The sequence below is a fragment of the Saccopteryx bilineata genome, chromosome 2, assembly GCF_036850765.1.
Source record: "Saccopteryx bilineata isolate mSacBil1 chromosome 2, mSacBil1_pri_phased_curated, whole genome shotgun sequence".
Lineage (NCBI taxonomy): Eukaryota > Metazoa > Chordata > Mammalia > Chiroptera > Emballonuridae > Saccopteryx > Saccopteryx bilineata.
In genome coordinates, this window is record NC_089491.1 from 192,958,315 (window position 1) to 193,102,493 (window position 144,179).

General features: G+C 40.6%; 1 protein-coding gene across 3 annotated transcripts; it reads right to left on the minus strand.

The window, feature by feature from the left end:
* Positions 1–2,321: 2,321 nt before the first annotated feature.
* On the minus strand, positions 2,322–116,281 carry MICU2 (mitochondrial calcium uptake 2). 3 transcript variants are annotated; one of them, XM_066259021.1, is made up of 12 exons: positions 116,056–116,279; positions 70,968–71,112; positions 42,614–42,645; positions 42,444–42,516; positions 32,522–32,569; positions 30,155–30,237; positions 17,728–17,790; positions 16,589–16,686; positions 11,804–11,975; positions 6,562–6,670; positions 5,983–6,140; positions 2,322–2,592 (listed from the first exon to the last, which is right to left on the minus strand). In XM_066259021.1, the coding sequence occupies exons 1-12, from the start codon at positions 116,245–116,247 to the stop codon at positions 2,488–2,490; spliced, it is 1,278 nt and encodes a 425-aa protein (XP_066115118.1). In that variant the 5' UTR covers positions 116,248–116,279; the 3' UTR covers positions 2,322–2,487. The 3 variants fall into 3 exon arrangements, with proteins under 3 accessions (XP_066115118.1, XP_066115119.1, XP_066115120.1); XM_066259022.1 differs by lacking the exon at positions 17,728–17,790 and having other exon boundaries at positions 116,056–116,281; XM_066259023.1 differs by lacking the exon at positions 5,983–6,140 and having other exon boundaries at positions 116,056–116,281.
* Positions 116,282–144,179: the final 27,898 nt, after the last annotated feature.

Sequence of the window (144,179 nt, forward strand, 5' to 3'; positions counted from 1 at the left end):
AAGCCCAGGCTCAGAGCCGGTGACCTTGGGGCTTCAAACTGGTGACCTCAGGATTCTGGGTCAATGCTTTAGCCCAGGGGTCCCCAAACTACAGCCCACAGGCAGCATGTGGCCCCCTGAGGCCATTGATCCGGCCCCTGCCGCACTTCCAGAAGGGGCACCTCTTTCATTGGTGGTCAGTGAGGAGCATAGTTCCCATTGAAATACTGGTCCGTTTGTTGATTTAAATTTACTTGTTCTTTATTTTAAATATTGTATTTGTTCCCGTTTTGTTTTTTTACTTTAAAATAAGATATGTGCAGTGTGCATAGGGATTTGTTCATAGTTTTTTTTATAGTCCGGTCCTCCAACGGTTTGAGGGACAGTGAATTGGCCCCCTGTGTAAAAAGTTTGGGGACCCCTGCTTTAGCCAGTGCACCACCACTGGTCAGGCTCAATATATTTTTTGAGAATTGTTTTTCAAAAAACCCACTAAAATAACTTTTTTTGGTGTGTGTGACAGAGACAGAGAGAGGTACAGACAGGAAGGGAGAGAGATGAGAAACATCAATTCTTCATTGCAGCTCCTTAGTTGTTCATTGATTGCTTTCTCTTATGTGCCTTAATGGGAGTGGGGGTTACAGCAAAGCAAGTGACCCCTTGCTCAAGCCAGCGACCTTGGGCTCAAGTCAGCAACCTTAAGGTCATGTCTATGATCCCGCACTCAAGCTGGTAAGCCCGCACTCAAGCCGGATGAGCCTGTGCTCAAGCTGGTGACCTCAGGGTTTCGAACTTGAGTCCTGTGCGTCCCAGTCTGATGCTCTATCCACTGCACCACCGCCTGGTCAGGCTTATTGGGAATTTTTAATTGGAAGGCAGTGACGCTTACCACTGTTCTACCAATCCCTCATGGGAATTTGTATTGGGAATATTGAGTGTCTACATTAATTTGGAGAATCAACATAAATGGTGTTTTGTTTTACTTATTTTGGTCTTATTTAAAGTTCTTTGATAAAGCCTTAAAAGCAATATATATATATGTGTGTGTGTGTGTGTGTGTGTGTATATGTATGTATGTAAGTATGTGTACACACACACACAGTTAGGGGATGATAAAGTTCACGGAGAATGACAGAGTAAGAGGGTGGAGAGTGGAGCTCACAGGTGGATGGACCAGTCTGTGATGGTGTCTTTAATAAGGGTGACTGAGCAGAGAGCCTGATTACATGGCAGAGTGAATCCTATGGAAGACCCATGGTCACAATATTAAAGGCCAAGTGAATGGCAAGGAAGGGGAAACCTCTTGAGCTCATGGGGGCTCCAAGAAAAACAGGTTGGCCATGGTGGCTAAGCAAGAGGAGAGGTTTAGGAGGTTAAGGTTGGGAAATCAGGGGCAGGTGCAGACCTTGAGACCATGGTAAGGGTTCGTATATGATAGCCTTCGAAAGTAAGCTAAACTTACTAGCTTTGTACTGGTTGCCCTAGAATTTGCAGTATACATTTATATCACTAAGTGCTAGGGTCTTTGTGCATGCCCTCATGGAGATTTGTGATTGCTTCTCTGGGGACATCGATCCCAGCGCGAGATTTTTGAGTCATTGGGTGAACACGGACTTGATTTCACTAAAGATGGCCAGATCGTTAACTAACCAGCAATGCACATGGGATCACATCTCTCTGTGTCCTCTTGAACATTCAGTATTATCAGGTTTCTATTGTTTGCCAAACTAACCTAGGGAGATTGGTATCTTGTTTTAATTTGCATTTCTCCGGTTACTTCATGAGCAAATGCTTTTCCTTTGCCACTTAGACTCATCTGCTCACTCCTCGCCTTTCCTTGGTGAGTCACAAAAATCCATATTGACTGCTAATGAGGGTGGCAAGGGGTGATAGTATCCACACTGAAAAACAATGTGGTTTTCAAACAATATATATAAAAGGAAACACACCTCAGTAATTTGTGTTTGTATAAATAATTAATTTTGTTTCCAGGCCCAACACTGAAATATGCATGTTATTTTAAAGACAATGATTCACGAAAGAAAAATGTACAGGAAGTTCATGTGATACAGGACACCCACAAGAAGAGCTGAAGTAGTAACTTCATTTGCTCTGCTGGGAACATCAAGGCTGGAAGAATTGATAATGGCCTTGTATTGTCACATACTCTTTTCTAAGTTCTTGTTGACCCTTCCAGTGAGCTTACTATGTTACTGTGTCTAAGAAGTCAGTGAATAACTAAGTTTTCCATTTTATCAAAGCACAAAGCATTACTTCAATCCTGGGCCTTCTCACAGAATCCAGTTTGTTTTTGTAAAAGTAGACTTTCTTTTTATACTAAGTTCATTAATGAAATTTTATTAAGACATTACTGAATCAGAAACCAAAAACAAGGTGTCATTATGTTACAAAGGAAATCAGAGAAGACTTAAGAAGATAAGCATCTGGTACTTAAAAAAATATACCCAGCTTTTCATATTTGGGGCAAAATTCCCACAGGATCTTTTCCTAAAAAAGACCTTTTCCAGCTTGTTTCCAGACTTCTTTGACTCCTTTAATGCTTTCTTTTTTCACACATTTCCAGTATTCATGAACACTTAGTTGTTGTGGTACCTGTTAAGCAAAAATAGAAATTAAGAGGTCATTCTCTTTAAGGTTAAACATGATTTCTGTGTGATTGTTACTGTTTATTTCCCATGGTCCTCCAAAACACATAAAAGGTGATTGCAACAGAACTGTACAGTAAGGATACAAGATAAAATTGAATCTGATGTAAGACTATCTGCAGGGGAACCAAGGAGTGGAGGCTGACCATATGTGATCAGAGATTCCTCTGTCATTAAATGGAAGAGTATGGTCCTTGCCTGCTAGCTCAGCTGGTTGCATCGTCTAGAAGCACAGATGTCATGGGTTTGACCCCTGATCAGGGCACATACAGGAATAGATTGATGTTCCTGTCTCTTTTGTTTGCTAAAATCAGTAAGTTAAGAAAAAAAAAAAGAAATGGAAGAGTTTGATGTTTTATATATTGATTTTACTTTTATTTTTAATTTTTATTTTAGCGAGCAAGAGAGAGAGACAGATAGGGACAGACAGGCAAGAAGGGAGAGAGATGAGAACCATCAATTCTTTGTGGAGGCACCTTAGTTGTTCATTGATTGTGTCTCATATGTGCCTTGACGAGGGGGCTCCACCTGAGCCAGTAACCCCTTGCTTAAGCCAGTGACCTTGGGCTCAAGCAGGCAACCACGGGGTCAAGCCGGTGAGTGCGCACTCAAGCCAGCGACTTCGGGTTTTGAATCTGGATCCTCTGCATCCCAGGCTGATGCTCTATCCACTGCGCCGCTGCCTGGTCAGGCTATATATTGATTTTAGTTTAGTTTTTTTTTTTTTTTTTTTTACAGAGACAGAGAGAGAGTCAGAGAGAGGGATAGACAGGGACAGATAGACAGGAATGGAGAGATGAGAAGCATCAATTATTAGTTTTTTGTTGCGCATTGTGACACTTTAGTTGTTCATTGATTGCTTTCTCATATGTGCCTTGACTGTGGGCCTTCAGCAGATCTAGTAACCCCTTGCTCGAGTCAGCGACCTTGGATCCAAGCTGGTGAGCTTTGCTCAAACCAGATGAGCCTGCACTCAAGCAGCTACCTTGGTGTCTCGAACCTGGGTCTGCAGCATCCCAATCCGACGCTCTATCCATTGCGCCACCACCTGGTCAGGCTATATTAGAATTTTAAAATGTGATTATTTAATAATGGTTTCCTTTTATAACATTTAATTATATTTCTTCTTCCCTGTTGAACATTTATTTTAAATGTGAGGAGGGGAGATAGACAGACTCCCTCATGTGCCCCGACTGGGATCCACCCAGCGATCCCGTCTGGGGCTGATGCTCAAATCAACCGAACTATCCTCAGTGCCCAGGGACAACACTTGAACCAACAGAGCCACTAGCTGTGAAATGGGAAGAGAGAGAAAACAGAGAGAGAGGGTAAGAGAAGTAGATAGTTGCTTCTCATGTGTGCCTTGACCAGGGATTGAACTTGGGACATCAGCATGCTGGGCTGATGCTCTACTCACTGAGCAAACCTTCCAGGGCCATCCCTGGTGAATTTTATTTAGCTATATGGAATAAAAATTGTAAAATTTTTATTTAACATTGGCTCAAAAAAACCACAATATGTTTGATGAGAAGTGTTAAGAAGAAATAATATAATTCACCTAAGTGTTTTGTGAATTTGTCATGCCTTTCAAGTAAATGAGAAAGTGAGAGCTAGACAGCACTGGGACCCTGGTGAGCACAGGAGCACAGCATTGCTGGAGTCTCACCAAATGGCAGCAGAAGTCTAATAATTTAGAATATGTGTAGCTTCCTTTTCTATAGCCTAGTTATAGCTCTTCAACACTTTCTGAGAAATGGAAGCGGCTCCTGGTATATTAAATTGTTAACTGTAAAGGTTGGTTTAATCTCCAGAAACATGGTTATTAACTATGAGGTGTTAGATGGCTACAAAGCTTGTAAAACATGTTTGCTAACAGAAATCCTATTTGTTCATTTTCCATAACTAATGTTTCTGGCGGGAGATAAATGTGCTTTTCTAAGTAGTGAATAGGTGTGTGTTTGTGAATACACCACATTTTCTCTTCTGGCCTGATTGCCTACTTATCATGTGGTCCTATCTGGACCTGGACTTTCAGCCTGGACCTGGACTTCCAACCTGCACACTGTCTACCTGAGAGGACTTGTACAGGTTCTCAACTGAATTAAATTCTGGGTTTGATCGGTCTCAGTTTTAGATGAATATGTAAATTTGAATGAATAATGATAATAGTTAACAGCTACAAGTATCTCAGTCATTACTCTTAAGTATTTTATTTATTTATTTATTTTATTTTAGTGAGAGGAGGGGATGCAGAGACAGACTCTTGCATGTGTACTAACCAGGATCCACCTGGCAAGCCTGCTAGGGGGCAATGCTCTGCCCATCTGGGGTCCTTGCTCTGCTGCAACCGGAGCCATTTTTTAGCACCTGAGGCAGAGACCATGGAGCCATCCTCAGTGCCCGGGACCAACTCACTCTAATAGAGCCATAGCTGCAGGAGGGGAGAAGAAGAGAGAGAGAGAGGGGGGGGGGGGGAGCGAGTGAGGGAAGTGAGAGAAGGAGGGGTAGAGAAGCAGATGGGTGCTTCTCCTGTGTACTCTGACCGGGAATCAAACCCAGGACATCCACATGCCGGGCTGACACTCTACCACTGAGCCAACCACCCAGGGCCTCTAAATATTTTACATATAATTCTCATAATAATTCTTTCTGGTACATTCCATTAGTTTCTTCATTGTACAGATGAGGAATCTGAGGCTCAGAAAAATTATGTGGTTTTGTAAGATTTGGCAGTTCATAGGTGATAGAGCTAGGATTTGAATCAAGGTGTGTCTAACTGCAAACCCCAAAGTAAAGTCCAGGCTATGATTTCTCAATACTGGTTTCTGATCAGATTCAAACTAAAAAAAATAAAAATAAAAAAAGGCATAAACCCCCCTAAATTAGATCCCATATGTAGGAGATATCTCTTTATAAATGATGAAAACTCCACTTACGACTATGTACTTCCACGTGACCAGTGGTGGCTCAGTGGATAGAGTGTTGACCTGGAACACTGAGGTCCCAGGTTTGAGACTGAAGTTGTCAGCTTAAGTGTGAGGTTGCTGGCTTGAGTGGGATCATCAACCTGATCGTAAGGGTGCTAGCCTGAACAAGGGGTCACTGGCTTGCCTGGAGCCCCCCGGTCAAGGCAGATATGAGAAGCAATCAATGAACAACTAAAGTGCTGCAATTAGAAGTTGATATTTCTCATTTCTCTCCTCCCTTTCTCTCTTCCTTCCTGTCTCTCTCTTAAGGAAAAAAAAAAGGCCAATGCATTTCCTCAAATTCTAGGTCTAACACTATCAACTTAATTACATGTAAACATGCAGTTATTTAAAAACTCAAAATCTGTTACCCATAAACCTCGATGCATCCTGTTTTTTAACACTCCAAGGAACTCCCCATGGCTAAGACATTCATCACCATCCAAATCAAAGATCTTGAAGACGGTGTCCAAAATATTGTTTGAGAGCTCCTGTCCTGTAGCCACCTTCACAGCTCTTTTAAACTCCGCTAAAAAAAAAACCCATAAAACAACTCATCCACATGTGAGATAGTCTAAGTGGAATTAAGGTAATTTTTCATAATTTAAGAAGTAAAATGAAATCTAAATATTTATTGTACGGGAAGTAGATAAAAACAAACACATATCAGGAATGCACTCAGATCACAGCTCTGGCTGGGAAGGGCTGTGGGGCTGACAGCAGGCGCGCCGGGCTCCAGGGCAGCCTGTGTGGCCAGTTCTCCCCTCTCAGAGAATGAGAAGTCAAAGCAAACAGAGTAACTGTAAATGTGAGTGTTGGGGCTGTGAATCCAGACTGACTATGCAGAATTAAGTAAAGGGCCCATCACTTGCTTTATTTGATAACTGGCTCCTTGGTCAGTATCATCTCATTGAAGAAATGCTAAATATTAACTGACTCATAGAACTTACCTAGTCTGACAGGGCGATGAGCTAAATTGAACATCTGCATGGCAATAGCGAAGTCTTCCAGGTGGGTTGTAAAATGACAAAATGACTTGAACTCATCCAAACTAATGCTCTAATAAAAAAAAATATTTATTACAATTTAATAATTATGTTAAATAACCTAATGAAATAAGTTTGAGTCCCCTTTTCCATCATAAAGTTCATAAAGACCTCTCTTCCTAAGCAAGTCTATTAAAAAGTTTGAGATACAAAATAATGACCTTACAGATTTTAGAGATTAGGAAAGCCCCTGAGAGTAACTGGGAAGGCACTGGTGTGACTGTGCAGCCCAAAGTGGGGGTGGCCCTGTACTATGGACTGTCCTGTCTCATTAGCATTCCCGTGCTGTAGAACCCCAGTGTGTCTGTACTTGGAGAGCGGAGGTCCTGAGGATGGGGCCCTCACCCTCACTCAGCATGTGGAAAGAAGAAGCCTCACCAGACTCCATTTAATATATAATGGTATATATTAAATAGAATAAAATGCCAGACCCTTTAAAGTTCTTGATTTTTACATTTATTTCCATATTTTTGTGACAAAGACAGAGAAACAGATAGAGAGTGGGATAGTTAGGGGTAGACAGGAAGGGAGAGAGATGAGAAGCATCAATTCTTCGTTGTAGCTTCTTAGTTGTTCATTGACTGCTTTCTCATATGTGCTTTGACTGGGGAGCTACAGCATAGTGAGTAATCCCTTGCTCAAGCCAATGACCTTGAGCTCAAGTCAGCGACCATGGTCTTCAAGCCAGGTGAGCCCACGCTCATGCCCACAACCTCAGGGTTTCAAATCTGGGTCCTCTGTGTACCAGTCTGACACTCTATCCACTGTGCCACTGCCTGGTCAGGCTTAAGACCTCATTATAAATTAAAGACATTGGTGATGCCAATATTTCCCATAATTTTGTCACATTTTATTTTGACTTTGGTTATAATTTTGAGGGGAATGAAGGGAGTCAACAGACTTAATTTTAGGTAGTAATTTCATAAACTTTTCCATACAACCTTCTGGATTTTACTTAGAAAGGTAAGTATACACCACTCTGAGATGATTGTTTCCAAGTTGTCTTCTAATCTTATTCAGTTTCCTTTTAATCTTTAACATTTAATTCTTTGATTCCTCTGGAATTTATTTTAGAGTAGTGAGAGAGGGAGACTTAACCTTAATGTTCTCTCTGAGGTGGCCAGTGGACTGTCCCAATGCCCGCCCTCCCTCCCTCCCTCCCTCCCTCCCTCCCTCCCTCCCTCCCTCCTTTCTTTCTTTCATTTAATTTTTCCAAAGTTAGAAGCAGGGAGGCAGACAGACTCCTGCGTGCACCCAACAGAGATCCACCAGGCATGCCCACTAGGGAGCGATACTCTGCCTATCTGGGGCATTGCTCCGCTGCAACTGGAGCCATTCTAGTGACTGAGGCGGAGGCTATGGAGCCGTCCTCAGCGCCCAGGCCAACTCTGGTCCAATGGAGACTTGGCTATGGGAGGGGAAGAGAGATAGAAAGGAGAGTGGGAAGGGTAGAGAAGCAGATGGGTATTTCTCCTGTGTGTCCTGACTGGGAATCGAACCTGGGACTTCCACATGCCAGCCGACGCTCTACTGCTGAGCCAACCAGCCAGGGCCCCAATGCCATTTATTAATAATTCTTCTTTTACCCAATTAATTGGTAATATGAGTTTACATATATTAAATATCCATATGTATTTGGGTCTGTCTACCTCTAGACTTTATATTCTGTTCAATTGATAGATCTGTCAAGCTCATTATAACTGTTTTAGTTACCAATGGTTGATCCATTTTAGTACCTTGGCTTTCTTTTTTTTTTAAAGACCCATTTTTTTTTAAAGAGCAGTTGTAGGTTGACAGCAAAATCGAGAGGAAGGTACAAAGACTTCCTACATCCTCCCTGTCTCCTCAGCATTCTTTCTATATAAACTTTATGATATTTTCCAGAAACCCACAGTGTTCACTAGTGGCTGGTTCTCTGATTCCTGAATACAAGAGTCTCACTTCTGAGCTTCTATGCAGGTAGGTCAGATCATGTGGTCAGTCTGGCCAGTAGCCAGGGGTCGTTGTGCTTCTAGGACAAAACGTTTGATTGCCAGAACATGACTCACTCCTCTCTTTTCCTACTCCAGCCTCTGAGAATGGTGTTTTTCCAGATCGTGGAAATCCAAGATGGCAAGAGACTCAGAAAGTGTGAATCCCTGAGTGCCATGTGGGCAGTCTCCTACCTCCCACAACAGAGATGTGGCATGCTGAGAATGAAGCATTTCTTGTGTCATTTGGGGGTTAGTTTGCAACTGCAGCCAACAGGGTGTTTTGACTGGGACTGCTGTCCTATTTATACACTAATTTAAGGGAGAATTACTGTATTTATAATGCTGTGGCTTGCTTTCCTATCCATAACTTTAAAGTTTTTTATCACATATTTCTAGTTAATGTATAATTGTTACATATTTCTATTGCAATTATAAATGGGTCCTTCATTATATTTTATCCTTTTTTTTTTTAAAGAGAGAGAGAGAGAAAGAGAGGGATAGACAGGGACAGATAGACAGGAACGGAGAGATGAGAAGCATCAATCATTAGTTTTCGTTGCACATTGTGACACCTTAGTTGTTCATTGATTGCTTTCTCATATGTGCCTTGACTGTGGGCCTTCAGCAGATCGAGTAACCCCTTGCTCGAGCCAGTGACCTTGGGCTCAAGCTGGAGCTTTTGCTCAAACCACATGAGTCTGCGCTCAAGCTGGTGACCTCGGGGTCTCGAACCTGGGTCTTCTGCATCCCAGTCCAGTGCTCTATCCACTGTGCCACTGCCTGGTCAGGCTATCCTTTTTTTTTTTTGACAGAGACAGAGTCAGAGAAAGGGACAGATAGGAACAGATAGACAGGAAGGGAGAGAGATGAGAAGCATCAATTCTTCATTGTGGCTCCTTAGTTGTTCACTGATTGCTTTCTCATATGTGCCTTGACCGGGGGGCTACAGCAGACCAAGTGACCCCTTGCTCAAGCCAGTGATCTTGAGCTTAATCCAGCGACCTTGGGCTTCAAGCCAGCGACCTTTGGGCTCAAGCCTGAGACCATGGGGTCATGTTTATGATCCCATGCTCAAGCCAGTGACCTTGTGCTCAAGCTGGTGAGCCTGCGCTCAAGCCAGGTGAGCCCACATTCAAGTCGGCAACCTCGGGGTTTTGAACCTGGGTCTTCCACGTCCCAGTCCAACATCCTATCCATTGCACCATTGCCTGGTCAGGCCATTATATTTTATCTTTTTCCTCACTTTAAAAATAGCTTTATAATGATGTAAAAGTATACGCCCATTTCAAAAAAACTTTTGGAACAATATAGTAAAAACAATACATAAAGTAGGCCTGGCCCGTGGTGGCGCAGTGAATAAAGCGTTGACCTGGAATGCTGAGGTCGCTGGTTCAAAACCCTGGGCTTGCCTGGTCAAGGCACATATGGGAGTTGATGCTTCCTGTTTTCTCCCTGCCTTCTCCTTCTCCTTCTCTCTCTCCTCTCTAAAATGAATAAAGTCTTAAAACAACAACAAAACATACATAAAGTAAAAATCCATTGAAATCTCACCACTGTACATTAATTTTTTACTTTATTTTATTTATTCATTTGGGGGGGTAAGATAGAAAGAGGGAAGGAACAGGAAGCGTCAACTCCCATATGTGCCTTGAACAGGCAAGCCCAGGGTTTCGAACTAGCGACCTCAGCATTCCAGGTCGATGCTTTATCCACTGTGCCACCACAGGCCAGGCTCACCACTGTACATTAATCTTTTTTTTTTTTTCTTTTTCTGAAGCTGGAAACGGGGAGAGACAGTCAGACAGACTCCCGCATGTGCCCGACCGGGATCCACCCGGCATGCCCACCAGGGGCGACGCTCTGCCGCAACCAGAGCCACTCTAGCGCCTGGGGCAGAGGCCAAGGAGCCATCCTCAGCGCCCAGGTCATCTTTGCTCCAATGGAGCCTTGGCTGCGGGAGGGGAAGAGAGAGACAGAGAGGAAGGAGGGGGGGAGTGGAGAAGCAAATGGGCGCTTCTCCTATGTGCCCTGGCCGGGAATCGAACCCGGGTCCCCCGCACGCCAGGCCGACGCTCTACCGCTGAGCCAACTGGCCAGGGCCTGTACATTAATCTTTAGTAGTAGTTTGGCAATCATCATTTCATGCATTTCATACACATACACACATACATGCTATTACCTTTTCTGACCTGGAATTCTTAGGATGGCTACTTCTGATACACAGGGTGGGGCCAAAGTAGGTTTACAGTTGCTTGTGTGGAAAATAATACAGTAACTAATAACACAATAAACTGGGTTCACAACTGTAAACCTATTTTTGCTATACCCTGTACTTGTACTGTAACAGACATTTTATTTAATATTTATTGTTTCTAATGGTTTTTAAACTATTTCATTCTCTGTGGTTCTCAAAGCATATAATCACATCACCTGCAAACAAAGACAACTGTTGCCTCCTTTCACATTTTTACTCTCTTTTGTCTTGTTAATTTGCACTGCTAAGATTTCAGCACACCAGAGAGTGACAATAGTGACAGTAGACATTCCTGTTTTGTTTTTTTTTTGTATTTTTTGAAGCTGGAAACGGGAAGAGACAGTCAGACAGACTCCCGCATGCGCCCGACCGGGATCCACCCGGCACGCCCACCAGGGGGCGATGCTCTGCCCCTCCGGGGTGTCGCTCTGCCGCGACCAGAGCCACTCTAGCGCCTGGGGCAGAGGCCAAGGAGCCATCCCCAGTGCCCGGGCCATCTTTGCTCCAATGGAGCCTTGGTTGCGGGAGGGGAAAAGAGAAACAGAGAGGAAGGAGGGGGGGAGTGGAGAAGCAAATGGGCGCTTCTCCTATGTGCCCTGGCCGGGAATCGAACCCGGGTCCCCCGCACGCCAGGCCGACGCTCTACCGCTGAGCCAACCGGCCAGGGCCGACATTCCTGTTTTATTCCCGACTTTACTGGGAATGCCAGACTCAGGGCTGCTACCTGGATTCCAGCTTAGTTGACAGCTCATTAGTAAGAAAGTCGTATGTGAAAAAAAAATCCTCACTTTGATTTTATATTGAAATGTCAGAGAGCAGCTGAGGCTTGGTTAATTTGAAAGTCACTTATTTAATTGCATATCTATGTCTAACTGATTATTTCATGTTCATCACAAACATAACAAAAAGGCATACCAACCTCACCCGCTGACAGCTTCTCTCTCACATTTTTCCAATAAAGGTCTTTATTTTCAGTGTTAGTGAAATAAAGGAGCCACTCTGCAAAGTCTTCTTTTCTCATGAAACTCAAGCCTTTAGAGAACTGAAGGAACTCCATTTCTTGTACCTCTGTCTGTAGATTCTCCATAAACCTAAATGTTAAAGCAGAGTTGACAGAACAGCCAGTGGCCTCCAACTGCAACATCACAGATGGGACTGCAGGACCACCACAAGCAGTGTGGAGCATGGCGCTGTGCAGAGGACCATGGGAGCAGGGGGGAGGGGCACCGAGGGAAGTCCAGCACCTGCTCCAGTCTCAGTCCCTACGCTCAGTTTGTTTGTAAACATTCCAGTTGGCAACATATATTCTGACAAATCTAGACTTAAAAAATTAGCCCTGGCTAGGTGGCTCAGCAGATAAAGTGTCATCCTGGTACACTGAGGTTGCAAGTTTGATTCCCAGGGAATCAGTCAGGGAAGCAATCAATGCATGTATAACTAAATGTAACAACTAAATGGGACAGCAAGTTGATGTGTCTCTCTCAAATCAATGGAAATATTAAAAAAAATAGTAAAACATTAAAAAAAAGATTTATTGACTTGAGAGAGAGACGAGAAAGAGAAGTGGGGGAAGGAGCAGAAAGCATCAAGTCATAGTTGCTTCTATTATGTGCCTTGAGAGAGCAATTTCAGAGTTTTGAACCAGCTACCTCAGTGTTCCAGGTTGAAGCTTTATCCACTGTGCTACCACAGGTCAGGCTGGAATACTCTTTTTATTTTTATTTTATTTTATTTTTTACAGAGACACAGAGAGAAAGTCAGAGAGAGGGATAGACAGGGACAGACAGACAGGAACGGAGAGATGAGAAGCATCAATCATTAGTTTTTCGTTGCGCATTGCAACAGCTTAATTGTTCACTGATTGCCTTATCATACGTGCCTTGACCGAGTAACCCCTTGCTCGAGACAGTGACCTTGGGCTCAAGCTGGTTGCTCAAACCAGATGAGCCCTCGCTCAAGCTGGCGATCTCGGGGTCTCGAACCTGGGTCTTCCGCATCCCAGTCTGACGCTCTATCCACTGCGCCACCGCCCGGTCAGGCTGGAATACTCTTTTTAGAATGTTAACCATAGTTAATGGTTCCTCATATTTATCAAATACCAAAGTTCATCAATGTAATTAATGCCTTTGCACCAAAATCCCAGATTTACCAGAAAGTGCTTATAATCTTTTGGACAGTAACACATGCTTATGTGAGTTAATGTTCTCTTTTTATAAAAAGCACTTTGATCAAACTGTCATCTATAGCTTCCTGAGAAATGTGCACCTGGTTTATTTATAACCTAAATCATGTAGAAACGTTACTATCTACATGAGCTTTAACGTGCTGTAGATTTTTTATTCTCTCTTTTTTTTATTGATTTTAAAGAGAGGAGTCAGAAAGAGACAGAGATAGAAGAAGGGGGAGAGGAGCATGAAACATCTCATAGTAGTTGCTTCTTGTATGTGCCTTGACTGGACAAGCCCAGGGTTTCAAACTGGCGACCTCAGCATTCCAGTTTGACACTTTATCCACTGCGCCAACACAGGTCAGGTCTTACTTACTTTATGTTAAACGACCTGCACTCCCTGTCATGTCACAGTTTAGTGGGGATACACACAGGGTGAAAACAAGGTATCGTACAAATTCAACAGGAAAAAAGCTGCCACTTACTCCCACAAGACCTTAGGAGCATGAGGGAGAGTCTGAGTTTAGTTCTTCTCTGTGGGGGGTGAGAATATGAATGTATTTGATATATATATATATAAGAAAAAAAATATATTTTCTTCAAATGCTATGTGTCTTTTTAAGTTAAAGCAGAATTTTATCTAAAACTTGAAGCATTTCACATTGGGACAGATCAACAAAATCTACTGATATGCTTCCATCCTTTGTTTCACTGAGTTTTATTGTACTGTGTACTGTGATAATGTTGGGCAAACCAGTATGTTTCATATGTTAGGTTTGCTCGCTTATATTTTGCCTAAATGGTGCATTGGCGAGGGGCAGCGACATGTGTATGTAGTGAAAGGCTGCAGCGGCTTGTTCTCAGGGTGGCAGATTGCAAATTGTGGATTGCCTTTCTGCTTGGAAGGGGCCACTGTTTGCTGGAGAAGGGTTTTTTCCTCCAGCCTGTTTTGCTGGAAAGTGCAGAGAAAAAGAGAGAGAGAGAGAGCTGAGCTTGGGAGCCCAGAGATTTTGGCAGGGTCTGTTGGCTGAGCCCTGCTGAGGTTGGTGGAGGTATGAGTCCAGAGGGAGAGTCCGGATAATGAGTCGGGACTTTCGGAGCCCTGAGTGACAGGGAAGCAGTCTTCCCTGCCTGTTTGCTCCTCCGCCATTACGAGACTTTAATAAAGGGAATGGCCAGAGGCAGATTTAATGGCCGTGCCCACCCTGGGCCCAGACTTCTGAAGGGCCCCACAAACTCCAACTTTACACTTTTTTCTAACAACACCAAGTTTGGTTTCATATGTGCAATTTTAACATTATTAGTACATAATGATTTTTATTTATTTAAAAATATGGTTAAAATGTATTTTTATTTTCCCTATCTCTCTCTTTTTTTAAGGGCCCAATATTTTCTTCTGCGCCTGGGGCCTCAATCAACTTCAATCCGCCTCTGAGAATGGCTCATCATTTTCCAGCTCTACAGTTCCTTTACCGTCTGCCCGAATCCAGTAAGAACCTGCATGGCCATGGGGCGGCCACTGTCCTTACAGATGACATTCAATTTCTTCTTATTAGGATTGTTAAAAGAATGCGTTAATTATAAATGAGTGCACAGGGAATAGGAAGGTAGAAAATACTGTGTCAGAACACAAATATCTGGTTTCTTTCCTTTTTCTTTTTCTTCAGGCTCCATCTGAGGCTGACCTGTCATAAACTTAACTGCTGCTACAGTGTACACTGTCTGATTTAAGCTACTTTTTTTTTTTTTTTGTATTTTTTCTGAAGCTGGAAACCGGTAGAGACAGTCAGACTCCCGCATGCGCCCGACTGGGATCCACCCGGCATGCCCACCAGGGGGCGATGCTCTGCCCCTCAGGGGCGTCGCTCTGTCGTGACCAGAGCCACTTCAGCGCCTGGGGCAGAGGCCAAGGAGCCATCCCCAGAGCCCGGGCCATCTCTGCTCCAATGGAGCCTTGGCTGCAGGAGGGGAAGAGAGAGACAGAGAGGAAGGAGAGGGGGAGGGGTGGAGAAGCAGATGGGCGCTTCTCCTATGTGCCCTGGCCGGGAATCGAACCTGGGACTTCCGCACGCCAGGCCGACGTTCTACCACTGAGCCAACTGGCCAGGGCCTAAGCTACTTTCATTTTAACTAAATATACTACTTTTGAAGAACATTAATATGCTTTGTGATAATAATCTAAGTCTAAAATTATATCTTGTTATGACACAAAAATCTGGAACATGATACTGTACATAGATATATAAATTGAAGACTTTATAAGACATAAGGCTACCAGATGCATTCTGAAAATATTTAAATAGGGTATAAATTAGTGGACTAACTGGAAACCCTGGGAGGACTCTGATTTTCCTTAACTGGGTGTTAGGCCCAGGTGTACTGGAGCTGTGAAATGTATTGTGTATGTGTCGACCACCTCGACTTCATATCTGGCCACTGGACTATTCATACCACTACCTTTAAGTGTTACCAATCCAGGCTGTTCTTCCTAAGACCTGAGGATCAGATGTACTTACCAGCATACTACCTTGGAATTTATAAAAATTCTTTGTGAATTTAGAACATCATTAACTAATAAGTGGTATTATAGAAGTTAAAAATATCCCAGTCCAGGCTCTGGCCAGTTGGCTCAGTGGACAGAGTGTCAGCCCGATGTATGGATGTCTGAGGTTCAGTCTCAGGTTTGATTCCTGGTCACGGCACACATGAGAAACGACCATCTGCTTCTCTTCCCCTCCCTGTCCCCCTTCTCTCTTTCTTCCCCACTGGCAGCCAGTGGCTCAATTGGTTTGAACATTGGCTCTGGGCACTGAGGATAGCTCAGTTGGTCCAAGCACTGGCCTTAGGCACTGAGGATAGCTCTGTTGCACTGGCCCAAGACAGGGTTGCTGGGTAGATTCTGGTTGGGGTGCATGCAATAGTCTCTTTATCTCCCCTCTTCTCATTAGAAAGAAAAAAAAAATCCCAGTCCTAAAAAAGGACATTAGTATCAATATCCTCCTAAATTTTTTTGATAAGAAAACTTGAGAGTTTTTTCCTTATTTCCCTACTTTTATAATTTTACAATTTACTTGTACATTTACACACAACTCTGTAAAGTAGGCAGGACAGGACAAGTACAACCATGTAAATTTTTTAAAGACTAAAAGAAGGCAACACTGACCCCTGAACAACGTTGAGTCCACTTATACTTGGACTTTTAAAAATATACATATCTGTGCCCTGGCAGGGAAACTCAGCTGGCTAGAGTGTCTTCCTGACATGCCAGGGTTGCAGGTTTGATCCCTGGTCAGGGCATATTCAAGAATCAATCAACGAATGCATAAATAAGTGGAACAAGTCAATGTTTTTCGCTCTCTCTACCTCTGTTTCTAAAATCAATATTAATAATAATAATAAATATATACATATGAATTAAAAAATCATGTATAAGGGAACCCATGCAGTTCAAACTTGTGTTGTTAACGGTCAACCATATTGTTTTCTCCACTTCTTACCTATAAATTTTCCCAAATAAATATAAATATTTGCATTTACCTTCGAAATTCTCTATAGTGAAGTTTTCTTTCTCCTTTTTTTCCAAAGAAATATATCTGAAGGGTTGTGTTAATTTCACGTTCTTTCACTTTTGGCTCCTGTAAAAAATGTTATAGTAATTTCAAGTTGTAACTATAACCAAGAACAAAAATAGATCCTGTAAGGTGGGACTCTCACCACAATATCCACAAAAGACTTGTAACAATAACAAAGGTGGAAAACAGAGGCAGTCATTTTGTCTGTTACTTTGCATAACAATATTTTATAATCACCTTTGCTCAAGCAGGAAAAAAAATTAGGGCCATAATATTCAAAATACTTCAGGTGAACTGCAGCAGTAAAACAAAATTTTAGAAATGTTCATTCCTTTGGACTCAACAACTAAACTTTTGAGAAGTTATCCCTCAGATATATTTACATATGTATAAAATGATATAATTAACAGAATTTATTAACTGTAGCATTATTTGTAACCTCAAAAGACTGTATATATTTAGACATTTTTCAAAAGGAGATAATTTGGCTACATAAATGAGTCATTAAAAATAATGAGATTGCTTGACCTGTGGTGGCGCAGTGGATAAAGCATCAACCTGGAAATGCTGAGGTTGCCGGTTCAAAACCCTAGGCTTGCCTGGTCAAGGCACATATGGGAGTTGATGCTTCCTGCTCCTCCCCCCTTCTCTCTTTCTCTCTCTTCCCTCTCTATAATGAATAAATAAAATCTTTAAAAAAAAAGGAAAAAATAATGAGATACTCAAATCTACTAAGAAAAAATGGGAGTGTGAAACAATATACACATGCTAGTGCTTGTATAAAAATGGAGAAAAGATATAAAGATATGGTTAGTTATTTATACATATGCTTACACATGCATAAAAACTCCTGGAAGAATACACAGGAAAACTAGCAGCACATGTCTCTCAGGGAGAAATTTGCCTGAGGGTAAGTTCTACTCTATACACATACTCTTGTGAACAGTTTGAAGTCTATGCCATGTGAATAGAGCACATCTACATAAAATTTTTAGAAAAAATGTTACTGATGATTTTCCAAAATATTTGGAAATACTTGAAAAAATAAACAGTGAAGTAATATGATGTCATCTGTTTGGAAATGTTTACATTATCTGCACATACCTGACATTCTGTTTCATCAGTTACTGTCCTCAAGTCATCCTGTTTACTGATGATTTTCTGCAGCTAAAAAGACAGCAAACATGAATTTAGATGTATTTACTGTATTTTTCAAAACAATCTAAAAAAATGCTGTTTTTGTTATAAAACATACACTAGGTATTTGTTAAATATTAGCTGAAATTCTGTAACTGCCAATGTTATGTTTTTTTCTCAGATCATGTAAGCAGAGGAGAAATAGAAATGTCAGTATTAACATTATCATTACAATTTGGATAATTTTTCTCCTAACAAAGCCAGCTTACTTAATATACATGTATTCTTAGGGCATAACTTTATATAAGAAACTTCATGATTACTCACTCTCATTCTTCAAGAGAATTTTTATTTATAATTTTTTTTAAAGATTTCATTTATTCATTATAGAGAGGGGAGAGAGAGAGAGAGAGAAGGGGGGAGGAGCAGGAAGCATCAACTCCCATATGTGCCTTGACCAGGCAAGCCTAGGGTTTTGAACCGGCAACCTCAGTGTTTCCAGGTTGACGCTTTATCCACTGCACCACCACAGGTCAGGCATATTCATAATTTTTTGTATTACTGATACTTTATGGTCACATTTTCAAATACATTAATCTTATTTTTTTAAAGTTGATTTTAGAGAAGAAAGAGGAGGGAGAGAGGATAGGGACAAGGAGAGAGAAAGAAACACCAAGCCCTGGCTGGTTAGCATAGAGCAGCAGTTCTCAACCTGTGGGTCGCGACCCACAGGTTGAGAACCGCTGGCATAGAGTGTTGGCCTGGTGTATGGACATCCTGGGTTAGATTCCCGGTCAGGGCACACAGAAGTGACCATCTGTTTCTCTCATCTTTCCTCACCTCTTCTCTCTCTCTTCCCCTCTCACAGCCAGTGGCTCTATTGGTTTGAGCATGGCCCTGGGCACTGAGGATGGCTTGGTTGAATCAAAGCATGGCCTCAGACGGGGGTTGCCAGGTAGATCCTGGTTGGGCACATGTGGGAGTCTGTCTTACTATTTCCCTTTCTCTCACTTAAAATAAAAAGCCTAACCTGGTGGTGGCGCAATGGTTAGAACATCGAACTGGGATCCAGAGGACCCATGTGTGAAACCCCGAGGTCGCCGGCTTGGGCGTAGGATTATAGACATGATCTCATGGTCACTGTCTTGAGCCCAAAGGTCGCTGGCTTGAAGTGCAAAGTTGCTGGCTTGAGCCCAAGGTCACTGACTTAAACAAGGGGTCACTCACTTTGCTGTAGTCCCTCACCCTCATCAAGGCACATTTGAGAAAGCAATCAATGAACAACTAAGGAACTGCAACAAAGACTTGATGCTTCTCATCTCTTTCCCTTCCTGTCTGTCTGTCCTATCTGTCCCTCTCTGTCTCTGTCTCAACCCCCCCCCCCCCCAAATAAAAATACCCGCATTGATTTCTTGTTCCACTTGTTCATGAATTCATTGGTTGATTTTTTTTTTTTTTTTTGTATTTTTCTGAAGTTGGAAACGGGGAGGCAGTCAGACAGACTCCCGCATGCGCCCAACCGGGATCCACCGGGCATGCCCACCAGGAGGCAATGCTCTGCCCATCTGGGGTGTTGCTCTGTTGTAACCAGAGCCATTCTAGCGCCTGAGGCAGAGGCCATGGAACCATCCTCAGTGCCCGGGCCAACTTTGCTCCAATGGAGCCCTGGCTGCGGGAGGGGAAGAGAGAGACAGAGAGGAAGGGGGGGGTGGTGGAGAAGCAGCTGGGCGCTTCTCCTGTGTGCCCTGGCTGGGAATCAAACCCCGGACTCCTGAACGCCAGGCCGACGCTCTACCACTGAGCCAACCGGCCAGGGCCATTGGTTGATTCTTGTATGTGCCCTGACCAGAGATTGAACCTGCAACCTTGGTGTATATGGATGGAGATCTAACCAACTGAGCTATCCAGCCAGGGCCAAGTACATAACTTACAAAAGCTACTCATATAAATGTTCCTTTTCCTTTAATGAGCTAATAAGGCATTAAAATAATTTAAAGACCCACATTTCTAAGAATTATTAATTGGTAATAGTGTCCTGAGACTGAGTACATTAAAAAGCCTCCCTTTTAGAGCCATCTGTACCAATCCTCATGTGGAAGGCAAGCAAAAAAAAGTTTTTAAAAAATTAAATGTAGGCAAAATCTCAAACTATGAATTTAAATCAATTAGGAAGTAAACCTTCACCCATTTTTTCTATGCTATTTCTTTGTTAACAATTTAAAAACTGTTGCAGCTAAATTCCAAATGATCTCAAATTTAGCTGTTTGTGCTACATTTTAGGAAAGTGGTTTATCTCCAGTTCTCTAAATCCCTCCCACTTTTCAACATACCTCATACTTATTTTAGGAAAGAGAATTGAAAGGCTTTATATTTGTTTTATCCTTTATTTTTGAAGGTGACAATCAAATAGTAGAATGCCAAGTTCAATACCCAACATTTCTCCCTAATGGTGATATCTCCTTTTCATTCCTGTTATTGATAGTGTGGATCCTCTGTTTATTTATTTATTTATTACTAAAGCAAAACTGACTTACAATATTATAGGCATTAGTTTCAGGTGTACAAGACAGTGCTTCAATATTTATACATATTACAAAGTGGCAGCATAAGCCTAGTTACCTTTTGTCACCACATAAAGTTCTGACAATGTTACTATATTCTCTATGCTGTAACTTACTTATTCTGTAACAGGAAGTTTGTATCCCTCAATTCTCTTTGCCTATTCACCCATATCCCCACCACCTTCCTCTGGCAAACCAGTTTGTTCTCTGTATTTATGAGTCAGCTCTGTTTTGTTTGTTTATTTGTTTTATTTATTAGATTCCACTTATAAGTGAGATCATACAGTATTTGTCTTTCTCTGTCTGACTTACTTAATTTAGCATAATACCCTTCGGGTCCATCCATGTTGTTGTAAATGGCAAGATATCATTCTTTTCCTTGGCTGACTAACTTTTAATATTCCACTCCGTGTGTGTGTGTGTGTGTGTGTGTGTGTGTGTGTATACCATATATTCTTTATTCAAAAATTTTTTAAGTTATTGATTTTAGAGAAGAAGGAGAGAGAGAGAGAGGGAGAGAGAGGAACATCGATCTGTTCCTAAATGTGCCCTGACTAGGAATCAAATTGGCGACCTCTCTGCTTGTCAGGACAATGCTCTAACTCAGGAGTCCCCAAACTTTTTTCACAGGGGGTTAGTTCACTGTCCCTCAGACCGTTCGAGGGCCAGACTATAAAAAAAACTATGAACAAATCCCTATGCACACTGCACATATCTTATTTTAAAGTAAAAAAACAAAACGGGAACAAATACAATATTTAAAATAAAGAACAAGTAAATTTAAATCAACAAACTGATCAGTATTTCAATGGGAACCATGCTCCTCTCGCTGACCACCAATGAAAGAGGTGCCCCTTCTGGAAGTGTGGTGGGGGCCGGTTAAATGGCCTCAGGGGGCCGCATGCGGCCCGCGGGCCATAGTTTGGGGACCCCTGCTCTAACTAATCGAACTATCCGGCCAGGGCTCATAGCTTTTATTAACAATCGTCTATCAGTGGACACTTAGGTTGTTTCCATATCTTAGCAATTGTAAATAATGTAGTGAACACAGAGACACATGTACCTTTCTGAATTAGTGTTTTGAATTTCTTCAGATAAATACCAGAAGTGTAATTGCTGGGTCATTTGGTAGTTTTATTTTTAATTTTTGGAGGTACTTCCATACTATTTTCCATAGTAGCTGCACCAATTTACAATCCCACAAACAGTTTATAACTTTTTTCTGGATCCTTTTTTTCTTTTCTTTTTTTTAGCTATATAAAGTCTTGAAAGTAAGTCAAAATTTATCATATATAACAATTGAAAAAATAAAAATAGATGTTATTCATAAAATGATTATAAATTTTTTTTAAGTGAGAGACAGAAGGGAGAGAGATGAGAAGCATCAGCTTGTAGTTGCAGCACTTTAGTTGTTTACTGACTACTTTCTCATATGTGCCTTGAGCAGGGGGGCTCTATTTGAGCCAGTGACCCTTTGCTCAAGCCAATGACTTTGGGGTTTTGAGGTCATCATATATGCATCCTCAGTGTCCCAGGCTGAGCTTCTATCTACTTCACCACTGCCTGGTCAGGCACCAGGCATTCCTTTTAAAGGACCCAAGCACAGACTTATACAAACTCACTCTCTGAGCTCCAGTGCTTTAGCAGCAGCTCGAGGTGCCATATGAGGACACAGAGGGACTGAATTCTCTGGCTTCAAGGTGAGAGCTTGAGGGCAGCAATCTCCCAGACAAAAGTGCTGGCAGAAGCCATTGTTCCTTTGCTAAGCCCTCTGCCCACAGAGCACCCATATGGGAGCCATATCTGAGTCTTCACCAACCTGGCTAAAATTGGTCACTGCCCTGGTAATTCTGAGACCCTGGCCACCAAAACTGTGGGCCTACCCAAGCCATTCCCAGTGGCTTTCCCATACAAACAGCCTGTCCTGGCTCATACTGTGGACTTCCCTAAAATCTCTTAAACAGGCATAATTTGAACTTTGTGTACACCATACCTCTTGCTAAGTGGCTCAGGCCCGGCACTAGTGGCAGCTGGCTTTGGTTCACAGCTTGGCTTGTTCTGAGGCACTTTTAAGCCAGCACAAGTAGCACTGCACAATTTTCATAACACTTTGTAGTTCATGCCAGGAGGTCCTGGGCAGGGTATATATAGGTGGTGGCTGATCTTGGCCTGCACCTTCTTGGAGGCTCTAGAGCTAGCGCACTCAGTGGACAGCTTTGGACCATGCCAAAGCATCACTGAACTAACTCTAAGATCTACACAATCAAGGAGTGGACTCAGTGGGCATCAGAGTCTGGCTGAAGCAAGTCTCACCCTGTGGGGTTGGCTCACGCACAGCAATTCCTTCACAGTGGTTGTAGGCAGTCCTTGTAGAAGATGGGCCATGGGATGATCCCTCCTACTGATGTGCCAACAGCAATCAAGGCTCAACTACAACAGGAAGGTGAGCCTACATGGGGGCTTACCTGAGCACCCAGCTCTGGTGACCTGGATGGCTGTGCACTGGGCCCTACAGGACACCTACTATATAAAGCTACCCTACCAAGACCAGGAGACACAGCAGCTCTGCCTAATACATTACAAATAAATAAATAAAGACAGGAGGCCAAAATGAGGAGACAAAAAAAAAAAAAGTCCCAACTAAAAATAAAACAAAAGTCTAGAAAAGAACTAAACAAAATGAAAACAAGCAGTTCTGGCCAGGTGGCTCAGTTGGTTAGAGTATCATCAAATACAGCAAGGTTGCGGGTTCTATCCTTTGTTGGGGCACATATAAGAATCAATGAAGGAAAGCAAAAATGAGTGGAACAATAAATAGATGTTTCTCTCTCTCCTAAATCAAGAGATAGCCTGACTGGTGGTGGTGCAATTAATAGATTGTTGACCTGGGACACTGAGGTCCCAGGTTCAAAACCCCAACGTTGCCACTTAAGAGGGTCGGTTCATCTAGCTTGAGCATGGGCTCACCGGCTTGAGTGTAGGATCATTGATATGATCCCATGGTCACTGGGTTGAGCCTAGAGGTCGCTGGCCTGAGCCCAATGTTGCTGGTTTGAGCAAGGGGTCCCTGGCTTGGCTGGAGCCCCCTGGGTCAAGGCACATATGAGAAAGCAATCAATGAACAACTAAAGTGCTACAACTATGAGTTCATGTGTCTTATCTCTCTCCCTTCCTCCCTCTCTCTCTCTCTTTAAAAAAAACAAATCAATACAGTGTGTCCGTAAAGTCATGGTGCACTTTTGACCAGTCACAGGAAAGCAACAAAAGACGATAGAAATGTGAAATCTGCACCAAATAAAAGGAAAACTCTCCCAGTTTCATACCTATTCAGTACAGTTCAATGCGGGCTCATGCACAGATATTTTAGGGCTCCTTAGGTAGCTATCCCGTATAGCCTCTACAGACTCATCACTGACTGATGGCCTACCAGAATGGGGTTTCTCCACCAAACTGCTGGTTTCCTTCAACTGCTTATCCCACCAAGTAATGTTATTCCTATGGGGTGGTGCTTTGTTATAAATGCGTCGATATTCACGTTGCACTTTGGTCACGGATTCGAATTTAGCGAGCCACAGAACACACTGAACTTTCCTCTGTACCGTCCACATCTTGACTGGCATGGCCGTGGGCTGCTCCGCTGTATACATGGTGTTACGTCATCATCTGCGCATGCGTACATGCTGCCACATCAGCCTACAGAAATGAGGAGGGTTTTCCTTTTATTTGGTGCAGATTTCACATTTTTATCGTCTTTTGTTGCTTTCCTGTGACCGGTCAAAAGTGCACCATGACTTTACGGACACACTGTATAGAAAAATACCATATTTCCCCATGTATAAGATGCACCTTTTTTTGGAAAAATTTGGGGTCTAAAAACTAGGTGCGTCTTATACAATGGTTGTAGATTTCTTTTCTTGCATTTCCTGCTTTTTGGTGCTTGTCTTTGTGCTCACTGTTCCACACTTGTTATAGGTATATTACTGGTTACCGGTATATTACGGTAGGTTATGTTTTGCCACGTTCTGCCCAGAAATGGCTCAGAAAAGATTTTTGTACAGCGCTGAATTCAAGTTAAAAGTGATCTAGTTTGCAGAAGTGAATGGAAATCGTGATGCTGAACTTAAGTTTGCTCCTCGTCCAACTGAGAAATCAATCCGAGACTGGTTACAGGGAGAAATCTTACTGAAAATGCCAATGCAGAGGAAGGCCATGAGAAGCAAGTCAGCTAAATGGCCTGATTTAGAGAGGGAATTGAAGATATGGATTGAAGAGCAAAGGGCAATTGGAATTCCTGTGTCCACAAAGATGGTTCAAGCATGAGGCAAGAAGAATTGCTGATGAAAAAGAAGTTGCTGCCCTGGCCGGTTGGCTCAGTGGTAGCGCGTCGGCCTGGCGTGCAGGAATCCCGGGTTTGATTCCTGGCCAGGGCACACAGGAGAAGCGCCCATCTGCATCTCCACCCCTCCCCCTCTCCTTCCTCTCTGTCTCTCTCTTCCCCTACCACAGCCAGGGCTCCATTGGAGCAAAGTTGACCCGAGTGCTGAGGATGGCTCTGTGGCCTCTGCCTCAGGCGCTAGAGTGGCTTTGGTTGCAGCAGAGCGACGCCCCAGATGGGCAGAGCATGGCCCCCTGGTGGGTGTGCCGGGTGGATCCCGGTTGGGTGTATGTGGGAGTCTGTCTAACTGCCTCCCTGTTTCCAACTTCAGAAAAATACAAAAAAAAAAAAAAGAAAAAGAAAAAGAAAAAGAAAAAGAAGTTACTGATTTCTAAGGAGGACACAATTGGTGCTTCAGGTTTATGAAACAGAATGAACTAAGCATGCGTACATGCACCAGACTTGCTTAAAAGATGCCTGAAAGCTATGAGCAGAAGGTCCTTGAATTTCATCATTTTGCCATTCAATTTTGGAAGACACATTAGTCTGAGTTGGGACAGATTGCAAATACGAACAAAGTCCCCCTTCAATCTGATGTCCCAAGTAACAGAACTGTTGATAAGAAGGGGGTGAAAACTGTAACTGTGAAGATAAGTGGACATGAGAAGAGCCATTATACAGTTGTTCTAGCTTGTTGTGCTGACAGAAGCAAGTTGCCCCCTAGGCTGATTTTCAAGTGCAAAACAATGCCAAAAGAAGACATTCCTTGAGGAGCGATTGTCCACATTCATGACAAGGGTTGGATGGATTAGGATGGGCTGAAGATCTGGTTTGAGAAAGTTTGGAGGAGACAGACCATGTGGGCTCTTACACAAATCTGCCCTATTGGTGTTTGATCAGTTCAGGGCGCACATAATAAAATACACAAAGAAGATTGCCGCAGAGAAAAAAATAAAACTTGCCATCATACCTGGAGGCTTGACATCCCAGCTCCAACCATTTGATGTCAGCATTAACAAACCCTTCAAAACTGCCATGAAAGACAAAAGGAACCAATGGATGAAGTCTTCTAGGGACAATTTGACACCAGTAGGAAGAGTGAAGAAACCAACTATAGGAAAAGTTTTTACCTGGATCAAAAGATCCTGGGATAATATCAAGATTGAGATTGTTGTCAAGTCATTTAAGAAGTGTGGCATTTCAAATGAGATAGATGGAACTGAGGTCAAGGCAATATATGAGGACAGTGATTCATCATCCGACACAGATGAGGACAAGCTAATGGATGGGAGTTTTGACAGTGATGAGGAGTTGTATGAATTTTATGATGAATAAAACTTGAGTTCAATAACTTTATGTAATACATTTCTTTTCAAATTTCAGACCCCAAAATTAAGGTGTGTCTTATACATGGGAATGTCTTATACATGGGGAAATATGATAAACTAAATAAAAAATGGACACAAGTCATCTACCAGATGTAGAGTTTAAAACAGATTATAAAGATGCTCAATGAACTTTGGGAAAGAGTAGAGGAACTTAGTGAGAACTTCAACAGAGAGGTAAGAAACATAAAAATAAAACTAGAAAAGATAAAAAAGAATTATAAAGAATAACTGAAATGAAAAATATAGTACAGAGTATCAATAATAGAGTAGATGAAGCAAAGGATTAAATCAGAGATTTGGAAGACAAGCAAGCATTAAAATACCCAATTAAAAAAAGTAAAAAGAGGCCCTGGCCGGTTGGCTCAGTGGTAGAGCATCGGCCTGGCGTGCAGAAGTCCCGGGTTCGATCCCCGGCCAGGGCACACAGGAGAAGCGCCCATCTGCTTCTCCACCCCTCCCCCTCTTCTTCCTCTCTGTCTCTTTCTTCCCCTCCTGCAGTGAGGCTCCATTGGAGCAAAGATGGCCTGGGCGCTGGGGATGGCTCCTTGGCCTCTGCCCCAGGCGCTGGAGTGGCTCTGGTCGCAACAGAGCGACTCCCCGGAGAGGCAGAGCATCGCCCCCTGGTGGGCAGAGTGTCGCCCCCTGGTGGGCAGAGCGTCGCCCCCTGGTGGGCGTGCCGGGTGGATCCCAGTCGGGTGCATGTGGGAGTCTGTCTTGACTCTCTCCCCGTTTCCAGCTTCAGAAAAATACAAAAAAAAAAAAAAAAAAAAAAAAAAAGTAAAAAGAAAAAGAATCCAAAAAAATGCGACTAGTATGCAGAGCCTTTGGGACAACTTTAGGCATAACAACATTTGCATTATGAGGGTGCAGGAAGAGTAAGAGAAACAGCAAGGAACTGATAACCTATTTGAAAAAATAATGACAGAAAACTTCCTTAACCTGGAGCAAGAAACAGGCACACAAGTTCAGGAAGCACAGAATCTCAAACAAAATGAACCCAAAGAGGCCCACACCAAGACACATCGTAATTAAAATGCAAAAGGTTAAAGACAGAGAGAATCTTAAAGTAGTTAGTTACCTACAAGGAAGCTCCCACAAGACTGTCAGCTGATTTCTCAATAGAAACTTTGCAGGTCAGAAGGCATTGGCAAGAAATATTCAAAGTGATAAAAAGCAAGGAAGTACAAACCAAGATTACCTGACCCAGCAAGACTATCACTGAGAATTGAAGGATGGATAAGTTTCCCAGACTAGAAGCAGTCAAAGGAATCTATCACCACCAAACCAGAATTACATGACAAGTTAAAAGGTTTTCTTTAAGAAGAAGAAAAAAAGAGATAAAATATATAAATAATAAAATGGCAATAAATACATATCTATCAACAATTTCTTTATTTGAAAACGGATCAAATGCTCCAATCAAAAGACATATGGTAGGTAAATGAATAACAAAACAACACCTCTACAAATGCTGTATAAAAGAGCCTCACTTCAGATCAAAAGGCACACAGATTGGAAGTAAATAGATGGAAAAACATATTTTATGAAAATGGAAACAGGAAAAAAGGCAGGGCAGCAGTATTTATACCAGACAAAATAGACTTTAGGAAAACAAAGGCTAGGCCCTGGCTGAGTAGCCCAGTAGATAAAGTGTCAACCCAACATACTGAGGTAATGGGTTCAACCCCTGGTCAGGCACGTACACAAAAAGCAATTAATGAGTACACAATTAAGTGAGATGAGTTGATGCTTCTCTCTCTGTCTCCCTTCCCTCAGCCCCTATTTCTTAGTTCCTCTCTCTCTCAAATCAATGGAAAAAACAAAACAAAAAACAAAGGCTGTAACACCAGACAAAGAAGGTCTCAGAAATTCTGCTTCTGAGTATTTGTCTGAAGAAACCCAAAACAGTAAATTGAAAAGACACACACATTCATATGTTCATTGCAGCATTGTTTACAATAGCCAAGATATAGAAACACCTAAATGCCCATCAATATATGAATGGATAAAGAAGATGTGGTGCACAAATATGATGAAATATGACTTAGCCATAAAAAAGAATGAAATCTTGTACCTGCAACAACATGGATGAACCTAGAGTGTGTTATGCTGAGTGAACTAAGTCAGAGAAAGACAAATGCTATATGAGTTCATTCATATGTGGAATCTGAAAAAGAAACAGGTAGAACAGAATACGACCCTAAGATACAGAGAACATTTTGATGGGTGCTAGATTGGATGAGTGGGTTGGTGGTGAAAAAGGTGGAGGGACTAAAAAGTACAAAAATGTAGTTACAGAATAGTCAAGGGATGTACACTACAGCATAGGAATTATGTCAATAATATTGTGCCTTATAGATGGTACACAGCTGATCTTAGAGCATCCACTTGGAATGCTGAGATTTGCTGGTTCAAATCTCTGAGGTCTCCAGCTTGAGTGTGGGCTCACCAGCTTGAGCACAGAAGTTGCTGGCTTGAGTGCGAGGTCACCGGCTTGAGCCCCAAGGTGGCTGGCTTGAGCAAGGGGTTGCTGGCTTGGCTTGAGCCTGAGGTCTGATCCCTGGTCAACGCACAACTAAAGTGAAGCAACTACAAGTTGATGCTTCTTATTCTCCCTCCCTCTCTCTTTCTCCCTTCCTGTCTCTTTCTCTCTCTCAAAAAAAAAAATTGTAATAACTATGTATAGTATTTTATAGATTTATTGGGGTAATCACTTCATAAATTATATAACTGTCTAATCACTATGTTGTACACCTGAAATTAATATATTGTGTGTCAACTGTAATTTAAAAATAAAATATTATTATTATTATTATTTTTCATTTTTCTGAAGCTGGAAACAGGGAGAGACAGTCAGACAGACTCCTGCATGCGCCGGACCGGGATCTACCCGGCACGCCCACCAGGGGCGACGCTCTGCCCATCCTGGGCGTCGCCAAGTTGCGACCAGAGCCACTCTAGCGCCTGAGGCAGAGGCCACAGAGCCATCCCCAGCGCCCGGGCCATCTTTGCTCCAATGGAGCCTTGGCTGCGGGAGGGGAAGAGAGAGACAGAGAGGAAAGCGCAGCGGAGGGGTGGAGAAGCAAATGGGCGCTTCTCCTGTGTGCCCTGGCCAGGAATTGAACCCGGGTCCTCCGCACGCTAGGCCGACGCTTTACCGCTGAGCCAACCGGCCAGGGCCTAAAAATAAAATATTATTAAAAAATTTCCCAATACTTGAAGTTCATACCAGTTTCTAAAATTTGATTAATTAAAATATAAAAAACTCATGAGTCCTACTGAGAGCTGAATTTCAATGACTCAACAGTCACATGTGGCTGCTGGCCACTTAACTGAATCGGGGGAAGACAGACTGTCTATTTTATTCATAATTGTAACAGGCTTTGTTGTCTGTTTTCCCAGCACATGGGAGACTGGAAGAAACAACAGGTAACTAGAACTGACATACTTTTTCTCCATGAAGTACTCTAGAAGATTAAAAAACCAGACCCTTAACTGGCACATAACCAACAGTTTATATGCAGGAGTATATTTAATATCACCATCAAGTTTCCTGAAATGAAGTGAAATTTGCTGGTTGAATGTCCTGGAGTTATGTCTTGGGTGATTTCATTTAAACATATTTTCAGCTTCTGAAACACTGGCTGTAGCAAATTCCTGGAAAATAGGCACTGATTTATACCTATTATGGCTTTGCCATTTTCCCCAGGATATAAGAAGGCCTAAGTTTTTGTTTTTTTTCAGCCTCTTCTTTGGGGGAAAGATAAAATAATTTTTAACGGGTCTATGAAGCCCTTTCTACTGTGTTATCATTTGTTGAAATCATAAAAAGAAACTCTAAAAAAGGCAGATGCTTCAGCTCATTCCTTTTTGGAATCTTATACTCTGTTCCTTAACTGTTTCCTCAAGGTGTAATATAAAGAAAATTGAGCATTTTTAATGTATAAATAATTTCTTGACATTTGATATATAAGTAGTAAATATAATTTTGATTTTTATGAAAATGTAAAATTATCACACAAATATCCAGATGCTTTATGATAAATTAAAAATAACTAGAATTTACTTACCTTAAAAAATTCCTTTTTCTCAACCATCTCATTACCATCTGCATCCAACATTTTAAAAGCAACATGAAACCCAGTATGGGGTTCTGTAATCAAGAAAAAAATGAGTATTAAACACTGGTGAAAGGTAGATTATGTGCAGATCTCACAGAGCTCTGAATCTGACATCAGCCACAAGAAACTAAATGATTAAATACCTGAACAGAGAAAGAAGTAATCTCTTTCAAAGTAAAGATTTTTTTCAAAGGCTGATACATTTCCATGGGTATGCTGTTCTGTTATTAAGTATGCTGCCCTTCAAAGAAAAAATAATTTGAGAACTTTATTTCTTTACGTTTCCCATACTCTTATCAGACCATGGCTATTTTCATATTGATTTTTATCCTCTCTCTCTTTGTTTAAGTGAGAGAAAGGGAGAGACAGGAAGGAAGAGAGATGAGAAACATCAACTCACAGTTGCAGCACTTTAGTTGCTCACTGATTGATTTTTCTCATACGTGCCTTGACCAGGGGTGGGTGGGGTGGGGCTCCAGCTGAGCCAGTGACCTTTGCTCAAGCCAGCAAGCTTGGGCTCAAGCAAGGGACCTTTGGGCTCAAGCCAGCAACCATGGGGTCATGTCTATGATCCCACACTCAAGCCAGTAACCCCATGCTAAAGCTGGTGAGCCCATGCTCAGCCCAGCGACCCTGGGGTTTTGACCTGGATCCTCATTATCCCAGGCTGATGCTCTATCCACTAGACTACTACCGGGTCAGGCTTGATTTCTTACTCTCTCTTTTCCTTTTTCAGAGTACGGTTTCTAAAAAACTTATTTGTGAGTTCCCATATACCTTTCATCCAACTTCCTCTAATGTTAACATCTTATATAAACATAGTACCTTTATCAAAACTAAGAAATTAATACTGGTATAACATTTTTTAAAATTTTTATTTTTTATAGCAAGAGAGAGACAGAGAAGAAGGGAGAAAGGTAAGAAGCATCAATTTGCAGTTGTGGTACTTTCATTGATCGCTTCTCATATGTGCCTTGACTAGGGTTTTTTAGCTGAGCCAGTGACCCCTTGCTCAAGCCAGCATTTTGAGTACAAGCCAGTGACCCTGGGCTTCAAGCTAGCAACCTGTGGGCTCAAGTAAGCAACCATGGGATGTTGATGATCTGATGCTCAAGCCAGTGACCCTGAGCTTAAGCCAGTGAAATTGGAGGCCCTGGCCAGTTGGCTCAGTGGTAGAGCATCGGCCTGGCGTGCAGAAGTCCCAGGTTCGATTCCCGGCCAGGGCACACAGGAGAAGCGCCCATCTGCTTCTCCACCCCTCCCCCTCTCCTTCCTCTCTGTCTCTCTCTTCCCCTCCTGCAGCGAGGCTCCATTGGAGCAAAGATGGCCCGGGCGTTGGGGATGGCTCCTTGGCCTCTGCCCCAGCCGCTAAAGTGGCTCTGGTTGCAACAGAGCAACGCCCTGGAGGGGCAGAGCATCGTCCCCCGGTGGTGGGTAGAGCGTCGCCCCCTGGTGGGTGCGCCGGGTGGATCCCGGTCTGGCGCATGCGGGAGTCTGTCTGATTGTCTCTCCCCGTTTCCAGCTTCAGAAAAATACAAAAAAAAAAAAAGAAAGCAATCAATGAACAACTAAGGTGTTGCAACGCGCAATGAAAAACTGATTGATGCTTCTCCTCTCTCTCCGGTCCTGTCTATCTGTCCCTGTCTATCCTTCTCTCTGACTCTCTAAAAAAAAAAAAAAAAAAGCCAGTGAAATTGGGTTTTGAACCTGGGTCCTCAGAGACCCGGGTCAATGCTCTAGTCATTGTGCCACCACTGGTCAGGCTGATAAAGCATTTTTAAACTAACTACAGACTTTATTTTGGTTTCAAGTGTTTCTACTAATGTTGTTTCCCCTATTCTAGGGTCAAATACAACCAACCATGTTGTACTTCATTGTTTCCTAGTCCCTTCCAAGCTATGAAAGTTTCTCTCTCTCCTTGATTTTTATGACCTTGACAGTGTGAAGACTGCTGATTAGGAATTTTATAGAATGAATGTTGATAAAGTTTTTTAATATAGAAACTAGGGTACAAATATATATATATTTAAGAATTTTATTTATATATTTATTTTCAAGAGAGGAGGGGAAGAGGTTAAGGAGAGAGAGAGTGAGAAGAGAGAGAGATAGAGTGACAGGAACATCCATCTGTTCCTGTATGTTCCCTGACTGGGGATCGAACCGGCAACCTCTGTACTCCTGGACGATGAAGCTATCTGTGCAGGGTGGTATGAATAATTTTAATGATAAAGACAAATACTAAGCTTCCAAACTCTGTTTGTTAGGAATAGAGAATTCCATGTAAGAATTGAGAAAAAATGTGGGTACAGTACTTACTTGTGAGGATTGTAAGCAAGAAAAGATACTCAGTATATGAAATTAATCCTGGAAGAGATAAAATAAAAACATTGGAAAGTAAGTTTTAGATAGTTTAGAAGCAATCATATACATACTATATGGAAACTTTACATAATTAATAAGAACACATTTTCACTTTAAATTATCTCTCTGTGGTATACTGGAAAACTTCTATAACAGAGTTAAGTACAGTACTAATACTTCAGAAAGATCCTAGGTCTTACACCACACTATTATTACTAGTATAGAAGGGGATGGATACTGGCTAGGAAATAACAGGTGTGCACCAGAAGTTTTATTTTCATGGCACTCTATGTAATTTCCACTCAGTTTTATTGTTCATAACATCTCAAGTAAAGCAAATTTATCTTTGAGTAGTGAGTTTTCATGGTTGTTGACCCCTGGGAATGAATTTTTCAAAAAATGAATTTAGTTCTACTTACAGTTTTATTAACTTAAAATCATGTTTGTTTGATAACCAATTTATGGAAACAAGAACAAACATTTGCCTTTTTTAATGTTGCCTTACACATGTATAATCGTACTCCGGATGGTCAGGAGTCACGAGGATGTACATGAACTTTCGTACGACTCAAAGGGTTATAAATTCACTAGAATAACAGAGGCTTGGATATATGAGGGTCAAACTGAACTACTTAAAATAAAACAAATCCTGTGATGGACGATTTTCCTCTAGTCAACCATTCCTTCCCCATTCTCCTACATGCAGTGTGGGTGGGATGGCCAATGATGTCCTCTCTGGAGGAAGAGGCCGAGGAGTCTTGTATATACTCTGACCTTTAGTGCATTGAGTCAATGTCTCATCCACTGATGCTCTATCCATTGAGCCACCAGACCAGTGCCATTGTAGTCTGATTTGCATTTTCTTAATGATTAGTCATGCTAAGCATCTTTTCATGTGCAAATCAGCCATTTGTCTATCTTCTTTTGTGTGTGTGTGTGTGACAGAGACAGAAAGAGAGAGAGGGGGACAGTTAGGGACAGACAGACAGGAAGGGAGAGAGATGAGAAGCATCAATTCTTTGTTGCAGCACTTTAGTTATTCACTGATTGCTTTCTCATATGTGCCTGCCAGGGGCTACAGCAGACCAAGTGACCCCTTGCTCAAGCCAGCGACCTTGGGTTCAAGCTGGTGAGCTGTGCTCAAACCAGATGAGCCCGTGTTCAAGCTGGCGACCTCAGGGTTTCGAACCTGGGTCCTCTGCGTCCCAGTCTGATGCTCTATCCACTGCATCACCGCCAGGTCAGGTGCACTTTAAACGTTTTTAATGATTTTTTTTGCATCACCAACTTTTCTATTGTTTTTATTTTGGAGCAGATGTACTACTCTTTATTGTCAGATACCTTAAAAAAAAGTTCAGTGGTTATGCCTGACCAGGTGATGCAGTGGATAGTGTTGACTTGGGATGCTGAGGACCCAGGTTCAAAACCCCGAGGTCACCAACTTGAGCGTTGGGGCCACTGGCTGGAGTGTGGGATACAGACACGATCCCATGGTTGCTGGCTTGAGTCCAAGGTTACTGGCTTGAGCAAGGGGTCACTTGGTCTGCTGTAGCCCCCAGGTCAAGGCACATACGAGAAAGCAATCAATGAACAACTAAGGTGCTGCGACTAAGAGTTGATGCTTCTCATCTCTCTCCCTTCCTGTCTATCTCTCTCTCACTTAAAAAAACATGTTTGGTGTTTATATGAAGGTACTCTAAATATTAGTTGACAGGAAAAGGTATTTCATCTCCTGCAGCCTCACAAAATAATGAATAACACTTTTTTAATTTTCAAAGGAATATAGCATTGTGAAGAAATGGCCAAACTGCTAGACTGAACTGGGCTTGGTGCCAAAAGGAGACCTTACGTTTCTTTTCTCCAGACAAAGTCCACATCTTTTACATAGGGGAGCTGTTTGAAAAAGAAAATTCCAGTCTTTCTTTGAAATACTAAGCTTTTTGTAAATAAAAAGCTTCAATAAATGTGGAGAATGTAAAAATAGCACCCTACACTTTCAATAGAGATTATAGACAAGATATTTGTACAACATTCTAGGGATCTGCCTTATGAAATGCTTTTTTAAAAGAAATTGACACTTTAGAATATTTATAGGAGAGACAATTTAATACATATTTGTTATACATAATTGTAAAATAAATGTTAAGTGGCAATATTATAGGACTGCATGTCAAATAGGAAGTATTTAAAATAATTTATATTAAAAATTTGTTTTAAAAAACCTTAGGAGCCACTAGAAGGGGTGGTTAAATTCTTTTACTATGCTTTTTTGAAAATATTTAAAAATTAGAATCATTATAAAATATGACTTGCCACTGAATGCAATTTTTTTTTTTTTGTATTTTTCTGAAGCTAGAAACGGGGAGAGACAGACTCCCGCACGTGCCCGACCGGGATCCACCCGGCACGCCCACCAGGGAGTAACGCTCTACCCACCAGGGGGCAATGCTCTGCCCCTCCGGGGCGTCGCTCTGTTGCGACCAGAGCCACTCTAGCGCCTGGGGCAGAGGCCAAGGAGCCATCCCCAGTGCCCGGGCCATCTTTGCTCCAATGGAGCCTCGGCTGCGGGAGGGGAAGAGAGAGACAGAGAGGAAGGAGAGGGGGAGGGTGGAGAAGCAGATGGCGCTTCTCCTGTGTGCCCTGGCCGGGAATCGAACCCGGGACCCCTGCACGCCAGGCCAATGCTCTACCACTGAGCCAACCGGCCAGGGCTGAATGCAATTTTAAGAACCATGTTCTCCAACGAGAAATTACATCTGTCACAGAATACTTATATCTCATAGCATGTTTTATAATTTATATTCAGAACATCATTTAAAAATAAAATTGAGAAGTGGGGAGGCAGAGAGACAGACTTCTGCATGTGCCCAGATCAAGATCCACTGGGCAAGCCCACTAGGGGGTGATGCTCTACCCATCTGGGGTCATAGCTCCTTTGCTCGTCCTGGGCCAACTTGCTCAAATGAGCCATGGCTGCAGGAAGGGGAGAGAAAGGGAGAGAGAGAAAAGGAAGGGGAGGGGGCAGGGTGCAGAAGCAGCTGGTCACTTCTCCTGTGTGACTTGACTGGGAATTGAACCTGGGACTTCCATACACTGGCCAACACTCTACTGCTGAGCCAACTGGCCAGGGCCTAGTACATCTTTGAGGATGGTATTATATTGAGAATTCTGTCTGGGCTTAAAAAATACATAACTATGACTTACAATTTCCTTTTTTATTTTATTTTCTTATTAAAAAGATTTATATTTTATTTTTTAGTGAGAGGAGAGGAGGCAAAGACAGATTACTGCATGCACCCTGACAAGGATCCACCTGGCAAACCTACTAGGGGGTGATGCTCTACCCATTTGGGGCATCCATGCAAACAGAGCCATTTTTTAGCATCTGAGGCAGAGGCCATGGAGCCATCCTCAGCACCCGGGGCCAACTTTCTCCAGTTGAGCCATGGCTGCAGGAGGGGAGAAAAGAGAGATAGAGAAGTTAGAGGGGGAGGGGTGGAGAAACAGATGGTCGCTTCTCCTGTGTGCCTTGATTGGAAATCAAATCTGGGACTTCCATGCACCAGGCTGACACTCTACCACTGGGCCAACTGGCTAGTGTCTTTTATTTTATTTTTTAAAATTTATTTACTGATTTTAGAGAGAGATAGGAAGAGAGAGAAGAAGAGAGAGAAAAAGAGAGAAAAAGAAAGAGAAAGAAACATGGATTTGTTGTTCTGCTTATTTACACATTCATTGGTTGATTTTCGTATGTGCTCTGACTGGAGAACAATCCCACAACTTTGGTGTAGCAGGACAACGCTCTAACCAACTGAACCACCAGGCCAGGGCTACAATTTCCTTTTTTATAATGCATGGAGGGTAAAATTATTTGCTTTATTTCAAGAATATACCACTTTTTGTTAAGTTATGAGATAGTGGAAACTTTTTAAAATTAATTTTAATATATTGTGTTAACATGGATTCAAGTGTCCCATAGAATATAATACCCTCACCCTCCATCTCTGTGTCCCTATTTACACCCCTTTTGCCCCCCTCCCCCTAACTCTTTCCCCCCCTCCCCTCTGGGATTTGCTGTCCTGTTATCTGTATCTGTGTTATGTATATATAATTTCACCAATATCTTTCCCTTCTCTGATGCCATCCTATCATCCCCTTTCCCTCTGTCTGCTTTTCCTCTGGTCCCTTTGATCCCACCTCTGCCTCTATTCCGTTCCTCAGTTCACATTGTTCATTGGATTCCTCAAATGAGTGAGGTCATATGATATTTTTCTTTCTCTGCCTGGCTTATATCACTTAATATAATAGTTTCCAGGTGCATCCATGTTGTCCCAAAAGGTAAGATTTCCTTCTTTTTCATGGCCCCATAGTATTCCATTGTATATATGTACTGTAAGGTCAGTTGGCGATGGGGGAAGGTCAGTTGGAATGTGAGAAACCAGGCCCGGGAACTGTGGCTGGAAACGCCCACACCCATTCCCTTCTTTCTTCCTTGGTGGGGAAAATACCTTACATTTCTGTGCCAAAACTCTGTAGGAGCTTGAAGCCCACTGGGGCCGCTCCTCTCCCCTTCCCTTCTGAGGAAGAACCAGGATCTCCGACCTCCCACCCTCTTCGGCACACGGTGCGGTAAGTCCCCTGCCTCCAGCTTCCCCTCAGTTCTTTCTGCCGAGACTCCCTGTCCATAATCGCAGCTGCGTCAGGGACCTCTTATCCATTCCAAATGTGTGTGTGCCCGTGAAGACGTCCCGGACACACACACACTACCTAACCATCTGGTGACCAGAGCTTGAGTTGCGGGACGCCAATTCTCATCTCTGATCACTCCGAGGACTGAGGGTGGTCATAGAGGCACAGGAATCTGAACCAGATCCAAAAACACTCCTGGAGTACCTTATCCGAAATTTCTCCTTCCCTAAAGAAGAAACTGATCTTCTCCAATGTGGCCAGGCCACAGAATCCACTGGATAATTGAACCAGATGGCCTCCTGAAGGGACTTTCGATTTTTACACCCTCACCAATTTAACTATCGCCAAAAAAGCTGGGAAATGGTTGGAGATCCCTTACATTCAGGGCTTCTAGTATTTGCACTCCTGTCCTAATCTCTGTGCCGCCTGCTCCACAGCGCAGGCCCTTTTGGCCAGAAAAACCTCAGCTAAACCCTCCACTCCTGATCTTTCCTCCTTCACCAACTCCCAACTCTCTCCCCCTCATGCCCGACCCCCGAGGGCGCCCGTCTCTTGGGACCCCTCTCTGGTCCCTCTGTGGACCTCTTCTGCTCGGGTCTCTTCCCTCCAGTAAGCCCCCTCCCCTGCCCGCGAGGAGTCCCTCCCTTCTCCGCTATGTTCTTAAGCCACTCCCCGTCAGGCCCTCATCCGCTGGCCACTGGCCCTCACGCAGGTTTGCAGGGCTCCTGACCCCATGGCCCAGCCCTGGTCTTCTTGCAGGAAAGCCTGGCCCTGTCCTGCTTTTGGCTCCAGCGTTTCTGGCTGGATCTGGGTGCCGGGCTCCCCAGGAGCCCCCCCCCATCTTATTCTCAACCCCTAACCCCTATCCGAGACCTGGTGAACATGGCATTTTAAGTTTTTAATGGTCACGGCTAGTAGAAAAAGGCTGAGGCTGCTCACTAGACTGCATGCAGCAAAAGGTAACACTCCAAACTCAGGCTCTTGTGACAGCCCTGAGGCTGGCAGAGCAAGGGGGCAAGGCATAGGAGGTGCTAGACCCAAGTCTGGACCACAAAGAGAAACCCCACCAGGAGCTTGCTTTAAATGTGGCAAAGAGGGTCGCTGGTCCCAGCAGTGCCCCTGCCCACGGTTGCCCCCTAAACCCTGCCCTAACTGCAAGCAGCTCGGTCAATGGCAGAGTGATTGCAACAGGCTCTTCCTCAGCGCCTCTACGTGGAGGACAAGCCACCCAAATGGGAAGCCAAGTCAGCCAGGCAGGCCTATCACTCGAACTTCTTGGTCTCATGGACAATTGACGTGGCCTGGACTTGAAGACCCCATCACTCTCACCGAGCCCAGGGTAATGCTGCAAGTAGTGAGTAAGTCCATCTCATTTCTTGTGGACACAAGGGCTACATTCTCTGTTTTGCCATCACACTCTGGACCTCTAGTTCCTTCACAGGTCTCGGTTATAGGAGTGGGTGGGACCCCTTCCTTTCCTCTTCACAGGCCACTCCTGACATGCAGTTTGGACGGAATCCCCTTTTTGCACTCCTTCAGATTCTTTCCTCAATCTAATAGGCTTCTTTTGACACTGAATTCCCAATTTTGCTCTCTTAGCCAAACCCCCCTCCTCTTGCCACCTACCTCCCCTTTCTGCCTTTACTCCACCATCTTCTCAGGGAACATGCGGACTGGACCCTTCCTCCCACAGGGAGTCCAGATGAAGCACACCCAGTGGTCCCCCTCCAGCCAGGAGACAGGGTTCTTCTGAAGGAGCTCCAGGCTGGCTCCCTACAGCCCAGGTGGACGGGACCCCATATGGTAATATTGACCACTCCTACTGCAGCCAAGCTCCTAGGGCAAACACCTTGGTACCATGTCTTTCACCACAAGCTTGCCTCCATGCAGGACTGCTGGCAGTGGAAACCACTGGGCCCCACCCGTCTCCGGCTCACCGAAAGGTTGGGCCCTGCAGAACCTCCTGTTGCTCCTGTCCCTCCCACTGGGAACCTGCAACCAGAGTGAGTTAAAGCAGGGAGCAGTGCTGTTCAATAAGACTGGCCTGATGAAAGAAAACATCAAGGTCCTCAACCGTCTGCAAGAAACTGTGCAGGAATCTCTCTTACACCCACTTAACTCCTGATGGCAGCCACCCATCCTCACCTGGGCTGCCCCTATCCTAGATCCTCTTCTAGTTATCAGCATATTACTCATATTTGCTCCTCTTTTTAAAATCCTACAGGACCGCATCCATGAGGTTTCTCAAGTCATGGCCAAACAGATGCTCCTACACCCATATACACGACTTCTCTCAAAGCCACGACCTTCTGACCTCCCCTTCCCACAACACCCCTAACCAGCAGGAAGTAGCCAGATGAATAGCGGTGCCCCTATCTAACATAAAAGGTCAAAATGTGAGGTCGGTTGGCAATGGGGGAAGGTCATGTGAGGAACCAGGCCTGGGAACTTTGGCTGGAACTGCCCACACCCATGCCCTTCTTTCTTCCTTGGCGGGGAAAATACCTTATATGTACCACCACTTTTTTATCCACTCATCAACTGATGGACACTTGGGCTGTTTCCAGATCTTGGCTATTGTAAACAATGCTGCCATAAACATGGGGGTGCATTCTTCTTTTGAATCAGCGATATGGTGTTCTTAGGATATATTCCTAAAAGTGAAATGGCCTGGTCAAAAGGCAGTTTCACAACCAAAAAGCCCATCAATAGATGACTGGATAAAGAAGATGTGGCACATATACACTATGGAATACTACTCAGCCATAAGAAATGATGACATCGGAACATTTACAGCAAAATGGTGGGATCTTGATAACATGATACGAAGCGAAATAAGTAAATCAGAAAAAAACAGGAACTGTATTATTCCATACGTAGGTGGGACATAATACTGAAACTAAGAGACATTGACAAGAGTGTGGTGGTTACGGGGGGGAGGGGGGAATGGGAGAGGGATAGGGGGTGGGGAGGGGCACAAAGAAAACAAGATAGAAGGTGACAGAGGACAATCTGACTTTGGGTGGTGGGTATGCAACATAATTGAACGACAAGATAACCTGGAATTGTTATCTTTGAATATATGTATCCTGATTTATTGATGTCACCCCATTAAAAAAATAAAATTATAAAAAAAAAAAAAAAAAAAAAAAAGGCAGTTTCATTTTTAATTTTTTGGGGAATCTCCATACTGTTTTCCATAGTGGCTGCACCAGTCTGCATTCCCACCAGCAGTGCAAGAGGGTTCCTTTCTCTCCACATCCTGACCAGTGCTTCCTATGTGTTGTTTTGTTAATGAACGCCATTTTGACTTGTGTGAGGTGATATCTCATTGTGATTTTAATTTGCATTTCTCTGATGATTAGTGATGTTGAACATTTTTTCATCTGCCTATTGGCCATCTGTATGTCCTCCTTGGAGAAGTTTCTGTTCATTTCTTTTGCCCATTTTATGATTGAATTGTTTATCTTCCTGGTGTTGAGTTTTACAAATTCTTTATAAATTTTGGTTATTAACCCCTTATCAAGACGTATTGTCAAATATGTTCTCCCATTGTGTGGTTTGTCTTTTTATTTTGTTCATATTGACTTTAGCTGTGCAAAAGCTTTTTAGTTTGATATAGTCCCATTTGTTCATCCTGTCCTTTATTTCACTTGCCCGTGGAGATAAATCGGCAAATATATTGCTGTGAGAGATGTCAGAGAGCTTACTGCCTGTTTTCTTCTAAGACGCTTATGGTTTCAAAACTTACATTTAAGTCTTTTATCCATTTTGAGTTTATTTTTGTGAATGGTGTAAGTTGATGGTCTAGTTTCGTTTTTTTGCAGGTTGCTGTCCAATTTTCCTAACACCATTTGTTAAAGAGACTGTCTTTACTCCATTGTATGCTCTTACCTCCTTTGTCAAATATCAATTGTCCATAAAGGTGTGGGTTTATTTCTGGGTTCTCATTTCTGTTCCATTGATCTATATGCCTGTTCTTATGCCAGTACCAAGCTGTTTTGAGTATAATGGCCTTGTAGTATAGCTTGATATCCGGAAGTGTGATACCTCCCACTTTATTCTTTTTCAAGATTGCTGAGGCTATTTGTGTTCTTTTTTGGTTCCATATAAATTTCTGGAATATGTGTTGTATATCTTTGAAGTATATCATTGGTATTTTAATAGGAATTGCATTGAATTTATAAATTGCTTTGGGTAATATAGACATTTTAATGATGTTTATTATTCTTAACCATGAACACGGTATATGCTTCCACTTGTTTGTATCTTCCTTAATTTCTTTTATCAATGTTTTATAATTTTCCAAGTATAAGTCTTTAACTTGGTAAATTTACTTCTAGGTACTTTATTTATTTTTTATTTTTGCAATAGTGAAGGGGATTGTTTCCTTAATTTCTCTTTCTGACAGTTCATTGTTGGTGTATAAAATTGCTTCTGATTTCTGAAAATTGATTTTATATCCTGCCACCTTGCCAAATTCATTATTAGGTCCAGTAGTTTTCTGACTGAGATTTTAGGGTTTTCTGTACATTATCATGTCAACAGTAAATAATGATAGTTTTACTTCTTCTTTTTCAATTTTGATGCCTTTTATTTTTTCTTCTTGTCTGTGGCTAGGACTTCCAGAACTATGTTGAATAAGAGTGGTGAAAGGGGGCACCCCTGCCTTATTCCTGTTCTTAAGGAGATTGCTTTTAACTTTTGCCCACTGATATGATGTTGGCTGTGGGTTTGTCATAGATGGCCTTTATCATGTTGAGGTATGTTCCTTGTATTCCCACTTTTTATGCTGAGAGTTTTGATCATAAATGGGTGCTGGATTTTGTCAAATGCTTTTTCTGCACCTATAGAGATGGTGGAAACTTTGACAGTATTTTTATGTGAACTCTGAAGATTCTCTTGTCACCTAAGATACTCTGCCTTACTCCTCCTTTCCAGGCCTTAATGAAAACTTGAATAATTTATCTGTAATTGCTCAGGGTATGACAAAGTTACTTCCTAAGTAATGCATATTTTATCATGGCTTAAAACATCTACTAAATAACATGAGTTATAACACTCTCCATGTAGACTCTCTACTGTACATTCTCTAACATACAGCTGCAAACCTCACGCCATAATTCCTTAATAATACTTTGGTTAATTAAAACACTTAAGTAGAAACTTAACAACAAATCAAAATTACCTTTATCACCAAGGTCTCTAAAAAAGGTTGATCCACGAGTTTTTTGGATTGCTGCCAGTACATCCTCGATATCCTTTGAATATACACATATTAAAATATTTTAATTTAACTTATAAATGCTCATTTTCCATATTAAGAAAAGAATCCCTCCTTACACACACATGGCTCACCTTTTTTGTCAGCCTCTTGACTGAAGTTTTACCTGCAGCAAAGAAGAAACACTTTTTAGTACAGTTACCTGTATTTCTTGGTAAAACTCAACTTCCATTAAGAAAAAGATCACTTAGAAGACAAAACAAACACTAAATATTCATTAAAAAAATAAAAGTTTGGTAATTCTAGCTAGAACCTTTAAATGAAAGTTACAAGCCAGAGAATTCTAAATCTAAACATAAAGAAGCTTTAAGTTCTTTGTTAAAACATGTTTTGAAAGTCACTCACCCCATCTCAGACATGAATTATAATTGGCATATATATTATATTCTATTAGTTTCAGGTGTACATCATAGTGATTTCATATTTACATGCAAAAATGATTACCACAATGTCTAGTTACCATCTGTCACCATATAAAACTGTAACAATATTGACTATATTCCTTATGCTCTATTTTATATTCCTGTTATTTCTTAGTCCCCTTCACCTATTTTGGTGGCTCCCCAACCTCTCCCCCCTCTGGAAATTACCAGTTTGTTTCTTCTATGAATCTGTTCGTTTTGTTTTTTAGATTCCATATATGATTCCATTCACTTAGCATGATGCCTTTCAGATCCATCCACTAACATATAAAAGCTTATAAATATCTTTGACTTATCTCAGTTGTCTGCATCATAAATTCTTGCCAAACATAATTTTGTTCATATGATTATTAAAATATTTTTGCTTTCACTGATTAAAAAAATACACCTGTTTTAGAAAGAAAGCTATCTTTTTGAACCCTAAAATGTTCTCTTAAGCTTAGAGTTCTGCAGTTCAATTAAAAGGCTAGCCAACATGACTGTCCATTATTAGGTGATGTTACTTTTAATAACTTCCAATTGGGCCCTGGCCGGTTTCTCAGTGAATAAAGCATTGGCCCTGTATGCGGATGTCCAGGATTTGATTATCCTGGTCAGAGCACACAAGAGACATGACCATCTGCTTCTTTCCCCCTCCCAATCCCCCCCCCTCACAGCCAATGGCTTGACTGGTTCGAATGTGGGCCTCAGGCGCTGAGGATACAAAGTTGAGGACAGCTTGGGTGATTTGAGCATCAGCTCTAGACAGAGGTTGCTGGGTGGATCCTGGTCAGAATGCATGCAGAAGTCTATCCCCTCTCCTCTCACTTAAAAATAAAATTTCTGATTGAGTAACAGAGATTTAGTATTTCAGGATTTTAGCCATTTTTTCTATGCTTACATCACTTTCCTTTACCCACTATATTTCTAAAGCAATTACACAGCTTCTTTGTTGGAACTTATTCTCATTGCCTTAGCCATTTTACAGCTAAAACAATGCTGGAAAAGTCTTGTTTTGTTTCTTTATTTTTTTACAGAGACAGAGACAGAGAGAGAGAGTCATAGAGAGGGATAGTGACAGACAGGAATGGAGAGAGATGAGAAGCATCAATCATCAGTTTTTCGTTGTGACACCTTAGTTGTTCATTGATTGCTTTCTCATATGTGCCTTGACCGGGGGGCTACAGAACACTGAGTGACCCCTTGCGCAAGCCATTGACCTTGGGTCCAAGCTGGTGAGCTTTGCTCAAACCAGACGAGCCCACGCTCAAGCTGGCGACCTCGGAGTCTTGAACCTGGGTCCTCCACATCCTAGTCCGACACTCTATTCACTGCGCCACCGCCTGGACAGGCTTGTTTCCTTACATAAGCCATGTTCAGCACAAACTTCCCTTTAGCTTTCAAAATACCTATGAGTTCCTTCTGTGCACTGAAAATTCAGGTGACAAGTAAAAAAAAAAGAATACCTTCACATATACTTTTTCTATAGATGCTTAAATGGGATTATAAATCTAGTGAGGATAAATTCTATTACTTGAAGTTAGTAAGTTGTCAAGACTTTATTTTTGCATTATTATTTTTTATAAATTTTTATTAATTTTAATGGGGTGACATAAATAAATCAGGGTACATATGTTCAAAGAAAACATGTCCAGGTTATGTTGTCATTCAATTATGTTGCATACCCATCACCCAAAGTCAGATTGTCCTCTGTCACCTTCTATCTAGTTTTCTTTGTGCCCAACCCCTTCCCCCTCCCTCTCCCCCCCCATAACCACCACTCTCTTGTCCATGTCTCTTAGTCTCATTTTTATGTCCCACCTATGTATGGAATCATGCAGTTCTTGGTTTTTCCTGATTTACTTATTTCACTCCGTATAATGTTATCAAGATCCCACCATTTTGTTGTAAATGATCCGATGTCATCATTTCTTATGGCTGAGTAGTATTCCATAGTGTATATGTGCCACATCTTCCTTGTCCAGTCTTCTATTGAAGGGCTTTATCGTTGTTTCCATGTCTTGGCCACTGTGAACAATGCTGCAATGAACATGGGGCTGCATGTGTCTTTACCTATCAATGTTTCTGAGTTTTTGGGGTATATACCCAGTAGAGGGATTGCTGGGTCATAAGGTAGTTCTATTTTCAGTTTTTTGAGGAACCACCATACTTTCTTCCATAATGGTTGTAGTAATTTACATTCCCACCAACAGTAGTGAATGAGGGTTCCTTTTTCTCCACAACCTCTCCAACATTTTATTTTTGCATTATTAATCAAAACTAATTGTGAATATGGTTAGGTAACTTTTAGGAACATCTATGACCATGTTTGTAAACTTAGGTATTCTAGTTTGGGATAATTTTTATTTATTGACACATAATATGTCACCAGGTGACAAAGAACTCTAGACTCTAATGCTAGGTAGGTGGTATCCCATGAGATCATCACATAGATAAGCATTATCATTTAATTTGCAAATATAAGGGTCTGTGTGAATGTGTATGCAGATGTAGTAATAGGATGTTGATAAGAAACCCCAGAAGTGTGTAGTACTCATATTCCCCTATCTTTGCATATTCTATTAAAAATAACTGATCATGATTCATATACCTTACAAAGATCATGATTTACATACTTTATACTGCTTTTCTTAAAGTTATGTTACAAATTATTCATTAGCATATACATTTTCATTTTTAGACCGTTCAAGTTAGTCTCATCAGTTTTTTTTTTACCCTTTGAGTTTTTGCATGGGGTGGAGGGGAAGAAGTATCAATTCATTCTACTTGGTTGTGTACCCATTGATTGTTTCTCATACCTGCCCTGAGGTGGGCTCAGACTGGTGACCATGGGGTCAAGCCAACGTCCTCCAGATCAAGCCAGGGATCCCAGTATCAAACCTGTGACTTTGGAGCTCCATGATGCTCTATCCACTATGCCACCGACCAGGGCGTCTTTATCAGTGTTTTCTTTTTTTAAAGAGAGACAGAAAGACGGACAGACAAGAAGGTAGAGAGATGAGACGTATCAACTCGTAGTTGTGGCACTTTAGTTGTTTATTGATTGCTTCTTATACGTGCCTTGACCAGGGGCTCCAGCCGAGCCTGTATTTCAGGGGTCCCCAAACTTTTTACACAGGGGGCCAGTTCACTGTCCCTCAGACTGTTGGAAGGCCGCCACATACAGTGCTCCTCTCACTGACCACAATGAAAGAGGTGTCCCTTCCGGAAGTGCGGCGGGGGCCGGATAAATGACCTCAGGGGGCTGCATGTGGCCCACAGACCATAGTTTGGGGGCGCCTGCTGTGATCCCTTGCTCAAGCCAGCAATCATGGGATCATATTGATAATCCCACACTCAAGCAGGCAACCTCGGGGTTTCAAACGTTGGACCTTAGCTTCCCAGGTCGACTATCTACTGTACCACCACCAGTCAGGTACCTCATCAGTTTTTAAAAGAGAGATTGATCCTTGTTGCCAACTGAAGAACTGTTCTAGGAAGTAATAACTGACATCTAGAAGGTGACATCTTGAGATGGCAGTATGTTTTCTAAGAAATGGTCATTTCTTTTTTTTTTTTTTTTTAAATAAATTTTTATTAATGGTAATGGGATGACATTAATAAATCAGGGTACATATATTCAAAGAAAACATGTCTAGGTTATTTTGTCATCAAATTATGTTGCACACCCCTCGCCCAAAGTCAGATTGTCCTCCGTCACCCTCTATCTAGTTCTCTGTGCCCCTCCCCCTCCCCCTAACTCTCTCCCTCCCTCCCTCCCATGTCCTCCCTCCCCCCCCACCCTTGGTAACCACCACACTCTTGTCCATGTCTCTTAGTCTCATTTTTATGTTCCACCAATGTATGGAATCATGTAGTTCTTGTTTTTTTCTGATTTGCTTATTTCACTCCTTATAATGTTATCAAGATCCCACCATTTTGCTGTAAATGATCTGATGTCATCATTTCTTATGGCTGAGTAGTATTCCATAGTGTATATGTGCCACATCTTCTTTATCCAGTCTTCTATTGAAGGGCTTTTTGGTTGTTTCCATGTCTTGGCCACTGTGAACAGTGTTGCAATGAACATGGGGCTACATGTGTCTTCACGTATCAATGTTTCTGAGGTTTTGGAGTATATACCCAGTAGAGGGATTGCTGGGTCATAAGGTAGTTCTATTTGCAGTTTTTTGAGGAACCACCATACTTTCCTCCATAATGGTTGTACTACTTTACAGTCCCACCAACAGTGAATGAGGGTTCCTTTTTCTCCACAGCCTCTCCAACATTTGCTATTACCCGTCTTGTTGATAATAGCTAATCTAACAGGAGTGAGGTGGTATCTCATTGTAGTTTTGATTTGCATTTCTCTAATAACTAATGAAGCTGAGCATCTTTTCATATATCTGTTGGCCATTTGTATCTCTTCCTGGGAGAAGTGTCTGTTCATGTCCTCTTCCCATTTTTTTATTGGATTGTTTGTTTGTTTGTTGTTGAGTTTTATGAGTTCTTTGTAAATTTTGGATATTAGGCCCTTATCTGAGCTGTCGTTTGAAAATATCAGTTCCCATATAGTTGGCTGTCTGTTTATTTTGATATCAGTTTCTCTTGCTGAGCAAAAACTTTTAATTCTGATGTAGTCCCATTCATTTATCTTTGCCTTCACTTCTCTTGCCATTGGAGTCAAGTTCATAAAATGTTCTTTAAAACCCAGGTCCATGATTTTAGTACCTATGTCTTCTTCTATGTACTTTATTGTTTCAGGTCTTATATTTAGGTCTTTGATCCATTTTGAATTAATTTTAGTACACGGGGACAGGCTGTAGTCGAGTTTCATTCTTTTGCATGTGGCTTTCCAGTTTTCCCAACACCATTTGTTGAAGAGGCTTTCTTTTCTCCATTGTGTGTTGTTGGCCCCTTTATCAAAGATTATTTGACCATATATATGTGGTTTTATTTCTGGGCTTTCTATTCTGTTCCATTGGTCTGAGTGTCTACTTTTTGCCAATACCATGCTGTTTTGATTATTGTGGCCCTATAATATAGTTTAAAGTCAGGTATTGTAATGCCCCCAGCTTCATTCTTTTTCCTTAGGATTGTTTTGGCTATTCGGGGTTTTTTATAGTTCCATATAAATCTGATGATTTTTTGTTCCATTTCTTTAAAAAATCTCATAGGGATTTTGATGGGAATTGCATTAAATTTGTATATTGCTTTGGGTAATATGGCCATTTTGATTATATTTATTCTTCCTATCCAGGAACAAGGAATATTTTTCCATCTCATTGTATCTTTTTCGATTTCCCTTAACAATGCTTTGTAATTTTCATTATATAGGTCCTTTACGTTCTTTGTTATGTTTATTCCTAGGTATTTTATTTTTTTTGTTGCAATCGTGAAGGGGATTATTTTTTTGAGTTCGTTTTCTAATATTTCATTGTTGGCATATAGAAAGGCTATGGACTTTTGTATGTTAATTTTGTATCCTGCGACCTTACTGTATTGGTTTATTGTTTCTAATAATCTTTTTGTGGAGTCCTTCGGGTTTTCGATGTATAGGATCATATCATCAGCAAAAAGTGATAGCTTTACTTCTTCTTTTCCGATATGGATGCCTTTTATTTCTTTGTCTTGTCTGATTGCTCTGGCCAGAACTTCTAGCACCACGTTGAATAAGAGTGGAGAGAGTGGACAACCCTGTCTTGTTCCTGATTTAAGATAGAAAGTCCTCAGTTTTATGCCATTTAATAGGATGTTGGCTGATGGTTTATCATATATGGCCTTTATCATGTTGAGATATTTTCCTTCTATACCCATTTTGTTGAGAGTCTTAAACATAAAATTGTGTTGTATTTTATCAAAAGCCTTTTCTGCATCTATTGATAAGATCATGTGGTTTTTGTTCTTTGTTTTGTTGATATGGTGTATTACATTAACCGTTTTGCGTATGTTGAACCATCCTTGAGATTCTGGGATGAATCCCACTTGATCATGATGTATTATTTTTTTAATATGTTGTTGTATTCGGTTTGCCAGTATTTTGTTTAGTATTTTAGCATCTCTATTCATTAGAGATATTGGTCTGTAGTTTTCTTTCTTTGTGCCATCCTTGCCAGGTTTTGGTATGAGGGTTATGTTGGCTTCATAAAATGTCTTTGGAAGTATTGCTTCCTCTTCAATTTTTTGGAAGACTTTGAGTAGAATAGGAACCAAGTCTTCTTTGAATGTTTGATAGAATTCACTAGTATAACCGTCTGGGCCTGGACTTTTATTTTTGGGGAGGTTTTTAATAGTTTTTTCTATTTCCTCCCTGCTGATTGGTCTGTTTAGGCTTTCTGCTTCTTCATGACTCAGTCTAGGAAGGTTGTATTGTTCTAGGAATTTATCCATTTCTTCTAGATTGTTGTATTTGGTGGCATATAATTTTTCATAGTATTCTACAATAATTCTTTGTATTTCTATGATGTCTGTGGTGATCTCTCCTCTTTCATTTTGGATTTTATTTATTTGAGTCCTGTGTCTTTTTTCCTTGGTGAGTCTTGCTAAGGGTTTGTCAATTTTGTTGATCTTTTCAAAGAACCAGCTCCTTGTTTTATTGATTTTTTCTATAGTTTTTCTGTTCTCTATTTCATTTATTTCTGCTCTGATTTTTATTATCTCCTTTCTTCGGCTGGTTTTGGGTTGTCTTTGTTCTTCTTTTTCTAGTTCCTTAAGGTGTGAAGTTAAGTGGTTTACTTCGGCTCTCTCTTGTTTGTTCATATAGGCCTGAAGTGATATGAACTTTCCTCTTATTACTGCTTTTGCTGCGTCCCAGAGATTCTGATATGTCGTATTTTCATTTTCATTTGTCTGTATATATCTTTTGATTTCTGCACTTATTTCTTCTTTGACCCATTCATTTTTTAGAAGTATTTTGTTTAGTTTCCACATTTTTGTGGGTTTTTCCCCCTCTTTTTTGCAGTTGAATTCTAGTTTCAAGGCTTTATGATCAGAAAATATGCTTGGTACAATTTCAATTTTTCTAAATTTGCTGATATTGTCTTTGTGGCCCAACATATGGTCAATTCTTGAGAATGTTCCATGTACACTAGAGAAAAATGTATACTCTGTCGCTTTGGGATGAAGTGTCCTGTAGATGTCTATCATATCCAGGTGTTCTAGTATTTCGTTTAAGGCCACTATATCTTTATTGATTCTCTGTTTGGATGACCGATCTAGAGCCGTCAGCGGTGTATTGAGGTCTCCAAGTATGATTGTATTTTTGTTAGTTTTTGTTTTAAGGTCAATAAGTAGCTGTCTTATATATTTTGGTGCTCCTTGGTTTGGTGCATATATATTAAGGATTGTTATGTCTTCTTGATTCAACTTCCCCTTAATCATTATGAAATGACCATTTTTGTCTCTGAGTACTTTTTCTGTCTTGTAGTCAGCATTATTAGATATGAGTATTGCTACACGTGCTTTTTTTTGGGTGTTGTTTGCTTGGAGTATTGTTTTCCAGCCTTTCACTTTGAATTTGTTTTTATCCTTGTTGCTTAGATGTGTTTCTTGTAGGCAGCATATAGTTGGATTTTCTTTTTTAATCCATTCTGCTACTCTGTGTCTTTTTATTGGTAAGTTTAATCCATTTACATTTAGTGTAATTATTGATACTTGTGGGTTCCCTACTGCCATTTTATAAATTGCTTTCTGTTAGTTTTGTATCTAGTTTGATTCTTCTCTTTTGTTTTTCTATCATTTGTTTTTGTTTGTTTGTGTTCCATACTTCTTTCCTCTGTTGCTACCTTTTTTAAGTCAAGTGTTTTTGTGGTGGTTTTTTTAAGGGTGGTTACCATTAAGTAATGAAAAGGGTACCTACCATATTCATTGTAGTACCCTATCTTATAAGTATTTCTGCACTTCATCGTCCTTTGCTACTGTTAATCTCCATCCTCTCCCCCCTTTTTTTCCTTTGTTGTCACAGTTTAAGTTTGGTTTTATTGTGTTCTTGGTGGAGCTGTTACTTGTGGTGTTGTTTTCTTTTGTTCTTTGAATCTGGTTGGAAAACCCCCCTTAGTATTTCCTGGAGTGGGGGCTTTCTGTTGATAAATTCTCTCATCTTTTCTGTATTTGTGAATGTTTTTATATCTCCTTCATACTTGAAGGATAGCTTTGATGGGTATAGTATTTTTGGCTGAAAGTTCCTCTCTTTCAGGGCTTTAAATATTGGGGTCCACTCTCTTCTAGCTTGTAGAGTTTCTGCTGAGAAATCTGATGATAATCTAATAGGCCTTCCTTTATATGTTGTACTCTTCTTTTCCCTGGCTGCCTTGAGAATTTTTTCTTTGTCATTGGTTTGTGTCATCTTTATTATGATGTGCCTTGGAGTGGGTTTGTTGGGGTTAAGAAAACTTGGTGTTCTGTTTGCTTCTTGAATTTGAGGCTTTAGTTCCTTCCACAGGCTTGGGAAGTTCTCGTCTATTATTTGTTTGAGTATATTCTCCATTCCATTTTCTTTCTCTTCTCCCTCTGATATACCTATTATTCTGTTATTCTTTCTGATGGAGTCAGACAATTCCTGTAGGGCTTTCTCATTTTTTATTATTTTTGAGTCTCTTTCTTCTTCTCTCTGTTGTGCCTCAAGTTGTTTGTCTTCTATTTCACTAATCCTATCTTCAATCTGGGCTGTTCTGTTAGCTAAGCTTGTTACTTCGTTTTTCAGCTCGTGAATTGAGTTTTTCATTTCTGTTTGATTTGTTTTTATAGTTTCAATTTCCTTGGTAATATATTCTTTGTGTTCATTGAGTTGTTTTCTGATCTCCCTATATTGCCTTTCTGTGTTTTCTTGTATATCTCTGAGTATTTTTAAGATTTCTATTTTAAATTCTCTGTCATTTAGCTCCAAGGCTTCCAATATGTTAAGTCTTTTCTCCATAGATTTTTCCACATCTATTTGTGTTACCTCTCTTTCTTTTGTATCCATAATATTCGATTTCCTCTTTCTTATCGGCATCTGAGGGTAGTCTTATTGATAGCACGCAGGCGCACTCCCTGGCGGCTTGAATGAGCGTCGCTGTGGTAGCTTCCTCCACACCCTCGTCTCTCAGATTCAAGTGATAACAGTCCTTTTGCTTTCAGTTTGTGTGGAACTCCGGAATGCTCCGAGGATAAATTTTTCTGTTTCTAGTTGATAAATTTGTTGTGATTTAGGGGAGAGCTGTCGGACGCACTTCTCACGGCGCCATTTCCGTCAGAAATGGTCATTTCTAAGGACCTTATATCTGCTTCAGACCTAGATTCCTTTCTGGCCTTTTAGAAATCTGGGCTTTAAAAAAATCCTTCTACCTGAAACTGAATGAGGAAGGGAGGTAATGTTTGCTTCCCTGCTGCTGAAGTCTTGATGCCAAATGTCCCGCAGATACAGTTCAATAGTATGAGTGGAATAGAGCAATAAAGGCACCAACTGATTAACAACACCAGACTCACGGCTAAAAACTAAACTGAAAAACCTACTGAGGCAGCTAGTTATTCCATATCTGTCTTACCTTTATGTAGCTCCGTGTTTAACATTTAAATATTTGTTGAATGATTCTGCTGATGCTTTTGAAAAGCTATGACACAGAATTTGTTAATATATTGTAATCATGTTCCTTGGGAGGCCTTTGGGAATTGTTTTTATGCATTCAAGGTGTTTTCTTTTTTTTTGGCAAATTGACTGTCACATGGAGCCACTGTCCCGGAAGAGTCCTGGAGTTTCAGTGTTTGGAGAAGAGAAGGGTCTGGTACAAAGTCAGAACTGAGGGAAACTGCTAGAAAGCACATGAGCTTAAAGGCCAGGTGGAAAAAACTTTTCCTACATGAAATCGCACAGGACTTGAGTTTAGTAAGGACCCTGGTCTTATCTCCTATCTCCTGACCTCGGGTCACCAGGAGGGCTGCTGAGGCCCTGCCTGTCCCTTAGATGCGGTGTCAGTGAGCCCCTTGAAGACTGGCTTCCCCTCATCACCAGCTGTGGGCCACAGGTTGCCCCAGTGTGGGAGGGCCTATATTTGGCTGAAGTCATGTCATCCGGCTACGTGTCTATCATGTGGGAAATAGCCACTTCGCTGTGGGAATGCAGGTGCCTTCTCTCTTGTAAACTGTCAGAAGCTCTCTGCCCACGGCAGAGTCGTGCACTTTGCCAAAGTACTTACCTAAATGACAGTCAAGTTTGATGGACTGATGTGGCTAAAAATACGAAGCAAATGAGCAATTCCAACCCAGGACGTTATCCATGGCAGCTCCGAGGACCCGGCATGGGGAGTGCATAGCTCTTGCAGAGCAGGGAAGGCAGCAGCCACTTCCAAGGTCGCGTAGACAAGCTCAGTGTGGGAGGCAGGAGTGGCAGCGAACTTCCTTCCTAGGGCATTTCTACAGCACCCGGTTGCCAGTTACATCGGTTGGATATGCAATTATTGTATCTGAGTTTCCGCAGCACAACTCTTTTTTAAAAAAAATAAATATTCAAAATAAATCTAATTTTTTGATAAAAAGTATTTGAATGAATTGAATAAAAATTAGAAAAGATTCCAGAATGTCTTATTCAGATCCCTGCCTTTTAATGGTTAATAAATTATTATCCCCATTTTACAAATAAAACAGGTAAGGTCCAGCAAAGGGCAAGAGGAATTAGGTCATATGTGTGCTGTAATTTCCTTTCTCACATAGATTTTTCAAAAACAGGCGTTAGACAGCTTGAGCTCCACTGAAGTGGAAACCTGTGGACTAATTTCAACACTTTAGAAGGCTTCATAGAACCGAACAGTTAAGCATGATAGAGGCAGGTTTTTGTTTTTTTGCTTTTGATTATGACTCAAAATATACAACTCAGCCCGGGTTATTTCAATGTTGACTACAGATTCTGATCAGTACTTCTAGATATATTTGATGATCAAAAATATAAGAAACCATATATTTAATAAGCTTCTCGTAAAAATTTTTTCAAAATGAAATAATTAGAAATTGACAAATTATCTCTGCTGATAAAAAGTTCAGAGGCCACTGTCATACAAAATTCATTTTTCGATTAACAGAAAGACAAAAGCAGAGCCACCAGGAGGGAACACCTATTCTCTTTCACTTCCTCACTTTCACATTAAGTTTTACCCTGAGTAAGAGAAGGGGCTGGCCGGACTTCTCCTGCAGGGGTTGGCTGTCTCACCTGGAATGGCCAGTCTTATACCACTTGTTCTTTGGCTGTACTGGGAGACACCAGAGCACCAAATCAGAGGCCTGTGGTCAGATCTGCTGCATGAGGAGCAGTAACAATACAGGACAGAGTAAACAGACCTGAATATTTTTGGTCACGTGTTTCTATTTAAGGATAAAACGCATCTATCATTAATCTAATTTTTCCTTCAGGATTTTCTTTTTTTCCTTTTTTTGGGGGGGAAGGGTACTCCTGCTTCTCTTTCTTTGTCTATGTCTATTTCATATACATTAATGTACTCTTAAATGGAAATAACAGAAAGGGAGAAAAACTTTACAGTGAAAAAGGTAGATCTAGAGTTGAGGTTGTAAGGTTTTATTGCACAATATGAAAGAATGGAAAATACACTGTGGCTTTTCTTGGCAGGAGAGTTATAGATCTTCTAGCACTATGATGAAATTTTGGCTTAGGAGGAAGAACGTTTTTAAAGGTTTCCATCTAGTCTAGAGATTCCACCATGTGTTTTTCACTGTTGATAGAGGCTTCTTAAGTAAAACCAGGAATAAGCACATCTTGTTATAGGCAAACAGCCATTTTAGTACTTAAAATAAGCAAAATACATTAATGCATATTAAATGTTGTTATTGATCAAATAAATCTTTGCCTTTGGCCAAAGTCAAATTATTTGATAATCCTAACTATAAAAATATTACAAATGGTATCTAATTCAATTTCATTTTACTGGAGGTAAGTAGATTTTTGACACAAAAAAGAGACATTCCCATAATTTCATATCTTTTGCATAAAATTTTAAAACTTGCTATTAAAATTTGAATTAGTATAAAACAATGCTGAATATTCCAAAACTTGGTTGAATTCAGTCGCAACTATTACAAAAATCAAAGCAGAAAACAACTCATTAGCAAAGCAACTGAATATGACTAATAGGAGAGAAAAAATGGACAAATTCAATGGTGTTACTCTCTTTTAATAAAGCACAGGGCTTGGTTATTTATTTGTGCTGGAATATTTAAATAGTGAGAGTAAGAAATATCATCTGGTTGATATTTCTTCTAGAGGAAGACTAATGGTGATCCCCATAAAATTCCTAAAACTGGCCTTCTTGTCAATTCTGCTTAATACATTTAAATTATTTTTGAAAGGAAAAAAAGAAATATGCCTTGTTTTTTGCTACCCAAGCACTGTAAAACAGTAAGAACACTTAACATCAAAAATTATTTAGTTTGAAAACTGATATAAAGGTATAAATACAGCAGCTAAGAAGCTAGCCTGACCAAGTAGTGGCACAGTGGATAGAGCATCGACCTGGGATGCTGAGGACCCAGGTTCAAAAGCAATCAATGAACAACTAAAGAGCTGCAATTATGAGTAGATGCCTCTCATCTCTCTCCCTTCCTGTGTCTCTCTCTCTCTTGCTAAAAAATACAAACAAAAAACTAAATAATGGGGAGAGAGGAAGGTAATATTCTTATCTTATTCTCTAGAAAAGAGATGCTTATGTTAATGCCCTGAACCGGGTTGCATAGTTGAACAGAGCATTGTCCTGATATGCCAAAACTGCAGGTTCAATCCCCAGTCACGGCAATATAAAAATCAACCAGTGAATGAATAAATGAGTAGAAAAACAACATCGGCGTTTCTCTCTCTCTCTAAAATCAATAAAAATTAAGAAAAAGAGATGCTAGGACTTCAAGGATTACAGTTTCGCTTACCTGCAGTTGATTACAGTCCTAAAATATTAAATGAAAAATTCCCGAAATAAACAATTCCCAAGTTTTGCATTATGTACTGTTCAGAGTAGCATGATGAAATCTCACACTGTCTCTGCATTTTGCTAGGAACATGAACCATCCCTTTGACTGTGTTTTCATGCTGTGGATGCTACCTGCCTGTTAGTCACAAAGCAGCCATCTGTTACCACACTGACTGTCACGGGATTGCAGTGCTTGTGTTCCACTCACCCTTACATAATGTAACAAGGGCACCAAAGCATAAGAGCAGTTCAATCTTTCTCAAAAGGATGCGTGTATAGGAAAAACAGTATAGGTTTTGGCACCATCCTGAGCTTTGGGTACCCACTGGAAATCTTGGAATGCCTCCCCATAGACAGTGGGGAGACTACAATACAAATGAGCCCAGAAAAGTGGAGTCCACAGCATTCTGGAAAGAGCATGTCAATCTACTCTGAGGTGGGGAGAGAGGAGGCCCTGTCAAGTCTTTTTTCTCTTATAAGAAGGAGAGGCTGACTGACTGTGCAAGTATTTCTGGTGGCAGGAAGCTGAGATTAATTAATGACTTGTATTTTCTTTTTTAGATTTTATTTATTGGTTTTAGAGGGAGAAGGAAGAGGGAGGGCAGAGAGGCAGGAAGCATCAACTTGTAGTAGCTGTTTCTTGTATGTGACTTGACCAGGCAAGCCTGGGATTTCAGAACGGTGACCTCAGCATTCCAGGTTGATGCTTTATCCACTGTGCCACAAGGCAGGTACTGTGGAAATATGCTGTGAAAACATGCAGAGTTAGGGTAACAATTAGAGACAGCAAGGTGCCCTAGGGGGAAGCCCTGAGAGTATGAGTCCAGCAAGGTGCCCTGGGGGGAAGCCCTGAGAGTACGAGTCCAGCAAGGTGCCCTAGGGGGAAAGCCCTGAGAATACGAGTCCAGCAAGGTGCCCTAGGGGGGAAGCCCTGAGAGTACGAGTCCAGCAAGGTGCCCTAGGGGGAAGCCCTGAGAGTACGAGTACAGCAAGGTGCCCTAGGGGGAAAGCCCTGAGAGTACGAGTCCAGGGGCCTCTCTGACACTGTACTGAAAACAGTGCATGCTGGAAACAGTGAAACAGTAGGATAACCATAGGATAACAGTAGGATTTAGAAACAAGAAATGTTTAGGCTCTCAGTACAGAGATTAGGAGTCAGCATGTTCCTTGTCTTTTACCCCCTGAAAACTTCTTTCTGCTTCCCTCAGGTATTTGTACTGGCTAATCAATATCTGAGTAAGGCTGGGGACAGGCTTCAGTCCTTTGATCTGCTGACCAGGACTGTTGCCTCCCTTCGGCCCCTTGGTGTACTTCATCTGGTCTCCAAGTAGTTTTTTTGTCGTTGTGACAAGTGGTGCCCTGTGTGAGGAAAGGGAACCAAATGACAGATTTGCTACTCTGAGCAGATGATCAGGTAATTTGCTAGAATATGTAGGACAAAGCAGAAGGTTAGGGATTTTAAACAATTAGTATGATGCTGGTGTAAATATAATTGATTTTCAGAGATGCTGTATTCTGTGTGACCCTGATAGCTCCTTGTTAGTTCTCAAAGTTTTACTATTTGTAGGTGATCTGGAGTTTTCTACGTAGATAATCATGACTCTGAACAAGGACAGATCCTTTTACACCTGCAGGTCTATTTCTTTTCCTTTTTTTTTAAATTAAAATTTTTTTTTTTGTGCTGGCTAGGACTTTGGTACAATGTTGAATGCCAGTGTGGAGAGTGGACAGCCTTGTAAGTTCCTGATCTCAGAGGCAAAGCATTTGATTTTACACCACTGAGAATGAGATCAGCAAATGGCTACATATCCACATGGCCTCTTAGGATCTAACCTGAAAAGTGCCATAATGCATGCTCTTTGAGTTGAGGCAGTCACAAAGGCTCAAGAGGAGGGGGCATGGATATCTTTTTTCTTTTTGTGGCAGAGATAGAGTCAGAGAGAGGGACTGACAGACAGGAAGGGAGAGAGATGAGAAACATCAATTCTTTGTTGTGGTTCCTTAGTTGTTTATTGATTGATTTCTCATATGTGCCTTGACCGGAGGGCTACAGCAGACTGAATGACCCCTTGCTCAAGTCAGTGACCTTGGGCTCAAGCTGGTGAGCCTTGCTCAAACCCGATGAGTCCGCGCTCAAGCTGGCGACCTTGGGGTCTCAAACTTGGGTCCTCTGCATCCCAGTCTGATACTCTATCCACTGTGCCACTGCCTGGTCAGGGGGGGACATGGATATCTTGATGGTCAAGTTCTGGAAGAGTGTATGGGACCAGAAATACTGTTGCAACCATTTTTGGAAATACAACCTGCTCCAGCACCTTGACTGATTTATCCCCTCAGTGGAACATGCATCCTTCTGCTTTTCACATAGGAAGTTCTGTCCATCCTCCTCCTACCATTTGTGAAATCCTGATTACTCCAGTCCCCACAGACTGTTCTGCTGAAACTGTACTACATTTAAGACAGCCTATTACCTAGACTCACAATAGACTGTGAATCCCATTAATACAGTAACAGTCTCTTTTATTCACCACTATATCCCCAAGGCCTAACACAGTGCCTGTTACACGAGATGTATCTGGTAAAAGTTTTAATAAATGCACGTATGACATATCAATTCGTTGTAAGTGTATTTACTTATTAATCTATTTAATAAACATTTGTGCCAGGTGCTGTGCTGGGTAGGGAATAGAGTCAAAGAAGAGACCCTAATGCTGCTATTCCATTAGCAGAGGGACTAAAGGCAATGGTTCTCAAAGTGTGTACCCTAGAAGATTTCTAGGTACACCCTATGGTATTCCAGAGAAATATGTGCCTGTTGGGGACCAAAAAACAAACAGGGTTTTTGGAGTTTAGATTTTTGGGGGAATTTTAAAGAATAAATAACTTACATTATTTCCGTTTTATTTATATTTAAGTCTGAACGATGTTTTATTTTTAAAAAATGACCAGATTCCTCTGTTACATCCCTCTAAGACTCACTCTTGACACTTGTCTCATAAGTTCAACAATTGTTTAAAAATACCACAGATTTTACACCGGTTGCATAATTTTATTTTGTGCATTTATCTGTCCCACCCTAAAGGCCGGTCCATGAAAATATTTTCTGACATTAAACTGGTCCATGGCCCAAAAAAGGTTGGGGACCTTGGCTGTAAGCTGACAGTCTGCCAAATCCCCTAACTCACTTGCTTGATTAGGTTGCAAAAGGCTGTTAAGCTGTGGTGCTGAATTGTTTACATACCCCTTGTTCCCTGGAAAGACTGGAGGCAAATTTCTTCTAGCCTTTGTTTGGTGTAAAGTTAAGATGATATGTATGGTGGGGGTTTTCTGCATTCAGCACAAGAGTAAAAAGAGAGGAATTCTTCATTGTATTGACGAGAAAATGAGAGTTTGCCTTTCAAATATATGCTGAAACATTGAAGAAATCGCTAGGACATATCAGGCTCATGTTTCTCATAAACACAAGAATGAAAAAACTTAACACATTCACACGGGGACCTGTTGAATTTACTAAATCTTACTAAGAATGTATCCATATATATAAAAAAATAACTTTTTTTGTCTTTTTGTATTTTTTAACCCCTCTTTTTTACAAATTCTAAAAAGCATAACTCAGCCCTGGCCGGTTGGCTCAGTGGTAGAGCGTCAGCCTAGCGTGCGGAGGACCCGGGTTCGATTCCCGGCCAGGGCACATAGGAGAAGCGCCCATTTGCTTCTCCACCCCTCCGCCACGCCTTCCTCTCTGTCTCTCTCTTCCCCTCCCGCAGCCAGGGCTCCATTGGAGCAAAGATGGCCCGGGCGCTGGGGATGGCTCTGTGGCCTCTGCCTCAGGCGCTAGAGTGGCTCTGGTTGCAACATGGCGATGCCCCGGAGGGGCAGAGCATCGCCCCCTGGTGGGCAGAGCGTCGCCCCATGGTGGGCGTGCCGGGTGGATCCCGGTCGGGCGCATGCGGGAGTCCGTCTGACTGTCTCTCCCTGTTTCCAGCTTCAGAAAAGTGCAAAAAAAAAAAAAAAAGCATAACTCAAAAAATGTAACATAAAAATGTTTTTTAATGTCAGAATAAATTTAATTTTGTCATATTTATTTTGTTGAATTACCATAAATGCACACTTGGACTTTATATTTTTTCTTTAATATCTGACTTAATTATTATAACATATTTCTCAGAAATTTGTAAATAGTGCACCTACAATTATTTGTAGGATTTTAAATGCACCTCAACTTCCAAAAGTTTGAGAACCACTTGACTAGAGGGTAAGGCAGGATGATGGTACCTGTGAGGGTGCGGGTGGAGGGCACAGTATCTGCTACAGACACATATAGAGATATCACTGGTATTTTTGTCTTTTTTTGTGACAGAGACAGAGACAGAGAGAGGGACAGATAGAGACAGACAGACAAGAAGGGAGAGAGATAAGAAGCATCAATTCTTTGTTGCAGCACCTTAGTTGTTGATTGCCTTCTCATAAGTGCCTTGACTGGGGAGGCTCCAGCAGAGTGACTGACCCTTTGTTCAAGCCAGTGACTTGGGCTCAAGCCAGTGACTTTGGGTTTCAAGTCTATGACCTTTGGGCTTCAAGCCAGCAACCCCACGTTCAAGCTGGTGAGCCTGTGCTCAAGCCGGCAACCTTGGAATTTTGAACCTAGGTCCTCCAAGTCCAACACTATGGACTGTGCCACCACCGGGTCAGGCACTACTGGTATTTCTTAGAGCAGTGGTCCCCAACCTTTTTTGGGCCACGGACTGGTTTAATGTCAGAAAATATTTTCATGGACCAGCCTTTAGGGTGGGACGGATAAATGCACAAAATAAAATTATGCGACTGGCGTAAAAACTGTGGTATTTTAAAACATAATTGTCCAACTTATGAGACAAGCATCAAGAGTGAGTCTTAGACGGATGTAACAGAGGAATCTGGTCATTAAAAAAAAATAAAACATTGTTCAGACTTAAATATAAATAAAACGGAAATAAATGTAAGTTATTTATTCTTTCTCTGCGGACTGGTACCAAATGGCCCACGGACTGGTATCAGTCTGCGGCCTGGGGGTTGGGGACCACTGTCTTAGAGGAGATATCCCAAAACGGGTAGATTCATGGGTCTGGTGTTTTGGAGAAACATATGGGAATCAGTGTTCAGGAAAGAGCAAAAGCACTGATTAAGATCATCGAGTAAGAAGGTGGAAAGGAGTGAAGGCAGCTTGAAGACAGACGCTTACAAAGTAACTTCTAGTCTTGGTTTAGTCACTCCCATGAGACTGAAGACTTTTTGAGGGCTCATAGCTTATTAATTGCCTATATCCTCCAGGATATTCACTATAGTATGATACACTAACTTAGTATTATCTATCAGGCTGGACTGAGTTACTTTATGTCTCTTGGGTTTCATGTATGACAGATCCCCATCAACAACAGGTTTCCTAACCAGGAGTTAGAGCTTATCACAATCGCAGCGACCTCTGCTTTGTAGACATGTGATGGAAATAATCTGAGAGAAGTCAATGCCTCAGCTGTGAAAGAGGAAAGACTAAAGGGACATGCATGGTGGCATTGGTGAATATATCTTTTAGGCTGATGTTTTGTTAGAAGTTATGACAGAGACCTAACTAACCCTGGACATAATCATGTGGGGAGAGCTCTCCTACACCATGTCATGGTGATAGCTCTACAGGAATGACCAGGGTCACAACAGGGCTCCATGGTTGTAACTGTACCAGCCCTAATTTCCTTTTTCTTTTGTCTGTAAAGTACCTTCTCTATGTTGGGTTTAGTTCTGCACGTGGCTCACCACATTTGCATGTACAACACTGCAATCCTTTCTTTTCCCCAAATAAATCCTTTTAGATGGTGCAGGATCTAGTCAGCTTTTGTTTTACAGTTTACAGCTTGTTGATGCCACATTTCAAAACTGGACAAACTGCTGACAAGTGACCTTTTAAAACTGTATGTAGTTTCTCCAGTTTCTTAGTACAATACACCAGAAGTCTTATGATATGAATGTTAGTAAAAAAGAATTCATGTCTTTATTTTTTCATGATATTCACAACCTGAATCATTTTAGAAATTAATGCTTTTGTATTTTAAATTAATTTTTATTGATTTCAGCAAGAGAAGAAGAGAGAGAGCGCGAGAGAGGAACACTGAACATCGGGATGACACTCTAACCAACTGAGCTCTCTGACCAGGGCTGTTTTTCTTTCTTCTTCTTCTTTTTTTTTTTACAGTATTTTATTTTGAGAGAGAGAGAGAGAGAGAGAGAGAGAGAGACAGAAAGGAAAAGGGCGAGTGGGAGAGATGAGAAGCATAAACACATAGTTGTGTTACTTTAGTTGTTCACTGATTTGCTTCTCATTAGTGCCTTGACGAGGTGGGAAGGCTCAAGCCGAACCAGACCCCTTGCTCAAACCAGCGGAATTCATTTGTGGAATTTCAAAAGTCCAAGATAAACCCACAAAGACCTGGGCTCATACAAACAACTTTAGTAAAAACACCATAATACGTTTTTGTGGTCAACGTATTTATAACCCCTTCAGTTTTCAAGAGTAAACTGTTAATGCTTGTTCATTAATCTGAGTTTGACTTATTTATTGGCAATAAAGATCTATATTGTAAGTGTAAATAAGGGCATGCAGTATATAAAGGCAAGGATAGTCAAGACCAGCAAGGGGCAGAAGTCCTGTGGTATCTTCCCATGGATATTCCCCTCTTAACAGACCTGTCCTTCACAGCTCTTCTGTGACTCATTTTTGCTTACTCTTGGCTGTTTCTAAGGGGTTAATGGACAGACAGCTAAGTTGTGACTTCACTCTTTTTTTTTTTTTAAATTTAATTTATTTATTTATTTTACAGAGACAGTAAGTCAGAGAGAGGGATAGACAGGGACAGACAGACAGGAATGGAGAGAGATGAGAAGCATCAATCATTAGTTTTTCATTGCATGTTGCAACATCTTAGTTGTTCATTGATTACTCTCTCATACGTGCCTTGACTGTGGGCATTCAGCAGTCCGAGTAACCCCTTGCTGGAGCCAGTGACCTTGGGTTCAAGCTGGTGGGCTTTTTGCTCAAACCAGATGAGCCTGCGCTCAAGCTGGCGAGCCGGGGTCTCGAACCTGGGTCCTCTGCATCCCAGTCCGACACTCTATCCACTGTGCCACCGCCTGGTCAGGCTGTGACTTCACTCTTAAGAGGACTTATATTATAAAAGGGTTCCTAGATGTTGGAAAAAAACTTCCAAGGAATTAGGTTAAAATCATAGTCTGACAAGTGGTGTTAAAGCAGATATGTTCAGAGGTTAGCATAGCACCGAAGGAGAAGGAGCCAGCACCACTTAGAAGTGGCCCGGGAAGATGGCTTAAATAACTCCATCAATTACAATTAATATTAATAAAGTGTATTATTTGAAAAATGTTCATAAAGATAAATACCAGGTAAATGAAGCTTAGGATCTAGTAAGTCTCAGATTGTTTTATTTCCTTCTGTTTACATGGGAAGATCATGGGTCACTGGGCTGGCTCTTTTCCCCTTGTTTTGCTGTTCATCATGGTCCGAAGCAATGTAACCAAGATTATTCTTATTCTTATCCATGATGAAAATGAAGATGAAGGACATTATATGCATAAAGGATGTATTATTTGGTCTGCAAAATTACTGAATTCTTGATTTAGCTAAATGTCTTCTAATAGGAGTTTAACTGCATTCCAGTGAATAATAAAGGTGGAAACATTATAAAAACCAAATTTTATTAAATCAAGGGTTTCATAAAAAAAAAAAAAAATGAAACAAAGAAAAAGACCATGTATGTAAACTTTGAACTTGATTAGAAGAACAGCTTGTGCCTGTGGCTAAAATAAGGTAGAGCAAAGCAAAAATTAGATTCAATTGAAAGATCATAAACAGGAAAAATTCTTTGTAGACATTAAGCCCAAGAGTAAATCATTGAGATGAGGAAGAAAATACAAGTGTCTGAGTGTCAAAAAAGTGGACCATGGAGCTGTGTGAACACAGACATTAATACATATTACTTAAAAGCATATGATAGTTAATATTTTGAGGATGCTGATAGTTTTTATTGTACAACCTCCACTCGAAGCCCTAATATGAGAAGGGAACTGGGCAAGGGGGAGGGAGAGGTTTACCAAAAAAGGAAAATAAAATATGAGAGGAAAAAACAAAAGAAACCCTAATATGAAACAATGAACATAAATTACAGTGTAGGCCACAGCATAGACATTTCTGAAAACCAACACCTGTTTTGCTATAAATTATTTCTAAAGAATTCTTTCATTATTTTTTTCTCTCATACTGTCACCCTCTGTTTTATACCTCTTTGAATGAGAATTTTTAGAAAAAACAATCTAAACCTGCCATTTTCATTACTTCCTAATTCTCTCTTTATCTGCCACTGATCTTTTGAAACCGATCTACCAAAAGTTTCAGTGAATGATGTTAGTGAGGAAATTCAACAGCCTCTTCTCAAGCTATCCTGCGGGGACCTTTTTGGAATACCCACAGAACTGACCAAACATTTCCCAACTTCCATGATACTGCATTTTCATCCTCGGTCAATGTTCTTATTTAAAAACTTCTCTATAATTGGCTCTTCTTGCTTCATTTACCTTTCAAATGTAGATATCTTTAAGAAATATTTTTAACTTTTTCTCTTTTATACAAATAAACATTTGTTGCAAATGAATTAGAAAATTTTAAGAACAAAAAGAAAATATAAAAAATGGTAATTCCAAAAGTAAGAGTGAACTATTAGCAATTTGGTCAATACTCCTGCAGACTGCATTTTATGTATACACATATATAGGTAAGAAAAAAAGAGCTCATATTCTTTATATATTTTATTTTCCTTCTTTTCCAAGTGATAGGAGGGGGATAGAGAGACAGACTCTTGCATGCGCCTTGATAGAGATCCACCCGGCACCCCTTGCCTGGGGCCGATGTTCTGCCCATCTGGAGCCATGCTCCGGGAGGGGAGATAGAGAGAGAGAAGGGGGGAGAAGCAGATTGTTGCTTTTCCTGTGAGCCCTGACTGGGTATTGAACCTGGGACATCCACACGTCGAGCAATACTTTACCACTGAGCCAACCTGTCAGGGCTTATTATGTATTTTAAAACCCTGCCTGAAAAAACTGAATGAAAAAGACAGTTCTACAATAATGGAAACTTCAATACTCCACTTTCAACATACAACAGAACAACCACAGAGCTCAATAAGAAACTAGAAACTCAAACAACACTGGAAACCAGTTAGACCTAACAGACCTATGGAACTCTTCATCTGAGAGATTCAAGTAATTTATACACACTTCTAAAGAGCACATGAAACATGCCAGGACCATATGATGCTTAAAATTTAACAAAAATGATAAATCTAAACAATGAAATCATACAAAGTATTTTTTTCTAATAAAAGTGGAATGAGCCTGACCAGGTGGTGGCACAGTGAATACAACATCTGACTAAAATGCAGAGGACCCAGGTTTGACACCCCTAGGTCACCAGCTTGAGCGCAGGCTCATCTGGTTTGAGCAAGACTCGCCATCTTGAGCCCAAGGTCACTGGCTTGAGCAAGGGGTCACTCAGTCTGCTGTAGCCCTGGTCAAGGCACATATGAGAAAGTAATCAATGAACAACTAAGGTGCCACAACGAAGAACTGATACTTGTCATCTCTCTCCCTTCCTGTTTGTCTGTCCCTCTCTCTGTCTGTCACCCCCCCAAAAAAAAGTGGGATGAAACTAGAAATAACAGGGAAAGCTAGAAAATTCACCAACATGTAGAAATTAAACATCTTGTTTGAGAGAGAGAGAGAGAGAGAAGCATCAACTTGTAGCTGCTTTCACTTTAGTTGTACATTGACTGCTTTTCATATGTACCTTGACCGAGGATCGAACCTTAGGCCCAAGTTGAGCCAGTGACCCCTTGCTGAAGCCAGAGACTTCTGTGCTCAAGCGGATGAGTCTGTGCAGTTTAGAACTGGGGAACCTCAGGGTTCCGGGCTGACGCTTTATCCACAGTGCCACCACTGGTCAGGTTAAACAACACACTCTTAAATAACTAATGGATCAAAGAAGAAATCACAAGTTAAACTAGAAAATACCTTGAGAAGAATAAAAATGAAAATACAACATACTAAAAAATAAAAGTACTGCTAACTAGGAAATTTATTGCTGTGATTGTGTGTATTAAAAAAGATCTCAAATTAATAGCTTAATTATATACAATTAAGGAGCCAGAGCAAACTAAACTTAAATCTAGCACAAGCGAGGAAGTAATAAGACTAGAGTGAAGATAAAACAGAGACTAGAATAACAGCAGAGAAATATCAATGAAGACAAAAGCTGGTTCTTTGAAAATATCAACAAAGTTGATAAACCTTTAGCTAGTTTGATTATAAAAAAAGAGAGAAGTCTTAAATTACTAAAATAAGATATGAATCGGCCCTTGTTGGTAGTATAGTGGATAGAGTGTCATCTCAGTGTATGGATGTCTTGGGTTCAATTCCCAGTCAAGGCACACTGGAGAAGTGACCATCTGCTTCTCCACCCCCCCATCTCTTCCCCTCCTACAGCCATGGCTTGATTGGTTCTAGGGCATGGGTCCAGATGCTGAGAAGGGCTCCATGGAGCCCCTGCCTCAGGTGCTAAAAATAGCTCAGTTGCCAAGCAACAGCCCAAGATGGGCAGAGCATTGCTGCCCAGTAGGGGGCTTGCAGGGTGGATCCCGGGTGGGGTACATGTGGTAGTCTGTCTCTTTGTCTCCCCTCCTCTCATTTGGAAAAGAAAAAGAAAAAAAGAGGCTATAATAAGAGATAAAGGACACTACATCATGATAAAGGGAGCAATCCAACAAGAAGATATAACGCTTATATACATTTATGAACCCATCTTAGGAGCACCTAAATATGTAAAGCAAATCTTGATGAACATAAAGGAAGAGACTGACAGTCATAGTAGAGGATTTTAACACCCTACTGACATTAATGGATAGATCTTCTAGATAGAAAATCAATAAGGAAATGAAGGCCTTAATTGATACACTCCACCAGATGGATTTCATTGATATCTTCAGAGCATTTCATCCCAAAGCAGCAGAATACAGGGCTCTTCAGGTTATGACAATCTTGACATATGTTTTGAGTTTATGATGCTCACTCCCATAAAAACTTAAAAAAATTGAGACGTGAGTGTTTTGGCTTATGCGTTAGCATTTACTTATGGACTATGTGGGTGAACTACAGTAGTTTGGTTGGATGCGGCAGAATAATACGCAATAACACGGCATATGAGTGAGGGAGTTGGCGTCCCCCACTATGCTTATCTATCTCCTACTACATTTATATATACCACTATGCTTATCTGGACTGTTAAAAACACAAGTGTTCCGTTTGTGTTGTTTTGTTTGGCGACTTTTTGGCCCTTAGCATGGCTCCTAAATTTAGTCTTCAGATGGCAGTGCTTTGAAGAAGAGGAGAGCCATCATGATGGTATTACAGAGCTACTATCCCATTGAGAGGAGCTGTCTGCTGAGGACCTCATTCAGCAGGTGAAGCAGCTAACTGAAGAGGAAGAGATAGAAACCCCAGAACCCAAGAGATTTACTTCCAAGGGTTTGACAGAAGGTTTTTCTATGGTAGAGGATGGGTTGGCAAAATTCCAGGCTGAGGACCCCAGTGATAACAGATTCACTGAGGTCTACAGAGCTGTTATGGATGACTTGCAATGCTCTAGAAAGGTTTAGGAAGAGAAGAAGTCATCAACCTTCCAGACTAGTCTGGAACAATTTTTTAAGAAGGTAGAGAGGATTGCAACAGATCCTGTAACTCTCTACATCAGCTGCTTCTCGAAATGAAACACCTGTAGTACAGGTAGAATCATCTCCAACGTCTACTGTATGTTTGGGCAATCCTGATTCACCTGAACCAGTATCTCCAGCACCTTTGCAGTTTCTCTTGCCTCTTCAGCCTCTCATCCCCCCAATAGGCAACTGTCTCCCACCTTGCAATGCCCCTTCCAGTATGCAAGCCAACAGGAATAAAAATAAGGAAATTTTTTTTTTTTTTTTTTTACAGAGACAGAGAGAAAGTCAGAGAGAGGGATGGATAAGGATAGACAGACAGGAACGGAGAGAGATAAAGCATCAATCATCAGTTTTTCGTTGCGACTCCTTAGTTGTTCACTGATTGCTTTCTCATATGTGCCTTGACCATGGGCCTTCAGCAGACCTAGTAACCCCTTGCTCAAGCCAGCAACCTTGGGTCCAAGCTGGTGAGCTTTTTGCTCAAGCCAGATGAGCCCACGCTCAACATGGAGACCTCGGGGTCTTGAACCGAGGTCCTCTGCATCCCAGTTCGACGCTCTATCCTCTGCGCCGCCGCCTGGTCAGGCGATAAGGAAATTTTTTTACACTCATTTTTTTCTGTTACTACAGTACAGTGTACAGTACAGTATATTTGTCCTTTTTCTTTTTCTGTGGCTTAGTTGTATTTTTATGTTCTAGATTATGATTTTACAACTGTGTTAGGATAGCTAAATGACTTAGGTTATGATGTGTTTTGACTTACACCAAAATTTGGGTTACATCACTGTCGTAGGAACGGAACTGTGTTGTAATCTGAGGACCTCCTGTATATATCACTTTTAAGTATACATGGAACATTTTGTAGGATAGACTACATGTAAGGACACAAAACAAGTCTCAATAAATTTAAGATAGAATTACCAAACATCTTCTTTGACCAAAATGGTATGAAACTAGAAAGCAAACACAAAAGAAAAAAAGAAAACAAAGAGACATGGAGGTTACACAGTATATTACTAAACAACGAATGGGTTAACAATGAAATTAAGGAAGAAATCCAAAGATATCTTGAAACAAATGAAAACGAGAACACAACAACTCCAAATCTATGGAAACATAGCAAAAGCAGTCCTAAAAGGGAAATTCATAGTATTACATGCCTTTATCATCAGACAAAAAAAAAAAAAAATCAAGTAAACAATCTAACTTTACACTTAAAGAAACTTGAAAAAGAATAACAAAGCCCAAAGTGAGTAGAAGACAGGAAATAAAGATCAGATATTACAATGAGATATCACCTCACACTTGTCAGAATGTCCATTAATAAATCAACAAACAACAAATATTGGTGCAAATGTGGAGAAAAGGGAACCCTAGTGCACTTTTGGTGGGAATGGGGATTGGTACAGCCACTGTGGAAAGCTGTATGAAGATTCCTCAAAAAATTAAAAATGGAACTGCCTTATGATCCAGTGATTCTACTTCTGGGAATTTATCTGAAGAAATCTGAAACACTAATTCAAAAGAATACATTATGCACCCCTATGTTCACTGCAGCATTATTTACAATAGCCAAGATTTGAAAGCAGCCCAAGTTCTCATCAGTGGATACGCGGAGAATACCTTTACACAATAGAATATTACTTCGCCATAAAAAAGACATGGATAGACTTGGAGACCATAATGAAGTAAGTTAGAGAAAGACAAGTGCTATATGATTTCACTTAGATGTGGAATCTAATAAAAAAAATGAACTGACAAGCAAAATAGAGACCGACTTATAGATAGAGAGCAGGCTGATCACTGTAGGGGGACTGTGGAATGGGTGTAGGGTTGAGCAGAAAAGAGAAAAAAGTGGAAAAACTCATGGAAACGGATTGCTGGGGGGGATAGAGAAGAGTGTGGGGAGAAAAATGATGGAAGGAGACTTGACTTGGGGAAGTGAACACAAAATACAGTGTACAAATGATATGTTGTAGAACTGTGCACCTGAAACCAGTATAATTTTGTTAATCAGTGTCACCCTAATAAATGCAGTAAGAAAAAAAAGAGAAAAGATTTATAATGGGTAGCTTGAAGTCTTCTGCCAATTCTGAGTTGTACTCACAAGCAGTTTCTGTTGACTATTTTCTCCAGTGGGGTAATACTTTCCTGTTTCTTTGTATGTTTCTGTTTTTTGAAACAGGCAATTTTAGATAAAATATAGTAGCAACTCTGGGTATCAGCTCCACCCACCCCAACCACAGGGTTTGTCATTTCTTTGTTTAGTGTTTGGCTGAGTTGCTTTAGTTGGCTCCTTTGATGTTACTTCTCAGGAAAGCACAGCTTTGGGAATGCCCAGTCACTGGGATGACACTACATTGTCAGCTCTCTTGGTCTCTTTCCCTGACCACAAGGTGTTAAGTTCCACTAACTGCCAGTTAGTTGACTGCCTGTTGTTTTCAAGAATGCCCTGGGACATAAATTGCTCTAGAGTAGTGGTTTTCAGCACCAGTCCATGGACCTTGCGGTTGAAAACTACTGCTCTAGATAACAATACAATTAAATTTGAGCTCCTCACACCTTGCCCTAGCCTGTCTCTCCTTGTCTGTATATCACTACCCACAGGGCAGTACTTCCAGAATATTTTAAAAAGTGTCAGGAAGCCAAGAAATTTTCATTAGGACATTCCTATAATATAAGGCTCAGAGGATAGGGTCATATCTACTTCCTGTAAAGTAAAAGGGACTAGTTCAGATAATAAAATAAAATACTTATGATATCATTTGAAGTAACTAAGCATTGTCAATTTATGAACTAAAATTATGCAATTATAGCTTTTGTATTTTTGCTTCTCATTTTATTTTTTCAGCTTTTTATTTTATTGTTGTTGTCACTGATGGCATCATGACTCCATTATGTGGCCCTCTTTATTATAAACTTTAATTAGTTTCACTTTTTTGCCCAATTTAAAACTTTAATACCACCAAAAACTAACATGTTGGATAAAATAATTATTCTACTAATAATTTGACTAATGACATTAAAAAAACTTAACTGTTTTCCTTCTTCCTCCTTAGAAAACCGGATACACAAAACAACTATTTCTTAGATAAATATATACATATAAAAGTTTAATTGTACTTGTGTCACAAGGATTGAAACAATAAGTGCACAGAACAAAGGAGGCTGATAATTAAAATCAGGAAAACATATTACCAACTCTGAAAAACAGGCTTTTCAGCCCCAATATTTGTTTTTTAAACTAACCCCCCCCAAATACACAAAGCAACTCACGTTCCATGCGCTCAAACATTACTGAAAAGAGGAAGTCTCGAGGTGTCATGTAATGTTCTCCTTCATGTTCCAGTGAAGAAAACTGCATGAAGCGCTGTTTACGAAGAGATAACCTCGCCATCATCTTCCCATAGTCACCATTTTTCTAAAAGACAAAGATATGGCAATATAAGATTTCTTTCAGTATTATTCCTCAACTCAGTTCCTTCTCAAGCAATCTTATAATTAGTGAGTAAATTTGTAGAATGATGTAAGGGAATAGGAAGTGCCAGAAGAAATACAAACAAGATAAGAAAATGCTAAGGAATAATGTTTTAGACAGGACAGTCAGAGAAGGCCTCTTTAAAGAGGTGACATTAAGGAGCCAAAATGAGTTGCAGGTACTGAGCTGTGGAGCTCTCAGGAGAAAGAGTGTGTTCAAGGAACAATGGCTGAAGATACGATTAGAGAGATAGGTGGGCAACAGATCTGGTAGAGTTGTGCTTTCATAAAGATAAAATATAGCGTATGTGGCACATTGCTCTGTTTTGAAAAATATATTTATGTCATAGGTGGAAAGTGTTAAAAGAACAAGAGTGGGTAAAATATTATTAATGTAGCAGTCTGAGTCTATAGTCCAGGCAGTGGGACTTAGATCTTGACCCAAATGCTGATAGAGACAATACTGAAATATTTATTGCTAACCTTTCATTGGGCACTTACTATGTATGAGGCATTGTAGTAATTAAGCACATGGATTATTTAGTTAGTCCTCACAATAACTGAACAACAGATAGTACATTAGATAAGAAGCTATAAAGTAAATGGCAGAATCAGGATAAAAAAACAGGCATATCTAACTTAAAAGTGCCACAATATCTTTTTTTTAAAATTAATTTTACTAGGGTGACATCAATAAATCAGGGTACATATGTTCAAAGAAAACATGTCCAAGATATCTTGTCAATCAATTATGTTGCATACCCATCACCCAAAGTCAGACTGTCCTCCGTCACCTTCTATCTAGTTTTCTTTGTGCCCCTCCCCCTCCCTTCCTTCCCCCCCCAACCACCACACTCTTATCAATGTCTCTTAGTCTCGTTTTTATGTCCCACTTATGTATGGAATAATATAGTTCTTGGTTTTTTCTGATTTACTTATTTCACTTCGTATAATGTTATCAAGATCCCACCATTTTGTTGTAAATGATCCGATGTCATCATTTCTTATGGCTGAGTAGTATTCCATAGTGTATATGTGCCACATCTTCTTTATCCAGTCTTCTATTAAAGGGCTTTATGGTTGTTTCCATGTCTTGGCCACTGTGAACAATGCGGCAATGAACATGGGGCTGCATGTGTCTTTACGTATCAATGTTTCTGAGTTTTTGGGGTATATACCCAGTAGAGGGATTGCTGGGTCATAAGGTAGTTCTATTTTCAGTTTTTTGAGGAACTTTCTTCCATAATGGTTTTACTATTTTACATTCCCACCAACACTGAATGAGGGTTCCGTTTTCTCCACAGCCTCTACAACATTTGCTATTACCTGTCTTGTTAATAATAGCTAATCTAACAAGTGTGAGGTGGTATCTCATTGCAGCTTTGATTTGCATTTCTTTAATAACTAATGAAGATGAAAATCTTTTCATATATCTGTTGGCCATTTGTGTTTCTTCCTGAGAGAAGTGTCTGTTCAGGTCCTCTTCCCATTTTTTTATTGGATTGTTTGTTTGTTTGTTGTTGAGTTTTATAAGTTCTTTGTATATTTTGGATATTAGGCCCTTATCTGAGCTGTTGTTTGAAATATCATTTCCCATTTAGTTGTCTGTTTATTTTGTTGTCAGTTTCTCTTGCTGAGCAAAAACTTCTTAGTCTGATGTAGTCCCATTCATTTATTTTTGCCTTCACTTCCCTTGCCTCTGGAGTCAAATTCATAAAATGCTCTTTAAAACCAAGGTCCATGAGTTTAGAACCTATGACTTCTTCTATGTACTTTATTGTTTCAGGTCTTATATTTAGGTCTTTGATCCATTTTGAAATAATTTTAGTACAGGGGAACAAACTATAGTTGGTTTCATTCTTTTGCATGTGGCTTTCCAGTCTTCCCAGCACCATTTGTTGAAGAGGCTTTCTTTTCTCCACTGTGTGTTGTTGGCCCCTTTATCAAAAATTATTTGATTATATATATGTGGTTTTATTTCTGGACTTTCTATTCTGTTCTATTGGTCTGAGTGTCTATTTTTTCTGCCAATACCATGCTGTTTTGATTGTCGTGGCCCTAGAATATAGTTTGAAGTCAGGAGTTATAATGCCCCCAGCTTCATTCTTTTTCTTTAGGATTGCTTTGGCTATTCGGGGTTTTTTATAGTTCCATATAAATCTGATGATTTTTTGTTCCATTTTTTAAAAAAGTGTCATTGGAACCTTGATGGGAATTGCATTAAATTTGTATATTGCTTTGGGTAATATGGCCATCTTGATTTATTCTTCCTATCCAAGAACAAGGAATATTCTTCCATCTCATTGTATCTTTTTCGATTTCCCTTAACAATGGGTTTGTAGTTTTCATTATATAAGTCCTTTACATTCTTTGTTATGTTTATTCCTAGGTATTTTATTTCTTTTGTTGCAATCGTGAAGGGGATTAATTTTTTGAGTTCATTCTCAAATGTTTCATTGTTGGCATATAGAAAGGCTATGGACTTTTGTATGTTAATTTTGTATCCTGCGACCTTATTGTATTGGCTTATTGTTTCTAGTAGTCTTTTTGTAGATTCTTTGGGGTTTTCGATGTATAGGATCATATCATCTGCAAAAAGTGATATCTTTACTTCTTCTTTTCTGATATGGATACCTTTTATTTCTTTGCCTTGTCTGATTGCTCTGGCTAGAACCTCTAGCAACACATAAATAAGAGTGGAGAGAGTGAACAACCCTGTCTTGTTCCTGAGTTAAGGGGGAAAGCCTTCAGTTTTGTGCCATTTTATATGATGTTAGCTGATGGTTTATCATATATGGCCTTTATCATGTTGAGATATTTTCCTTCTATACCCATTTTATTGAGAGTCTTAAACATAAAATTGTGTTGTATTTTATCGAATGCCTTTTCTGCATCTATTGATAAGATCATGTGGTTTTTGTTCTTTGTTTTGTTGATATGGTGTATTATGTTAACTGTTTTATATATGTTGAACCATCCTTGAGATTCTGGGATGAATCCCACTTGATCGTGATGTATTATTTTTTTAATATGTTGTTGTATTCGATTTGCTAGTATTTTGTTTAGTATTATAGCATCTGTATTCATTAGAGATATTGGTCTGTAGTTTTCTTTTTTTGTGCCGTCCTTGCCCGGTTTCGGTATGAGGGTTACGTTGGCCTCATAAAATGTGTTTGGAAGTATTGCTTCTTCTTCAATTTTTTGGAAGACTTTAAGTAGAATAGGAACCAAGTTTTCTTTGAATGTTTGATAGAATTCGCTAGTATAACCGTCTGGGCCTGGACTTTTTTTTAGGGAGGTTTAAATAGTTTTTTTCTATTTCTTCCCTACTAATTGGTTTGTTTAGGCTTTCTGCTTCTTCTTCACTCAGTCTAGGGAGGTTATATTGTTATAGGAATTTATCCATTTCTTCTAGATTGTTGAATTTAGTGGCATAAAGTTTTTCATAGTATTCTACAATAATACTTTGTATATCTATGATGTCCGTGGTGATTTCTCCTCTTTCATTTCGAATTTTGTTTATATGAGTTCTTTCTCTTTTTTCCTTGGTAAGTCTTGCCAAGGGTTTGTCAATTTTGTTGATCTTTTCAAAGAACCAGCTCCTTGTTCTATTAATTTTTTCTATAGTTTTTCTGTTCTCTATTTCATTTATTTTTGCTCTGATTTTTTTTTTTCTTTTCCATTTTTCTGAAGCTGGAAACAGGGAGAGACAGTCAGACAGACTCCTGCATGCGCCCAACCGGGATCCACCCGGCACGCCCACCAGGGGCGATGCTCTGCCCATCCTGGGTGTCGCCATGTTGCGACCAGAGCCACTCTAGCGCCTGAGGCAGAGGCCACAGAGCCATCCCCAGTGCCCGGGCCATCTTTGCTCCAATGGAGCCTTGGCTGCGGGAGGGGAAGAGAGAGACAGAGAGGAAAGCACGGCGGAGGGATGGAGAAGCAAATGGGTGCTTCTCCTGTGTGCCCTGGCCGGGAATCGAACCCGGGTGCTCCGCACGCTAGGCCGACGCTCTACCGCTGAGCCAACCGGCCAGGGCGCTCTGATTTTTATTATCTCCTTTCTTCGGCTGGTTTTGGGTTGTCTTTGTTCTTCTTTTTCCAGTTCCTTAAGGTGTGAAGTTAAGTGGTTCATTTGGGCTCTCTCTTGTTTGTTCATATAGGCCTGAAGTGATATGACCTTCCCTCTTATCACTGCTTTTGCTGCATCCCGTAGATTCTGATATGTTGTATTGTCATTTTCATTTGTCTGTATATACCTTTTGATCTCTGTGCTTATTTCTTCTTTGACCCATTCATTTTTTAAAAGTATGTTGTTAGTTTCCACATTTTTGTGGGGGTTTTTTCCTCTCTTTTGAGTTGAATTCTAGTTTCAAGGATTTATGATCAGAAAATATGCTTGGTACAACTTCGATTTTTCTGAATTGGCTGATGTTGTTTTTGTGGCCCAACATATCGTCAATTCTTGAGAATGATCCATGTACACTGGAGAAAAATGTATACTCTGTCACTTTGGGATGAAACGTCCTGTAGATGTCTATCATATCCAGGTGCTCTAGTGTTTTGTTTAAGGCCAATATATCTTTATTGATTCTCTGTTTGGATGACCGATCTAGAGCCGTCAGTGGTGTAATGAGATATCCAAGTATGATTGTATTATATTTTTGTCAGTTTTTTTGTTTTAAGGTCAATAAGTAGCTGTCTTATATATTTTGGTGCTCCTTGGTTTGGTGTATATATATTAAGAATTGTTATGTCTTCTTGATTCAGCATCCCCTTAATCATTATGAAATGACCATTTTTGTCTCTGAGTACTTTTGCTGTCTTGTAGTCAGCATTATCAGATATGAGTATTGCTACGCCTGCTTTTTTTTTGGATGTTATTTGCTCGGAGTATTGTTTTCCAGCCTTTCACTTTGAATTTGTTTTTATCCTTGTTGCTTAGATGAGTTTCTTGTAGGCAGCATACAGTTGGATTTTCTTTTTTAATCCATTCTGCTACTCTGTGCCTTTTTATTGGTGAGTTTAATCCGTTTACATTTAGTGTAATTATTGATGCTTGTGAGTTCCCTATTGCCATTTTATACATTGCTTTCTGTTAGTTTTGTGTCTTGTTTGATTCTTCTGTTTCGTTTTTCTACCTTTTGTTTTTGTTTGGTTGTATTCCATACATCTTTCCTCTGTTGCTATCTTTTTTAAATCATGTGCTTCTGTGGTGGTTTTTTCAATGGTGGTTACCATTAAGTAATGAAAAGGGTTCCTACCCTGTTCATTGTAGTGCACTATCTTGTGAGTACTTTTGCACTCCATCGTCCTTTGCTACTGTTAATTTCCGTCCTGTCCCTTTTTGTAGTTGTTGTCACAGTTTAAATTTGGTTTTATTGTGTTCTTGGTGGAACCTTTACTTGTGGTTTTGTTTTGTTCTTTGTATCTGGTTGGAAAACCCCCTTTAGTAATTCCTGGAGTGGGGTTTTTCTGATGATAAATTCCCTCATCTTTTCTGTATCTGTGAATGTTCTTATTTCTCCTTCGTATTTGAAGGATAGCTTTGATGGGTATAGTATTCGTGGCTGAAAGTTCCTCTCTTTCAGGACTTTTTGTGCCAATTTCATTATGATGTGCCTTGGAGTAGGTTTGTTGGAGTTAAGAAAACTCGGAGTTCTATTTGCTTCTTGAATTTGAGGCTTTAGTTCTTTCCACAGGCTTGGGAAGTTCTCATCTATTATTTGTTTGAATATGTTCTCCATTGCATTTTCTTTCTCTTCTCCTTCTGATATACCTATTATTCTTATGTTATTCTTTTTGATGGAGTCAGACAATTCCTGTAGGGCTTTCTCATTTTTAAAAATTTTTGAGTCTCTTTCTTCTTCTCTCTGTTGTGCCTCAAGTTGCTTGTCTTCTATTTCACTAATCCTACTTCTATCTGGCCCGTTCTATTAGCTAAGCTTGTTACCTCGTTTTTTAGCTCGTGAATTGAGTTTTTCATCTGTGTTTGATTTGTTTTTATAGTTTCAATTTCCTTGGTAATATATTCTTTGTGTTCATTGAGTTGTTTTCTGAGCTCCCTAAATTGCCTTTCTGTGTTTTCTTGTATATATCTGAGTATTTTTAGGATTTCTATTTTAAATTCTCTGTCATTTAGCTCCAAGGTTTCCAATATATTAAATTTTTTCTCCATAGATTTTTCCTCATCTATCTGTGCTACCTCTCTGTCTTTTGTATGCATGATATTCGATTTCTTTTCCTTAATGGCATCTTCGTGTTTAGTGTGGAACTTCTGGAGGCTCCAAGGATAGATTTTTTGTCTCTGGTTGAAGATCTTGTTGAATTTTTGGGGAGATTTATTGATATCTCTCCTTATGGCGCCATTTCTCTGATGTCATCCAAAAGTGCCTCAATTTCTTAACTAGCACACATGGCTGGGCACTGTGTCCTAGGCAGACCAGACAAAGACGACATACTAGTCAACACAGACACTATGGTCAATACAGTGATCATGACACAGAACACAAGTGTTATCTGTGAAGTCCAACAGCACACTCTTACCCTAGACAACTTTCCTTAAGGTACTGCCTTAATTTAAACAACATTCTTCCTTGGATGTATCACTCCCATTTCACACTCCCTACTGATCTATTATTCACCCTGACACACAGGTGATGTTCACACAGGTGATGTTCACACTAGAACTGAAATGGGTAAACAAATTCTGGTTGCTCAAACCTCTCCAGATTTAAAGCTCCTTTTTGGCTGATTTAAGTTCTCTCTCCTAATTTGACAGCAACTTCTTTGAGCAGACAGTTTTATACCTCTTTTGTGTTTTGTGCAGTGCCTACTAGAAAACTGGACATGTATGGGAACACATTAATACTACAATGAACAGTACCCTGTCTTTTCTAGAACTTGTCTATTCGTGTTTTTAAATTTCTTTCCTCTTAAATTACTAATAAAAGTCCTTTGAGGGGCATGTTTTAATTACGAGTCCACACTCAACCTACCAATCAGAAAATTGAAATTTATTAATACTTTCTGAACCTTCTATACATGAGGCAGATATATTATCATTTTATTTAACAAGTTAATATTAAGCATCTATAGCAAAACAGTAATAAACAAAACGAACATTAATTCCTATTAGAATGTCCAAAGTGCTTTGGCCGTAAATTTACAGAAAGTATTTGATGGGACAGGGAAGACAGGTGGGTAAGGGTCTTCTCAGTAAATGCCATAGCACTGGCAAAGTTCTGATAAGAGAGAGAGAGCACAGTATATTAGAACTGAAAGAAGTTCAACATGGGCATAAACATTAACTTAGAGAATATTACACAAATGTTAACATGTAGTCTTTTAAAAACCTACATGTGGTGGTTTAAAATTGGGAGGGATATCTTGGCAGCAAAGGTCCCTGTTAAGGAGCGAGGGGTCCCAGCCCAAGGTTCCAGTGCCAGGAAGAGAATCCCCACAACTTCTGGTTGTGAAAACCAGTGGGGATTGTGGATGAGAGAGACAGAGCATACTGGAGTCCCAAGAACTCCTCTTAAAGGGCCACATGGACTTACTCAGACTCAAACTCTTTGAGCTCCAGCACTGAGAAGGAGCTTGAAAAGAACCAGAGACACATAGGAAGAAACTGGATTGTCAGGCATCAAGGTGAGGATGGGGGACAGTTTTCTTCCAGATAAAAGTGCTGGCAGAAGCCATTGCTCCCTTGATGAGTACCCCTGCCCCCAGAGTTGGCAGGCAGGTACCACTTCTGAGTTTCCATTAACTTGGCTCACACTGTGTACCCCACCCAGGTGATTCTGAGACCACACCCCATACAACCTGCAGGCTACCTATGCTGTTTGCAGTGGCTTTTCAGTACAATGGTCTCTCTTATCTCACGCTTCAGAGATTCCTAAATCAAACAAGCAGCATCTGGCCTCTGTGTACCCTGTACCTCTTGTTAAGTAGCTCCAGGCCTGGCATTAGTAGCAACTGGCCTTGGTTCACAGTTCGGCCTCTCCTGGTCACCTCCCTAGCCCAGCACTAGTAGCAGCCACCTGCAACCCCTTTGTAGCTCATGCTGGGTGCCCCCAGGCAGGGAACAGGCAGTGGTTGACCTCGCACATCCCGGGAGGTCCCAGAGCCAGTGCAACTATTGGACAGTTTCAGAGTCAGGCAGGAACAAATGACAACCCTACCACCTCCAAGAGTGACATACTCAAGAGGTAAACCTAGAGAACAGCAAAGCCCCTCTGAAGCAAGTCCTGCTCCATAGGGTCAACTCCTGCACAGCAGTTCCTCTGCTGTAGTTGCAGCCAGTCCTTGCAGCCCACAGTCCTGAGGGTGGGGGGGTAACACCTCCAAGTGACGCCAAAAGCAATAAAGGCTCAACTACAACAGGACAGTGCACACAGCCCACTCACGGGTGCACCTGGAGCGCCCAACCTGGAGGCTGTGCCTCACAGCCCTATGAGACATGTTAGTACACAAGGCCACTCTACCAAGTTTGGAAGACAAAGAAGTTCTACCTAATATACAGAAGCAGCCAAAATGTGGAGACAAAAACATGTCCCCAAATGAAAGAACAGAAAAAATCTCAAGAAACTGAACTAAACAAAATGGAGGTCAGCAATCTAACAGATACAGAGTTCAAAACAAGAGTCTTGTTCTTTTTTATGGTTTCTATTTTATTTTATTGATTTTAGTTTATTGTGTTTACATAGATTCTAGTGTTGCCCTGAATGCATCCCCCCTCCCCCGTATTCCCCTCAACATCCCCCTTGCCCCCCCTCCCCATAGCGTTCTCCCATCATTCCTTCAGATTTATCCCATCCTATCATCCCCTTTCCCTCTGTTCTCTTTTCCTCTGGTCCCTTTGAAACCTCCTCTGTCTCAATTCCATTCCTCAGCTCACATTGTTCCTTGGATTCCTCAAATGAGTAAGGTCATATGATATTTTTCTTTCTCTGCCTGGCTTATTTCACTTAACATAATAGTTTTCAGGTCTATCCATGTTGTCGCAAAAGGTAAAATTTCCTTCTTTTTCATGGCCCCATAGTATTCCATCGTGTATATGTACTACTACTGCTTTTTAATCCACTTGTCCACTGATGGACTCTTGCGCCGTTTCCAGACTTTCGCTGTTGTGAACAATGCTGCCATAAATATAAGGGAGCATTTCTCTTTTTGAAACAGTGCTATGGTGTTCTTGGGGTATATACTTAAAAGTGGGATGACTGGGTCAAAAGGCAGTTTGATTCTTAATATTTTGAGGAATCTCCATACTGTTTTCCACAGTAGCTGCACCAGTCTGCATTCCCACCAGCAGTGCAGGAGGGTTACCTTTTCTCCACATCCTTGCCATCCCTTATTCTGTGTTGTTTTGTTGATGAGCACCATTCTGACTGGTGTGAGGTGGTATTTCATTGTGGTTTTAATTTGCATTTCTCTAATGATAAGTGATGTTGAGCATTTTATCATCTGTCTATAGGTCATCTGTATGTCCTCTTTGGAGAAGTGTCTATTCATTTCTTTTGCCCCATTTTTTGATTGGATTATTTATCTTCCTGGTATTGAGTTTTACAAGTTCTTTATAAATTTTGGTTATTAACCCCTTATCAGACATATTGTTGAATATATTCTCCCACTGCATAGTTTGTCTTTTTATTCTGTTCTTATTGTCTTTACTGTGCAAAAGCTTTTTAGTTTGATATAGTCCCATTTGTTTATCTTGTCTTTTATGCCCGTGGAGAAGTATTGCTGCGGGAGATGTCGGGGAGCTTACTGCCTATGTTTTCTTCTAAGATATTTATGGTTTCACAGCTTACATTTAAATGTTTTATCCATTTTGAGTTTATTTTTGTGAATGGTGTAAGTTGGTGGTCTAGTTTCATTTTTTTGCAGGTAGCTGTCCAATTTTCCCAACACCATTTGTTAAAGAAGCTGTCTTTATACCATGTGTGCTCTTACCTCCTTTGTCAAATAAGTTGTCCATAAAGGTGTGGGTTTATTTCTGGGTTCTCTGTTCTGTTCCATTAATCTATATGCTTGTTCTTATGCCAGTTCCAAGCTGTTTTGAGTACAATGGCCTTGTAGTATTTTTTTTTTTTTTTTTTTTACAGGGACAGAGAGAGAGTCAGAGAGAGGGAAAGATAGGGACAGATAGGAACGGAGAGAGATGAGAAGCATCAATCATCAGTTTTTCATTGAGACACCTTAGTTGTTCATTGATTGCTTTCTCATATGTGTCTTGACTATGGGCCTTCAACAGACTGAGTAACCTCTTGCTCGAGCCAGTGACCTTGGGTCCAAGGCGGTGAGCTTTGCTCAAGCCAGATGAGCCCACACTCAAGCTGGCGACCTCGGGGTCTTGAACCTGGGTCCTCTGCATCCCAGTCCGATGCTCTATCCTCTGTGCCACCATCTGGTCAGGCCTTGTAGTATAACTTGATATCAGGAAGTGTAATACCTCCCACTTTATTTTTCCTTTTCAAGTTTGCAGAGGCTATTCATGTTCTTTTTTGGTTCCATATAAATTTTTGGAATATATGTTTTATATCTTTGAAATATGTCATTGGTATTTTAATTGGTATTGCATTGAATTTATAATTGCTTTGGGTAATACAGACATTTTAATGATGTTTATTCTTCCTATCCACGAGCACGGTATATGCTTCCACTTGCTTGTTCTTCCTTGATTTCTTTATCAATGTTTTATAATTTTCCAAGTCCAAATCTTTAATCTCCTTGGTTAAATTTATTCCTAGGTACTTTATTTTTTTTGGTTGCAATTGTGAAGTGGACTGTTTTCTTAATTTCTCTTTCTGACATTTCATTGTTGGTGTATAAAAATGCCTCTGATTTCTGAGTATTAATTTTATATTCTCCCACCTTGTTGAATAAATTTGTCAGGTCCAGTAGTTTTTTTTTTTATTTTATTTATTTTATTTATTAATTTTTAGAGAGAGAGGAGAGAGAGAGAGAGAAGGGGAGGGAGGAGCAGGAAGCATCAACTCCCATATGTGCCTTGACCGGGCAAGCCCAAGGTTTCGAACCGGCAACTTCAGTGTTCCAGGTCGACGCTTTATCCCACTGCGCCACCACAGGTCAGGTCCAGTAGTTTTTGACTGAGACTTCAGGGTTTTCTATATACAGTATCATATCATCTACAAATAATGATAGTTTTACTTCTTCTTTTCCAATTTGGATGCCTTTTATTTTTTCTTCTTGTCTGATTGCTGTGGCTAGGACTTCCAAAACTATGTTGAATAAGAGTGGTGAAAGGGGGCACCCCTGCCTTGTTCCTGATCTTAAGGGGATTGTTTCTAAATTTTGTCCATTGAGTATGATGTTGGCTGTGGGTTTGTCATAGATGACCTTTATCATGTTGAGGTATGTTCCCTGTATTCCCACTTTGCTGAGAGTTTTATCAAATGCTTTTTCTGCATCTATTAAAATTATCATGTGGTTTTTCTCCTTCCTGTTGTTTATGTGATGAGTCACACTGATTGATTAGTGAATATTGTACCAGCCTTGCCTCCCCAGAATAAATTCCACTTGATCATGGTGTATGATTTTTTCCCCATATATTGTTGGATCTGGTTTGCTAATATTTTGTTGAGGATTTTAGCATCTAAATTCATCCAGGATATTGGCCTATAATTTTCTTTCTTTGTGTTGTCTTTGCCTGGTTTTGGAATCAGAATTATGTACGCCTCATAAAAGAAGCTTGGAAGTCTTCCTTCCTCTTGAATTGTTTGAAATAGCTTGAGAAGGATAGGAGTTAGTTCTTCTTTGAATATTTGATAAAATTCACTTGTGAAGCCATCAGGCCCAGGACTTTTCTTTGTTGGGCGTTTTTTGATAACTGTTTCAATCTCATTTGTTGTAATCAGTCTGTTTAGGTTTTCTGATTCTTCCAGATTGATTTTTGGAAGATTGTTTCAAGGAATTTGTCCATTTCATCTTGGTTGTCTAATTTTTTTGCATACAGTTCTTCATAGTATTTTCTTACAATCCTTTTTATTTCTGTTGTGTCAGTTGTTATTTCTCCACTCTCATTTCTAATTTAATTTATTTGAGTCGTCTCTCTTTTTTTCTTGGTGAGTCTGTTTAAAGATTTATCCATCTTGTTTACCTTTTCAAAGAAGCACTTCTGGTTTCACTGATCATCTGTATTGTTTCTTTAGGCCCTATGTCATTTATTTCTGTTCTGATCTTTATTATTTACTTCCTTCTACTTCCTCTGGGCTTTACTTGCTGTTCTTTTTCTAGTTCTTTTAGATGCAGGGTTAAGTTGTTTATTTGAGCTTTTTCTATCTTCTTAAGGTATGCCTGTAATGCTATGAACTTCCCTTTCAGGACTGCTTTTGCTGTGTCCGATAAATTTTGAGTTGTTGTATGCTCATTATCATCCATTTCTAGGAACTTTTTTATTTCTTCTTTGATCTCACTGTTAATCCATTCGTTATTTAATAACATGCTATTTAGTTTCCAGGTGTTTGAATATTTCTCAGTTATTCTGTTGTGGTTGATTTCTAGTTTCATGCCATTGTGATCAGAGAAAGTGCTTGATAGAATTTCAATCTTCTTAAATTTGTTGAGACTGCTTTTGTGCCCTAACATGTAGTCTATCCTAGAGAATGTACCATGAGCACTTGAAATAAATGTATAATCTGCTGCTTTAGGGTGAAAGGTTCTGAAGCTATCTATTAAATCCAGTTGATCTAGTGCTGTGAAGGCGAACCTTCTTATAAAAACCGCCCACTTTTGCAGTGTTGGTCAACTTGGTCCCTCTTGCACTGCAAAAGTGGGTGGTTTTTATAAAAAGGTTCGCCATCATGGATCCAGTGTGTCCTTTAAGTCTGCTGTTTCTTTGTTAATTTTCTTTCTTGAGAATCTATCTAGTGATATTAGTGTGGTATTGAAATCCCCTACTATTATAGTATTGCTGTTGATCTCACCCTTTATATTAATCAAAGTCTGCTTTATATATTTAGGTGCTTCTATATTAGGTATGTAGATATTTATAATGGTTATCTCTTCCTGTTAGATTACTGGTGTGCTGCTTCCTTTTGCTGCTATTACTTTTTCCAGGGGAAATATTCACTTCAGATTTGGGGAGTGACCAGCCCAGGGGTTAGGGTGGCTGTCCCTCAAAGTGTTTCTCCCTGTGCCTCCTAGATTACACTCTCTTCTTGCTACTTCGGTCCTCTCATCTCTCCCCGTCCCCTGGAGCCCTGGGTGAGTGGTTGTGAAAGAGGTTTTCTGCACGGTCCCTTTAAGAAGAATCCTGGGTCTGAGAAATCTGTCTCTTTCTCACAAACAGTATCCTGATTTGTTTCACAGCTAAATACTGTCCATATGCTTCTTCTAGACTCTGAGGTTGCAGGCTGCGGCTTTGTTCCTGAGGCCCAGGACCCTCCCCTCTCCACTGAATTCACTTCCTGCCACGCGAGTCTCTCTGGGCTGTTGTTCACTCCTGGGCTGGGCAGCCCTCTCTGCATTACCATTTTTCCTATCAGTCTCAGTGTGGCTTCTTTAGTGATCCTTGGTTAAAGAGTCCTCTTAGTTTAGTCAAAAGTTGGGTTTTTCCAGACGGTTCTTAAAATTAAGTTGTAATTCACTTTGGTTCTGGGAGGTGGAAGTTAGTACGTACGCCTACTCCATTGGCCATCTTGCCGCACCCTGTAATTAAGTCTTTTAAAAAAGACCTATCAGGCCTGACTTATGGTGCCGCAGTTGATAAAGCCTTGACCTAGAATGCTGAGGTTGCCAGCCCAAAACCCCCTGACTGCCTGGGAAAGCTCATATGGGAGTTGATGCTCTCTGCTCCTCCCTCTTCTCTCTCTCTCTCTCAAAATGTAGAAGTAATATTCGATAGTGTCAGGCACCAGCATACCCACTGGGCGCACACTCCTCGATTGGTCTTATAATAAGTCAGTTAACATATTTTGTGTGTTATATGTATTATACACTGCATTCTTACAATAAAGTAAGCTAGAGAGAGAATCATAAGGTTTGTCTGTAAGTTTTTTCAATTGTCACAGATTTCCAGAAATTTTCCAATATATTTATTGAAAAAATTGGCATATAAGTGGACCCACCCACGCAGTTCAAACCCATATTGTTCAAAAGTAATTTGTAGACCTAGTTTAGGCTTGTCATACATGCTATTACATGTCAAATAAAATTAGACTGCTGGATACAAATCTTTTCTTCCTTCTAATACTGTTAACACACACTTTTAAAAGAACTTACTTTCGGCCTGGTCTGTGGTAGCACAGTGCATAAAGTGTTGACCTGGAATGCTAGGTTGCTGGTTTCAAACTTTGTTAGAGGGAGGCTTGAAAAACTCTTTTCTACTAAACTTTGTTAGAGGGAGGCTTGAAAAACTCTTTTCTACTGCTTTCTTATCAGTGTGTAGGTTTTTTTTTTTTATTATTCTGTGATATTAAGCATTAACTCTCTCAGGAAAGTACATTATACCTTTTAGGGGGAGAGGACGAACTAACAGAGAACCTGTTCAAGGCACATACGACAACCAATCAATGAACAACTAGAGTGAAGCAACTATGAGTTGATAACTTTTTGCTCCACCCCCATCCTCTCTCTGTAAAATTAATAAATAAAACCTTGAAAAAGACCCTTACTTTTATTGTAGTCTTAGTCAGAATGAGGCATCAATAATAGGAAAAGCATCTACATAAATAATAGTTCAGCATGCTGACACAGAGGTTTGGGGATTTCAGGATATAAGGAGAAACATAATTGTAATCTCCTAGGATCAATTCCTTTCAAAAATAAAAGATATCATAAGGCTAACCACAATCTTAAGCAATTTATTTAGGGTATAAATTTCATTTTAAATATTAGTATTCATGTCTAAAATCCTTGTAAGAACAAGGGTTGTTTCAAGGCTATGGAGAGAATATCGACTGGAGAAAGTTGGAATCTCCAGGTATTATAGGATAAGCTGCATAAACCAAGTTTTCTTTTTCTTTTCCAGGGTGGGATAAAGTATTCTTCTTTTTCTCTTTTGGATTTTTGTTTTTTACTTTCAATCTATATAATAATCCACTTTAAAATAAAATCTGAGAGGTTCTTTTCTCTGTTAGTTCCTCCTCTCCCCCCAAAAGGTATAATGTACTTTCCTGAGAGAGTTAATGCTTAATAACATCACAGAGTAATAAAGAAACCCTACACACTGATAAGAAAGCAGTGGAAAAAAGTTTTTCAAGCCTTCCTCTAACAACCCAACAAACCAAAAAGAAGCACACCCAGGCATGTTGATGCTAGCTCTTAACTTCCCACTTCAAACTTGTTCTAGAAGGACTTCTGGATATTGATAATTTGGACCAAATTAAGACAACACTAGGATTGAAAACCAGTTTCTTCCACCATGTACTGGAATGAGAGAATGAAATTCTGAACCACCTTGCTGATCAGAACAAGTCTAGGAGCACCATTCACAGTATGGTCACCACACAATTGTCTAGCAAATGGCAGTCCAGTGCACTGAGGAGGGGGTATCTTTTCCTAATTTGCACACAGATTCCATATGTGCTGGGGCAATGTTGTCACTGACTATTTTACAATGTGCAGGGATGGTGCAGGCAGAGAGAAGAACACAATGTGCCCTGGAAGCTCCCATCTCATGCTACTTTCACTCCAGGCCCAATACCTGCCATTTTCCCCACCCATGCCCTCTCAAAAACACTGGCAAGTAATGGCTTGGTTGGGCAGAGAAATATACCGTATTCATGACCACACTTACCTAAAACTTAATACATATGACAGCTTTTCCCCAAAGAGGCAGGAACCCCAAAATGGGGGAGCAAAAGTGAAACCCAAAGGTCATTCTGTAGGATGGGAGAAATCTGACTTCACAGAACAGGTGGAGCAAACTGGGATATGGACACATTCCCAACTTTTGGAGAACTTGGCTTAGCTCTTTCTCCAACTCCTCAGGCAGGGGATTCACTGAAGAGTTAATATAAACTAATACCATAAAGAGTGCTCAGATCAACATGGAAAGGATATATATATTTATACTGTTTTTTGGCAAATAACGTATTTGGCAAGAATGTCTGCTTAAAACCTAATGTTCTATGCAAACCCTGTGAGAAAAATAAAAGGCAAGAGCCATAGAAAACAATAACAAAATAACATTCTGAAACAGAAAAAACCTGAAAAAGCTGATAGTTTTTATAATATCCAAGACAAAGGGGAAAGAGGACAGAAATATACCACTCACAAAAATTAGGAGATATTTCAAAATGAATATGAAGCAATAAAAAAAAGTATTTAATTTTTTTTTCTGTGTGACATAATTTATTTTTTTCTGTGAGACAGATAGCGAGAGGCACAGAGAGAGGGACAGATAGGGACAGACAGACAGGAAGGGAGAGAGATGAGAAGTATTATTCTTCGATATGGCACCTTACTTTCTCATTGATTGCTTTCTCATAAGTGCCTTGACTGGGGGACTACAGCAGAGTGAGTGACCCCTTGCTCAAGCCAGCAGCTGGTGAGCCTTGGTCAAACCAGATGAGCCCACACTCAAGCTGGCGACATTGGGGTTTTGAACCTGGGTCCTCTGTGTCCCAGTCTGACACTCTATCCCAGGGGTCCCCAAACTTTTTACACAAGGAGCCAGTTCACTGTCCCTCAGAGTGCTGGAGGGCCGGACTATAAAAAAAACTATGAACAAATCCCTATGCACACTGCACACATCTTATTTTAAAGTAAAAAAACAAAACGGAAACAAATACAATATTGAAAATAAAGAACAAGTAAATTTTTTTTTTCTGTATTTTTCTGAAGCCGGAAACGGGGAGAGACAGTCAGACAGACTCCCGCATGCGCCCAACCGGGATCCACCCGGCATGCCCACCAGGGGGCGAAGCTCTGCCCACCATGGGGCGATGCCCTGCCCCTCTGGGGCGTCACTCTGTCGCGACCAGAGCCACTCTAGCGCCTGGGGCCGAGGAGCCATCCCCAGTGCCAGGGCCATCTTTGCTCCAGTGGAGCCTCGGCTGAGGGAGGGGAAGAGAGAGACAGAGAGGAAGGAGAGGGGGACGGGTGGAGAAGCAGATGGGCGCTTCTCCTGTGTGCCCTGGCCAGGAATCGAACCCGGGACTTCCGCACGCCAGGCCGACGCTCTACCACTGAGCCAACTGGCCAGGGCCAAGAACAAGTAAATTTAAATCAACAAACTGACCAGTATTTCAATAGGAACTATGGGCCTCCTTTTGGATAATGAGATGGTCAATGTCCGGATCCATATTTGTCACTGCTAGCCGTAACAAGTGATATGACGCACTTCCAGAGCCGTGACACGTGTGTCCCGCATCACTGGAAATAGTACTGTATGTGAGTGATGCTGCGCTTTGTGTTGCTCTGACCACCAATGAAAGAGGTGCCCCTTCCAGAAATGCGGTGGGGGCCGGATAAATGGCCTCAGGGGGCCGCATGCGGCCCACGGGCAGTAGTTTGGGGACCCCTGCTCTATCCATTATGCCACTGACTGGTCAGGAGCATTTGACTTTTTTAAATAAACAAGAACATCAGAAAAGCAAATGACAAGTCAAAAAAAGTTGTTTGATTATGCGAATGAGATGCAAAACCAACTTTTATTTCATTGGTGAAAATGCACTGTACAAAAAGGCTGAAAGTACTGTAGTATCTGCACATTCTCTGATCCCCTAATTTTTGTGAGCAGTGTATTTGACAAGGGGGATGGCTGAACTAACTAAATAAAGGAGAAAAATACCATTATAAAACATGGTAAAACTTTAAGAAATACTAAGATTAGAGTGAATACTGCAGAAAAATCTATGGACAATGTGATAGTGGTAAAAAACATGTAGAAGGCAGAAGAAAAGCACCAGAAAAAGAAATTAGGGAAAAGAATGTGTACATGTGTAACAGACACCAAGGATTCAACTGCTGTGCTTCAGGAAGAGAAAGAGCAAATCAAACATCTATTTCAAATACAGCGGGAAAAGACTTGACTGAATGCAGAAAGACCTGTGTTTGCTACTGTATTTGCCACTGTCCTATGCACTATGTACTCTAGGTTTGACTAATTCCAGAGGCCTTAGGGGAGACTCATCAAATTTAGTCTTTTTCATAAAACCTAAGTTAAGTTTAGAATTGTGATGCACTGCCTGACCAGGTGGTGGCCCAGTGGATAGGGTATTGGACTGAGACTTGGAGGATCTAGGTTAGAAACCCTGAGGTCGCCAGCTTGAGCACGGGCTCATTTGGTTTGAGCAAGGCTCACCAGCTTGAGCCCAAGGTCGCTGACTTGAGCAAGGGGTCACTCGGTCTGTGATAGCCCCATGGTCAAGGCACATATGAAAAAACAATAAGTGAACAACTAAGGAGCAGCAACAAAGAATTGATGCTTCTCATCTCTCTCCCTTCCTGCCTGTCCTTCTCTCTGTCTCTATCACAAAAAACAAACAAAAAAACAAATCGTGATGCCCTTATTGCTGGGTTCAACCTAAAAACTGTTTTCTAAGGAGTTAATACAAAAAATGCCACAGGAAAAAAAAAATGCCACAGGAAAGGATGAGACATGACTGACTTCTAAGATTATTTTTGAGACATGTACCGCCTTCTGCACTTTGTGATGAAAGTGCAGGACAGCACATCCAAGCTGGTCAGCCGGAAAGGCCGACAAGGGTTGTTTTGCTCCTCCTCACCCCAACTTGCTCCCTGTAGTTTAAGAAAACTATTCATGTGGAAGCGGACTAAACAATAGTCTACATTTATCTGAATAATGAGATTCTACAAGATACTGTACAGAGCTACTCTGAGGGCCAATGTACATTGTCACACATAAATAACAGAGGGACTGGCAGGAGGCAACAGCTGCTTGGTCCCTGCGTCCAGGGATGAATGGCAGGAATTCAGTGGTGGAGATCAAAGGCCTGCATGGGACCTGCTGGTAGCTGTTATCCTGAACCACTTGACACACCAAATGGGGGTGGGGTCCCCGTAGGTAGAAAGTGATGGCAGCGCACCAATTCCCATTACCACAACGACATGCTTCTCAAACCCGAATCTATAGCTAAATACACGAGAAAGGAGGGGTGGGAGAACTGCTGGGAATGGGGGCTGTCCCGCGCACATGACAATCATCCACATGGTTCTGCTTATACAGAAAATGCTCTGTGGATTTCCAGGATTACTTGTAATGCAGTAAAATATGTGACAAAGGAATTAAGAGCAATGACTGATGCGGATTGGATAAGAGATCTTTGAAAGCTGATGACCTCTGTTAAAACATTTCACTAGTTTATTGCCGTTAAAAACAACAGGTGCTTCACCATTCTGTCTCTACTTTTTATCCACAAAGTGACAAATTGTAAATAGTTCTCTGTTCTTTGTTGAACATTCTTTGGTCTCTATATTTCTCAGGAAGAAGTGGGGGGAAAAAAGGGCCTTCCTTAACAATGCTTTCAATATATCATTCATACACACACACACACACACACATTGCATTAAACAAAAATGTGTAAAATCTAGTTTATTTGGTGCCTTTATTTTGGAATTTGTAATAATTTTGATAAAATATAATTGCTTTGTTGTCTTTAAACTTTCTGTAACTGAAAGAATATCTTTCCTTAAATAAAACTTTATGATTGAAAATTTTCCGTAATCAGACAGAGCTTTTCCATTTTGTTCTGGAAAAGGGAGATTATTGTACATGGAACAAAATACTGCCAGACGAGGTTAGAAATATTCACTGCATAAGCGATAATCAGGTTAAATTCTACAAAAAGGACAGCATATTTGCCAAGGACAAAAAAGTCATCCTTGAGAATAAAGGAAACCCTGGGATTGGCCCTCTAGCTTCTCAATATGGACTGTTTTCCAGAAACTGGATGGGAGTTGATGAGCATGGCAGAATGAAATGGCATATACTTATGTACACTGAGTCTTAAAAACACTCTTGTATTCTGTCTGAGGAGGGGTTGCCACTGTCAGGATGCTAATGAGCACAACAGCAGTATCTTCTAGTAACCTCTTTCTCCTTCCTGCTGAGGTCCCTAAACAGGACACTCATCCATCCTTCTCTCAAAATTACCTTTCAGGGAGTACATCATACCTACATAAATTTTTTGTTTATGCTTAGAACAGAAAGTTTAAATTAGGTTTCAAGAGATTAAAAAGAGATGACAGCCTTAACTTAAAATCTCAATACCCTCCTAAAGTATGACCAAAACCATTCATTGCAACCATAACTAAATAATGTTTTTTTAAAAGAGATTACTGAGTTACTATGTCTTGTTTTCCTATACAGAAGGTAAATATTTTGTGCATGCCTTCTACAGCTATTCAATATCAGTCTATTGAATAAGTATTACATGTCTACTACAACCAAGCATTGCATAGAGATACAGTGACAATGGATAGGCATTCCCTGCCTAGTGGGGCAGGCACAACAGAAGATGGTCAGTGCTAGACAGAAGTATAAAAGCAGCATCCAGCAAATGTATGTCCCACTAGGATAAATTTCAAACTGATTATTTATCAACTGTGACATTTTGACTTATTTTCAAAATGACTATATATTTTCAAGTTTTGCCATTAAACTTAACCAGAACACTAGTAACAGGTCCGGTACAAGATTATCTGAAATGGTCTCTCTTCTTCTGGGAGCTGAGGAGTGTAACCAAGCAGTAACGAGAAACCTTTGCGACGCAAGCTGCAGCCATGCAAAAGGTTCTTTGAACTGAGAACTTTCAGTAAGCCTTGAAAAGTGCTGCTGTCAGAGGCCACTGAGAGGGTTAATACTTAGGCTACTGTGTCCTAGAGTAATGACAGTGTGGCACAAAGAAGGGATGAATACAAGGACCCCTCTTTCCTTTCTCTCAACCCTCCTGAGGAACAGGTGCTGTCTGTAGCTGCATTTTTATAGCTGGGATTGCAGAAGCAAAGAGACTCATGCACACAGTATTCTGCACAGTTCCCCCCGTGACACACATACAGTCACTTAGACTTCCATGTCTCCGATCCCTAGCAAAAGACTGCCACCTCCATAAGCTACCTCACTTCACAGGACAGTCATAGGATGGATTTCCAAAGCTTGTGGCTGAACACTGAGGGCAGTTTGCCTCTCTGTCCCTTAAGCCCCACACTCTAACCCTACACAAAATATGGTCAAATATTAAAATTATTTAAAATTTTTTATTTATTTCATTTATTGAGATGACACTGGCAAATAGAACTACCTTATGACCCAGCAATCCCTCTACTGGGTATATACCCCAAAACCTCAGAAACATTGATACGTGAAGACACATGTAGCCCCATGTTCATTGCAGCACTGTTCACAGTGGCCAAGACATGGAAACAACCAAAAAGCCCTTCAATAGAAGACTGGATAAAGAAGATGTGGCACATATACACTATGGAATACTACTCAGCCATAAGAAATGATGACATCAGATCATTTACAGCAAAATGGTGGGATCTTGATAACATTATAAGGAGTGAAATAAGCAAATCACAAAAAAACAAGAAATACATGATTCCATACATTGGTGGAACATAAAAATGAGACTAAGAGACATGGACAAGAGTGTGGTGGTTACCAAGGGTGGGGGGGAGGGAGGACATGGGAGGGAGGGAGGGAGAGAGTTAGGGGGAGGGGGAGGGGCACAGAGAACTAGATAGAGGGTGACGGAGGACAATGTGACTTTGGGCGAGGGGTTTGCAACATAATTTGATGACAAAATAACCTAGACATGTTTTCTTTGAATATATGTACCCTGATTTATTAATGTCATCCCATTACCATTAATAAAAATTTATTAAAAAAAAAAAAAAATAAAAAAAAAATAAAATTAAAAAAAAAAAATTATATAGAATTCAAGTTTACAATTCTGTGATCCATGTATACTGTATATTGATTGCATTTTGTGCCCACCACCCAAAGTCAAATCTGTCACCATATATCTAACCCCTTGTACCTATTACTACTCCAAACCCAAGAATTATTATTATTTCTTTTAAAAAGACAGTATGGCCTGACCTGTGGTGGCACAGTGGATAAAGCGTTGACCTGGAAATGCTGAGGTCACCGGTTCGAAACCCTGGGCTTGCCTGGTCAAGGCACATATGGGAGTTGATGCTTCCAGCTCCTCCCCACCTTCTCTCTCTCTCTCTCTGTCTCTCTCTCTCTCCCTTTCTCTCTCCTCTCTAAAATGAATAAATAAAATTAAAAAAAAATAAAAAGACAGTATGTTACCTGCATACAAAGAGACCTTTTATTCAAGATAAAAAAAATGGAACAAAATTTTTGAATACATTCAGGTAAATGAAAAGATAGTAAAAGCCCGAATAAAGAGGCAGACCTGCAATTTCTTATCAAAAACAAAAATTACAGTAGATTCCAAGGTGGCAGTGGAGTTAGGCAGACGCACAGAATGCCACCTCCTGTGACCAAACTAGACTAAAAATTAATTTAACAACAGTCATCGTGAAAAACCAACTTTGGACTTAAAGAACAGGACTCTAAAACCAAGGAGCACAGAAGAATCCACACCAAGCCTGGTAGGGAGTGTGGGGGTGCAGTGGGAGCTCCCCCATTGCCAGCAGTGAGCAGAGGCTGAGACTGAGGGTCCAGAAGGTCTCTCATTGCCAGGAGAGAGACCCTGAGAGGCAGGGTCCTCAGTCCCAGGACTGGAGCCCCAGCCTAGAAACCCAGGGACTGGAGGAGACAGCCTGACAGCACTGAGTGGGGAGAAAAACAAAGAGTTCTGTCTGTGGGAAGCAGCTGGCAAAAGGAGCTGCAGCCTTAAAGGGGCAGCATAGAAAATATTGCTCACAGCCCCTTGCCTGGGGCTCTGTGGACTGGGAGGGCTGAGAGGACTGGTCTTGCATGAGGAGTTAGGAGATCAAGACACGGGACAAAAACGACGGGTAGAAAAAAACCTGAGCTGAGTCATTCTCCACTGCGGAAGCAGCCATAGTTGGGGTAGGGGTCGCTCCCTCTGTCCTGCACTAGCCTAGTATGGAACCAGTTAACCTACCTCCAAAAAGCTCTCCAGCTCCAGTCACCATGAAAGGTTGATTGGCAAGGAGGAAGTGAAGGGGAGGGGCAGTAACTCAGGTTTCCAGGAAGACTTGAGCTACACCTCCCCCTTCATACCAGACCGCATCCCACCCCCAGAGGCACTGGGCAGACCACACCTTAAAATTCTGAGAGATCACACCCACCACATTCCTGGACAGAGTTTCAACAAGGGCCAGAAAAACAAGATACGCCCACTTCCCCCCTCCTAAACACAGAAGCTGCCTGCTGAGATCAGCAAACACAGATAACCCCTGCTGGACTCAGCAAACAAACAGCTGGGATATTAAGACTTTTAAGCGCTCTACTGGTTAAGGATAATTAAAATCTGAGCAGCCAGCAGAGGCTGAGGGATAAAGGTCTGGAGGAGAAGCTGCATTCCATAAATCAAACTTAGACCTACAACTCTAACAAGCTTGCAAACACACAGAAAGAAGGGGAAGACAAAGAAATGTAAACCATATGCTTTAACAGAAAAATCTCCAGAAAAAGAACTGAATGAGGTGGAAATAACCAAATTACAGGATGCAGAGTTTAAAATAATGATTATGAGGATGCTTAAGGATCTCAGAGGTACAATGGATGGACTTAACGAGCACCTAAATAAAGAAATTGCAAGAATCAAAAAGGACAGTGAAATCATAAAAAAGAATCAATCAGAAATGGCAATTACAATATCAGAAATGAAGACTACACTAGAGGAATCAACAGCAGGCTGGATGAAGCAGAGGATCGAATCAGTGAATTAGAGGACAAGATAAATAAAAACACAGAAACAGAGCAGCAAAAAGAAAAGATCAAAAAGTCTGAGAAAACTATACTATAAAAGAACTCTGTGACAATATGAAGTGAAATAACATCAGCGTCATAGGTGTTCCTGAAGGAGAAGAGAAAGAACAAGAAATAGAGAACCTGTTAGAAGAAATCATAGCTGAAAACTTTCCTAAATTGATGAAGGAAAAAGTCACACAAGTTCAAGAAGCACAGAGAGTCCTGATAAAGAGAAACCCAATGAGGCCTACATCAAGACACATCATAATTAAAATACCAAAGTTAAGAGATAAAGAAAAAATACTAAAAGAAGCAAGAGAAAAGAAGTCAATTAACTTTAGAGGAGTCCCCAAAAGGATGACATCAGACTTTTCAACAGAAACACCTGAGGCCAGAAGGGAATGGCAAGAAATATTCAAAGTAATGAAAAACAAGAGCCTACAATGAAGACTTTTTTATCCAGCAAAATTAAGATTATCGTTTAAAATTGAAGAAAAAAATAAAGATTCCCAGACAAAAAATCCCCCCAAAACTCAAGGAATTCATTATAATCAAACCAGTAATGCAGGAAATGTTAAGGGGCTTGCTGTAAAAAGAGCAAAGGAAAAAATAAATCAAGAAAAAGAGGATTATAGATCTAAAGAATAAAAAGGCAATAAACAACTACATATCAATTATAACCTTAAATGTAAATGGATTAAATGCTTCAATCAAAAGACATAGGGCAGCTGCATGGATAAGAAAACAGGACCTATACATATGCTGTCTACAAGAGACCCACCATACAACAAAAGCTACTCATAGTAAAGGGATGGAAAAAAATATTTCACACAAATGGAAAGGAAAAAAAAGTTGCGGTAGCAATACTAACATATGACAAAATTAACTTTAAAACAAAGGCTATATATAGTAAGAGATAAAGTCAATACATAATGATAAAGAAGCATTACAACAGAAAGATATAACTATTGTAAATATATATGCACCTAATATAGGAACACCTAAATATATAAAACAGATTTTGATGGACAAAAAGGGCGAGATCAACAACAATACTATAATAGTAGGGGATTTTAATACTCCACTAACATCAATGGATAGAATCTCCACCATAAAATTAATAAAGAAACAGCAGCCTTAAATGACACACTAAATTAACAGGATTTAATAGATATCTTTAGAACCTTTCACCCCAAAGCAGCAGAATATACATTCCTTTTAAGTGCTCAAGGTACATTCTCTAGGACACAAAACAAGACTTAATAAATTTAAGAAGATTGAAATCATATCAGACACCATCTCTGACCACAATGGCATGAAACCAGAAATGAACTACGATAAAAAACTGAAAAACATTCAAAAACTTAGAGACTAAATAGCATGCTATTAAATAATGAATGAGTTAACAATGAGATCAAGGAAAAAAGAAAAAACTTCCTTGAAACAAATGAAAATGAACATACAACAACTCAAAATTTATGGGACAAGCAAAAGCTGTCCTGAGAGGGAAGTTCATAGCATTACAGGCATACCTTAAGAAGATAGAAAAAGCTCAAATTAACAATTTAACCCTGCACCTAAAAGAACTAGAAAAAGAACAGCAAGTAAAGCCCAGAGGAAGTAGAAGGAAGGAAATAATAAAGATCAGAGCGGAAATAAATGACATAGAAGCTAAAGAAACAATACAGAGGATCAGTGAAACCAGGAGCTGCTTCTTTGAAAAGGTAAACAAGATGGATGAACCTTTAAACAGACTCACCAAGAAAAAATGAGAGAGGGCTCAAATAAATAAAATTAGAAATGAGAGAGGAGAAGTAACAACTGACACAGCAGAAATTCAAAGGATAGTAAGAAAATACTATGAAGAACTGTATGCCCCAACATGAGACAACCTCGATGAAATGGATAAATTCCTTGAAAAATATAATCATTCAAAAATCAATCTGGAAGAATCAGAAAACCTAAACAGACTGATTACACCAAAAGAGATGGAAAGTTATCAAATTACTCCCAAAAAACAAAAGTCCTGGGCCTGATGGCTTCACAGGTGAATTTTACCAAATATTCAAAGAAAAACAAACTCCTATCCTTCCCAAGCTATTTCAAAAAATTCAAGAGGAGGGAAAACTTCCAAACTCCTTTTATGAAGTGAACATAATCCTCATTCCAAAACCAGGTTAAAGACAATACAAGGAAAAAAAACTATAGGCCAATATCCCTGATGAAGTTAGCTGCTAAAATTCTCAACAAAATACTAGCAAACTGGATCCAGCAATATATGAAAAAAAAAACCATACACCATGATCAAGTTGGATTTATTCTGGGGAGGCAAGGCTGGTACAGTATTTACAAATCAATCAACGTGATTCATCACAAAATCAAAAGGAAGGAGAAAAACCACATGATAATTTCAATAGGTGCAGAAAAAGCATTTGATAAAATCCAGCACCCATTTATGATTAAAACTCTCAGCAAAGTGGGAATACAGGGAACATACCTCAACATGATAAAGGCCATCTATGACAAACCCACAGCCAACATCATATCAAATGGGCAAAAATTAAAAGCAATCTCCTTAAGATCAGGAACAAAGCAGGGGTGCCCCCTTTTACCACTCTTATTCAATAAAGTTCTGGAAGTCCTAGCCACAGCAATGAGAGAAGGAGAAGAAATAAAAGGCATCCAAACTGGAAAAGAAGAGGTAAAACTTTCATTATTTGCTGATGACTTGATACTGTACATAGAAAACCCAAATATCTCAGTCAAAAACCTACTGGACCTGATAAATGAATTCAGCAAGGTGGCAGGATATAAAATCAATATTCAGAAATCAGTGGTATTTATATACACAAACAATGAACTGTCAGAAAGAGAAATTAAGGAAACAATCCCTTTCACTATTGCAACAAAAAATAAAGTACCTAGGAGTAAATTTAACCAAGGAGGTTAAAGACCTGTTCTCGGAAAACTATAAAACATTAATACAGTGGTACCTTGAGATACGAACAGACCAACATACAAGTATTTATTTATTTATTTATTTATTTATTTATTTATTTATTTAAGATACGAGCTGCAACTCGGTCCACATTTTTGTTCGAGATCCAATGAAATTCCGAGATATGAGTCGTGATTCGGGAAGCTACCACTAGTTGGCGCGTTGGTGCACGGTTCCAGTATCGGCAGTTTGATAATACGAGTTGACTGACTTACGATCTCGGTTACAGAACGAATTAAATTCATATCTCAAGATACCAATGTAAAAGAAATCAAGGGAGATACAAACAAGTGGAAGCACATACCATGGTCATGGGTAGGAAGAATAAATATCATTAAAATGTCTATACTACTCAAAGCAATATATAAATTCAATGCAGTTCCTATTAAATTACCAATGTCATACCTCAAAGATATAGAACAAATATTCCAAAAATTTATACGGAACCAAAAACGAACATAAATAGCCTCACCAATTTTGAAAACGAAAAATAAAACATTTCCTAATATCAAGTTATACTATAAGGCCATTGTACTCAAAACAGCTGGGTAGTGGCATAAGAACAATCTCATAGACCAATGGAACAGAGAACCCAGAAATAAACCCACATCTTTATGTCCAAATGATATTTGACAAAGGAGGTAAAAGCATACAATGGGGTAAAGACAGTCTCTTTAACAAATGGTGCTGCGAAAATTGGACAAATACATGCAAAAAAACAAAACTAGACCACCACTTACACCATTCACAAAAATAAACTCACAATGGATAAAAGACTTGAATGTAAGTTGTGAAACCATGATCCTCTCAGAAGAAAACATAGGCAGTAAGCTCTCCGACATCTCTCGCAGCAATATATTTGCTGACTTACTGCACAGGCAAGTGAAATAAAGGACAGGCTGAACAAATGAGTCTATATCAAATTAAAAAGCTTTTGCATGGCAAAAGACAACATGAACAAAATAAAGACAACCCACACAATGGGAGATCATATTCGCCAACAGGTCCAATCAGGGGTTAATAACCAAAATCTATAAAGAACTGTGTGAAACTCAACACCAGGAAAGTAAACAATCCAATAAAAAATTGGGCAAAAGAACTGAATAGACACTTCTCCAAAGAGGACATAAAGATGGCCAATGGGCATATAAAAAAATGTTCAACATCACTAATCATTAGAAAAATGCAAATTAAAACCACAATGAGCCTGACCTGTGGTGGCGCAGTGGATAAAGCGTCAACCTGGAAACACTGAGCTTGCCGGTTCAAAACCCTGGGCTTGCCTGGTCAAGGCACATATTGGAGTTGATGCTTCCTGCTCCTCCCCCCTTCTCTCTCTCTCTCTCTCTCCTCTCTATAGTGAATAAATAAAATCTTTAAAAAAAACCCAAAAAACCACAATGAGATACCACCTCACACATGTCAGAATGGCGCTCGTTAACAAAACAACACATAATAAGTGCTGGCAAGGGTGTGGAGAAAAGTGAACCCTCCTGTACTGCTGGTGGGAATGCAGACTGGTGCAGCCACTGTGGAAAACAGTATGGAGATTTCTCAAAAAATTAAAAATTGAACTGCCTTTTGACCCAGCTATTTCACTTCTAGGAATATATCCTAAGAATAACAAATCACTGATTGAAAAGAAGAAATGCACCCCCATGTTTACTGCAGCATTGTTTACAATAGCCAAGATCTGGAAACAGCCCACGTGTCCACCAGTGGATGAGTGGATTAAAAAAGCGGTGTGTGTACACACACACACACACACACACACACACACACACACACAATGGAATACTAGCAGTCATGAAAAAGAAGGAAATCTTAAACTTTGCGACAACATGGATGGACCTGGAGTGTATTATGCTAAGTGAAATAAGCCAGGCAGAGAAAGAAAAATATCACATGACTTCACTCAAATGAGGAATCCAATGAACAATGTGAACTGAGGCATTCAAGAGAAGCAGAGAAGGGGTCATAGTGTCCAGAGGGAAGGTAAGCAGAGGGAAAGGGGATGAGAAGACCAATGAGAAGACCGCTCTTCTCATCAAAGATAGGAAAGGCATTAGTGGAAGTATATAAACAAGAACACAGAGAGATAGAGGGCTGGATAGTAAATCATGGAGAAAAGGGGGGAAGGCATTAGGGGGGAGGCGGCAGAAGGGGTATCAAGGAGAACAAGGGGGGGAGGGAGGGAGATATATTCAGGGATACACTTGTAACTATGTAAACACAACAAATTAAAATCAATTAAAAAAGGTAAAAAAATAAAAACAAAAATTCCATTTCTATTTAAAAATTCTATTGATACTATTGTTTTTATGAATTGGTCTTTGTACTAAACAAATTCTGTGATTTAAATCTCAGCCTTAGTGTTGTTCAGCGTGAACAAGATGGATTGTAACTGTGTTCTTAGCTTCAGTATTCACCTGGGTACCTTTGATGCGCTTCAGTAAACTTTTACTGCATGCTTTTCCAGAAGACAGATTAAACAACCATTTACTGCTTTTGATGGCAATTACAACATTTCACAAATCATGTAACACAGCTGCATGTTTCTTGTCCCTCTTAAAAGGTCTTGCTACCTTATTTGTTTAGAATTCTGGTAATTACCTCTTTTAGTTCTTTCAAAGTACTCATTTGTGTTTGATGTCCTCTCAGCATAAACAAATGATGAACAGACCCTGATTACACTTTATCAAAGTCCTAATGACTGAAGTCCTCAAGAACGGAAAGTAATCTTCTTTCTGCCTTCCCAGTGCCTACTACATAGTATTGTTAAATTGTTAAAAGAAAAATGTGCAGGAATGAATTAATCTTTATAAATGGGAACCAATTCCAAACTCAGTGTGATTATTAAAAAAAATTAAAAATAGATTATTACCTGTGAACCAATATGCAAATCCTTGTTTTTTGTGTTTATATATTGTAAACCTTATTAATAACTTATTCAAGTACCTAGAGAGCTAGGTATGTACTCTGCTGTGTTCTACTACACTAAAGAACGCACACATAGAAATACAGGCCCTTTTATTATAACCACAAATTACTGCATAGTTAATTAGTTTAGATGAAAAAATGCTTTCATAAGAGGAAAGAGGTAAAACCACTGACAGGCAGTGTTAACTGTTTCGAAGGAAATGGCTGCATTTTTTGCCCACCGTGGAAATCATGGAATCTCAGAAACTAGACTACACAGCTATTTCACACTCTCCATCTGTAAACTTGAGTGAATGAGCTACTGGAGTTCAGGCTTCCTACCATGTTTCATTTAAATTTTAATGGATTTTTTTTCAGCTTTAGCTTGGAGTTCACTGATATATCTTAATACGGTATGTCCAAGATGAAAATTTTCTATTAAAATGTATTTGTAGGAAATGAGCAGGAGATGAGCCAGACAGTTCACCAGAATTGACAAATGGGTTAGTTTCCTAACAAAGGCATGAAGATGCATGCCATTTGTATTTCTGTTGTTTATTAATTACATCACCAGTTAAAAGAAGGAATACCTAGGTAACACAATACAAGTAGAAAGTAATATGACTATACATTTTGGCAAATCAATTTACTGTTCAAGCAAAGCTTTGCTTTGTACCTGTGAAGTACAAACTAGAGGAAATCATTTCAGACTGGCATGACTGCCATTTTGGAAAAGTGTGTAACCTTTCTGCTCTTACCTTATTCTTTGGACATATTTCATGATAAAAAGTAATGCTCTCATTTAGTAATTTTTGAATCACTTTAACAGTGAAGATTTAAAAAGATTCCATTATAGAATTTGCTAATGACTGAAAAAGCACATTTTTTTTTTGCTTTAAGATAACTGAAGTAAACAACTGCTAAATAATTGGAAAAAAAATTCCACTTCAGTACTTTAATTGTCACCACTACGAGAACTCATGGCCACCTTTCTTCTTCAAATCATCACCCTTCTATGCCTTTTACAGCAGTAGGTATAAAATGAACAATGACGTTCTATACCCTATTCTTCTGGCACAGGAAAGAAGCAGTATAAAACTGCCAATGAATCAGATACTAAGTTAGTTAATATGTGCCCAGCAACAGTGGGATCTGTACCAAGTATGAAGTTCTTTGGGATGCATGTTAAAGAAAAAATTTTTTCTTGACACCTGAGAATTTTAGGATCATATATGAAAAACAAAACCAGTCAAAACATAATTTATAAGCTGAGTTGTTACATACTTAAAGGGCAGGCATAGACAGAACTAATTAATCCTTTGGTAATCTTTCCCTTTAAAATTTATTTGGTGATTAATATACTCTGTACTCTTTATATAAAAGTTTATTCAAGAGAATATTTCCAGTTAAATCTTGGGAAGATGGTAAGAAAAAGATGGAACAGATACTTGTAGATTAGAATAGACAGAGCCTGCCTTTCTCAAACGAATAGGAAAACTCAAATCTCCAAACCTGAATTGGTGGTGAAGTCCCAAAGAGTAACTCTGAATATTTGAAGACTTGAATGAATTTAGTTACTTTTAGTGTAAAATTAGTACCTAAATATTTATGGCTATTGTTTACATACTCTTTCAATTTATATTTGAAAAGACTCTATTAATGTAACATGTATCATTACCAGCATTAGTAACATTCTTAAGAATTTACAGGCAGACTCCTTAAGCTCTAAAAACTTTTTTTTGTGTGAGAGGAGGGGAGGCATAGACAGACTCCTGCATGCGCCCTGACCAAGATCCACCAAGAAAACCCACTAGGGGGCGATTCTCTGCCCATCTGGGGCATTGTTCCATTGCAACCAGAGCCATTTTTTTGTTGTTGTTGTACCAGAGGCAGAGGCCATGGAGCCATCCTTAGCGCCAGAGTCCAACTTGCTTTAATCTAGCCGTGGCTGCAGGAGGGGAGGGAGAGAGTGAGATAGAAAGAAAGAACAGGAGGAGGGGTAAAGAAGCAGACGGTTGCTTATCCTGTGTGCCCTGACTGGGAATTGACCCACAGACATCCACATAACGGGTTGAACTCTACCACTGAGTCAACTGGCCAGCGGGGCTGAAAACTTTTTAATAACTTAACTCACAGGCAAGAGGGTAAAGAGAATAAAATTGAAGACGCTTTCTGGGATGATGGATTGTTGATTTAAAGAAGTTGGATGTGGTAATAGACAAAGGCATTTATAAAGTTTTAACTGGGATACCCTAGTACCATAAGGCTAACAGAACATACAATGGGCTAGAAAAGTATGTAGAGTAAGAACAGAAGTGAATATTGTAAATTATCCGATATGAGGATAATGACACGATCAAAGCAGTGAACCAGAAGATTTCACATTTGAAACAGTTCATAATGTGAAGGATAAATATTAAGAACCTGGAAGGGACAAGGGATACAATCTAAAAATTTAGAGCAGAGGATCTTAATCCTACACTACATGGTCACACTTCCTGCTGTTTGTGTAACTCCCTGAAATTACATGTGAAAGAAAACATGTGCATGCACTTGTTGGGAGAAAGTAAGTAACTTTTATCAAATCTCCAAACAGATTTGCAGTCTATTCAAAGACTAAGTGACAAAGATGAATCAGCAAACCTGAGTGATAATATGGTAAAATGATTCATAAAATAAAATGCTCTAATTTTAAGTACTACCCATGTTAGTGTATATAGTTAACTTTAAATAACTGAAATGAATATCAGATTCAATCCATTTTCAATATATGGCTATAGAAGTCTCTTAAAATTTAAAAGGAAGAACAAAGCTTCTCCAACAAGATGAAGTATAAAATGAGAAATTTATTAATTCCAGGTCCTCTAATGTCTTAATATTTTCTACCAACTAAAGCAGATTAATTAAAGAATAAACAACGCTGTCTAGCCAGAATAAAGCAAAGTGCTAAAGGACATCTTTGCTGCATAAAAATTTCAAATAAAAGCTTGGTTGCTTTTTTTTTAAAGTGAGAGGAGGGGAGACAGATAGACTGCACCCTGCCTGGGATCCAACCTGCAAGTCACCCTACCGAGGATGCTCTGCCCATCTGGGGCTGCTGCTCAGCAACCAAACTATTCTTAGCACCTGAGGTGGAGGCTCCAGGGAGGCATCCTCAGCACATGGGACCAACTTGCTGGAGCCAATCGAGCCATGAATGTGGAAGGTGAAAAGACAAGAGACAGAGGAGTGGGGAGGGATGGAGAAGCAGATGGTTGCTTCTCCTCTGTGCCCTGACTGGGAATTGAACCTGGAACCTGGTTCATGTGGGCCTGGCCGACACTCTACCACTGAGCCTATTGGCCAGGGCTGAAATGAGTTATTTATTTATTTTAGTGAGCTAGTGACAGAGGGAAAGACAGACAGGAAGGAAAAGAGATGAGAAACACCAACTCATAGTTGTGACACCTTAATTGTTCACTGATTACTTCTCATATGTGCCTTGATGGGGGCAGGGGTGGCTCCAGCTGTGCCAGTGACCCCTTGCTCAAGCCAGCGACCATGGGGTCATGTTAATGATCCCACACTCAAGCTGGTGACCTTGGGGTTTTGAACCTGAGTCCTCTGCATCCCAGGCCATCGCTCTACCTACTGTGCCACCATCTGGTCAGGCTAAAAGTACAACATTTAAGTTTACATACCTCGCCTGACCAGGCAGTTGGCACAGTGGATAGAGCGTCAGGCCAGGATGTGGAGGACTCAGGTTTAAGACCCCGAGGTCGCCAGCTTGAGTGTGGGCTCATCTGGTTTGAGCAGAGCTCACCAGCTTGGACCCAAGGTCGCTGGCTTTAGCAAGGGGTTACTCGGTCTGCTGAAGGCCCATGGGCAAGGCACACATGAGAAAGCAATCAATGAACAACTAAGGTGTCGCAACGAAAAACTGATGATTGATGCTTCTCATTTCTCTCTGTTCCTGTCTGTCCCTATCTGTCCTTCTCTCTGACTCTCTCTGTCTCTGTAAAAAAAAAAAAAAGTTTACATACCTATTATTGGTGGCTTAGGATATGTTTATGCAATGTTGTAATTCATAAAATTCCAAAATTTACAAGAACAAAGGCATCAATTTGTATATGTTTTCTAGTAGAACATGTGTTTTATAGGACAAAGAGTAATTTTTTACTTGAGTTCAGCTAAACAAATATAACTGCAAAAAAGAAGACTAAAATATGCTTGTTTTTATATTATGACTTGGTTTTCTTTTTTTCCTGCCTCTTCCCCCCAATAGGATATATGTGTACCATCCTATTATCAAGGAAGAAAAGACAACCTCTCATTCATACAGGACAAATAGCTATGCCACAGGCACAAATTACATCTAATTACAGGGTACAACTTTTGTCATTTTTTTTTCATAATCTAGTCAGCCATTTACAAACTTTGATTTTTTACTTCCATTTGGGTTTATAAACATCAAAGGTTTATCATCATGTATCTGTTTCTCAAGGCATTTTTCCCTGAGGCAACAATGTGTAACAAGTCTTTGCATTCTTGCTTTACCTTCGCAAGAAAGCTTTAGTCTTCATTAGGTTTATAATCTTTTCTGGTTATTAAACGTGTGTATACTATTATAAAGTTTACTGCCCCTGGCATACTAGTTTTAAATGTACTGTCATTTTTTTTTTGTATTTATCTGAAGTGAAAGAGGAGGCAGAGACAGACTCCTATATGCGCCCTACCCGGATCCACCCAGCAAGCCCACCAGGGGGGCGATACTCTGCCCATCTGGGGCATTGCCCCATTGCAACCGGAGCCATTCTAGCACCTGAGGCGGAGGCCATGGAGCCATCCTCAGTGCTTGGGCCAACTTTGCTCCAATGGAGCCTTGGCTGCAGAAGGGAAGATAGAGACAGAGAGAAAGAAGAGGAGGAGTGGAGAAGCAGATGGGCGCTTCTCCTATGTGTCCTGTCTGGGACTCGAACCCAGGACTTTCACACACCAGCTGATGCTCTACCGCTGAGCTAACCAGCCAGGGCTTGTAACAACCATAATATAACAGGAAAATATCTGAGATTTTTATTGATGACAAAGTCAGTTACTGTTAATACTATTGCAGCTTGTTGCCTACATTTGTAATTGAAGAAAATGTTAAATACAGGTCAATAAAAACAAAAATGTCATTTTTTCTAAGTTCATAGAATTTTTGAATTCTATGTCTAGATCTTTTGGGATCTATGAGGGGTAAGTAACCCGAAAATGGCTCCCTGATGTCCTCAGGTAAACATTTCTGTCATATGTCTTAAGGGGCACTTCATGATCTGACTGCTTGCCACCACTCAGCCCCAGTCTTGAACCTCATATTTTGCAGCTCATTATTCTACTGAGTGAAACCCCTACCTTCAGACCTCTGCAATGCTATTGCCTGCAATATTCTTCCCAGGCTTTTTGCCTGGCAAACTCCAAATCATCTGACAGGTGTCAGTTCACATCAATTCTTCAGTAAACTAAGACTGTGTTGGATGCCCTTCCGCTGTGCTCCCATAGCACCCATACTTATCACCCAATCACAGCATCCTGTGTGAAAAGTGCCTGCTCCATGAAACTGGAAGCACTTCAACTGTGTCTTGAATCCCCATTCCCTGCATGCTGCCTGACACCGAGCAGGTACTTAAGTAACTATAGAAGGAAGAAAGGAAAAAAAGAAGGAAAATTCCAATATATTTGCTGCTTCAGGATTTTGGATTCTACCATTGATTCCTGACTGACCACAAGCTGTTGGTCACACAGAAACCAGGAAAGATTCAATTACTATATAAAATATTTTTATTTTTTTTAAGTGAGCAGAGGGGAGATGAGACTCCTGAATGAGCCCTGACCGGATCCACCAAGCAACCCCTATCTGGAGCTTCAATCAACTGAGCTATCCTCAGTGCCTATGGCTGACACTGGAGCAACTAGCTGTGACAGGAGGAGATGGGGCAGAAAAGTAGATGGTTGCTTCTCTTATGTGCCCTCAACGGGGATTAACCCGGGATGTCCACAAGCTGGGCTGATGCTCTAACCACTGGGAAACTGGCCAAGGCCTAAAATCGTTCTTTTTATTGGAAAAATTACTTAGTGTGATAATTAAAAATAAAGGACATTGTCATTTATTATAAATCCATATTAGGAAGAGTTTATCACCTTATAATACTAAGTGAAACAACTATACTAATACATAAAATTGTACCCAAAGATGGTACACATCTATGTCAGTAATTCTCAACTATACATGACTCCAAAATGGTGGTGGTGACAGCAGTGGAGGGACTGCGGGCCCCCACCCCTCAGAAAGTGTTACTAGAATTGATGAGGTAGAGGGAGACTTTTCAAACTACAGACCTCTTAAACCCTCTTATATTCAGCCACTGCTGCTGAGAGGAATGTGTGGTCACCTTAAAGTCCGCTATGATGTTAGAAGGATGAGATCTACTGTTTTAAATTGGTCCAAAAGCAGATCAAGCAATGCTGTGTTAATAGACCTTCTAAAAAAACCCTAATAAAATGTGTTGTATATTCCTTTAGCTATGCTAAAGGAGGAGAGGGAACTGGGGAGAATTCAAACTACTACACTGGTGTTTTACTGTCATGTCAGGAATTCAAGGCACAATCACCTTAGAAGTGGGCCAAACAAAGCAAGAGACAGATGAACAGAAATGAGACTACAAACTGCTGAGGTGGTCAAACTGAAGTCTTGCTCAGGGGACAAGGGTGAGTCCACTTTGATTGGAAAATGTGTCTGAGTTGTGACAAGTCAGAGTGTGACTAGATGGGTTCTGAATGACAAGATTTTAAAAATTTAGATTTTATCCTAGGCCAGTGATGGCCAATCTTTAGAGCTTGGTGTGTCAAAATTTGCCAAAAAAACGAGCACAACTCGGGTGGTATGGTCACTTCAGGAAAAAAACCATAATTTCGCGATATTTATAGTTTAAATAACAAAAACGTATAATTGTAATTTAAACTGTATTTAATAAACCAAAAAGTAACTATTTAACTTACCTGCTTAGTGACTTCTTTGTTCAACAGTCAGTCGAGGGAGAAAAAATGGCAGCGGAGTAGGCGGATGCACAGACGCCCAGCTCTCACCACCAAACTGGAATACAAATCAATTTAGGAAAAATCAGCATGAAAAACCAACTCTGAACTGCAAGAACGGCTCTCAAAAACCAAGGAGAAAAGAGGAAAATCACAGGAGTCCTGGTAGGGAACCCCTGAACCTCCTCTGCTTGCCGGAATGGAGGGGGTGGGGTGGGGCTGAGAGCCCAGAGAGGATCTCGGACGGAGGGAAGCAGAAACTACTGCTCACAGCCACTTGCCTGGCGACCAGGGAGCGAGGTGTGTTGAAAGGACCAGCTTATCTCCCAGGTGGAGAGGACAGGGAGAGGGACAGACTGTGAGGGGATAAGGAATGCAGGAGAGGAGCTAAAAGGGCTGACTCATCCGTGCTGGAGGCGGCCATAGCTGGGGGAGGGACTGAACCTTTCACAAAACAGAGCTGAAGTGCTTCCGGATCAGAGACCTCCGGACATCTCTCCAGCTCCAATCAGCGCAACAAGACACAGCTGAAAACAAGAAGTGGGGAGGAGGGGCAGTAACTCAGGTCTCCATGGAGATCTGAGATATACCTCCCCCTACTGAAGCTGAGAAAACACCCTGCCCCCAGTGAATCTAGCTGGCTAAAGAGGCCTTCAGAGTCTCAGGTTACACCCACCGCATTCCTGGATACAGTTTCAAGGAAGCCCCCTGCTGAAATCAGTAAACAAGACTATCACCTGTTAAGAAAACAAACAAATCAAGACTTCAAAGCTGCCCAAATCCGAAAGTGGATTACAGATAACAGCTGATACCAACCCAAGACGACCTAGAAATAACACAACTGAAAACTGGAGGCAGACAACACCAAGCCTAGACTCAACCAACTCTACAAATAAAACAACAAAAAAAAGAGGATGAGAAGACAAAGGAGTGCAATCCAAATGAAACCACAAGAGACACCTTCGAGAGATGAACTGAGTGATATGGAAATAATCAAACTTCCAGATGCGGAGTTCAAAATAATGATTGTAAGGATGCTTAGGGATCTTAGGACAACAATGGAGGGGCAGTTTGAACACCTAAATAAAGAAATAGCAAGTATAAAAAAGAATCAGTTGGAGACAAATACAATATCAGAAATAAAGACCACAATGGAAGGAATTAAAAACAGGATAGAGCAGAGGATTGAATCAGCGAGTTAGAGGACAACTGGAATGAAGGCATGAAAGCAGAGAAGAAAAGAGAAAAAAGACTCAAAAAGTCAGAGGAAACTCTTAGAGAGCTCTGTGACAACATGAAGAGAAATAACATCTGCATCATAGGGGTTCCTGAAGAAGAAGAAAAAGAACAAGGGATAGAGACTTTGTTCAATCATATCATAGCTGAAAACTTCCCTAAATTAATGCAAGAGAAACTCTCACAAATCCAAGAAGCACAGAGGACTCCATTAAAGAGAAACCCAAAGAAACCTACACCAAGACACATCATAATTAAAATACCAAAGCTAAGCGATAAAGAGAAAATATTAAAAGCTGCAAGAGAAAAAAAATTTATCACCTACAAAGGAGCCCCCATAAGGATGACATCTGACTTCTCAACAGAAACACTTGAGGCCAGAAGGGAATGGCAAGAAATATTCAAAGTAATGCAGAACAAGAACCTACAACCAAGACTACTTTATCCAGCAAGGCTATCGTTTAAAATCGAAGGAGAAATAAAAAGCTTCCCAGACAAAAAACAACTAAAGGAATTCATTACAACCAAACCAATGCTGCAGGAAATATTAAGGGGCCTGGTGTAAACAGATCAAAGTGGGAAAAGAATACAGCAAAAAAAAAAAAAAAAAAGAAAAAGGAATACACCTTTAAAGAAGAAAATGGCAATAAACAACTACATATCAATAATAACCTTAAATGTAAATGGATTAAATGATCCAATCAAAAGACATAGGGTAGCTGCGTGGATAAGAAAACAGGACCCATACATATGTTGTCTACAAGAGACACACCTTAGAACAAAAGACACACATAGGTTGAAGGTAAAAGGATGGAAAAAAACGTTTCATGCAAACGGAAATGAAAAAAAAGCTGGGGTAGCAATACTTATATCAGACAAATTGGACTTTAAAACAAAGGATATAGTAAGAGATAAAGAAGGCCACTACATAATGATAAAGGGAGTAATTCAACAGGAAGATATAACTATTATAAATATCTATGCACCTAATATAGGAGCACCTAAATATATAAAGCAGACTTTGATGGATTTAAAGGGCGAGATCAACAGCAATACTATAATAGTAGGGGATTTCAATACCCCACTAACATCACTAGATAGATCCTCAAGAAAGAAAATTAACAAAGAAACAGCAGACTTATTGGAAACACTAGATCAACTCGATTTAATAGATATCTTCAGAACCTTTCACCCTAAAGCAGCAGAATATACATTCTTTTCAAGTGCTCATGGTACTTTCTCTAGGATAGACCACATGTTAGGGCACAAAAGTGCTCTCAACAAATTTAAGAAGACTGAAATCGTATCAAGCACTTTCTCCGATCACAACGGCACGAAACTAGAAATGAATTACAACAGAAAAGCTCAAAAATTCTCAAACACATGGAAACTAAGTAGCAGGTTGTTAAATAATGAATGGATTAAGAATGAGATTAAAGAAGAAATAAAAAAATTCCTAGAAACGAATGACAATGAGCATACAACAACTCAAAATTTATGGGACACAGCGAAAGCAGTGCTGAGAGGGAAGTTCATAGCACTACAGGCACACTTTCAGAAGCTAGAAAAAGCTCAAATAAACAACTTAACCCTGCATCTAAAAGAATTAGAAAAAGAACAGCAAGTAAAGCCCAAATGTAGTAGAAGGAAGGTAATAATAAAGATCAGAACAGAAATAAATGACATAGAGGCTAAAGAAACAATACAGAAGATCAATGAAACTAGGAGCTGGTTCTTTGAAAAGGTAAACAAGATTGATGAACCTTTAACTAGACTCACGAAGAAAAAGAGAGGACTCAAATAAATAAAATTAGAAATGAGAGAGGAGAAATAACAACTGATATAACAGAAATACAAAATATTATAAGAAAATACTATGAAGAACTGTATGCCAAAAAACTAGACAACCTAGATGAAATGGACAAATTCCTTGAAACATACAATCTTCCAAAAATCAATCTGGAAGAATCAGAAAACCTAAACAGACTGATTACAACAAAGGAGATCAAAACAATTATCAAAAAACTCCCAACAAAGAAAAGTCCAGGGCCTGATGGCTTCACAACAGAATTCTACCAAATATTCAAAGAAGAACTAACTCCTATCCTTCTCAAACTATTTCAAAAAATTCAAAAGGAAGAAAGACTTCCAAGCTCCTTTTATGAGGCGTACATAATTCTGATTCCAAAACCAGGCAAAGACAACACAAAGAAAGAAAATTATAGGCCAATATCTCTGATGAATATAGATGCTAAAATCTTCAACAAAATATTAGCAAACCGGATCCAAAAATATATGGAAAAAATCATACACCATGATCAAGTGGGACTTATTCTGGGGAGGCAAGGATGGTACAATATTCGTAAATCAATCAATGTGATTCATCACATAAACAAAAAGAAGGAGAAAAACCATATGATAATTTCAATAGATGCAGAAAAAGCATTTGATAAAATCCAGCACCCATTCATGATCAAAACTCTCAGCAAAGTGGGAATACAGGGAACATACCTCAACATGATAAAAGCCATCTATGAGAAACCCACAGCCAACATCATACTCAATGGGCAAAAATTAAAAGCAATACCCTTAAGATCAGGAACAAGGCAGGGGTGCCTCCTTTCACCACTCTTATTTAACATGGTCCTGGAAGTCCTAGCCACAGCTATAAGACAAGAAGAAGAAATAAAAGGAATTCAAGTGGGAAAAGAAGAAGTAAAACTATCATTATTTGCAGATGATATGATATTGTATATAGAAAACCCTAAAGTCTCAGTCAAAAAGCTACTGGACCTGATAAATGAATTCAGCAAAGTGGCAGGATATAAAATCAATACTCAGAAATCAGAGGCATTTTTATACACCAACTACGAACAGTCAGAAAGAGAAATTAAGGAAACAATCCTCTTCACAATTACAACCAAAAAAATAAAGTACCTAGGAATAAACTTAACCAAGGAGACTAAAGACTTGTACTCGGAAAATTACAAATCATTGATAAAAGAAATCAAGGAAGATACAAACAAGTGGAAGCATATACCGTGCTCATGGTTAGGAAGAATAAACATCATTAAAATGTCTATATCACCCAAAGCCATCTATAAGTTCAATGCAATACCAATTAAAATACCAATGACATACTTCAAAGATATAGAACACATATTCCAAAAATTTATATGGAACCAAAAGAGAACACGAATAGCCTCAGCAATCTTAAAAAAGAAGAATAAAGTGGGAGGTATAACACTCCCTGATATCAAGTTATACTACAAGGCCATTGTACTCAAAACAGCCTGGTACTGGCATAAGAACAGGCATATAGATCAGTGGAACAGAACAGAGAACCCAGAAATAAACCCACAGTTCTATAGACAACTGATATTTGACAAAGGAGGCAAGGAAATACAATGGAGTAAAGACAGCCTCTTTAACAAATGGTGTTGGGAAAATTGGACAGCTACCTGCAAAAAAATGAAACTAGATCACCAGCTTACACCACTCACAAAAATAAACTCAAAATGGATAAAAGACTTAAATGTAGGCCGTGAAACCATAAGCATCTTAGAAGAAAACATAGGCAGTAAGCTCTCCGACATCTCTCGGAGCAATATATTTGATGATTTATCTCCATGGGGAAGTGAAATAAAAGACAGGATAAACAAATGGGACTATATCAAACTAAAAAGCTTTTGCACAGCTAAAGAACAAGAACAGAATAAAAAGATAAACTACACAATGGAAGAACATATTTGACAATACGTCTGATAAGGGGTTAATAACCAAAATTTATAAAGAACTCGTAAATCTCAACACCAGGAAGACAAACAATCCAATCCAAAAATGGGCAAAAGAGATGAATAGACACTTCTCCAAAGAGGACATACAGATGGCCAACAGGCATATGAAAAAATGCTCAACATCACTAATCATTAGAGAAATGCAAATTAAAACCACAATGAGGTATCACCTCACACCAGTCAGAATGGCGCTTATCAACAAAACAACACAGAATAAGTGCTGGTGAGGATGTGGAGAAAAGGGAACCCTCCTGCACTGCTGGTGGGAATGCAGACTGGTGCAGCCTCTGTGGAAAACAGTATGGAGATTCCTCAAAAAACTGAAAATCGAACTGCCTTTTGACCCAGCTATCCCACTTTTAGGAATATACCCCAAGGACACCATAGAACGGCTCGAAAAGGAGAAATGCACCCCCATGTTTGTGGCAGCATTGTTCACAATAGCAAAGATCTGGAAACAACCCAAGTGTCCGTCAGAGGACGAGTGGATTAAAAAGCTTTGGTACATATATACTATGGAGTACTACTCAGCCATAAGAAATGATGACATCGGATCCTTTACAATAACATGGATGGACCTTGATAACATTATACGGAGTGAAATAAGTAAATCAGAAAAAAAACTAAGAACTACATGAATCCATACATAGAAGGGACATAAAAATGAGACTCAGAGACATGAACAAGAATGTGATGGCATCAGGGGTGGGGGGAGGGGGGATGGGGTGAAGAAGGAGAGAGGGGTTGGTGGAGGGGAGGGGCACAAAGAAAACCAGATAGAAGGTGAGAGAAGACAATTTAACTCTGGGGGAGGGGTATACAGCACAATCAAATGTCAAAATAATCTAGAGATGTTTTCTCTCAACATATGTACCCTGATTTATCAATGTCACTGCATTAAATTTAATAAATAAATTAAAAACAAAAACAAAAACAAAAAAAACCAGTCAGTTGATTTCTTTTGTTGGTCTTGATATTGGGCTGTTGTGAACTAAGATAAGTGAGGGGGAGGGGGAATTCTTGAACTAACCCTGCTTATTAGTGACTTTTTTGTTGCTGAATTTCATTGGCTAAATCTTCAATTAAAGGTTGGTATTTTGTACACTTTAAGCCCAAGCAAGCACTACTAACTTCATCTGTCAATCTGTTTCTTTTGTTAGTTTTGATATTATTTACTGCTGAGAATAAGGTCTCACAAAAGTACGTAGAGGGAAAAATTGTGAGTAAAGCCATTGCTATATTTTTCAGGGTGTTAAGTGTCTGGTAATCCGTTCCAGGCACTCCAAATTTCCTGTTCATAGTGGCACTCCTCTTGATTCTCCAAGCGGCACCTTTCCAGATACTCAAGCTTTGACCTCAAGTAGACAAACACCTGAGCCCAGGTGTCTTGTAATTCTGCAAGTTGCATCTTATGTAAATTAATATGGCTGCCACTATTTGTAATGGCGGGAAACAGCACCCATAGCACAGGCCCTCACCTCTCCCAGCCTCCCCCTCACTTATCTCAGTAATGATGGTCAATTAGAAATCCAACACACCCAAAACAGTAGATTAGAAGATGGTTGCTGTGGTTATGTGGTTGCTGGTGATGGCAATCACAGGGCCCCCAGAGATGCATCACGCATGGCATTCTGCTGCTCCTTGCTCGGCAGGCCAGAAGTGAGGTCAAGATCCCCTAATGACCTAACCGGAAGTCCCAGAACTAGATGCTCTGTGCAGGAGTTCTGTTGTGTCTGCCTAGAGACCTCCAGCACAGTGTCTACACTACAGCAAATGTTTTATCCTCCGCTACAGCACCTGGGCCATGCAGGAGCTGAGGATGAAACGTCCTTCTCGGCATGTGGCCCCATACTTCTCTGGTATGTGGCCGCATGCAGTGCTTGTCATCGAAAATGGCTATGTGTGTCAGTGCTGACACGCGTGTCATAGGTTCACCATCACGGTCCTAGGCACTAATGGTTTCCGCTGGGAAGATGAACCTAAGTGTCCTAAACAGGATGAATTAAGGGGCTGAGAACACAGACAGAGAAAACAGTGAGGGGAATAATATACAGCTTGAAACTGATTAACTCACAGAAATGCCATAAAACGCTGAGAGAGAGATCCTGCCGCTTGTGATCAAAAGTGGGGTAAGACTATGAGAGAGTTACTGCACATTTTACCTACCGGCATTTTAATTTAATACAAGTAAAAGGTATAATTTGTCAATTTTAACTCACAAGGTCTGCATTTCTCTTGTTTGCTGTAGCTGTTTCTGGGGATTTTCATGAAAAAGGCATAATGTAAATACAACAACCCTCCTCCCCTACAAAAACCTATCATGAAAAAGGCATAATGTAAATACAACAACCCTCCTCCCCTACAAAAACCTATTAAAGTTAAAATGTCCACAAGATATTTAAAAAGCAGGGTTTTTTCCTTCAAATTTTCAAATGTTTCACGTAGCCATTTTATGTCAAACGAGAAAACGTGACCGTCGCCTTGAACACGCGGAGGTTTTATAGAAGAATCATCTTTGACTTTGTGCTCACAGTACACTGAAGCATTAAGGTTTTTAGAATCCTGTAATAGTGTTTACAGCGGATCATAAACTCTGGAAGTTATCAGTCGGTTAATTTTTATGGTTGCCATTTTTTACGACGAAACAAAAGTGCTCTATGTATTAGGTCAATCTCCCTGTAAAGACGCTGTCGTCCACACTTCCGCGTGTCCGGGTGGAGTGATGGGGAACAGGGCCCGCGGGCCTGAGAGCAGGGACGGGAATGAGGGCTCCCCGCGCAGAGGAAAGGGGCCCGGCCATTGCTGCGAGAGACACGGACTCTGTCATCGGTACCGCGGCGGTGTCGCTAAGGATGGACCATGGCGTCGGGCTCCGCGGGCTGTCCCGGGAGGTACGCCGCGCTGTCACCGGCCCCGCACGCCCTCGGGGGCGCGCCTTGGGGCTCGCGTCGCGCTATCCGAGCCTCACCCACCCGCCACAACCCCAGCCCTCGCGTCGGAGGAGCTTGGCGGCGGCGGGCGCGAAGGCTCCGTCCCTACCTGCACTGCGGCAGTGACGCTGCCCTCCCGCGCCGCTACATTCATGCGGCCATGGTACCACGCCACTACCGCTCCTCCTAGCATCACGCCGGCCACGGAGGCTACAGGGCCGGTTGCTAGTCCGCGCCGCAACCTTCCGCCCCAAGCGGCCAGCCGCAGACCCCGAGCCGCCGCCGCCGCCGCCGCCGCCATCTTTGCGGAAGCGCAGGGCACAATTACGCGATATCTACCCCATCCGTGGGCCTCGCGATTTCCGCAGGCTTCGCCCCGCCTTCTACGCCTGCCCCATGCGTGCGCTGCGGGCGACTTAGGGCAGCACCAGGGACTAAGGCAACGCTTTCCGCTGTCTTGGGCCAGAAGGCACTGGAGAAGCGCCAGGATCGTCAGGCCCCCGAGGATAAACGGAGCCGTGTGGTGTACGGAGGAAGTGCCCCTGTCCGTAAGCGAGAGTGTCGCCTGTTGGTCACCGAGGGGTCCGGGTCGTGGGGTCCGCTCTGCACGCAAGGCGGCACGGTCACCTCGTGGTAGCTGTGAGCAGCTGTGCGGTTCGCCTCCGATCTGCGCGCGCTGACAGCGAATTCGCCCTGGAAGGGCCCGGGTGCGGAGCTGGGGGCTTGGCACATTCCTGGGACCTGCCTTTGCTCTGGGTGCGGAAGTCCACCTGTATTAACGGGTGCTTAAAGCGTCCCGTGACTCAGAATCCGCAGGTATTTTCCCACAGGAAGGTATCTGCTGTACACAGTACCATTTAAGCAGTTAAGTAAAGTTGTTTTGTTGTATTGGAACAGCGAGATAAGACATCTTGCCACACAGTCAATAAATTAGCCAAATTAAGAAATTAGGAGTCTTTAGTTTGCTGGCTATGTGGACTGCATGGAAACCTAAGTTCAAATTAAAACGGCGCCAACTGTATTTTTGAATTAGGTTTTATAGGGAGAATTACATACTGACTGAGAAGTAGGGAGGGGGAAAGTATAACAGTAAAACAAAACAGTGAAACAAGCTTTCTTACAATGTTTATTTATAGGGTTCAGGGAGAAACATTCTGAGAATACCTGCTACTTTGCAAAGCTAGTCCAAGGCCAATAGGGAGTAACTTTCAGAAAAAGTAAGTTCTGCTAGAAGTCTCTTTGTTTTAGAGAAAGTAAGTTTGCCGAAAATTATTTATGTTACAAGCCTTTCTTTTCTACATTTTATTCCCTAGTGGTTTTAATTAAATTTTAATCAAATCATTGATTCATTGTCATTTTCGTTGCTATCCCTCTTGTATTGGTGTGTATTGATTTCTGATTACTATTAATTTGATAGTTAATCCTCGCTCGAACAACCCTTGTTATAAAATTGATTAAACATGGTCCTACTATTAGAAATATTAAAATCAAAGTCAGAGGACCAATTGTAAACAAAAGCTGTGATGACTAATTAAACATTCTTTGGAACTAATTCTCTGAATATTCAAATTCTTTTCTATGTTTGCCCTAACTAAAGAAAGGTTTTCTTTAATTACACTAGAATTATTAGTATAGAAACAAGTTTCTCTTAATGCTGCACATAAGCTACCTTGTTGAACGAAAAGTAAATCTAAGCCTCTTTTATTTTGTATATACATAAACTTGAGGCATAACATTTGCTAGAATATAGAGGCTTATTCTGTTCCCTAAACCCTTTTTTCCCTTCTTCGTACAAACCGCTTAAAACGGGTCCCCAAACATTTTACACAGGGGGCCAGTTCACTGTCCCTCAGACCGTTGGAGGGCCGGACTATAAAAAAAACTATGAAAAAATCCCTATGCACACTGCACATATCTTATTTTAAAGTAAAAAAACAAAATGGGAACAAATACAATATTTAAAATAAAGAACAAGTAAATTTAAATCAACAAACTGACCAGTATTTCAATGGGAACTATGCTCCTCTCACTGACCACCAATGAAAGAGGTGCCCCTTCCGGAAGTGCGACGGGGGCCGGATAAATGGCCTCAGGGGCCGCATGTGGCCTGCGGGCTGTAGTTTGGGGACCCCTGGCTTAAAACCTGCACAAACCTTCTGCAACTTACATAAACCCTTAGCTTTCATGAACTTTCTTATCTATTCAGAAACAAGTAGCTTTCATAACAACTTTTTCTCTTATACCTTATTCCTTCTATTACACTGGGGAACAAAATTTTTGTTGCATCCACAAAAACACTTGTTCTTACCTAATTTGAGTGTGCTGATCTCAAATCTGACATTAGTTTTTCTCTGTAAGCTACAGTTTTTTTTTGCAATTCAAGATTTTAGGTTTTCACATATATATGATCAAATAATTTTCGATAAAGGTGCCAACAACACACAATGGAGAAAAGAAAGCCTCCTCAACAAATGGTGCTGGGAAAACTGGAAAGGCGCATGCAAAAGAATGAAACTGGACTACAGTTTGTCCCCTTGTACTAAAATTAATTCAAAATGGATCAAAGACCTAAATATAAGCCCTGAAACAGTGAAGTACATAGAAGAAGACATAGGTACTAAACTCATGGACCTTGGTTTTAAAGAGCATTTTATGAATTTGACTCCAAAGGAAAGGGAAATGAAGGCAAAGATAAAAATGAATGGGACCACATCAGACTAAGAAGTTTTTGCTCAGCAAGAGAAACTAACAACAAAATAAACAGACAACTAAATGGGAAATGATATTTTCAAACAACAGCTCAGATAAGGGCCTAATATCCAAAATATACAAAGAACTCATAAAACTCAACAACAAACAAACAATCCAATAAAAAAATGGGAAGAGGACATGAACAGACACTTCTCTCAGGAAGAAATACAAATGGCCAACAGATATATGAAAAGATGTTCATCTTCATTAGTTATTAGAGAAATGCAAATCAAAACTACAATGAGATACCACCTCACACCTGTTAGATTAGCTATTATTAACAAGACAGGTAATAGCAAATGTTGTAGAGGCTGTGGAGAAAAAGGAACCCTCATTCATTGTTGGTGGGAATGTAAAGTAGTACAACCATTATGGAAGAAAGTATGGTGGTTCTTCAAAAAACTGAAAATAGAACTACCTTATGACCCAGCAATCCCTCTAGTGGGTATATATTCCCAAAACTCAGAAACATTGATATATAAAGACACATGCAGCCCCATGTTCATTGCAGCATTGTTCACTGTTGTGGACCGTAAATGGCAAAAAGCCATTGTAGATTTGAGGCTTAGCAAAAGGCTAAGTTATCTTCCCTCCATCTCCATATTTGGCTATGATGCGGAGTATTTGCACCCACTCTACTTGCTTCCTTGGGTTGCTGGAAGCAATATACATGCCCTTCCTCTGACTTTTTGTTTGTTTCAGATGTTGGTAGATTTCACTAATGTATCCTGTTTTTTCCTTGGAAGAGTTCCTGTCTTAGCCTTGGATGTGCAACTTTGTATCAAGGTCCTTGATTTGCATATGGCTATATAATAAAGCAAATGGGGCTATGGGGCACCGGGATACTGCCAGGCATTTCAGAGTCCTTCCGGTCCCATCGTTTTTTGTTTTTTTTTCCAGGTTATCTTGTCATTTAGTTCTGTTGCATACCCATCACCCAAAGAGAGATCGTCCTCCGTCACCCTCTATCCAGTTTTCTTTGTACCCCTCCCTCTCCCCTTCCCCCTCTCCCCCCTTCCCTCCCCCACCCCCCCATTACCACCACACTCCTGTCCATGTCTCTTAGTCTCGCTTTTATGTCCCACCAATGTATGGACTCCTGCAGTTCTTGTTATTTTTCTGATTCGCTTATTTCACTCCGCAAAATGTTATCAAGGTTCCACCATTCTGCTGTAAGTGATCTGATGTCATCATTTCTTCTAGCTGAATAGTATACCATGGTGTATATGTGCCCCATCTTCTTTATCCAGTCTTCTATTTTTTTTACAGTGATTAAAAGCCTTTAAGCAAACTCTTGGCCAATACAGCAAAAGTCCATAAAAAAGTAGTGTCCTTAACATGTTCACCAAGTCCAAATTGGCCCCATCACCATGCTAAATCCCTGAAAAATGCAACCCAACCACAGTTCAGTCTGTTAGGAGCTGTCACAGGGAGCAGGAGGCCAGGAAAAGTCCACACAGAAAAAGTCCGCATGGCACTGAAATTGTTGTCACCATTCTATACTTTGCAGCTCATGTCCAAGTCCCAATGACCCCTGCTTCTAGCTGGTAATGATTCAGGTAGACTGGAAAAGCCATTTGCAGCATGCGTGGATATGGAGCTTCTGTTCTCCTCTGCCTGGAAAGTTGAGATCAGGTTGCTTTTCCCTGGAGCTCTGCGACTGTGGCATGGTAAAGAGAACCTTGGGATACACTAAGCTGGGTGGCAAAGCTAAATTCATAATACAAGTTGGCAAAAGGGGGAAAGAGAGCTCTAAATTAGGAGTAGGTCCCAGCCTGAAATATGAGTGGGGCATTGAGGTAGGAGGGATAAAGGAAACACTATATATTAAGCAAAGCAGCAGAAAATAGGACTATCAACACCCACAACAAGAGATCTTCGAGGGAAGAATAAAAAACCTGACTATTTAGGCAAAACATAGTTAAGTGGCCCTTGTGCAAATGAGATCAGTTTACCTGCTTCTTGGAAGAAATACCCTAGGCTCGTCCACAGTGTCATAGATGAGGCCAACGGCCCTGGGCACCTTCAGCCTTCAGTGGCAAACCCCAGCTTTCTGGGGAAGGTTAGGTCATAGCTGGCTGGAGCAGGGCTGGAAGAGACTGAACCCTCCCTTAGAGGAGCAAGGGAGAAGCCTACCTTCCAGTGTCCCTGTTTCCTCACAGCAGAGGCATGTAAGCCTGGCAGGCTTTAGCTCAATGACCTTCCTTTCCACTACTGAAGCAGGACCCAGATGGCATCCTATGAGACCCCTTTGGGGCGTTGGAGCCTTTAAGGGTGTATCCTAAAAGCTGGTAGCTTCCCTGATCTCTATTGGGCTTTTTCTGCCTCTAGGTATCTTAAAAGGCATGCTCAGAAGATCTCGCTGAGGGGTTTGAGGATCCCCATCTGCCTATATAAATCTTTTCCATATATCTGGAGCTATTTGGAAAAAGACAAAACAGTGTTATTAGCTGGATCCAATAAAGAAGGTAGTAGTTTGCAGGCAAAAAAGATTTGGTGTCTCCTGTTTATCAGCCTTCAAAAGAAATGTAATTTTTTTTTTTTAAGTAGAAAGCATGATATGGTAGACCTGTAGGAGTCATTGGCCTGGCGTGCAGGATTCCCGGGTTCGATTCCTGGCCAGAGCACACAGGAGAAGCGCCCATCTACTTCTCCACCCCTTCCCCTCTCCCTCCTCTCCATCTCTCCCTTCCCCTCCCACAGCCAAGGCTCCACCGGAGCAAAGCCACCCCGAGCACTAAGGATGGCCCCATGGCCTCTGCCCCTGTCGCTAGAATGGCTCTGGTTGTAACAGAACAACACCCCAGATGGGCAGAGCATTCCCCCCTGGTAGGCATGCCAGGTGGATCCCGGTCAGGTGCATGCGGGAGTCTGTCTGACTGCCTCCCCATTTCCATCCTCAGAAAAATACAAAAAATAAATAAATAAAAGAAAAAATACAACCCCCCCCCCCCAAAAAAGGGCATTCCCTTGTGTTAAAGCCCCAGGGAGCATGGAGTGAGCTTGAGTATGTCCTATTTAACATGGAGCTCTATGTTGACATTTAGTCTTTGAAGAAGGAGGAACTGCTGAACTAGTTCATCAGCATTTGTCCCTAAGACAGCAGTCTTTACAGTAGAAACACCATAAGTAAATATTTGCTGTCTGTCTATAGATTAAAGGGGGAATATGGCAAATGCTGAAAAGCCATGCTCTTTGTGCCCCTCCCCTCCCCCAATCCCCTCCCTCTCCTCCCCCCACCCTGTACCCCCAACACTGTTGTCCATGTCTCTGAGTCTCATCTTTATGTCCCACCTATGTATGGAATCATATAGTTCTTAGTTCTTTCTGATTTACTTCTTTCGCTCAGTATAATGTTATCAAGGCCCATCCATGTTGTTGTAAAAGATCCTATGTCATCATTTCTTATGGCTGAGTAGTAATTCCATAGTATATATATACCAAAGCTTTTTAATCCACTTGTCCTCTGATGGACACTTGGGCTGTTTCCAGATCTTTGCTATTGTGAACAATGCTGCTATAAACATGGGGGTGCATTTCTTCTTTTCAAACAGTACTATGGTGTTCTTGGGGTATATTCCTAACAGTGTATAGCTGGGTCAAAAGGCAGTTCGATTTTTAATTTCTTGAGGAATCTCCATACTGTTTTCCACAGTGGCTGCACCAGTCTGCATTCCCACCAGCAGTGCAGAAGCGTTCCCTTTTCTCCACATCCTCGCCAGCACTCTGTGTTGTTTCATTGATGAGCGCAATTCTGACTGGTGTGAGGTGATAACTCATTGTGGTTTTAATTTGCATTTCTCTAATCATTAGTGATGTTGAACATTTTTTCATATGCCTATTGGCCATATGCATGTCCTCTTTGGAGAAGTGTCTATTCATTTCTTTTGCCCATTTTTGGATTGGATTCTTTGTCTTCCTGGTATTAAGTTTTACAAGTTTTTTATAAATTTTGGTTATTAATCCCTTATCAGATGCAATTTTAAATATATTCTCCCATTGTGTAGTTTGTCTTTTTATTCTGTTCTTATTGTCTTTAGCTGTGCAGAAGCTTTTTAGTTTGATCAAGTCCCATTTGTTTATCCTGTCTTTTATTTCACTTACCTGTGGAGACAAATCAGCAAATATATTGCTGCGACCGATGTCAGAGAGCTTACTGCCTATGTTTTCTTTTAAGATGCTTATGGTTTCACGGCTTACATTCAAGTCTTTTATCCATTTTGAGTTTATTTTTGTGAGTGGTGTAAGTTGGTGGTCTAGTTTCATTTTTTTGCAGGTAGCTGTCCAATTTTCCCAACACCATTTGTTGAAGAGGCTGTCTTTACTCTATTGTATTTCAAATATCCTTTGTCAAATATCAGTTGTCCATAGAACTGTGGGTTTATTTCTGGGTTCTCTGTTCTGTTCCATTGTTCTATGCGCCTGTTATGCCAGTACCATGCTGTTTTGAGTATAATGGCCTTATAATATAACTTGATATCCGGAAGTGTGATACCTCCCGCTTTACTCTTCCTTTTCAAGATTGCTGAGGCTATTCGTGTTCTCTTTTGGTTCCATATAAATTTTTGGAATATGTGTTCTATATCTTTGAAGTAAGTCATCGGCATTTTAATTGGTATTGCATTGAATTTATAAATTGCTTTGGGTAATATAGACGTTTTAATGATGTTTATTGTTCCTAACCATGAGCACGGTATATGCCTCCACTTATTCGTATCTTCCCTGATTTCTTTTATCAATGTTTTATAATTTTCCGAGTACAAGTCTTTAATCTCCTTGGTTAGATTTATTCCTAGGTACTTTATTTTTTTGGTTGCAATGGTAAAGGGGATTGATTCCTTGATTTCTCTTTCTGACAGTTCACTATTAGTGTATAAAAATGCCTCTGATTTCTGAGTATTGATTTTATATCCTGCCACCTTGCCGAATTCATTTATCAGGTCTAGGAGTTTTTTGACTGAGACTTTAGGGTTTTCTATATACAATATCATATGATCTGCAAATAATGATAGTTTTATTTTTCTTTTCCAATTTGGATGCCTTTTATTTCTTTTTCTTGTCTGATTGCTGTGGCTAGGACTTCCAGAACTATGTTGAATAAGAGTGGTGAAAGGGGGCACCCCTGCCTTGTTCCTGATCTTAAGGGGATTGCTTTTAATTTTTGCCCATTGAGTATGATGTTGGCTGTGGGTTTGTCATAGATGGCCTTTATCATGTTGAGGTATGTTCCCTGTGTTCCCACTTTGCTGAGAGTTTTAATCATAAATGGGTGCTGGACTTTATCAAATGCCTTTTCTGCATCTATTAAAATTATCATGTCATTTTTCTCCTTTCTTTTGTTTATGTGATGAATCACATTGATTGATTTGTGAATATTGTACCAGCCTTGCCTCCCAAGAATAAATCCCACTTGATCATGGTGTATGATTTTTTCCCCATATATTGTTGGATCTGGTTTGCTAATATTTTTTTGAGGATTTTAGCATCTAAATTCATCTAGGATATTGGCCTATGATTTTCTTTCTTTATGTTGTCTTTGCCTGGTTTTGGAATCAGAATTATGCTCGCCTTATAAAAGGAGTTTGGAAGTCTTCCTTCCTCTTGAATTTTTTGAAATAGCTTGAGTAGGATAGGAGTTAGTTCTTCTTTGAATATTCGGTAGAATTCACTTGTGAAGCCATCAGGCCCAGGATTTTTTTTTTTTTGGGAGGTTTTTGATAGCTGTTTCAATCTCATTTGTTGTAATCAGTCTGTTTAGGTTTTCTGATTCTTCCAGATTGATTTTTGGAAGATTATATGATTCAAGGAATTTGTCCATTTCATCTAGGTTGTCTAGTTTTTTGGTGTACAGTTATTCATAGTATTTTCTTACAATATTTTGTATTTCTGTTGTGTCAGTTGTTATTTCTCAACTCTCGTTTCTAATTTTATTTATTTGAGTCCTCTCTCTTTTTTTCTTGGTGAGTCTCGTTAAAGGTTCATCTATTTTGTTTACCTTTTCAGAGAACCAGCTCCTGGTTTCATTGATCCTCTGTATTGTTTCTTTAGCCTCTATGTCATTTATTTCTGCTCTGATCTTTATTATTTCCTTCCTTCTACTAGCTCTGGGATTTACTTGCTGTTCTTTTTCTAATTCTTTTAGATGCAGGGTTAAGTTGTTTATTTGAGCTTTTTCTAGCTTCTTGAGGTATGCCTGTAATGCTATAAACTTCCATCTCAGGACTGCTTTTGCTGTGTCCCATAAATTTTGAGTTGATGTATGCTCATTATCGTTTGTTTCTAGGAATTTTTAAAATTTCTTCTTTGATCTCAATGTTAACCCATTCGTTATTTAATAACATGCTATTTAGTTTCCAAGTGTTTGAATGTTTTTCAATTTTTCTATTGTGGTTGATTTTCAGTTTAATGCCATTGTGATCAGAGAAAGTGCTTGATATGATTTAAATCTTCTTAAATTTGTTGAAACCGCTTTTGTGCCCTAACATGTGGTCTATTCTAGAGAATGTACCATGAGCGCTTGAAAAGAATGTATATTCTGCTGTATTAGGGTGAAAGGTTCTGAAGATATCTATTAAATCGAGTTGATCTAATATGTCCTTTAAGTCTGCTGTTTCTTTGTTGATTTTCTTTCTTGAGGATCTATCTAATGATGTTAATGGGGTATTGAAATACCCTACTATTATAGTATTGCTGTTGATCTTGCCCTTTAAGTCCATCAAAGTCTGCTTTATATATTTAGGTCCTCCTATATTAGGTGCGTAGATATTTATAATGGTTATATCTTTCTTTTGGATTTCTCCCTTTATCATTATGTAGTGACTTTCTTTATCTCTAACTATGGTCTTGGTTTTAAAGTCCATTTTGTCTGATATAAGTATTGCTACCCCAGCTTTTTTTTTCATTTCCATTTGCGTGAAATATTTTTTTCCATTTTTTTATCTTCAGTCTGTGTGCATCTTTTGATTTAAGGTGTGTCTCTTGTAGACAGCATATGTATGGGTCCTGTTTTCTTATCCATGCAGCTACCCTATGTCTCTTGATTGGATCATTTAATCCATTAACATTTAAGGTTATTACTGATATGTAAATGTTTATTGCCATTTTTTTTCTTTGAAACTGTATTCCTCTTTTGCTATATTCTTTTTTTCCTTTGATCTGTTTACAACAGGTCCCTTAGCATTTCTTGCAGCCTTGGTTTGGTTGCAGTGAATTTCTTGAGTTTTTTTTGTCTGTAAAGCTTTTTATTTCTCCTTCAATTTTAAATGATAGCCTTGCTGGATAAAGTAGTCTTGGTTGTAGGTTCTTGTTCTGCATTACTTTGAATATTTCTTGCCATTCCCTTCTGGCCTCAAGTGTTTCTGTTGAGAAGTCAGAAGTCATCCTTATGGGGGCTCCTTTGTAGGTGATAGTCTTTTTTTCTCTAGCAGCTTTTAATATTTTCTCTTTATCATTTAGCTTTGGTATTTTAATTATGATGTGTCTTGGTGTTGGTTTCTTTGGGTTTCTCCTTGATGGAGTTCTCTGTGCTTCCTGAACATGTGTAATGTTTTCCTGCCTTAATTGGGGGAAGTTTTCTGCTATAATATGTTTGAACAAAGTCTCTATCCCTTGTTCTTTCTCTTCTTCTTCAGGAACCCGTATGATGCAGATGTTATTTCTCTTCATGTTCTCACAGAGCTCTCTTAGAGTTTCCCCAGACTTTTTGCGTCTCTTTTCTTTTTTCTGCTCTGCTTCCGTGCCTTTATTTATTGTGTCCTCTAACTCACTGATTCGATTCTCTGCTTCATCCATCCTGCTTTTTATTCCTTCCATTGTATTCTTTATTTCAGATATTGTATTTGTCATTTCTGACTGATTCTTTTTTATTATTTCAATGTCCTTTTTTATATTTGTTATCTCTTTATTTAGGTTTTCGTAATGGCTATCTATGGTTGTTCTGATATCTTTGAGCATCCTAACAATCGTTATTTTAAACTCTGCATCTGGTAATTTGGTTATATCTGATTCACTTAGGTCCTTTTCTGGGGATTTCTCTTGGTTTATTTGTGTTGTATTTCTCTGCCTCCGCATTTTCTCTTCACGGGAGTGGCTGTGATCACGTGCTTGGGTGCACAAGCGTTGGTGGCCTTGGCCTTTGCCCCACCCCCGTGTGTGATGTTATGCTCGGTCCTGAGGGCACTAGCGAGCACCTTTGCTCAGCTGTGGGTCTCTGCCTGTTTCCGGGCTTTTGCCCTGCCCTTGCAGGAGACGCCCACTCAAGGAACGGTTGCTGGCCTTGGCTCTACTGCCGGGCAGGACTGTGTTCCCAAGCTCAGTTCAGTAGCGGAACTCTGCCTCTTCTGGGCTTTTGGCTCCACCGCCGTGGGAGGTGCCGGCTACCAAGTCAGACCGCAAGCCTGGGTTGCACGGGCGGGGCAAGGCTGTGCTCCTGCGCCCTTGCTCAGGGGCTGGTCTCCACCCTTTCTGGGGTTCCTGCCCTTTTCCCCGCAGGCTGGATTACTGGCTGCCGGCATCTGAGCTTGACCGCTTTTGCTCGCCCCCTTCTCTCCAGCCGGGCAAGATTGAGCTCACACGTGAGCTGAGTGGTGGCCAGCTGGTTTCCACCTCTGCCAGCAGAACCGTGCTTTTGTCTCCCGCTGCCACCTGCCCTCCGGCGTGCCCTCAGCCGCGTGGGTGGGGGCCTTGCAGCTTGGACCCTAAGACTCACTATTGTTGACCCAAAAGCTTCCTCCCTCTATGTGACTCTGCTCTGAATGCCACGGGGGAGGTTGTTTGGCTGCTCTCCTGCTTCCCTTTGCTGGTATTGCTGTTTCCGGGGGAAATATTTACTTCAGCTTTGGGGAGTGACTCGTCCCAGGGGTTAGGGTGGCTATCTCCCAAAATGCTTGTCCCTGTGCCTCCTAGATTACATTCTTTTCCTGTTACTCTGGTCCTCTCCTCTCTCCCCCCATCCCCAGGAGCCCCGGTTCGGTGGTTATGAGAGAGATGTTCTGCGTAGTCCCTTTAAGAAGGATCTTGGGTCTGAGAAATCAGACTCTTTCTTAAAAACAGTATCCTGACTTGTTTCCAGCTAAATACTGTCCTTATGCCTCTTCTGGGCTCTGGGGCTACAGGCTGGACGTTTGTTCCTGGGGCTCAGGACCCTTCCCCCTCTGCTAAACTCACTTTCCACCACGCGAGTCTCTCCCTGCTGCAGTTCACTCCGGGGAGCTGGGCAGCCCTCCGCATTTCCCCGTTTCCGCTTTTCCTACCAGTCTCTGTGTGGCTTCTTCAGCGTTCCTTGGTTGAAGAGTCCTCTTAGTCTAAAGTTGGTTTTTCCAGATGATAGTTCATAAAATTAGTTTGTAATCCACTTTGGTTTTGGGAGGTAGATGATGGTACGTCCGCCTACTCCAGCGCCATCTTGTCTCTCCTCGTTTTTGTTTTGATAAGTGTGTTTCCTTTATTCCGCACCGGTATTAGAAGCCATGCTGGTCCGTGGCAAGTGGTGCCCGAACAGATGACTTGAGTACGAGGAAACTAAAACTAAAGGAAGGTGACGGAACTCCCCAAAGTGAAGTACGCACAGTGAGTAAAGAAAGTTTTTGGGGAAAGTGTAGTCGGGAGTAAAAGATTATGGGACAGATAGGGTGAAAAATAAGGGACCTTTAAGTAGAAATGTTTTTGTATGAAGACAAATCGTTGTCTGAAGAGTATCAGGGTGAGCTGGAAACAGAGGGATGTGAAAATGAGGATAACTTGTAGTCTGAGACTGACGGGGGATGAAAAATTCGTGGCTATGGCTGCCTTAGCCGCGGGGCCTCCACTGTCCTCAGCTCCTTCCTACATTCAACCCTCTGCTCCTCCATTCCCTTATTGGGCTGATTGCAGAGTCTATAGCTCAAAATCTGGGAAATCCCCTCTCCAACAACCTATAGACCAGGCTCGAAAAGTAGGGGAAATAATAAATGATGGCTTTACCCATTTTCCTGTTGTAGAAAGACAGGATGATTCAGGGAGACTAGTGCGAGAACATAAACCTGTACCTTTTAGAACTCTGAAAGAGCTTAAACTTGCTTGTGTTCAGTATGGGCCTACTGCCCCCTTTTCACTTGGTTTATTAGATACTATTTGGGCAAAGGCTCTTCCCCCAAATGGCTGGAAGGTGATTGCTTCTGCTTGTCTCTTGGGGATAATTATTTGCTGTGGAAGTTGGACTTTCTTGAGAATGGAAAGTAGACTCAGGTATTAGGAAGATTGCAGCTTTTCCTGTCATGGTCTGATTTTCTTTAATATTTTGACTGCGATCTGCTGAACTATCATTTTGTTTCTTTCTTGTTCTTTGCCTAGAGGTTGAGGCAGGGGACCTGTGTTGGATCTGACTATAGAAAATATCCCAGCCTGACCAGGCGGTGGCGCAGTGGATAGAGCGTCGGACTGGGATGCAGAGGACCCAAGTTCGAGACCCCGAGGTCGCCAGCTTGAGCGCGGGCTCATCTGGTTTGAGCAAAAAGCCCACCAGCTCGAACCCAATGTCACTGGCTCCAGCAAGGGGTTGCTTGGTCTGCTGAAGGCCCGTGGTCAAGGCACATATGAGGAGGCAATCAATGAACAACTAAGGTGTCGCAATGCGCAATGGAAAACTGATGATTGATGCTTCTCATCTCTCTCCGTTCCTGTCTGTCTGTCCCTGTCTATCTCTCTCTCTGACTCACTCTGTCTCTGTAAAAAAAAAAAAAAAAAAAAAAAAAAGAAAGAAAATATTCCAGCAGCTGCCGAGAGCAAATTTTCTTGGGGAGATTTTGTTTAGTCATATCCTTCAGTCCCTCTCTGTCTTAAAGTGCCCTGACTAATATCAGGCAGGCATCTTTCTAATCTGGATGTGCTCTGAAATCCCGGGTTTCTCTCTGGTTTGTCTGGTTCGTCTAATTCTTGTTTCTGTTTAGTCTTTGTTTATTGTTGTCCAAATGTGTCTGTTTTTAAGGCCTGAATTAAGGTTTTTTTTTTTGCATGCAAAAATTGGAAATGCTGGCTCTAATATTTAGAAAAAATAAAATGTTTTTAGAACTTGTAAGGAGCGCTCATTTAAATTTAAATAGAATAGAATGTAGATCCTAAAGATTCACTGATTTGGTTAGTGCATTGTTGGGTGTGTTCAGAGTTAAGAGCCAAATAGCAATTTAAGTATTAGGATTAATCAAAGTTATATGTTATACTTGTGTTTTTTGTGCATAAATTGTCTTATTTAAAAAATGTGGTGGTTACCACGGAGAGTGGAAGGAAAGAGAGGGAGGTGGTGGGACAGGTGAGGGTCTCAAAGTAAACTAAATAGAAAGTGATGGAAGACAATTTGAGTTTGGGTGATGAGTATACAACTTAATCAAATGTCATAATGACCTGGAGATGTTTTCTCTGAATCTGTGTACCCTAATTAATCAATGTCACCTCATTAAAATTAATTGTTTAAATAAAATTAAAAAAATAACAAAAACAAAACAACAACAACAAAAGAAAAAAAATTGTCTTTTTTATGTGTAAGGTTATACTCAGGCAAAACAAAGGAATTGAGCAAAATTAAGCAGGGCCCTAATAAGTCATTTCAAGAATTTGTCTCACAGCTAATTCAGGCACTTAGAAGAATAGTATAAGGATGCTAATTCTGCTTCTCAGGCCACATCCTGCAAAGGAGGCTCCAAGGAAACCAGTGATTTGGCTCCTCTGATTTTGCCAATTGGATTTAAAAAAAAAAAAAGGTCAGGAACACCCTGAAATGGACTAACAATACAAGGGTGTAAATTTAAAGGACTTTTAGATACTGGAGCTGATGTATCTGTTGTTCCTAAGCTACATTGGCCTCCTTCCTGGCCCACTCATGCAGCAGCCACAGAATTACAAGGTATAGGGCAGAGTAAATCCCCTCAACAAAGTTCTAGTTTTTTACAATGGGAAGATAAAGAAGGTCATTCTGGATTTTTTCAGCCTTATGTGCTCTCTGGATTGCCAGTTAATTTGTGGGGTAGAGATGTTTTGAAAAATATGGGAGTGTTGCTTGTCAGTCCTAATAGTTTAGTTAGCACTCAAATGCTTGATCAGGGATTTTTTGCCCACTAAGGCTCTAGGGAAAAGTACAGCAGGGAATTCTCACCCTCATAGAAGTGGCATCCAATACCAGAAGGTGTGGATTAGGATATCAAAATTTAGCATAGGGGCCTTGGTAGCTCCTGCTACCCCAATAATGCATTTTGCAGACCCAATTATTTGGAAATCAGATAATCCTGTATGGGTAGACCAATGGCCCCTTTCTCAGGAGAAACTTAAGGCAGCTGCTCAATTGGTAGAAGAGCAGTTACAGCTTGGGCACATTGAACCATCCAATAGTCCATGGAATATGCCTATATTTGTCATTAAAAAGAAATCAGGAAACTGGAGACTATTACAAGATTTGAGAGCAATAAATAAGACTGGAAATTATGGTTCCTCTCCAGCTAGGACTCCCTTCTCCTACTGCCATTCCATGGAATTTTCACCTTGTAATTATTGACTTGAAGGATTGCTTTTTTACTATTCCTTTAAACCTGCATGATTGCATTCAGTGTTCCTTCATTTAATTTCTAGGCTCCAATGGAGCAATACCAGTGGAGAGTTTTGCCTCAAAGTATGGCTAATAGTCCTACCTTGTGCCAAAAATATGTTTCTCAAGCTATCTCTCCAGTATGAAGGCAGCACCCTAAGGCATACATAATTCATTATATGGATAATATTCTTATCGCTCATCCAGATAAAGGCACCGTGTTGATCATTTTGCAATAACTAGAATATTCTTTGAAAGAATCAGGACTTTATATAGCTCCTGAAAAAGTACAGCGATCTTTACCTTTTTCTTATTTAGGACAAATTATTGAGGGACAACAAATTCGTCCACAGAAAATAGAAATCAGGACAGATCATTTGCAAACTTTAAATGATTTCCAGAAACTGTTAGGAGACATTAATTGGCTTAGACCTTCCTTGAAATTAACTACCGGGGAACTGAAACCACTTTTTGATAGTCTTAGAGGCTCGGCTGAACTAGCTTCTCCTCGGCTACTTACAGCTGTGGGACAACAAGCTTTAAAGCTTGTAGAAAAAGCCTTGCAACAATCACAACTAAAATGCATAAATCCTGAAGAGTCAATTGCCTTACTAATTTGTCCCTCAAGTTACACTCCAACGGGACTATTGTGGCAAGCTTCAGGTCCTACTGAATAGATTCATTTGGCTGTTACTTCTAAAAAAGTTTTATCTTTGTATTTTGATCTTGTCACCTCCTTGATTATCAAGGGGTGTAGGCGACTCTTACAGCTTATAGGTTTTGAGCCTCAAATTATTGTTGTTCCTTTTTCAAAGGATCAACAACAATGGCTCTGGGAAACTTCCACTAAATGGCAAATTGCTTTTGTAAATTTTACAGGCCAAATTGATTCTCACCATTTACTTATGGTTGTTTCCACTATAGAGACTGCTGTTTTAGGGATAACTGCTGATGAACTATTTCAGCAGTTTCTCTTTCTTCAAAGACTTGTATGTCAACATAGAGCTTCATGTTTTATAGGACATACTTGAGCCCACTCTATGCTCCCTGGAACTTTAGCACAAGGGAATGCCCTTGTTGATCAAACTACCCAAAAGAAAATTATTGGAGCAACCATGACAGATCGAGCAATTCAGTCTCATACTATTCATCACCAGGACGCTGCAGCCCTACGTAAATAGTTTCAACTTTCTCGGGAAGCAGCATGGCAGATTGATAAATCTGGTCCAAGGTGTCCCATACTACAATCTGTCCCTTCATTTGAAGTTAACCCTCAAGGACTCCTACCAGGACAACTTTGGCAAATGGGTGTTACTCATACACCTTCATTTGGCAAACAGTCCATTGTCCACATTACAGTGGATACTTATTCTGGATTTATAGTAGCCTCTGCCAGAACAGGAGAGGCTGCAATGCATGTTATATCTCATTGCCTGTATGCATTTTCTATTATTGGACTTCCTGATGTGATTAAAACTGACAATGCTCCTGCATATGGAGCAAAAGCATTTACTGTATTTTGTCAAACATTTCAAATTACGGGTATTTCTTACAATCTTTTAAGTCAAGGTATTATTAAACTGTACCCAGCAAATATTTAAGGTCAATTTAAAAAAATATATAAAAGGAGGAGTCATATCCGGGAATTCCTGCAAATCTACCTTATCTTTAAAAAAAAATGTTTTTTTTTGAATGGTGATGAACAGGAGATGCCAAATCTTTTCCTCCTGCAAACTTCTATCCTTTTTTATTTGATTCAGTTAATAACACTGTTTTGTATTTTTCCAAATAGCTCCAGATATGCGGAAAAGGGTTATATAGGCAGATGGGGATCCTCAAACCCCTCAGCGAGATCTTCTGAGCATGGCTTTTAAGGTACCAAGAAGCAGAAAAAGCCCAAAAGAGATCAGGTGAAATACTAGCTCTTGGCATATACCCTCAAAAGGCTCCAATGCCCCAACGGGGCCTCATAGGACTCCATCAGGGTCCTGCTTCAATAGTGGAAAGGATGGTCATTTAAGCCAAAGCCTGCCAGGCTTACATGCCTTTGCTGTGAGGAAGAAGGGACACTGGAAGGTAGGCTTCCCCCTCGCTCCTCTAAGGGAGGGTTCAGTCTCTTCCAGCCCTGCTCCAGCCACCTGTGACCCTTGCCCAGAATGCTGGGATTTGCCACTGAAGGCTGAAGGTGCCCAGGGCCGTTGGCCCCATCTATGACACTGTGGATGAGCCTAGAGTATTTCTTCCAGGTAGCAGGTAAACTGATCTCATTTACACAAGGGCCACTTAACTATGTTTTGCCTGAATATACAGGTATTTTATTCTTCCTTTGAAGATCTCTGTTGTGGTTGTTGATAGTCCTATTTTCTGCTACTTTGTTTAATATATAGTTTTCCTTTATTCCTCCTGTCTCAATGCCCCACTCATATTTTAGGCTACGACCTACTCCTAATTTAGAGCTCCTTTTTTCCTTTTTTGCCAACTTACATATTTACCTCTGCTACCCAGCTTAGTGCATCCCAAGGTTCTCCTCACCACTCTATGGCTGTAAAGCTCCAGTATAAGGCCCCCCTGGGTTCATCTTTCTAGTTTAAAGAAAATGGAAGCTCCATCTTCATGCGTGCTGTGGATGGCTTTCCCAGCCTACCTGGGTCATCACCAGCTAGAAGCAGTGGTCATTGGGACTTTGAGGCTAGCTACAGAGTGTGGAAGTGTGACCGCAATTCTAGTGCATGTGGACTTCTCCTGGATGTGTTTTCTGGACTCCTGCTCCTGTGACAGATTTTGATGGACTGAAATGGGGTTGGGTTGCATTTGCAAAAATTTGGAATGGTGTTGGGTGCCAACTTGGACTTGGTAAACATGTTAAGGACACTCCTCTTTTATTGGTTCTTGTTGTATTGGCCAAGAGTTTGCTTAAAGGCTTTAATCACTGTAATGTTTTAGAATATTTGAGTATCTTGTTAGTATAGCTATACTAATTTTGTGTTCTGTATTTTTTCAGTCTGCCTCCAAATTATAATCTGGTAAACTAGGAAATCAGATGAGTGTAAATCGCAGCACACTAATTAAAAATAAAAAAGAAAAGGGGATATGTTGTGGACTGTAAATGACAAAAAGCCATTGTAGATTCGAGGCTTAGCAAAAGGCTAAGTTCTCTCCCCTCCATCTCCATATTTGGCTATGATGCTGAGTATTTGCACCCACTCTACTTGCTTCCTTGGGTTGCTGGAAGCAATATACATGCCCTTCCTCTGACTTTTTGTTTGTTTCAGATGTTGGTAGATTTCACTAATGTATCTGTTTTTGCCTTGGGAGTGTTCCTGTCTTAGCCTTGGATGTGCAACTTTGTATCAAGGTCCTTGATTTGCATATGGCTATATAATAAAGCAAACTGGGGCTATGGGGCACTGGGATACTGCCAGGCATTTTGAAGAGTCCTTCCGGTCCCATCGTTTTTGTTTTGATAAGCCGTGTTTCCTTAATTCCGCACTGTTATTAGGGGCCGTGCTGGTCTGCGGCAGTTCACAGTGGCCAAGACATGGAAACAACCAAAAAGCCCTTCAATAGATGACTGGATAAAGAAGATATGGCACATATACACTATGGAATACTACTCAGCCATAAGAAATGATGACATCGGATCATTTACAACAAAATGGTTGGATCTTGATAACATTATATGGAGTGAAATAAGTAAATCAGAAAAAAACAAGAACTGCATGATTCCATACATAGGTGGGACATAAAAATGAGACTAAGAGACATGGACAAGAGTGTGGTGGTTATGGGGTGGGGGAGGAGAGGGAGGGAGAGGGAGAGGGGAGGGGGAGGGGCACAAAGAAAACTAGATAGAAGGTGACGGAGGACAATCTAACTTTGGGTGATGGGTATGCAACATAATTGAATGACAGGATAACCTGGACATATTTTCTTTGAACATATGTACCCTGATTTATTGATGTTACCCCATTAAAATTAATACATTTATTTAAAAAAAGATTTTAGGTTTTCATCCTTTGTGAAATTTTCAACATTTAGTTTAACATAATGAAGTAGAATGTCTTCTTGGACATCACCTTTGTGAAACTAATTTATATAATGCAGGAAATACACTAATACACTAAAAGGTATGATTGCATCAGAATTTGTCTACAATTTCAAAATAGAACATACTAAAACTTATTTTAATCATAACATTTGTGCAAAACTTATTTAAATTTTATTTAGGCAAAAATTTGTGTTTGTAGCTCTTGCATTTGTGTACTTGTTGAGGACAATCTCGTTTGATGCTCCAGCAGTAGTCTGCTCATCACTAACAGCTCCAAGATTTTCAGAAACCTTATCAAGGTGACTGTTCAGGAAGTGAATCTTAACACTCATGTTACATCCAATGTTGTGGAAAGCCAACAGCATCCTTTGAACCAGAAGTTCATAGTTTTCTGCTTTTTTGTTGCCAAGGAAGTTCTTTGTAACTACCACAAAAGACTGCCATGCTGCTTTCTCCTTCTTATTCATCTTCATTGCAAATTCTTCATCACGTATGAGGGTTCAAGTTTGAGGTCTCTTGAATACACCTGCTTTTATCTTCTCAAAAGACAAGGCAGGAAAAGCAAAAATAATATATTGAAAGCATTCATTTTCTCTATTCAAAGCCTGAAAAAAACTGCTTCATTAAGCCAAGTTTGATGTGAAGTGGGGGGAAAATGATCCTGTCTCAATTAACTACGTATTCATTCACCATATTTTGCATCCCTACTTCCAGAGCTTCACGTTTTGGCCACTCCTTCTGTGTCCATTGTTTCTCCCAAACTTGGCTGTCCCACAAACACAGAATGCAAGGATACTTTGTGAAACCTCTCTGTTGTCCTAGCAGGAAATTTACCATTTTAAGGTCCACACAATTGATCCAGTTATGCTCCTCATACTTCAGGAAGTCAAGGACAATTTTTATGTCATTCTTTTTTTTTTTTTTTTTTTAACTCATAGTTGCTCACTTTAGTTGCTTGTTGCTTGCTCGAGTATGTGTCTTTTTTTTTTTTTTTCATTTTTCTGAAGCTGGAAACAGGGAGAGACAGTCAGACAGACTCCCGCATGCGCCCGACCGGGATCCACCCGGCACGCCCACCAGGGGCGATGCTCTGCCCATCCTGGGCGTCGCCATGTTGCGACCAGAGCCACTCCAGCGCCTGAGGCAGAGGCCACAGAGCCATCCCCCAGCGCCCGGGCCATCTCCGCTCCAATGGAGCCCTGGCTGCGGGAGGGGAAGAGAGAGACAGAGAGGAAAGCGCGGTGGAGGGGTGGAGAAGCAAATGGGCGCTTCTCCTGTGTGCCCTGGCCAGGAATCGAACCCGGGTCCTCCGCATGCTAGGCCGACGCTCTACCGCTGAGCCAACCGGCCAGGGCCTTTTATGTCATTCTTACTAAGTCAGTCAATTCAGGTTGGCTAAACTGCTGAGGGGTTAATGACTGCTTGGCATCAGAAGAAGACCCTTCAGATTCTACAACCATTTCCTCATGCATCTTATCAAAATACACTTGATCACCATGTTCACTTTCTTCGTCCTTAGAAGAAATACAACCATTGAAAACTGGAACCTGGAGTGTCTCAGAGTGTGGGATAGGTCGTATTGCTGAAGAAATATTAGGATATGTGATCATATGCCATATTTTCTTGCCAATGCCCTTTGTATGGATCAGACAGAAATAACAGTCACTGCTGTGATCCTTAGGTTCACGCCAAACCATGGAATACCAAAAGGCATTCTTTTGCATTTTTCTTTTGTCCAGTCATGAAGCATTTCTTCACAATTATGACACACAATATGAGGAGCCCAATTCTTGTCTTGATTGCCAAGGGGAACTTGAAAATACGCATTATATGCACAAGTCACAGATGATGAAATATTGAGCCTTTGACGTTGAAGTGTGTAACAGCCACATATATAACAGAAGGTGTCAGGACTATTCTTATATTTACGCCTACTTGAAGAAGCCTAGATTCAATCTTAAAACAAAATAAGAGGGTGTTTTTTATCAGAAAATAATTTTTTTACACTTAAAAACAACTACAATTATTGATATGTAAAAGTGATGTACAAAATCTTGTCTGATTTTGGAGCTGTTGCTAGCAAAACATGATTGTCTCTGACAGCACAGCCTTTCAGCCAGGGAGGGGGATTTCCTACTAGAGCCCTCCACTGATCTATATATGGGAACTGGTCTGGGTGGCCCAGAGGCTTAGCTATTACATTCCATACAGCTCTGACATCTCTAGGATCTAATAAGCCCTGTTTTGACCACTTTACCTTAAAGGATGGCCATTCTAGTTCACAAAGAGTTTGAAGACTCCCCTTTCTTAGTTTTACACCATAATCATCAGAAAATTCAATTTTGAAATTCTTAAGTATACACTCAAGAGGAGTTTGACTCTTACTTTGCCCTTCCCCTATTGTTACAAATAATATGAGTACAAATGAATTTCCCAAGATTATAAAAGGGATTAAGAACCAAGTTTTGTGCTAGTTCCCTAAAATGTCCGTTGTTGGATCATATCCTGGAGAACTAAAGGACAAAGAACTTTTAGACAAAAGGGAAGGGGGTACCTGTGAAGAGCCATTCACTGGAAACTCAGAGCTCTTTATTCACACATTCACTCAGGAGTCTTCAACACAGAGACAGAATAACAAAACAAAAGTGAAGAATGAGATCTCAGCAGGAGTAAAATCAGAGAGAGACCCTTGAAGATAAAAGTCCTCTATCCAGAGTAGAATGCTGGAAGGAGATCCCAAAGAGGGACCAAACCAGGAGATGTCTCTTAGGATATCCTGTAAAAACAAACAAAAGCAGCAAAACAGACAGAGGGCAGACATATGGAAGCAATTCCAAACGTGTCCTGGAAGCTGTCCCAGCAACTTTCCTCCCAAAAGCACACAGATCCCTCTTTCAGATAACTCTCTGCCAATGTCTTGGCCCTGGAGAGCCTATTGTGTGAGTTTGGTTGTGTCTGACACTCGATCACAATAGTACAGACAGCTAGCCACAGACAGACAGATTACAGATTAAGCAGATTGCAAATCTGCTCTGCTTACCTCTGGAGGCTTTCTTGATGACTCCAAATGGTTGGATGGGCATGCTGATTGTCTATGGCTGACTGTCGGCCAGACAGAAAAGACCAGTGAGGCCCTGGAACATCTCAGGTGGCGCCTCCCCTGCTAGGCTTCTGCTCCCAGCAGTCAACCAAGGAGGTCAGCTCCCTGCTTGTGTTGCAAAGACAAAAAGACAAATTAGTCCAAAGGACTCTTATCTCACTTTTATTTCTCTGAGGCCTACATATGTTGTATCAGAACAGCGAGATAAGACATCTTGCCACACAATCAATTAGCCAAATTAAGAAATTAGGAGTCTTTAATTTGCCAGCTATGTGGACCTCATGGAAACCTAAGTCATTCAAATCAATGCAGGGCTGACTGTAGTTTGGAGTTAGGTTTTATAGGGAGAATTACATACTGATTGAGGAAACCTAAGTCATTCAAATCAATGCAGGGCTGACTGTAGTTTGGAGTTAGGTTTTATAGGGAGAATTACATACTGATTGAGGAGTAGAAAGTGTAACAGTAAAACAAAGCAGTGAAACAAGCTTTCTTACAATGATTATCTATAGGGTTAGTTTAGGGAGAAACATTCTGAGAACACCTGCTACTTCCCAAAGCTAGTCCTAGGCCACAGTCTGGGAAGTTTGGGAAACCAGCCTCAAGGCCAATAGGGAGTAACTTATTTTCAGAAAAAGTAAGTTCTACTAAAAGTCTCTTTGTTTTAGAGAAAGTAAGTTTGCCAAAAATTATTTATGTTACAAGCCTTTCTTTTCTACACTTAAGTTTAAATTTGATTTAAAAAAGAATTGTGGTAAAATATACATAACATACAGTTTAACATCTTCACAATTTTATGTCTAACAGCTCAGTGGCTTAAGTGCATTCACACTCGCGGTGTGCAGCCATCCCCACCATCCATCCAGAACTTTGCTCATCTTGCAAAACTGACAAAGTTAAAAACGTTAGTGTCCCTCCCATCTGTTTTCTTCCTTCTTCCTAGCATCACATTTTTTAAAAACTTTAAAAATTTTTTTAAATCAAAGTCTGTGTTCAATATTATTTTGTATTAGTTTCAATGTATAGCGCAGTTAGTGTACAAAGTGGCCCCGCTGGTATTTTAAGCACCACATGGCACCATATACAGTTATTAGAATATCATTAACTATATATCCTGAGACTGTTTTAGGTTCCCCAGACTATTTTATAACTGCCAATTTGTACTTAATGCCTTCACCATTTTTACCCATTCACCCCCAACTCCCCTCCCCCTTTGGTGACCATCAATTTGTTCTCTATGTTTACCTATCCTCATATTTTTGACTGCTTTTATTTTTTTCTACATCATATCCTATCTCAGCCATCTCAGTTACTAGATGAAGTATTTTCTTATAGATTCCCAGAAAAACCTACACTCTTTATTTTGGGCAGGCACTATTTACTGATGTTGAATTTAAATGGTCCTGACAAGGTGTTTGGTGGCTATCTATTTTACCACCTGGCCAAGTCAGATGCAGCAGAACCCCTACCCAATGTCCCTGTCATCAGGGAGCCAAATGTTTTCCTTGTGGGTCAAAACATTACCTTAGTCCTGTTTGTTTCATTGGTCATAAGAGATGATTTCACCCAGGCAGATGATTTGGCTTTATTTTGTCTGCTCTGACCCTTAAGTCTTCGGTCTTTATTTCCCAGTGTCATTTACTTCAAAAACTCTTCTAATGTCACTGGCCATTAGAAGCTTTACTTGGACATGCAGAAACAGCCAGAGTCAATGGTGCCAAGAGTCCTGACCTTACAATCACTGCCATCCTGAAGTTTTGCAAACCAAACTAGATACAAGGGCTACACTAAATCTGACTTCACCACTGGATTCCTTAAATCAGTTTGCCAAAACCCACCATTAGTCCTTGCTCCCTTTTTCTTAGCCAGTTTGTTTAAACTAATTTGCAGTCGGAGCTTCCTCATGTTCTTCCCAGCTGCTTAAAGCACTTTCAGTGCCTTCCCAGGAAGGAGTCAGATTCACTGTGCACAGATATGTGAGTTAGGAAACAGGGTTTAAATCCTGGCTCTGCTGGGATGATCACTGTGACTGGGGGCAAATTACTTAATCTCTGAGTCTTAATTTTCTCCATTATAAACAACTCTTATGGTTTGGGGTTGGGGGATTAAATGCAAATTCCATGTAAGTGACCTGACACATGGTTGACTCATTGTAGCCACAGATACCAGTTTATCTTCTTCAAGATCTGGGTTTACTCCTGCCTTCTGCTCACAAATGAGCTTGACTAATGGTTCCAGATCACTGGCCCACATAACCTGAGAATTTCCTGCTTCACCTTGTAGATCTCTGGTCTGTTTTCATGTCTGCTAACCTCTTGGCACATACCTTGCTTTTGTGGATTGTTGGCATCTAGCTTGTTTCTGTGTCCTGCAGATTATAGGAACTCTAGGGTATGTTTGGACGTCCTGCATGTCTTACCTTGTAGCTTATTCTTGATTTCCATAGATCACAGTTAAAATGGTAGTGTTATTTATATACACGCTGCCTAATTCATACAGTCCTATAGCCATTTAATGAAACCTTGCATCTGTTACTTAAGTCATGTCGCCCAGTCCCATTTATGTACATATGCCTATCATAGCATTTGGTGTATTTAAAAACTGTATTTCTCCCACAGTTTGACATACTCCTGACTGAGGATATCTTATTTTTCTTTTTTTGTTTCCTCAGTACCCAGCACATGTTAAACACTCAATGAATGAATATATGAACAAGTGACTAAATAGATGGCACAAGTGAAACTCTGGTGTGCTTGTTTTAATTCTGTGGGCACCAAACATACAGAAATATATTTCCTTTCATCTAGCTCATTTTCTAAGACAAAAAACTCATTTTAAATTATTTTCTTTTGCTGAAAAAATTTGAACCTACTTGCAAAATTGTGCTTTGTAATTAGTTTTTGTGTGTTAAATGCTCAAACGTCTCGAACTCACGTTAAGATTTAATGTATTCATACTGTACTTCCCTTTGCAAAGGAAACAAAGTATTATAATAGAACCAATCTCTAGCCAACTAACCAACCATTCTAAGTATGAACTCTTCCCTGGCAGCTGCTCACATTTGTCTAAGTATATTGACTATATTGGACTTCTTAGGCTCCAGCTTTGTTTACTTCTTTATCACCAGCTGTAAAGAAAGTCTTTGCTTGGGATGCATTTTCAACCTTGTAGTTTTTAAATTAATCCCCACATAAGGAACTGCTTCTAAACCAGTAAGACCCATGCTGTTTTTAAATGTAGTTAAGAAAAATAGAATAGAAACACTGATAGTTTCAAGGTATTTTTAATTCCCTTTGTGGTCTTTTAATGTAGGAGGGACAAAAGTTATATGGCAGAAAAACTGTTATCAAGGGGCTTTACTTTCACTAAAGAGACCAAGCCTGAATTTCAAAACAATGCAAGATGGCATTTAATGATTGTCCTGTACAGAGGAAGAGTGTGGTGGCTGGAGCAGTCAGAAAGGCATATAGGGAAGAGAGGAGACTTGATTTAGGATTTGGAAAATGAGAAAGGTTTGGCTAGGGAGAATCCTCCAAGACTGGAGGAACAGTCAGGTTGAGAGTGGGAGAGAGCTAGATATGGCGTGTTTACATGGCTTGGAGCAGAAGGGCTGCTTTAGGGCTGGTCATGAGTGGCTTGAGGGCTGCTAGTGTTAGTGCAGTTATTTCCACTGGTCTGTGGAACAGCTGTGAGTTCTCTGACCCTCTGCATGTTTGATGTAGTCATGCCTCCTTTCTGGCATTCCAGCCCACTTTGTGCCTGATCTCTTAGTCTCAGACACATTCTACCCAGTGATTGTCTCTGACTGTCCATATTCTGTCCTGGACTTTCTTGCCCATTGCCCCATGTGCTACTTTAAATTGTATCCTTACTAGTAAAAACTCTGACTTTCTCTAGATTGCTGATCTTGAACAAAAGAATCAACTAGCTTTTCTTAAGACATCCTTCTATTGTATTTCCATTAAAAACAAAGTTATTAACTCAAATGCATCTTTAATTTTAGTACGTGTGGGAAGATAAACAAAAATTGCTATTCTGATTCTAACAGATTTGTTTACTGTTGTATTATAGAATGTGTGTTAAGACTGGTTTTCTGGCCCTGGCTGATTGGCTCAGTGGTAGAGTGTCGGCCTGGCATGTGGAAGTCCAGGGTTCGATTGCCGGCCAGGGCACACAGGAGAAGTGCCCATTTGCTTCACCCTTTCCCCTTTCCTTTCTCTCTATCTGTCTCTTCCCTTCCCACAGCCAAAGCTCCATTGGAGCAAAGTTGGCCCGGGTGCTGAGGACAGCTCCATGACCTCCGTCTCAGGTGCTAGAATGGCTCTGGTTGCAACGGAGCAATGCCCCGGATGGGCAGAGCATTGCCCCCTAGTGGGCATGCCAGGTGGATTCCAGTTGGGCACATGTGGGAGTCTTGTCTTTCTGCCTCCCTGCTTCTCACTTCAGAAAAATACAAAAAAGGGAAAAAATAAGATTGCTTTTCTTAGGTGGAAGAGAAAATATTTGGAGACTCTCAAAAGATAAATTAAGGAGGTTGGGTTCAGTCCTGTAGTAATAAATTAATGTACAAATGGACATTATTAAAGAACCAGTGCTTATAGTAGACAGAGATTAAACTATACTGCTCACAAAAATTAGGGGATATTTTATTGCTTCATATTCATTTTGAAATATCCCCTAATTTTTGTAAGCAGTGTATATTTATGGTGAATAATGTGGAGGAGGCTATGAAGTCATTCTCAGAGGCCATATGTGAGTCAAAGAATTTCTAATTATGTCTTTTGTAGACATAATTTGTGTCTGTGCAGTTTGGGGCCATGGGTAAAAATATATGGGTGTCATATAGTACCAGCATGTATAGAAATAGGTCAAGATTAACCCTTATGATGGTAAAAAGCAGTGCCAGGTGTTGGCTTTTCGGTGTCTTTTAGACCCTCTTCTCCTTCCTTTTCCCTCTGCATCACCCCAGCTTATGCTCTCATTGTCACAGGCTTTGATAACTGCAGTCGGTTCTTAACATAGGTTGATTCTTTTTTTTTCTCCTCTGAGGCCTCCCATAGATCTATGTCACATCAATCTTCCTAAAACATTTCTCTCACCATATTTCCATTAGCTGTGTGATTAACTTTCCTAAGCAGTTCCTTGTTGGAAAATAAGCAGATTGGTTTCAGTTTATTTTTTCAGTCCTAAAAATTTCATTTCGTGCCACTCCAAAGTATTTTTCTTTTCAGTCAGGACACTGTACTGAGTGTGAAATAGGTGCCAAACTTAGTGGCACACCTTAGAGATACAAAGACAAGACACAGTTTCCCTCCCTTGTAGTGCCTGTCATTGTCGGGTTCTCCATACCTTGGTTTGTGGTCCCTCTGCTTAAACATTTTAAAACATCTTGCCTCCATTTATGTATATTTCTTTCTTTTTTTTTAAAAAAATTGGCCCTGGCTGGTTGGCTCAGCGGTAGAGCGTTGGCCTGGCGTGCGGGGGACCTGGGTTCGATTCCCGGCCAGGGCATATAGGAGAAGCGCCCATTTGCTTCTCCACCCCCCACCCCCCTCCTTCCGCTCTGTCTCTCTCTTCCCCTCCCGCAGCCAAGGCTCCATTGGAGCAAAGATGGCCCGGGCGCTGGGGATGGCTCCTTGGCCTCTGCCCCAGGCGCTAGAGTGGCTCTGGTCGTGGCAGAGCCACACCCTGGAGGGGCAGAGCATCGCCCCCTGGTGGGCAGAGCGTCGCCCCTGGTGGGCGTGCTGGCTGGATCCCGGTTGGGCGCATGCAGGAGTCTGTCTG

Excerpts from the sequence above, each read along its gene's own strand:
- MICU2 (XM_066259021.1), bottom strand. The coding sequence starts at position 116,247 with ATGGCGGCGGCGGCGGCGGCGGCGGCTCGGGGTCTGCGGCTGGCCGCT. Across the intron at positions 71,113-116,055 it reads GCGTCACTGCCGCAGTGCAG|AAAAATGGTGACTATGGGAA; the intron begins GTAGGGACGGAG and ends TTTGTCTTTTAG. Across the intron at positions 42,646-70,967 it reads AATGTTTGAGCGCATGGAAC|GTAAAACTTCAGTCAAGAGG; the intron begins GTGAGTTGCTTT and ends TCTTTGCTGCAG.